This window comes from Delphinus delphis, chromosome 14 (genome assembly GCF_949987515.2).
Source record: "Delphinus delphis chromosome 14, mDelDel1.2, whole genome shotgun sequence".
Lineage (NCBI taxonomy): Eukaryota > Metazoa > Chordata > Mammalia > Artiodactyla > Delphinidae > Delphinus > Delphinus delphis.
In genome coordinates this window covers 68,196,319-68,312,241 of record NC_082696.1, presented here as the reverse complement: position 1 = coordinate 68,312,241, position 115,923 = coordinate 68,196,319, and the positions used below count along the sequence as shown (strand labels likewise).

The 115,923-nt window shown below is 37.9% G+C and overlaps 1 protein-coding gene across 2 annotated transcripts; it reads left to right on the top strand.

Moving 5' to 3' along the window:
* Window positions 1-25,317: 25,317 nt before the first annotated feature.
* On the top strand, window positions 25,318-112,934 carry ZNF292 (zinc finger protein 292). Of its 2 annotated transcripts, XM_060030252.1 has the most exons (8): window positions 25,318-25,491; window positions 69,726-69,880; window positions 70,075-70,153; window positions 72,436-72,571; window positions 87,459-87,661; window positions 94,101-94,237; window positions 96,492-96,633; window positions 103,576-112,934. In XM_060030252.1, the coding sequence occupies exons 1-8, from the start codon at window positions 25,324-25,326 to the stop codon at window positions 110,719-110,721; spliced, it is 8,166 nt and encodes a 2,721-aa protein (XP_059886235.1). In that variant the 5' UTR covers window positions 25,318-25,323; the 3' UTR covers window positions 110,722-112,934. The 2 variants fall into 2 exon arrangements, with proteins under 2 accessions (XP_059886235.1, XP_059886236.1); XM_060030253.1 differs by lacking the exons at window positions 25,318-25,491; window positions 69,726-69,880; window positions 70,075-70,153; window positions 72,436-72,571; window positions 87,459-87,661 and adding an exon at window positions 92,235-93,619.
* Window positions 112,935-115,923: the final 2,989 nt, after the last annotated feature.

Here is a 115,923-nt window from a genome sequence, read left to right as displayed (position 1 = left end):
TGGGGTGTTTCAGTCTTAGATGTATGGCGTAGTGGGGCAGCAGAAGTCATGGCAATTTTTTGCTCAACAACCTCATCCCTTCCAATTTTTACCTATTATCACAAAATGTATTGCCCTGAAGATAGATTCTTCTGAGAGCAAAAAAAAAAGGGAAACAAAGAGCCTCAGTAGGACAAAGTAGCCATCCTTTATTTCATTCAGTAACAAACTCCTGGCAAAGCTCCATGACTTATGTAAATACCTTGGCATTAGAATTAGGAAGGAAGAAGATAATTGGTGGGAGGCACACTAAGTCTTACGTTTGATTTGAAAATGAAACCATATTTCTTCTGATGGAAAGTAAGTGCGATTGGGCTCATTGGTTTGACAAAAGGGCTGGTTTGATCGACTTTTTTTTTTTTTTTTTTTTTCGGTACGCGGGCCTCTCACTGTTGTGGCCTCTCCCGTTGCGGAGCACAGGCTCCAGACGCGCAGGCTCAGCGGCCATGGCTCACGGGCCAGCCACTCCGCGGCATGTGGGATCTTCCCGGACCGGGGCACGAAGCCGTGTCTCCTGCATCGGCAGGCGGACTCTTAACCACTGCGCCACCAAGGAAGCCCTGATCGACTATTTTACATGTCAGATATTTTCCAGAGATTGAAAACTAAATGTAAATATCCAAGGATTAAGAAAAAAAATAAGTAAATCACATATAATAAGATAAAATATGTTTGCAAAACGGAATTGACATTAACAATTTTTCAACTTTCCAACCCTCTCTGGGTAAACTGATATGCTTCTAAGTAAACCGGTAAGAGTAACTAATTCTCATTTGATAACTCTGAGTGAAGCCCTATTGGGAGATTTGCAGATATAAGAGAATTCTAATGACTAAGTAACAAATACTTTGCAAGTTAGGAGATTTCTAATTCTGTGCTTTCAACAAAATTGAAGGAGCACCTAATCAAGCTGTCAGGTGCTGTATTTTTAGCACATAACTTGAAAGAAGGTTTTAAAAATTGAGTAATATTACCACAATAAAACTTCTTCCATTCCCGTTACTTACAGGAATAAAGATTTCTCAGAGCTTACATCATTAAATTTTTTTTTGAAAATTGAATAGGACTGATGTTGAAAACTCCATCTTCTTCTAATGATAAGTAATAGTTATCCATAGATGCACGTAAAATGTGATCAGTAAGAGTCGCCACATCACGGGACTGCCGTGAACAGTAAATAAACTAACACAAAAAGGACATAGACCATGTGTGGCAAAAAATCAACAGCAATACACATTAACTATTATTATTATCATTATCATTATTACCCCTGTACTTGGCATAGAAGTGACAATCATATGAATCACAGCTGTATCCACATGCACTTCCAAAATGTTTTATGTTAATAATTATTTATCAAATCATAATATATGTATGTTGTTTTGGTAAATTGGCCCTGAAAATAATTTTTGTGGCAGAGAAGTATGTTAGAATTATCTACTAAAGATTTTCAAACATTAAGATATATTACATTAGGATAAAAAGTATGTGGGGAAGTGCAAGAGAAATAAGTCTGAAAAGAAAAGGTAGCAATGTAAAACTCCTAAGTTAAAGAAGAATTTGTTTATGTATTTTTTAAATGGCATGATACATATGAAGGTGGTATAGTATTTGGATTCTATATGATACATTTTAAAGAGTGATGTAACCATTTTAATGTAAAATATCAAAGTTACCTGTGATCATTTTGTAACATATAGAAATATCAAAGCACTATGTCAGGTGCCTGGAACTAGCATAGCATTGTAGGTCAATTACACTTCAATTTTTTAACTAATAATAAATAAATGTATCAAACTTAGAATATGGAGGAATTTATACACTTTGCAACTACTTAAAATTACCACAAAATTTTTTTATAACCTAAAACAGAGACTGGGCACATCTATTATGAAAATATCGTGAAGACCACTGCCCTGGAGCTCTGTCTTTTGTTTCCACTTACTCTGTACCACCTGCTCACTCACTCTCATTGCTCAGTTAGCCTCTTTATCATCGACTTTATGTATCTGGAGAGAGAGAGAGGGAGAGAGAGAGACAGAATATGTATGTAAATAATTATTATATACAGAATATAATATGGGGCTTCCCTGGTGGTGCAGTGGTTAAGAATCCACCTGCCGGTGCAGAGGTCACAGGTTCAAGCCCTGGTCAGGGAGGATCCCACATGCCGCGGGGCAGCTAAGCCTGTGCACCACAACTACTGAGCCTGCGTGCCACAACTACTGAAGCCCATGCTCCTAGAGCCCGTGCTCCACAACAAGAGAAGTCACTGCAACGAGAAGCCTGTGCACCGCAACGAAGAGTAGCCCCCGCTCGCGGAAACTAGAGAAAGCCCACGTGTAGCAACGAAGACCCAGCACAGCCCAAAATAAATAAATAAATAAATTTATTTAAAAATATGTATATATATAATATGTATAGAGAGAATATATAATATGTATAATTATTACATTCTCTCTATATCTATCTGGCCCCTGGTGGAGTTTGGGAAAGTAACTCATAATCAAGTAATCAAGCACTTCAGTATTTCTCAGCAAAACATATATGTGTGTATATACATAGATAGACACAATTTTTCTAAAATTAAGACTTTAAAAAAATCTTTGAATTCTGAAACACATCAGTCCCCAAGGGATTGTGAACCTGAAGAGATATAAAAACATCTATCATACACAGTCTTCCTTTCACCATGCATTTGACCTATTAGGTAGCGACTGGGGTTGAAGCTGGGTCTTAGAAACATTTTAAATGAGTAATAATGGGCACCATACAACTAATTTCCATTTACCATTTCCTGTTTACTAGAAACTTCTTAAAATCTCCTTCACGGGCTTCCCTGGTGGCGCAGTGGCTGAGAGTCCGCCTGCCGATGCAGGGGACACGGGTTCGTGCCGCGGTCCGGGAAGATCCCACATGCCACGGAGCGGCTGGGTCCGTGAGCCGTGGCCACTGGGCCTGCGCGTCCGGAGCCTGTGCTCCGCAACGGAAGAGGCCACAGCAGTGAGAGGCCCACGTATTGAAAACACACACACACACACACACACACACACACACACACACACACACACACACAAATCTCCTTCACTTACAGTCTCAAGGAAATGCTGGTAAACTTGCTTGACTTTTCTGGAGATAATAATATAGATCCTAAAAGTTAGCCTTTTCATGTTTCTGCTTCTTTACGCAAATGTTAAAGCCTTTCTCCTTTTATTACCCAGGACTTTTACTTGTGCCCCCAGAATCCCACTAAAGGGAGTTTCTGATTCATTTGCCCCTTAGGGGCATCTCAGTGTCCTCTTTTCTAACAGATGTAACAGGTTTGTTCTAACATTTGCATGTTTTTTCACCTTTGTTTCTCTAGCTCAAAATTTCTAGAATTCTGTTTCTGTAATTTGCCATCAATACATTTGTCATTTTCCTCTTTTCTATTTCCAATTCTCTCCTTTCCTTAATTGCCCCCAAAATAATCATTCACCTATTTTGGAAATAAATTTTTCATGATTACCAAAATGCATGCAAAAATAAAATTAAGTATATTAGAATTTCATATAAAGGGAACTTGCACTTAGGGAAGGATTGCTGGCTTTACAAGTCTTTGAATATAATTTCTAGCCATTACTTTCATGCAGACAGCCCTGATTCTCTATATATGCACCACAGTCACAATAATTTATGGGATAATGTGACTTTTCCCAAAAGATGAGACTGATAATTCGTGTTCTCAGTCTGATCATCCTAAAGTTTCTCTATACCACACTTTTCAAGAATGTGGCCTTTGCTGTGGTAGATGGTTCAAATCATGACTCTCTACTTATTAAACTAGGCACACATCAAGTAAAAAATCTTAAGCTCTGTGTATGTGACAATAATTAGGGGTACATGATGATTTCTCCACAAGACTCGCAGAGAAAGTTTGTGATCTGTACGAATTGTAAAAGCATGGCCCTAACAGAGGAAGATGTGAGACCCCTAATCCCTGAGGTAACATTAAGGGCTTCTCTGTCATTTGTGAATAGTTCTGTTCTCTCAGCAATACTCTCTCAAGTAAATAACAGTTGGTGTCTCTTTGTCACTGGCATTTTATGACTAGCCCTGACATCATGACACATAAGAAGCAAGAAGCTATAGTTTATGTTCATCATAATGCATTCCTGCAGACTAAAAGTCAATAACCACTTGACATTCAGAAAACGTCCTCATGCTGGCAAGTCCAATGCTTCAGTCTGCTGGGGCTGCCATAACTAAATACCATAGACTGTGGGGCTTAAACAGAAGACATTTATTTTCTCAGCTCTGGAGGCCAGAAGTCCAAGATCAGGGTGCCATCATGGTTGGGTTCTGGTGAGGATTCTCTTCCTGGATTGCGCATTGCCACCTTCTTGCTATGTCTCCACATGGAGAGAAAGAGGGCAGGTTCTCGCATCTCTTCCTAAAAGCCACTAACCCCATCATGAGGGTCCCACCCTGATGACCTCATCTAAATCTAATTACCTCCCAAAGATCCTATCTCCAAATACCATGACAATGGAAGTTAGAGCTTAAACATATTTATTTCGGGGTTGGGGGGACATAATTCAGTCCATAGCAGCTTCATAATACCTTTTCCAAGCAAGCAATGAAATAGTTATGCAGAGGCTAGGTTCCATGGGAAAAGCCCCTGAAAGGAGTGATGTAGCAATAGAGGTACAGGTGCAAGGGCATTATCGTAAACTTTACACGTACATGCACACACCAACACCACACCCACACACAATTTCACAACATGACATCTGAAAAATTTCCCCAGACTGCAGTGCTTCGTTCTGAACATCAGCAGCAATGCACTCTCCTGTTTGTTTCTATTAGGGAAATTTACATTTCAGAATAATTTGGGGTGTTTTTTGACGATTGCACCTGAAGACTAGCCAGAGAAACGAAAGTAAGGAGCAGTCATTCTCCCCTGGCCCTTTTGCCTGCTGAAGGGAAGTCTCCTTGTATATCTATATCCACAACTGAACCTTCAGAAAGAGCACTTCTTTGCCCATTACGGGATTGAATCAGTTAAGGAAAAAAGGAGTTGTTGTCATTTATCATTAGTTCTTAATTCTTTTCAGTTTCTGCATGCATCCATTGCTGCAGTGATTGGATTTAGCCTAGAGGGGATTCCAGAAATAAAAGATTATCCTTTCGAATACCTGTTCCTTCCTTGCTTGGTTTTTGTGTTTGTTTTATTTTTACTAATAACCAATATGTCTCTGCCTTCCACCCAAGACCTACTTCCTCCATGAATCTTATTTCATTCCACTCTGAATTTTTCCTTTTTCTGGCTTTTAAAACTTGTATTATGGACTTCCCTGGTGGTGCAGTGGTTAAGAGTCCTGCCTGCCAGTGCAGGGGACACGGGTTCGAGCCCTGGTCCGGGAAGATCTCACACGCTGCAGAGCAACTAAGCCCGTGCGCCACAACTACTGACCCTGCATGCCACAACTACTGAAGCCTGGGCGCCTAGAGTCCGTGCTCTGGAACAAGAGACGCCACCGCAATGAGAAGCCCACACACCACAAGGAAGAGTAGCTCCCGCTCACCACAACTAGAGAAAGCCTGCGCGCAGCAACAAAGACCCAACGTGGCCAAAAATAAATAAATAAGTAAAATATTAAAAACAAACAACAAAACATGTATGACTGCACAACCACTTCCTCAATAGTTTTCTAAGGTGGTCACACATTAATATTCAATAAACATTTGTTTGATTCATTGATATTCTTTATAAATATTTCTAGTCTATTAATTAGATATCCGTTACACAGTTCTTAAAAAGAGAGAGTGAGAACAGGAGAGAGAGCAAGTTGTGTGCCACTGAGTTTCTTCCTGGAAGCCTCTTCATGGTTTATGCCACCCAAAGCATCTCATCTGGTCCACAGGGCCACCGGGCAGAAAGCAGGGCACCAGACATACCCACTCTTGGATGCCCCCATGGATCTGGATAGTCTATCAACATCATCATCATCAACATCATCATCATCGCACCCCAGACTTCTGTTTGGAGAGGTGAGGCCTCCTTTCAAGGGACAACTCACCAACATTTAACTCTTGTTTTCTTTCCAATGTACTCTTCCTCTCCCAGTGCAGGATGAAAAACAAATTTTTAAAAAACTTTTTGCTCTGTTGACGGAAAAAGATGCACAACCTAAAAGGTGAGAGTTATGTTTTATTTCGTGGACAAAACTGAGGACTTAAGCCTGGGACTCAGCATTTCAGATTACTCTGAGAGACTACTCCAACGAGGCAAGAGAGGGGGAGCCAGGATGTATAGGAGTTTTTGCAACAGAGACCAGGTAGTCGGAACATCAAATGATTACTGGGAATTAAGGAAAACCAGATTATCTCAAGTTAAGGAATTTAGTGCTTTTCTATGTACTAGAAGATGCAAGAGTCTGGGCTCACTGAAATCATTCCTTTGATATGCGAGCTATCTGGGGCCAGTATCCTGTGCTCTCTCATCCTGAGTGTCCTCAGGGTGTACCTTTGGGAGTGGCTGCATGGGCTGACTGCTAGTTGGGGAATGGGGGCACCCTGCCTCTATCCTGAGTTGCCTCAGGACTCACCATCCTGGTGGCTGTAATGTGATGGCTTGATGGCTGTGACATCCTTTGTTTACTGATACGGCACCAGTGTTTTTCATTCACAGCTCTCAGGTAGGAATGAAAGGAGGTCAGGGCAAAGTGGAACTCACTTATCAAGTATTTTTTCCAACCTTTCTGCCTTATACTTGGTGCTGGAGATTCAAACTTTAAAAGCAGGGAAACAAATGAACAAAACAAGAAGTTGCTGCTTTGGGAGTTTCCCGGTGGTCCAGTGGTTAGGACTCTGTGCTTTCACTGCCAAGGGCCCGGGGTTCAATCCCTGGTCTGGCAACTAAGATCCTGCAAGCTGTACGGCATGGCCAAAAAGAAAAGGAAGTGGCTGCCTTGGTTCTCTAGTTCCATTATCTTTGGGATGTCAGTGGCCTAACTTCCATCCCACTGCACTATTGGGGATGGGCTAGGGAAACAAAAGAAAACAGAGGGGACCACATCCATTACTATTTTGGAACATCTTTGGGGTTCAGATGATGGTAATTTGGTTCGCTATCCAAGGTAGTCTAATAATAATTGAAGGACTTATTAAAAGAATACATTTGAGAAACAGGATTTAGTAATAAATTTAAATAATTATTTTAAAATGGATCATAAATTTATGTTTGTCCTAGGTTCCTGCAGTTTTCTCCATTTCTTAGCTCAAGCCACAACTTACCCTATCAACAACTTTTTTTTTCTACAGAAATCCATTAACAATTTATATCTGTAAAGAGCAATTTTGATCATTTGACTGCTGTGAAAAGCAGTGGTTTGCTTTCAGCAAAGGTGACATTTTGCCCCTAATCAAGTAAGAGAAGAGCTGTGTGAGGAGCTGTTATCTTGGTGCTAAAAAAATGGAGACTGTGCATCCCTAACAAAGAATGTGTTTGCAAGCTCTTGATCCCAGGGGAGATTTAGAGGAGGAAGTTAATATTTTCTTGCTAAATTCGATATCACCATAATACTTTGAATTGATTGTAAATAGTGCAAGGGTTTGTATGAGTGAAAATTATCTATATACAAACAGCTGCAGGAAAGTAAATTTAGCTGCTGAAGATATATATGTTATAAAGCTTTTTATTAAGTGGTTAATATTACATTCTTCTCCCAATATTTTCCACATTCTTAGTACTACTACTCAACTATGTTACAAGAGGAATTTATTACATTCATTGTATTCCCATTAATCTTTTAAAAAATATTATATTGCTTTTCATTTTATTTCACTACTATTGTTTTTCCACTAAGCAATGATTTTTACCATGAGGCTGAAATCAATAGACATTTAACAAGTACTATACACAGGTTTATCATCAATCAAAAACCCCAAGGACCTAACACAGCACTTACTAAAATTGACCTTGAATTCATCCTTGCTATATTGTATTTTGTGAAACTTCTTTTAGAGGCTCTGGTTTATTGTACTGAGAAAATGATGTACTCCTCAATAATAATTGACAAAAGATTTAAGGAAATGTAATTCAGAAAAAAAAATCATTTACTGCACATAGCTGAAACATGAAAATTTGGAACCCTTTTCTTCCACACTCATTCTGCCTTGGTAATACAGTAGAGAAGGATATTTTGTGACTAATTTGGTTTTATGTAATTTTTACATAGCAAACCTTCACTCAAAAGGAGATTGAAGATAGAGTGTTTGCTTTCCAGGAAGGGAAAACCAAACTAATATATTTGAGGAAAAGCTGCAAAAAAACCCATGAAGTTGCCTTTGGTTATCTGATTATACCTACCTACCGCCAAGTCATGAAACTAAAACAAGTCAAAAACATAAGGATCAAGTTATTAAAATGATTGTAGCACTTTAGAATTAGAATATAGCACTAAATACTACTAGAAGGGAAAATATATAGTTAACATTAAGGAAAGTTGAAAATATGTGTACGGATGGACCTACAGATCAAAAGAATCTAGGTACTGCTAGATTCTTTTGATCTGTAGGTTGATTCAAAGTCAATTTTAGTAAGTGCTGTGTTAGGTCCTTGGGGTTTTTGATTGATGATAAACCTGTGTATAGTACTTGTTAAATGTCTATTGATTTCAGCCTCATGGTAAAAATCATTCCTTAGGTATAAAGATCCAGAGATGACAGAAATGAGCTGTCATGCCAGGACCTCAAACTTTTTGTACATCAGTTTCCTTGTATAATCCTCCGTCATCTGGTTACCTCTTCTTTTATTGTAGCCTATCACAGTCCAACCTGCAGTACTTCTTTGGGTTCTGGAACCCACCTGCGGGTTTCTGCCACCTGTCAGGAGGAATTTGATGGCTGAGTGTTTACCAAAGAATAATGCTCACTTATATTAACATGGCACAGCATCAACAGGGCTATAGGAGCACTCTCCCTCCACCTAGAGAAACCTGTAGCCATTATTTTTACATGTTGTCCTCACTAAATTGAAATCAGTATTGTTTGAAACGGCAATGCTGTATGTATATGCATGTATACGGTTGTAAAGGAAACTTCTTAGGGAATGTTTTGTTTTTTCTTTTTTTTATTATTAATTTTTATTGGAGTATAGTTGCTTTACAATGTTGTGTTAGTTTCTGCTGTACGGCAAAGTGAATCAGTTATATATATACATATATCCCCTCTTTCTTAGATTTCCTTCCCATTTAGGTCACCACAGAGCACTGAGTAGAGTTCCCTGTGCTCTACAGTAGGTTCTCATTAGTTATTTTATTCATAGTAGTGTATATACGTCAATCCCAATCTCCCAATTCATCCCACCCCTAACAGGGGAATGTTTTGATAGTTGAGAAAAGGAAAAGAAAGGAAAGGAATAAAGGAGTAAACATTTTGTAGAGAATAAAATTTAGCAATTAGAAATAAATTTCTGCAAGAAACTGGGGATATTGTAAGACTAACCATAAAATCTCTGGGCCCTTCTGTAGTCAATCTGTCCTCTGCATAAAAGCTCTCAGAGGGCTACCTCTCCCCTTTCTCCCGCCTTTTGGTTTATAAATTGGAGTCAGGGGTATTTTGTTGAAAAGGACCAGCAAACCAAAAGGGGAGGGCTTCCCTGGTGGTGCAGTGGTTAAGAATCTAACTGCCAATGCAGGGGACACAGGTTCAAACCCTGGTCCAGGAAGAACCCACGTGCAGCGGAGCAACTAAGCCCATGCGCCACAACTACTGAGCCTGCACTCCAGAGCCCGTGAGCCACAACTACTGAAGCCCGCGTACCTAGAGCCCGTGCTCACAACAAGAGAAGCCACCGCAGTGAGAAGCCCGCGCACCGCAATGAAGAGTAACCCTTGCTCGCTGCAACTAGAGAAAAGCCCGCGCACAGCAACGAAGACCCAACACAGCCAAAAATAAAAATAAATAAAATAAATTTAAAAAAACAAAAAGGGGATAAGGCCCATTTAAAATTTGCAGTTTATGAAAAGTCAGGGCCTCTGGTCAGGTCCAAGTCTTCTCAAGTTCTCTAAGGCTAATATTATTTTTGCAGAATATGATACTTGAGTATGTGATAATCTATAAAATATGAGAAGAAAAATGAGAGCAATAACCATCACTCCAAGCTTTAGTTAATATTCCTTTAGAACAGGGTGATTTTTCAGAGCCTTAAATGCTTATAACTGAAAATAGCTTTTATGAATAAGAACAAGGTAGACTCTGGCCAGATCAATACCTTGTTTTCAAGGGGCCAGGTTCTCATTCTATGTAACTATGGAAATCAGACTACACGGGAAGGCAATCTTCCCCAGAGAGAGATGGGGGGTACGGGTGAACCTTCTGATACTGCTAGTGAAATTAAAGTTCCAAATCCAGCTATGTTGATTGAATTCAACACACTCTAATGGGCATATGCCCCCTCTTAGTATGCTTTATTTTAGTAAAGGGGAGCAAAGCACAAATAACATGATTGAAAGGCTTACTCGGCTTCTGAGTATCATGCCACCGAACAAGCACGGAAACGCCCTCTGCATCAAGAATCTGGAGTCTATTTAATATAACGTCCTTTACATTAAATAGACCTCCCTCCAACTGCTAACACATTAGCAGTTGGCTTTGATACATTGTATCTAAGTCAAATTACTGTTAGTTTTTCTAGCATCTATCTTAAATATGTCTATTTTAAAATTTCAAGTTGTTGGTCCTAATTATACTAAAATTGATCAGTTTAAAAACTATTTTCCTTCCATGACATTAGCACTTGTGTTAGTTTCCTATGACTACGGTAATATATTATCAAAACTTAGTAGCTTAGAATAATACAAATTTGTTACCTTACAGTTCGGGAGGTCAGAAGTCCTAAAGGGTCTTACTGTGCTAAAATCAAGGTTTGGGCAGGGCTGCATTCCTTCTGGAGGCTCTAGGAGAGAATCCATCTTCTTGCCTTTTCCAGTTTCTAGAGGGCCCTGATTTCCTTGGCTGGTAGCTCCCTATCATCTGCAAAGCCAGCAATGGCTAATCAAGTCTTTCTTACATCGCATCAATCTTCATATTCATGTGTATCATTATTTTAGATTCCACATTCATGTGATATCATATGATATTTGTCTTTGTCTGACTTATGTCACTTAGTATGATAATCTCTAGGTCCATGTTGCTGTAATTTCTTTTTTATGGCTGAGTAATATTCAAATATATATATATATCACATCTTCTTTATCGATTCATCTGTCAATGGACATTTAGGTTGCTTTTATGTCTTGGCTATTATAGATAGTGCTGCTATGAACATTGGGGTGCGTGCATCTTTTCGAATTAGAGTTTTCATTGTATCTGGATTTATGCCCAGGAGTGGGATTGTAGGATCATACGATAAGTCTATTTTTAGTTTTTTAAGGAACCTCCATACTGTTCTCAGTAGTGGCTGTACCAATTTACATTCCCACCAACAGTGTAGGAGGGGTCCCTTTCATCCACACCCTCTCCAGCATCTATTATTTATTATTATCTTCAATATTTTGGAATAGTTTGAGAAGGATAGGTATAAGTTCTTTATATATTTGGTAGAATTCCTCAGTGAAGCCATCTACTCCTGGACTTTTGTTTGCAAGGACTTTTTAAAATCACAGATTCTATTTCATTTCTAGCAACTGGTCTGTTTCTTCTTTTTTTTTAATTGGAGTAGAGTTGATTGACAATGTTGTGTTAGTTTCAGATGTACAGCAAAGTGATTTAGTTATACATATAAATGTATTCATTCTTTTTCAAATTCTGTTACCAATATAGATTATCACAGAATATTGAGTAGAGTTCCCTGTGCTATACAGTAGGTCCTTGTTGGTTATCTATTTTATATATAGTAGTGTGTGTATGTTAATCCCAAGCTCCTAATTTATCCTTCCTCCCCATGCTACCCCTTTGGTAACCATAAGTTTGTTTTCTAAGTCTGTGAGTCTGTTTCTGTTTTGTAAATAAGTTCATTTGTATCATTTTTTAAAATTAGATTCCACATATGAGTGATATCATTGTCTGTTTCGTCTTGACTCAATCTTGGCAGGCTGTATGTTTGTAGAAATTTGTCTATTTCTTCTAGGTTGTCCAATTTATTGGCATGTAACTGTTCCTCTTATGATTTTTTGTATCTCTGTGGTATTGGTTTTTATTTCTCCTCTTTCATTCTTATTTTGTTTATTCAATTAAATCAGACACAGTTTTAAACAATTGTTAACTCTGTATAATATTAATATGAAATTCCATGAATATACTATGTTTGAAATTGTTTATTAATTTAGACGTTAAAAGATGCCCTTAAGGGGAAAACTTATTCTCTTACATCAATAAAGGAATATTAAGGGCTTCCCTGGTGGCGCAGTGGTTGAGAGTCCACCTGCCGATGCAGGTGACACGGGTTCGTGCCCCGGTCCGGAAGGATCCCACATGCCGCGGAGCGGCTGGGCCCGTGAGCCATGGCCGCTGAGCCTGCGCGTCCGGAGCCTGTGCTCCGCAACGGGAGAGGCCACAACAGTGAGAGGCCCGCGTACCGCAAAAAAAAAAAAAAAAAGGAATATTAAGACTGAGCTAATGTTTCCTTCTTATTTAATATTTCTGCTGATAGAATGGCTTTCTGGTATATTATTCCCCTTTTGTATTAGTGACAAATGATAAGTGGCTTGATTTCTAGTAATAGTTACATGTTTTATATGAAATATTCAGTGAACCAAGGAGGCAACTTCTTTTACCTTTCCCTCAAGATGCCAGGGTCTTGCTGTCATTTCCATTCCTCTAGGATTTCCTTCTTTGGTGCTCTGCCCTGTGTCAAGTGTAGAAAGTAACTGAACACTTACAAGCACTCAACTGTCTGCAGCTTTGGTGCATCATTTAGAAAGTAAGAATCATTTCTTAGTGAGTGCTGACTGGCACAACACAGCAGGGGAGTAAAGCTGAAAAGAGAAACCATGAGAAATTTACGTTTCTTTTTGCTTGCGTTTCCTGTCAAAGGAGTAAAAGCAGGACTTAAAAATGAATCAAATGTGCTTTAAATAAACTTTCAAGGTTGCAGTCAAAACATTATTTTTTAACTTCCAAATGATCAATATGTATCGTTCCTCACAGAATTATTAGAAACTACTCCGTACAGATTTATTTGAGGTTGTAGGGCTATAACTATGAAAACTAGTTTTATGACAAACAAGCTTGTGGAGTATTTTGTATTTTTCATATACTTGAACTATATATATAGGACGCAAAAGCCTACTTTAAAAGGGTAACCAATCACCATACTTTTCTGTAGAAGGTTTTTGCACTAAGAAGTTTCAGTTACTCCAAATACTTTCCCTTCAAAACACAGTAATAAAACTAAAGGCCCAGGAATTCCCTGGCAGTCCAGTCATTAAGACTCCATGCTTCCACTGCAGGGGGCACGGGTTCCATCCCTGGTCGGGGAACTAAGTTCCCTTGTTCTGTTAAAGATGACTGCAGTGTAATACATGTGCCTTGCAGTGTGTCGTGCAGGATGCCCAGAATATCTGCAGTGATGACCTTCATGAATTGCAGCCTAAGCTCTTCATTTCCACCTCTGATCTCATAAAGCCATTTTCCCCACAATTATTTTGGAAAATAACTTCCTTTGACACTTTTGTCACTGTTAAATTTCTACTTCGTGGGTGGGGGGTATATATTCTCAGATCCTTAAGACCTGAACTTGTGTCTTAATTGCTCTTGATATTGAGTGATAATTATTTTCTTTGTTTTGCCTCCAGTGACATAACGTGGTTCTGTTGTATTGGATCTTTGACCTCTTTAGAAATCCCTTCGGACGCTAAATATTTTTCTAAGTTTCTGCCATCAACCTTCTCATTATATCCTCTACTTTGGCAATCTCATCCATTTTCATGGCTTTACTTTTACGTTTTATATTTATGAACGTGACTCCCAAATCAATATCTCCAATCTGAACTTTTCCCTTCACACATCGACCTGCTTGACGGACAGCGTCACCTAGATGTTTTGCTGGTATCTCCATCCCAAAATGAATTCATCAAGGTCCCTTCCCACCCTTGCTCTCACCCAGGCTAAGCTTTGTCTTGTGTGTTTGTTTTGTTTTGTTTTTTCTGGCTGCGCTGTGCGGCACGTGGGATCTTAGTTCCCCGACCAGGGATGGAACCCATGCCCCACGAAGCGGAAGCACGGAGTCTTAACCACTGGACCACCAGGGAAGTCCCAGGCTAAGCTTTCTCTTACTTTCCTATTTCTGTTCAGGGCATTACTGCCCTTCCAAGTTTTAGGTTCCAAACCTTGAGTTCAGCTTTGACTTTCGGCTTCCCCTTTTCTTTACGTGCCATCAGCTGTTTAGACTGGCCAAAGAAATCTTTGTATAGCTTCTATCTTCCCAATGTTATCCCCCAGCAGCTCTCATAAATCTCTCCTAGAGAAAGGTTTCTTTTTTTTATTTTTTATTGGTTTTTTATAAATTTTTTATAAAATAATTATAATTATTTTATAATTGCTTTACCATGTTGTGTTAGTTTCTGCTGTACAATGAAGTGAATCAGCTATAGGTATACATATAACCCCTCTCTGTTGGACCTCCCTCCCCATCCCCTTCCCACCCATCTAGGTCATCACAGAGCACCGAGCTGAGCTCCCTATGGATTAAACACCTAAATGTAAGACCGAACACTATGAAACTCTTAGAGTAAAACATAGGAAAAACACTCTTTAACATAAATCACAGCAAGATCTTTTATGACCCACTTCCTAGAGTAATGAAAATAAAAACAAAAATAAGCAAAAGGGACCTAATTAAACTGAAAAGCTTTTGCACAGCAAAGGAAACCATAAACAAGATGAAAAGACAACCCTCAGAATGGGAGAAAATATTTGCAAACGAAGCAACGGACAAAGGCTCAATCTCCAAAATATACTAACAACTCATGCAGCTCAATAAAAACAAAACAAAACAATAAAAAAATGGGCGGAAGACCTAAATAGACATTTCACGAAAGAAAGTTTTCTTAATTAGCCTCTTTACCTTCTGCCTCTTCTTCTATTTTGTGCTAAGGATTTCCAGCTAGGGCTGCTCTTCTAAAGGACAACACTGACTTTAAGGCAACATAATCTAGAAGAGTTGAGCCCCCAAATCTGCAGTGAGCTAAGGGTGGAGGATTATTTAAGCCACTTTATCTTTCATTCCCTATTTCTTATCTGTATTGTGGATACTAATAATTTCTACAAACGATAATTGTTGCAATTGCATGAAAATATGCGCATAAAATATTTTCCCCTGGCACTTTATTAGCACTCAATAGATGGTAACAGTTATTATTACCATGTCACTTTGCTGCTCGAAATTGTCTATGGTGGGAATTCCCTGGCGGTCCAGTGGTTAGGACTCGTCGCTTTCACTGCCGGGGCCCGGGGTGGATCCCTGGTTGGGGAACTAAGATCCCTCAAGCCTCGCAGTGCAGCCAAAAAGAGAAAAAGTCAGTGGTGCCATAATGTCCACCAAACGGTGCAGCTCTCACCTACCTTTCCAGTGCTGGATCCCACTTACTGACCTTCACAAGCTCTTTTCAGTCATGCATGCTGAACTGTTCTCTACACATTTCATTTACCTAAGATGCTTCTTACTTTCTCGTTCGTCTTATAGCTATTTATTTAATTTCCCTGTGTGAGTCAACATTCTGTTAATTACAACTGACCTATACTCTTTTCACAGTAAAGTTAAGTAAAAAAGAGGGAAATTATTCACTCACACGTGTGGGCCAGGTGGAGACTGCAAGGCTGTCAGGTTTCATGGAAGCCACTCCCTGGGTCACAAGCATTTCGGGACCACATGGGCTCCACTTCTTTCTACACGTCAACTTTATTTCCTGCCCCAGCATTGGCTTTCTCTGCTTCTCCTTAAACCCTGCAGCAACACACTTCCCAGAGGTATGCCTTGTTATTTCCATCCATTTAGTTCCACACACAGATCAAATGACCCTGCATTCCAATTCCAAATTTCTGGGACAGTGTGCCAGGCAGTTCTCAGAGCAAGTCCATTCAGAGTAGGATGCTCCAAACATGGTTAAGATCAGAAAATAAGATCATTAGAGCATGAGTAGTGTCTTATCATCTTTATTTTTCTCATCGTTCTTGCAAATTGTGACTTGTATAGACCCCCTTCAGTAAATGTTTATAGAAAGATCTGAAATTTTCTATTGTGAGTTTGCTAAAAAGCAATATGGATATTGAGTGAAGTTAAATTTGTAATTTATTTAGTCTGCAGAGAATGATATAGACTTGATTGGAAGCTCCAAGACCTCACAACGCAATGGAAAATTTTGCCAAAAATTGAAGGACACAGGAAAAGAGGCTCAACATCACCAATTATTAGAGAAATGCAAATCAAAACCATAATGAGGTATCATCTCACACTTGTCAGAATGGCCATCATCAAAAAATCTACAAACAATAAGTGCTGGAGAGGGTGTGGAGAAAAGGGAACCGTCCTACACTGCTGGTGGAAATGTAAATTGGTGCAGCCACTATGGAAAACAATATGGAACTTCCTACAAAAAACTAAAAGTCGAACTACCGTATGATCCGACAATTCCACTCCTGCGTATACATCTGGAAAAAAACCGAAAACACTAATTTGAAAAGATACATGCACCTCTATGTTTATAGCAGCACTATTTACAATAGCCAAGACATGGAAGCAACCCAAATGCCCATCAATAGATGATTGGCTTAAGATGTGGTATACACACACACACACACACACACACACACACACACACAATGGAATGTTACTCAGCCATAAAAAAGAATGAAATATTTCCAGTTGCAGCAACATGGGTGGACCTAGAGAATATTATGTTTAGTGAAGTAAGTCAGACAGAGAAAGACAAATACTATACGATATCCCTTATATGTGGAATCTAAAAAATAATACAAATGAATGTATATACAAAACAGAAATAGATTCACAGACTTACAGTTACCAAAGTGTGTGTGTGGGGAAATTTAGGGGTACGGGATTAACAGATACAAACTACCATACATAAAACAGAGAAGCAACAAGGATTTATTGTATCACACAGGGAGGTATATCCAATATCTTGTAGTAACCTATAATGGAATATAATCTGCAAAAATACTGAATCACTATGCTGTATAACTGAAACTAACATAATATTGTCAATCAACTATACTTCAATTTAAAAGAGATCCTCAGTTTGTCCCAAAGTTTAAGAAATGCTCATCAAGGGCTTGCCTGATGGCGCAGTGGTTGAGAGTCCGACTGCCGATGCAGGGGACACGGGTTCGTGCCCCGGTCCGGGAAGATCCCACGTGCCGTGGAGCGGCTGGGCCCATGAGCCATGGCAGCTGAGCCTGTGCATCCGGAGCCTGTGCTCCACAACGGGAGAGGCCACAACAGTGAGAGGCCCAGGTACAGCAAAAAAAAAAAAAAAAGAAATGCTCATCAAAATGAGCTATTAATTTTAAATTATGAAATTGTTTTAAAAGCTTGACAAAACATAGTTCTACTAAGAATTCCTGGGAAACCGGTCCTTTTCTACACTGTTGATGGGACTATAAGCTGGTCCAACATTTTGGAAGGACAATTTAGCAACATCTGACTAAATTAAAATCACAAATTGCTTTGATTCAACAAATCTTCATTGGGGAATTTATCGCATACATACTTACTTGCTCAGATAATGAAATATATGCACAAGGAAGGCCACTGCAGCATTTTTATAGTTTAAAAGAAAAAAAGAAAAGAACCAACTTGTTCCTCCATGAAATAATTAATTAAATTACCTTCATTTATACCATGGAATATCATAGGGTCATTACAAAGAATGATGTTATAGAAAATTTGTAAATTAATTTTTAAGAGAAAAAAGTAAAGTGGGAGACTGTCCAGCTGAGTGGTATGAGTAGATTTGTTAAGAAAGCAGTGGTGATAAGCACATATTGCTTATATGTGCAGAAGAAATTTTTTTTTTTTTTTTGCCACCGTGGGGCTTGTGGGATCTTAGTTCCCCCACCAGGGATTGAACCTGGGACCTTGGCAGTGAGATCACAGAGTCCTAACCACTGGACCGCCAGGGAAAAGAAGAAAATTCTTAAGAATAAATAAACCATTGTTGAGTCAAGTAACAGGGTGGGACTTGACCCTGGAGGTTAGGAATGGAGGAAGATGTTTATTTTCTATTTTATGTCTTTCTTTGCTGTTTGAAAATTTTATGTAATTTTAAAATTAATGGCACCTAATTAGCAATTTTAGAAAGTCTCAGAACCATGGATATTTGGAATTTACAAATCAAATTTTACATTTTCTTTCTTCCCTGTCCACTTACCCTTATATGTATAAAAAAATACATGTCATTAAGACTTATAAATACAGGGAGAATTTTTTTTTTTTTTTTTGGCCGCTCGTCATGTTCCCTTACTAGGCATGTGGAATCTTAATCCCCTGACCAGGGATTGAACCCGTGTCCCCTGCATTGGGAGTGCAGAGTCTTAACCACTGGACCACCAGAGAAGTCCAATACAAACAAAACTTTGAGCTCTCTTCCCTTACCCCTTCACACCACTTCTGATAGAGCTGTTAAGAAGTAATATTCTTCTCCTCAACAAGTAGCCTTGCTAGGGAATGCATGAGGAACAGGTTGAAAAATGCACGTTTATTGAGAACACACCTCCCATGTGCTGCACATTGAACTAGGGGCTTAGGAGTCAAATGATTCACAAAACAAAGGCTTTGGATAACCGGATGATTAGAACAAATTATGAAGAGTTAGCTATAACTTTTTTTTTTTAAAGTGCTTTGTGCCCGTTGGTGGTGGGTGGAGCAAGAAGGAAGGTGTTTAGGCTTTTTCTTTCTTTCTTTTTTGCGGTACGCGGGCCTCTCACTGTTGGGGCCCCTCCCGTTGCGGAGCACAGGCTCCAGACGCGCAGGCTCAGCGGCCATGGCTCACGGGCCCAGCCACTCCGCGGCATGTGGGATCTTCCCGGACCGGGGCACGAACCCGTGTCCCCTGCATCGGCAGGCGGACTGTCAACCACTGCGCCACCAGGGAAACCCTCTTTCTTTCTTTTTTTACAAAATTGGTACAAGGGCCATGAGTCAGAGGGAAGGAAGGGAAGGCAGAAATTAGACAACTACAGGTCTAGAACAGTATGATCTGAAGGATCCCGAAGTGATGGTTAGAAAGCAGGTTTCTAGGGCCCAACTCCAGTCTACTTAATCAGACTTTCTAGAGGTGTGGCCTGAGAATCTGCCTTTAAGTCAAATTATTCAAGTGATCTTTATGCACACTAAAGTTTTAGAGGTTCTGCTGTAAGATAATTCAGATCCTGAAGGATAAGCCCTACCTGGACTGAGAGGTAATCTTCTTACATTTATTTTCTCCTTAGATTTCTAGGATGGTAGTAAGGTCCCATATTAAGCATGCACTAGATGTTAGTGGGTAAACTCGTGGTAAAGAAATTGAGAAAAGATTCAGTTATGTTAAGAAAACAATTGGACTGGAAATTTAGACTCTCTCGAGAAGACAATACAAAAATCAATATTGTGACAAAATGTAAGAGAAAAGACAAAATTAAATTAGATCTAAAGCACAGATTAAGTTTGTGGAAGAGAAAGCTAGAGCCTGTGTTTTTGCAGTTCATTTGATAGAGTGTAACAACTGAGCATCTATCTTGCCTTCTTTTGAGTCTACTTGCTATAACTTTTGATTATAGATAATTTTGTTGATAAAAAGTAGAGTCCCCAAAATATTTGAAAGGCAGTTGTAAATAAGTTCCTAAAGTTTAGAGAGCATCATTGCTCATCCTGTAGAGTCTAGGATATTTTAGATAATATGAGGATAAGTTTAAATCTATATCTATGACGGTCAAAAATAAACTGAATTGAATTTAGTTCAATGGGCACTTATTGACTACTTAATTTTACCTTGAAATGTGCCAAGGAATATTAGAGAAGTGAGCCTGGATATAAGACATAGTGTCTACCCTCAAAGGGCTTACAGGCTCATGAGCAAGGCTCATCTATAGACTAACTATAATAAAAGGCAAGATGAGGGATTTCGAATTAAAATGCAGTAGGGGGCGTGGGATGAATTGGGAGACTGGGATTGACATATATACACTACTATGTATAAAATAGATAACTAATGAGAACCTACTGTATAGCACAGGGAACTCTACTCAGTGACCTAAATGGGAAGGAAATCCAGAAAAGAGGGGATATATATATATGTTTGGCTGATTCACTTTGCTGTACAGCAGAAACTGACACAGCAGTGTAAAGCAACTATACTCCAATTAAAAAAATGGTATGACATTAAAAAAAATAAAATGCAGTAAGTAGTAGATCAAAGCTACAGGAGTTTTAAAGGGTGGTTATTTCTGCATGGGAAGGGGGGTGGTGGGCTAAGGGAAAGCAGAACAAATCAGTCAACTCTACTCTGGTGACAGATGTATCCAGACTTCACTCCACCAGGAAGACAAAGGAAGACTTCACAGAGGAGCCCTGATTAGAGAGGAAGTCAAGAGGGTGAGGATGTAGAGAGAGGAATAGTGAGCAAGTGAACATTTTTGTAAAGGTACGATAGAGGGTAAGCACTCGGTGGCACTGATCCTGGTCCAGTATATGAACAGAACACTAAACACTCAAATTGATGTTAATTGAATTATTATTACTGCCACTGTTGTTATATTGAAGAATACGTCTGTAAGAATCACAGAAATCAGCAAAACTCCTAAAAAGTTGATGTCCTAAAATGGGAAGAGAGACCTGTGCATTTCCAAGTTCATCACACTTTGACAGCCCTATTTTTTAAAATCCAGAGACCACAAAATTGATACTCTCTGATGGGTTTCCAATGAGGTAAATGAGATACAATGATGAAAACTTAGAAATATAAGAAAAAGGCACTTTTATATTGCCTTTCTAAAGGCAATTTCTATATTTCTTCTTGGGAGAGATGCTGTGAATCAACTCAGGGGTTCTCTACAGAGATAACGTATGCCACATTTATGCTTCCAAGATTTATTTTGCTTTATTTCGCGGTTAATTTACGTTTGAATAATTGAGGCTCTCTTAAAAGCATTTTCCTTAGGATGGTATTACTCTTTCTCATTTGCACCTGGCTTTTCCTCATGGAAAGAAAAAAAAATCCGAATAGGCAATACAAATATCTCTCCTCATTTAACTACCTATGTATATTTAAATATACATGCTATCTTCTTTCTGGGAAGAACGCAAGGACTAGAATTAACCGTTTTAAATGCGGGCCCAGCGTTTCCGGTGCCTTTGGAATCATTTCAATATGTGGCACAGCACCTGCCTCGTGTTTTCAACTTTGATTGGACTCCATTCGCTGCTCCTCTCATGAAAAATGTTTTCCTCGGGAAAGTGTGGTGTGTTTTTAACCGATTCCAATAGACCTTCAACCCGTGCTCTCTCTTTGTGTCTGCGGACACAGAAGTGGTTCCCAGACTCCGGGGGGACTTTCTGCTGGACCGATCCCCAGACAGACTCCGGCCCTCACCTCTGAGACCCAGCAGGCGGCCTGTCTGGGGCCTCGCGGCCCAGCCCCTCGGATGAGAGCAGGTAGAACCCGCCCGAGACCCAGCAGCCGTGCCCGCGTCGCGGCCTCCGCAGCACAGACTCTAGCATCCCCGCCCTTTCGGTTTCCGGACCCCGGAGCCCCGCCGCGCCCTGGAGAGGCTCCAGCATCCCTCGGCCTGGAGGCCCCGGGCGCCCGCGGCTACCGAACCACGAGCCACAGCCGCCCTGCGGTCTCGATCCACAGCACCGGGTGGAAGAGCCGCGCCGGCAGATGCCGGGGCTGGGGCTGCTGAGCGCCGGCCCCTGGACGAAGAGCGCGAGCAACCGCGCAGCTGCCAAGCGATCGAGCGCCGTGCCGCGCCAGGGGAGTCCCGTCCCGCCTCGGCCGAGTGGGGACCCGAGGACACGGTTAGCCGAGCAGATCGGAGGCGGCCTCAGCCCGGCTCCAGCCCTGCGCACCTTCCCGGTGGCCGGGGCCCCGGGAGACAGCCGGGGAAGGGAGAAACGGCGGCGGGAGGGCGGGGCGCTCTCCGCCCCCTGAGGCCAGCGCTCTCTCCCAGCGTGCTGGGGTTGCTCGGCGCCCCGGTCGGAAGGACGTGCCCAGCCTTAGCCCTGAGCCGTCCGCCGCGCCCGCCGCATCCCTGGCGCGGCCCTCTGGCTCTGTTAGCAGGCACAACCCAGCGCCCTTCCTGCCACCAGGCCGTGCTATTTCAAGAATTTTAGGGGGAAAAAAAAAAGTGCACTAGCGAGTTGGGGGCCGGGGCAGCCCGGGAAACTCGTGAAGCAGGCAGGCAGGCGCGGCCTGGATGCAGCGACCTCTGTCTCCTAAGGGTCTCCCCGGCTTTATTGATCGCAGGGGTGGGGTGGGGGGCTTTTTCTGTCTCCCAGATTTACTCTGAAATCGAGTCTCTTGGGACTGAAGGTCCATATAATTGTATCACGTCCATAGCAGTCGCGCTGTGTCCAAAATGGGCAAGGGCACTCGCGGCGCAGACACTGAGGTCCCCAGAGACGCCAAGTCTCTTGGCCCCGGGGCTTATGCTTGTTTTCTCCATGGAACGGGCCTCCGAATTCCCCCAGGAACGTCTCAGTAAGTAGGGGTGTGTGTGCGCGTGTGTGCAATGATTCCCGTGAACTGACAGTGTTATTACAAGAACAAATGGACGTAAGTACAATACGTCATATGTACTTGTTGATACACTTTTTTAATGGATAAGAATGAAATTTATGAGGTCTCGAAGACAAGGTCGACTTGTCAAGGGAAAGTATTTCCAGCCCTCATTTAATTAAAAAAACCTGCACTTCTGTAGAGATTCGATGGACATTCCAGCTAGCTCCTTAGACGATTTTGGTGATCAGAATTGAATCTGCATGCATTCTCATAATAGAACACTTGTCGTACGAACTGCCATTGCAGGTCACTCTTCCTCAAAACTGTAAGCTTCCTCAAGGCAGGGATAGTTTTCATTCACCTTTGATTTTCCCCATATCAAGCAGTGCCTGCGCATAAGTACTCAATAAATGGTCATTAATTACACCACTCACCCCTAGTCCTTACACTTTCTGTAGATTCTAATACGGAGGAATGCAGGAAGGGGAAGGTGGGGGGAAAGATACCAAATAAAAGTGAAGGACTTAGTCTTCCAAGCTGAGGGACATTTGCAAGTCAGTGATAATGCTCAGAATCAATTTGCTAATCAAATCTTTTTGGTTTTAGGGCTATCATGGGCAGGAAGTTGAAATGACCTACATCCTTGGGCTTTTTGTTTTTAATCAATAAGTGGATACATTTCTCTTTGGATATATTTTCCTTTCTTCTTTTTTTTTCTTTCTATCTATAGATTAGGTGTGGTGTAAACCATAATGCTTGAAGTGAAAATGTGCCTTGCTAGCCTTTGATGCCTTAGATGTCCTTGAATTTACTGGTATATGTGGCTAATCTCATATTTCTCATTTTTTATATTTTAACGGTTATCCTAAGATAACATACATTGGAGAAATCTTGTTTGGACATCTAAAATACTTCACTTGGGAGAGTGAGCTGCAAATATTAAAATCCATTAGCTGCCTTAATTGTTGCTTTTTAAGCTCTCAGTGATACTTTTACATCTTTGTTCCTTAGCCCTTGAGTGTACTCCCCAGCCTCTTCCATTTGTAACTATTTGAAGAACCTGTATTGTTAATATGTAATATCAGCACACATATGCTGTACTATTATTTTAGCTGATAATGGCTTTTATCAGGGGTTCATTTGTGCCCACTCATCTTATATAATGGCACTTAAACATCACCATCACTTATGCATTACAAACATTCATTCTGGACAACATACTGTCTAGAACATTTTCTATTAATACTAGAAATCTCCAGATGCCTCATCACTATCATTCTTTCTGAATTTCTGTAGACAAGTTGTAAGAAAGATTAGCCTTTTGTCTAACTTTCGACTACTAACAAAATATTTGTTTTATTCTGAACTTTAGGCGTAAGCACTTGAATTTTTGTACTACTTCTACTGTTCTGTTCAAGTGCCAAGTGTTCATTCTTTCCAGGTTGTAAATAAAATATGGTTCAGAATGCCATCTCTATTTGCAGCACCAGGAAAAAATGCTGTTGAATCTGTAGTAACTCTCGATAACCTTGTTCTTTTATTTTAGCGACTTCCCCTCCGTTGTGATTTTTAATGGAGTGCTTATTGCTGTCTTTTTTTTTTTTCTTGACCTACTTTCTTTTCAAGAGCTTCCATATAGAGCGTGTTTTATGTGGCGGTGATTTCTGTAGTGTGCAGGAGAGTCTTAAATCGCGGCGGAACAGATTAGTTGGCTATCACTTATTCCAGAAATGTTTTCGTGGTTTAAAAATCACCTGGTTCCAACGTCCACAATTTCACAGTCTGAAATCTTTTAAGCTATGCTTTTCATGAGTTTGCTCCGTTCTCCAGACTGAGGATTGGACCTCATTCTGCTCTGACCCAATTGTTATTTTTCTTTGTTGCCTCAACCCCCTAGAGATTGTGTTTCCAAGGGAGAGGCGTTCTTGGGATTGACGAGGAGGGGAGTGGGACGAGATCTGGTACCTCAGGCACCAGATCCCTCCTCCCTCTCCTGGTGAGAAGTCGGAGACAATTTTGACAGTTCATAGTCCCGCTTTGGCTCTCACGCTCTTGGTCCATGGGTGGGTTTTACCTGCTTCCACTTCCCCTGCCTCTGGCCTGCCTTCGGGCCAATCGCAAATGCAGCCCTTGCCCCAGCCCACCCAGAGCTCTCCCTCACCCGTCCTCTTGGGGAACTGGGGCATATGTCCGTAGAAGGCTTCGGAGACTGGGGAAAGCCACGCCGGGATCCGGACGGTCGAGAAGAGAGCCCCTCCCCAGGCTTTTCCCCGCGTCGCGGCCCTCACGTGACCGAGAACAGGCCTCCACCGGCCCGCCCATTTCGTCCGCTGCTGCCCACTTCCCGCTGGGGGTAAGTAAACCGCGGTTTTCCGTACCGCCCAACCCCGCCCTCCTCCTTTCCCCTTCCCTTCACCTCCCTCGGGTTCCCTCGCGCCACTCTCCCCGCCCCCCATCCTCCCCACCGGGCCCTTTGTACGTGCTCGGCGGCGTGCGAGCGCGCCCGGCACGTGACCCCGCCGAACGTGGCATTGTGTTATCACGTGACCCAGGTGCGTACGCGACGGAGCGGGGTGTGAAGATGGCGGACGAAGAGGCCGAGCAGGAGAGGTTGAGTCGCGGCGGAGGCGGCTGCGCCGCGGAGCTGCAGCGCCTGGGTGAGCGGCTCCAGGAGCTGGAGCGACAGCTGCGGGAGAGCCGGGTGCCGGCCGTGGAGGCGGCCACGGAGTACTGTCAGCAGCTGTGCCAGGTGAGGGCGCCTGGGGTCCCCTCCCCCTTTCCCCCTGCTAGAGGGGGAAGAGGGCGAGCGAGCGCTTGGCGGCCGTGCGGTGGTCCTCGCTGCCTTGGCACCGTCTGCGCCGCCGCCCGGGCGGGAGCGGGGGAGTACGAGGAAGGCGCCTTTGTGTGGCTGCCGTTGTGGCGGTTGTTGTCGGCGGCTCCCGGCTGGGGGAAGGGAGTTGTGGTCAGGGCGGAAAATCCCCCCTCCCCTTCCCTTCCCCGAACTCGGGACTGCGCGGTCCCCGCGGCCGAGAGATGCAGACTGCGAGGACTGGAGCCCTCTCCGCCGTAGGAGAGGGTAAGGGGGGAATGGAGGCCAGGTCCCCTTCCTCCTTCTCTTATTGTGCACTGGGGATTACCGCGCCCCCCCGCCTCTGCGCCCCCGCGTCCCACTCCAACGGGCCTCCGCCCCCACTGGTTTGATTCCTTTGCCTCCTTTTGCTTTCATCCGTCCCGCCCCCGGCCCCGTTCTCGCTGTCTCCGGGCCTTTGTTGTTCGAGTTTCGCCTTAGGACTGAAGGGGCCTTTGTTGATGTTCCGAGGAGCAGTCCCCGCCGACCCCTTCTAGCTGGGCGAGACGTTCGGGAGTAGGCGGCGCGGAGGTTGTCCCTTCCTGCCTTTACTTGTTAGGAGCACCGCTTCCATGGTGAAGGTTGCTCTCCTCGGTGGAAAGAAGCTGTCCCTGTATGTGTATCCTAGGGTCGGATGTCGCTGTGCAGCGGCTTTTCCAGAGTCCGCTTCTCTTTTGCCTTCACCCTTGGAGGAGTGTAGTTTCCTCTCTGCCCTTCCTCTGCCGTCTCCCCACCCCCCTATTACTTGGAGCCTTCCCTGTTTGGCCTCCCGGTGGAACGGAGAAGACTGAGGTTCATGTGGACCCGTGCTCAGGTCAGTTTCAGGCCTTTCCTTCCTTTTCTTGCACAAGGACACTGCTTTCCAGTAACTGCGTTCTAACCAGGATTTGGAATGTTAATAGCACTGTTTGCTTGATAGAAATCGGGGAGTTTGTGTCTACATTTGGACTTGATTACCTACCCTCCAGTTACGTTTGAAATTTCAAGGTGCTACTGCTGGCTGTGGTCAAGATTTTGGTTAGATTATCTTCTTGAGGAAGAAAAAGAATTTATACGGGTCACATTTAGAGTTAGCTTGTGAACATGTCATTATACAGAAGTTGTTTCGTTAAGATACTGAACTTAAGGTCGAACAATGGTGGACCGTTTTAGCATGTCAGAGTAGATCACGTTTTCAGTTTTGGCCTCCAAGTTCTGAAATCTTTCTTGATAAGATCAGGGGTACTTGATCCCATACCCAGAAATTCTCCATCGTTCTATGCACCTTATTGTCGCAAATTATTTGATGGCGGTTATCTTAAAAAGCAAAACAACAAAAAAACTTTGTGAGATTGCATGGTGACTTGTCTGGGAATAAATGCAATGTGAAAGCCACCCACTTAAGGTAATATAGGTCTGGTGAATACCTATGGCATAATAAGAGATTCTGTCATTCCTTTGAATCCTAGTTTTAAAGAATTGTTGAAATTTACTAATTTCACTATCCTGACCGTAAACGCTCATTCTTAATTGGTCTTTCAGATTTAAAAATTTATCTTAGATTAAAAGAAAAACTTTAATAAGATGCCCATGAAAGGAACTCTTTCATTTGTAAGTAAAGTTAGCTTTTCAGTCAGTGAAAAGTATTAAAGTCTAGCTTTGCTGAAAGACATTTTTCAGGTAACAGTTTCCATTGATGGATTTAAGGCTTATTGCTGTAAATAGTCTTGACCAGCAATATGTATAATCAGGATTAATAATTCTGGGAAAGTGGAATCTCATACAAGTTGGACTTAATTTGGAGTGTGTGCAACATCAGATATTTGTCACTTTAAAATTATTTTTAATGTATGAAACAGGATTCCTTTTTGTCAGCATGAAGGTAATTTCCTGTATTAGTTTTAAGTGATTAGTCTTACAACATGTAAATTGCTTTTATTGACCAGTGCTACATGAAATAGTAATAAAACAAATGCTGGGTTTGTGGATTTCAAAAATGACATATTGCATGCACTAAAATCCCGCAATAATGTAAATGCATTTAAAAGTGATCTCTATTATTCGAATAGTAGAGTGTATCTGATGTTTAAAATCCCCTGTGGAACATTTTATATATATATAATTTATATATATATGATAAGTTTCCAATTTGGTCTTGCCAGATGGAAGGTAACTTGAAACAGTTGTTTCTTTAAAATTGTATCATAGCCATTATTATTAACATTTTGCTATGGGTTGAACAGAGCCGAGCAGTGGTTAACAATTACAGAATTTATTGGAGCAGTTTAAGAACAGTGCTAGAAATACTAGGAGCTCGAAATTATATCTACGTTTCTAACCTGGAGATTATCATTTAACTTTTTCTATCTAAGGTTTTCCTGTAAAACTGGGATATTCACATGCTTCAAGAAGGCAAAGATGAATAATATTTGTCAGAGTTAGTGAGCTTCAGAGTTAATATTCTGCAAGTGTTGATGCTTAGTGCTTTTAAATGTGAATTAGTTTATATTCTGAATTTTTACCTCAACAAAAGGTGAGTTTCTGGAGAATGTAGTGAAACCTACAGAAATTAAGTTGCTTACTCTTTCTAGTTTATAGATTTTTCTTTCTTTTTGAATGAAGTGTAGGATAGTAACAGATTTCTTGAGTTCTGAGAAGTAAAATAGAAATGAAAAACATTTAAGTTTTTCTTATTGTTAACTGTATTGTTTTGCTGTTTATATTAGGTTGCTTCCTGGAAGCATGTCCCACTTTTATATGAACGTTTGCTTAAAGCTTAAGAGTAGGAGGAAGGGAAGGTGGTAGAGGATGGGCATATGGGAGTATTTGTCAGAAAATTTTAGATTTCCTTATATCTTTACAAGCTAGCTGTAATCTGGATAATGTTTAATTTTCCTAAAAGCAACTTAGAATTAGAATATAGGATAACCAGAAATAATTTATTGCATTTATTTGTTTCAGTATCATTATATAAAAACAGATTGTAGTTGGAACTTATGGGACTGTTCCATTGTATTAGACTAGGCCAGGATTCACTCACTCATTCAGCATTGTTATTGAATACCTACACCGAGGGCCAGGCAACCATGAGCATGGTTCCTGGCTTCAAGGATCTTACAGTGTCTGGAGGAAGGTAGACAAGTAATTGTAGTAAACTGTGATTTATATCTTTCATATGGAAGGTTATTTATTTGGGAGTTTGAACAGAAGCATTCCAATAGGAGAATTGTTCTAAAAGGATTTTAAAATGATTCATTTAAAAAGTTAAGCCATCGTAATAGTTGAAGAATGATTTGTTGGAGCATGGTGTTTGTTGACAGCATTACATACTGGACTGGATGACTCGTTGATTAATACATGAGTTGTGACTGTTTATGGTTGTTTACCTTCTGGTGACAATTATTTTAAAAGGTAGAATTGCAGTTGTGGAAATATGGTTTTGTATCATACACACACGCACGCTTCTTACCTTTGTTCATACCTTAATTCATATAAGCAGCTTCTCAACTGGGCATGGTACTGTTTCCCACTACATTTCTCTCTTAAGGACATTTAGAAACACGTGGGGTCAGTTGTTCGGTTACTGCAGTGACTGGGGATGTGATAACTGGCATTTAGTGCCCATGGGCCATGGATATTACATTTTCTGAAGTGACCAGGACAGTCCCACTCCATTAAAATTTATCCCTCTGCCTAAATACCCACAAGTGCCCTTTTGAGAAACAGTGACCAGAAAGAAGAATATATTAAGATTTTTTTTGTCCTTATGCTTTTTCATGTTAATATAGTTATATTAAGAAATGCAGTTAATCTGGAGCAGATCCAGGTCAGTGCTTTTCAACCATATATAAATGCACACACTGAGCTTCAGTGCACATTGAACTTGAAAATTTCTACTTTCTTAGCAGAAATTATGAGCAATTACTTAAACAATTACTAAAACAATTCACTTTTACTAGGTTAAGGAGGGTAGCAAAGTCAGCATACTTAGTTATCCTGATTAAAGCAGAGATTTGACCTTTTGATAAAATTGAAATTATGTGCTTTTAAGAAAGCATTTAATGCAAGGACTAGGTTTAAATGTTAGGGAATATAAGATACAGGAGACTGTAGTAGGATATAAACTAATAAGATTTAAATATCACTTCAAGACAACTGAAGACATGTCAAAAGGCTGTGTATCATTAACATATTTGCTTTATTTTTTATTCCCCTTTTTTAAATTGAAAATGTACATTAAAATGGTTTTTAAAAATTCAAAGACGAAGAAAGGGCATACACTGAAAACTTGCTCTCCTTCCCACCCTAGGCCTCCAGTCACCTTCCACAAAGACAGTCCCCTAATAGTATTTTATGTGTCTTCCCATAAATGCTGTTTACTCTTTTTTTTTTTCCGGCACGCGGGCCTCTCGCTGTTGTGGCCTCTCCCGTTGCGGTGCACAGGCTTCGGACGCGCAGGCTCAGCGGCCATGGCTCACGGGCCCAGCCGCTCCGCGGCATGTGGGATCTTCCCGGACCGGGGCACGAACCTGCGTCCCCTACATCGGCAGGCGGACTCTCAACCACTGCGCCACCAGGGAAGCCCTACTCTCTTTTTTTTTTTAATTAAAAAATCAGGACATACTGTATACTGCATCTTTTTTTTTTTTTTTGGTACGCGGGCCTCTCACTGTTGTGGCCTCTCCCGTTGCGGAGCACAGGCTTCGGACGCGCAGGCTCAGCAGCCATGGTTCACGGCCCAGCCGCTCGGCGGCACGTGGGATCTTCCCGGACCGGGGCACGAACCCGTGTCCCCTGCATTGGCAGGCCGACTCTCAACCACTGCACCACCAGGGAAGCCCTATACTGCATCTTTTTCTTCACCAAAAAAAGGTATCTTTGAGATCATTCTGTAGCTGCCCACGTAAATCTATGGCTTTCTGTTTTAAACTGTGTAATTCGAGTCTGCAACTGTGTCTAATTAATCAGTTAATTGTTGGTGGTTATTTGGAAGAGTAAGTTAATTTTGTGTGTAGTAATTTCAGTAGAGTTCAGAATAGGTAGTAAGCACATCAGGCTGGGTTATCAGACAGAAGGCTTTACTAAAAAGGTAGGATTTGACATAGACCTTAATGCCTTTATTAACTGTGTTTAGTGCCTTGTTGGTATAAGAAACAAATGAAATTAAAACTGTTGAGAACTACTGTTTAAATTGTGCAGTTACAGTATATCTTTGTATATATTTCTTTCATCTATTTGATACAAGTTGATTCTTTTGTTTGTCTGCATGTTTTGCTTAGCTTTAATGATAGAGGCAAAAATTTTGAAAATACTTAAATATTTTCCTTGAGAAACTCGACTTTCTTTTGATTATTAGAGACTATCTTAAGTTAATTTGTAGGTCACTTCAAATCAGAAGATAAGATAGCTTGCTTGTTAATTAGTGATAATTACTTTAGGTATTGAGGGAGTAATAAGTCATTTAAACTTTAAAAGTTTAGGTAATGCTCAGGGGAAATAATTTGTTAAGTGTTCATAATTAGTATGATTGCATGCTGGAGATATTAAATTCTGCTTTCCAGAATATACTTATACCAGTTTTAGCAAAGGAAAACTTTACCAATTTTTCTTGCCTCCTTCTTAACATTCTTGATCCTAAATTAAAATGGGGGAAGGGAAGAGGTATTTTGCAATTGCCATTCATGATATTTTATATGACTAATCTCCAAAACCAAGGATTTTTGAAAATGTATGGTCTTAACTGTATGAAACTGCTGCTGTACTTATTTTCCTGGAGATTCTGTCAAAGTTGAGAAATTACCTTATTTTTCCCAACTCGCACACGTAAATTCAGTTCATAAAATCATTCAATGTGTGAGTAGCCTTGCTTATAAAATGGAAAGTTTACTTTTTATTAATGTGTTTGTCAGATACGCTGTGTAACTTTTAGCTATTTATTGTTTTCCAGGAGAGCCTCTTGATTGTTTCTCTTATCATTTAGAGTTGCACAGTGCACCTCATAGGAAAAAATGTTACCTTTTCCCACCTTACATATATTTAGCCAAGAAGATTTGTTAAAGTTCAATCAGTTACATCTTAATTTATTTTAAACATATTGAAATTCCTCTTATATGGGAGCACTAAGGGAGCTGTGGAGAATTATGGCGTGGATAGAGCTTACAAAATCTGGTACATATATTAATAGTTAAGCAAGTAATACTATTAGATAGTAAAGTATCTAGTGATTAATACAATAAGTAGAGTGTGAATTAAGAAAACTAGAGCATTTTAAAATTACTTACACTAGCTAAAAATTGAAAGGAAAGGAAAGGAAAACACTATTTACATTGGGTCTTGAATGTGGATAACTAAAGTGGGAAGGATGGGAATAAACCTCAGAGAACTGGAACAACTTTTCAAACTGGCATCTTGGAGAAAAATGTCATGGGTTGGGATGAAAAATAGGATAGAAAAGGTAGATTAGAACCAGACTTAGGGTTTAAGATCCAAACCAAGGAATTTTAACTGATCCTGTAAGCGTAGATAATATATGGTTACATTTCTTAAAGACTTACCCTTCCAAGGTTGAGGCATTGAAATTTTAAAAAGTTCAGAATGTTAGAGCCTTTGGTTTTTCTTGAAGTATCCTGTGTCAGTTACTGCCATGTAACAAACTACTCAAAAACACAGTGGCTTTAAAAGAACAGCCGTTTTTATTACTGTTCTCAAGTCTATGGGTCTTTTGGGTCATTCTGCAGTCAGCTGGTAGGTTGTCTGGGGCTGAATGATCCCAGATGGTCTCACTCATATGTCTTGTGGTTGATGGGTTGGTTGAGGGGCCCCAGTTAAGTTGGCTCATCTCTGCTCCACTCTTACCCTCTAGTAACGTAGCCTGAATTTCTTTACTTTGCAGCAGGAAAGCCAGTTCTGTAGCACAACTGCTTTTCAAGCCTCTGCTTGTGTCATGTTCGCCATTGCCCCATTGCGTCAACTAGTAGTCATACCCAGCCTCTTCGTGGGTACAGGGAGATGTGACGCTTCAGGGAGCAATTTTATAACAGTCTATGACATATCCCACTTCTGTTTATTCTCCACTGCAATTCCGGGCACTTTTTTGGGTGAGATTTTAATTTTTTGTTTCTATAGCCCCACCTCTGCTTTCTTTCTTGTCATACATATTCTGTCATCAAAGCACATCCAATTACTCCTTTTCTCCTTGATTGGCAAAAGGCATTTCTATTCCTGCTTTCTAATTTAAATTTCCAAATAGAAGAAGGGCATCCCACTCCATCACTGTAACTTTGGAAAGTTTGTGGAACAACTTCTTATTTGCCGTGGTTCTTTACCTTAATATTAAACCTGGTCTGTATGTGGTGTTTTGTGTTGTCTCTACCTTGTACAGTTTAGTAATAACATCCTAGTTCTTGTCCTAATATTTGAACTTCTTTTTCCTTTTAACTGATGAACTTGCTTTTAACCTTCCATTCAGTTTGTGAAATTCCCCCAACATCCTGCTTTTATCCTTCTACCTCAGTGGCAGTCCAGTACTCATGACAGTGTTTCTCAAATTTGTGTTTGCAGAAACCCAAGAGAGTCTGTAGATTTTAGAGTTACTCAGCTCAGAGTAAGATGTAACTTTTTTTTTACGTTGCCACTTAGTTGTCCACTGAAACAAAATTATCACAAAAAAATACTTATCTTTACTGTGTGTGATGCATTCTATTTTCATTTACTATTATTGTTTTTAAAAGCTGCTCTTGATTTTATGATCCATTCATACGTCATAACCAAGAAATTGGAAAACCCTGCTTATAGGAAGTCGATGGGCTCAATTCAGTAATAAGCACCACATAGGTACTCCTAAGTTGTAAGGTGGCCTTCTAGTCTAGTTGATTCACAAAATTCATAGTTTTATTTATGAGGAGCATCAAAATTAAAATACAATTTTAAATTTAAATGACTGCTAAAAACCCAGCATATGTCCATGGAATCAATTTGAGAAATACTGGTACATAGGATCAAATCCAAATTTAAGCTTGAGCCCAGTGGTCTCCGTGCTCTATTGTTTACTTTTTTTTTATATTTTCACTGTTCAGCAGGAACTTTCTGCTCCATCTAAATTGTTCATTCCTCATTTTACTGCCTTTGTGACTTTGTTCAGAGGAGCAATGTTATGCAGTGAAAAGTCAAATGGCTTTGGGTTCAAATAGGAGGTCCCCAACTATCAAGGCAAGATTTTTGCTCATGCTTTGTTTGGGGTGAGGGTGAACCTTGGAGTTAGAGTGTAGACCAAACAGATTGAAGAGGAAGAGAATTAGTGTTCAAAACAGGCACTGTTACGCTTTACTAACAATGAATTGTTTAATCTGAAGACTTGTGAGATCATCGGATTAAAAAGCGTTTAGTCTGTTTTAATGTCTGTTTACCCAAATTGCCTCTTAGGGCCTCATCATTGCTATATAATACTTGTTCAGTATGACATTGATTTATCAGAAAATGTTCAGTTTTATTAGGCATTTGTTTAGGAAGACTGAGATATATGGTTAAATGGCTAAAATGAAGCAGTTCTTTAAAAAATGAATTTCAAATATATGGATAATATATTCGTGTGGAACATTTGGCATCCTTATTGATGCCTGACGTATAGGCAATGTTATGTTTTAAGTTTATCACTCCTAGATACAGATTTTACACTTAGAAAGAGGTAATCTAAATTCAGAAGTAGTAAGTAATTGACTTGATCCCCATCCCGGTCATTTTTTTTGTTTGTTTTTTTGGATTGAACCTCCCCCGCCCCACTCCCCTGCAGTGAAAGCACCAGGGAATTCCCTGCATGAAGGTGTTTTCTAGGAAGGGTTTCTGAGTGCTTGTCATAACTATTGCTCCTTAGTAATTCAGAATGAACTCTAGTATGTAAAACTGAATACGTTGGCAAGAACGAGTCAGACCTAGTATATTTAATATTGTGACCTATTTAGTGTTTCTGAAAAGGCAATCTGATGTTGCAAATGCTGCCTAAAGAGAAATTATTTTTAACACCAGAAGACCTTTGAGGATTTACGTATCTTGAATGAAAACATTTGTGGTGTTTGGTGCCCCTCCTCACCGAATTATCTTTTATAAATCTTGTTTTACTTGATGAAGAAAACCTACCCTCCAGATTCTTTCATATATACTTTGCTTGACAGCTCATTAGATACTGTAGATTAAAAGTGTTGGAATTCTAAGGACACCAATTTTAATTTTCATGAAATTGTTTATTGTGACCTTTGGCATGCTACTTAAGACTTTTCTGGGGTTTTTTTTGTTTGTTTGTTTTTTATCCTTGACATGGAGATGCTACAGACTTTTGCTGGTTGCTGGTATAAGAATGGATCAAAGGCATGATTATTTAAAACGATTGTTGTCGTATAAAGTAACATTTTCATTTACATTTAGAGACTACTTTGGAAACACCTTTGATGTTTTATACATGATAGTGACCTAGAATAATGTTATTACATTAATAATTCTATAATTTTGAAGTCATCTATTATTGTCATTTTGAAAATAGCATTAGATTACTGATTAACCACCTTGTTTAAAGCCTACATTTTAGAGAAGGCAGGATTAGATTTTATAATAATTTATGAAAGGTCTTTTTGTCATGGGGGGCATGCAGATTACTCAATGTGTGTGAATGTGCCAGGAGAAGATTATTGGCTTTGCAATTAAAATCTTTCCTTTGTCCAAAATTTTAAACCTGGGATTTGAGAGGCTGGGATGAGAAAAGCTAGTATTTACCTAGTAACTAAAAGTATAGATTTTGAACTATGATTAGAATTCTAGCTCCCTTACTTCTGTGGGATTTCAGGCTTGGTTTTGTGCTCATCTCTATCTAGACTGGAGGTAAGAATAATATCTGCCTTAAAGCTGGTGTGATTAAGATATAATGTTTGTTGAGCACTTTGCATATTATGATGCTGGAAGCACACAGCAAATGTTAGCTATTAATACATTTACAAGGACTAGGTCTGAAACTGTCTCTCATAAACGAATATTAATCTTAGTAAAATACTCTTTAGTTTATCAAACTTAAAAAAAAATGAGGGGAACTCCCTTTTCCTTCCCCCCCCAAGTCTTACCTGAAATCTTATGTATAAAACAGAAAAGTTACTGCTGCAGAACAGTTTGACAAGTACAGTACTAATCCAGAAAATAACAATGCTATTGCCAGGGGTTGTAAAGGGAGTTCAAGCAGAGTTCTCTTCTGCTGTTATTTTCTTCTCAAATGGTTCTTTTTTCTTATTTTCCCTCATTCTACTGCTTTTCTGCACTCTCCCAAAATATAATGAATGTTCTTGTCTTAGAGGCATAATAAAGCCATCACTGAAGACTTTAATATATTTTATCTTTAAAGACTTTTAATTGTGCTGCTTATTTTTGTTTTACATACCAAGGCACACTAAATAAACTCATTTTTTGATACCTAAGATTTAAAATAAATTTGCTTCTCTGGAAGCGTGACACTGATGTGAATGTCTAAATAGAGAAACTGTACCTTATCAGAGAAACAATAAATATTAAATAATAGTGAAACTTATGCATGAAACAGCCCCACAGATATACTTAGTGCTTACGTTTAATTCGACCATCTTATATATTCCCTCAAATCTTCATCTCATGTTTTCTCTAGATCTTTTATTTTCTTCCTTGGGTTTCCAAAGAAGTGGCTGTTTCCTGGCAAGTGGATCTTTTCGTCTGTGCACCTTCTCAAAGAACCTTTCCACTTTCCTGTTTCTTCACATTTTTCTTTCCATCGCTTCTGTCCTTTAGCCTACAGAGATGGGTGTGTGTGTCTTTCTCATCTTTTTGCTATGTTGATCGTGTCTTCAGATTTCTCTCTTTTCTCTGACCCCTTCTCTCCACATATGAGATGTCTCCTATCCTAAAAATGTCTTTCTCTAACTCTTGTTTTCTAGTCTTTCTTGCCAGACGTCTTTGGAAAAGTACTCTGTACGTTGCCTTCATTTCTTACCTTCTGTTGCAGTTTGGATTCTACCCCTCACCACACTGGTGAAGACACTCTTTTGAAGGTCACTGCTTGGCATATTTATAATACTTTATTAAATTTAGACCCAAGTAGCAATCCAGCAGCTCAGACTATTTCATATACCTGCATATTGTGTTTAATAAAATTTAATTGTTAGCATTTTAAAAATCATAAGCTTTCATGTTGAAATGAGAGTGTTTGGCTTTTCCTGGAAAATCAGAAGATCGGGCAGTATTGGACTCATGCGTGGCTACAGGCTGAAGTGGCTGCCTGCTCAGCCTTTGTTGGCATTTAAAAGTGTTTGTGACCCCATCTTAAGTTCATCTCCCTTCAGTTTATTTACACTGCTCTCCTGATTCTCCTACCTTTGTGACTGTTCCTTAGTCGTCTTCACTGACTCTTCCTTTCACCGCTGGAAATGCATGGTAATTATTAGCTAGTATTAATATATTTAGACGGAGTAGATACAACATTTCTGAATTTTTTTGTGGCATTTCCTCAGTGTTCTTTTCTTCCTTTCACTCTTCATTAATGACCCTCAACCATTTTCCCCATCTCATCAACATATCTGAGACAGGACTCTAATCAGAAGGTGGCTCCTGAGCCCTGGTTGACAGTCGTGCTTCACATACTAATCTTCAGCAGGCATCCACTCTGACAGCATCTCCTGTCACTCACTCTGGATAGGATTTCCAGGGGTCCATTCTCTTGGACCTTGCCACTCTTCTTAGCTCTTGACTCCTGCTTCCAGCCACCTGTGGAACTCTTCCTCGTGAGGTTCAGTAGGTACTTCTAATTAAACAAGACTGAAATTGAACTCATCTACTCTCCTCCCCACTCCCCACTCCCCATCAAAAAGAAAGCCTGTTGGTATTGGTGACATTCCTCCCTTCCCCCTCAAACTTAGGTTTTGAAATCTTGAGTCATTTTTAGCGCCGCCTTTCACCTCCACAGCCCAGTCACTGAGTTCTGTCAATTTTATTCATGCACTGTTTCCTGTATCCTTCTCTGGTTAGATCTGATATGCTATTAGTGGCTACTTAGTTTCTTGCAACAAAAAATTCAACAAACATCTTTTTCATGAAGGTACTTTTCTGTTCTCCATTCTCTCCACTAATCTATCTTCTACATTGTCGCTAAGATTATGTTATCTTTTTAAAGCATGGATATCATATTTTTAAAGACTTTTAGAAGGTAGCACAATGTGGAAGAGCTCAGACACCATGAGTTGAAATCCCAGCTCTACCATTTACTGACTATGGGCTCAGTTTCTTAACCTATTAGATGAGGATCGTAGTATTGTGAGGTAAATGAGGCATCAGCACAGCACCCCCCACATTAGTAAGCACTGCATAAAATGCTATTCCATGAAAAATAAAATTCAAGCTCACTAGCCTTACATTCAGGGACTTTCATGACATGACACCTAGCATGCCAGCCTGGCTGATTGGCAGCCATATCTCTTCATTTCTTTTTTATATAGAGCCTTAGGGGTTTGTAGTCTGTTCTTATACTACAGTTTTCATAACTTCCCTCACCTCTGTGCTTTGGCTCCAGCTTTCCCCTTTAGGATTTCCTTCTTTTATCAACCCCATTTCTCCATATTTATTTCCTTCAATCTGTGATGAGATTATGAGGTATTATTATCTTTTTCATGAGGCTTTCCTATACTCCTAAATGGATTTAATGGCATATTCCCCATCCTTCTTATTGAACTGTATTTTTTCTGGCTTTTATCATAGTTTTTCTATATTAAGATTGTCTCCTCGCCCTCTCCCCAAATTGGAGCTTCTTAAAAGCAGGGGCCATGGCTTAATAAGTGATTAAATCTGTTAAATGGTTGTCTCCTCTTTTTTTGCTTGAATAGGCTGGTTTTAAATGTGGGGTGAATTTTGTGCTCATAAGAGGCCATTACTTCCTGTAATTAGGTTTCTTCTGACCACAGTTGTTTCATCTCAATTCTGACATTGGGTTTCTGTGTTCAAGGCAAGGATTCAGTTGGATCAAATATGTATAGTTTTTATAAAGCAAACATGAATGAATGATAAGTAGTAGCTCTCTTAATAGCTTGCGTTCATTAAATGCTGATTGTGTGCCAGGAACTGTTAAGTGTAAGTGTGTGTGTTTGAGAGGGAGAGAGAGATTGAGAGAGATGAACTCATTGTAATCCTCAACAACCCTCTGAAGTAGGTGGTTACTCTCCTTATGTATGAGAGACTGCTGAGGCATGGAGAAGTAAAGTAGCTAGCCCAAGTCAATTAACTCAGACTTAATTTTTAAAAAACAAACAAAAGCAAAACCCAAACTAAGTAAAACTTTTTTTTTTCTTTTTGGGAGGAATATGTAAGTGTTAATTGTTGAAATTTGTTTTAGGGCACAAAGATAATTTACAATAGTAAAATTTAATCATTTGAAACTAAACCTCAGGAAAGCAGAGCAATGAATATAAGCAGTTATTGTAGTGGAGTTTGAGTAATAGTTTTATTTAATAATGTGTTAAGTAAAGTTATTTGTTTAGTAGTAGTGGGAATCTTATTAGTTTTGAATTTCTTTGAGTAATGTATAGGTCTTTTAAGGGTAATCAATACATATTTATAAATTACAATGAGGGCAACTTGTTGAAGAAATCTGTTACTAATCTCCAAATATAACTAAGATCAATTCTTTATTTCATTGGATTAAGGAAAAAACTGCATTTGTGTTGTGTTTGGCCTTTTTTTTTTTTTTTTTGCGGTACGTGGCCTCTCAGTGTTGTGGCCTCTCCCGTTGCGGAGCACACGCTCCGGACGCGCAGGCTCACCGGCCATGGCTCACAGGCCCAGCCGCTCCGCGGCATATGGGATCTTCCCGGACCGGGGCACGAACCCGTGTCCTCTGCATCGGCAGGCGGACTCTCAACCACTGCGCCACCAGGGAAGCCCATGTTTGGTCTTTTTATATGGTGCAAAGAGGTGCCTAAAATCCATGGGGAAAAGTAGGTCATCAGCGGTCTTTAAGCTGCTTTTAATTGGGTATCCTACCCGTAAACATTTGAATAGGAACCCTTAGTATGGGAATGTCTCATAAATTTCACACCCGTGTGCACGCGCGTATTATTTCAGCTTATATAGTTATTTGAGTCTGTTTGTTAAATTATAAAGTTTGTTTTAGATAGATTTCATAGGAACAGTTTTTTCCCCCCTCCGTACCGCATTTTATACTCTGTTTGGAAACCTCTGGTTTATAGTGCTGTGAGTAGCTGAAGTTTCTGAGATATGTTATTAAGTGAGTGCTGATTTATTTTCCCCATTTTCATAGTGTACTGGAGAAATGACAGCAGTGACCCAATCAGAATTTTTTTCATATTGTCTTTTAGGCAAATTTAATGTAATGTGTATTTCCAGTTTATTGTTTCTGTCATGCTTTACCCTTTATGAACGTCCCTGAGTATTGAGTGTGCCTGTTACCAGATTCTCTCTTAGCTCTGAATCAACTCTGTTACTTGCTCTGTGGTATTGGAGCTTGGCCCTTTAAGCATTTCTCTGTTGATCGATGTTAAGCTGCGTCAGTAGAGGATGCTGAAGGGCCATTACACAAAGAAGGGGCTTCTGTTTGTGTTTCTTGCTGCTGCTGCATGACTGCTAGTGACACAGATAGGAGGACATTCAGTGGTCCTCTGCCCCAGATGAGTGCCCCGAGTGGACAGGTTCTTCGTGAGCTCACAGCCCCAGCCCCGACTTTGTGACTTGCCTCACCACAGTTCTCCTGCCACGGACATTGCACACCCCGGCCACCAGCACCCCACTTTCCCTGCGCGGCTGCTTGAGCTGTACAAGGTTGTTTCCGTGGCCCTCCCCACGCAGGTACTGCTTGCAAGCAGGTCCTCAGCTCTCTTTGCAGACTCACCTACCGGCCACTTAGGCACAGGCAACCTAACCTGGCAAACTTCTTTGCGATTCCAGTAGGCTGTAACCGTACCTTCTCCAACAAGGTTCAAACCCTAGCTTTGGGGAAGAGCCCTCCTTCAGGTTTGTTTTTTTCCTTCTGGTACTCTCTCAGTTCTTGGGGATTCTTTAGAGCAGCGGTCCCCAACCTTTTTGGCACCAGGGACCGGTTTCGTGGAGAGAGTTTTTCCACGGATGGGGGTGGGGAGGGGTGATTCAAGCACATTACATTTATTGTGCACTTTATTTCTGTTATTATTACATTGTAGTATATAATGAAATAGTTATACAACTCACCATAATGCAGAATCAGTGGGAGCCCTGAGCTTGTTTTCACCTGCCACTCACTGGTAGGGTTTTGACATGAGTCTGCAAGCAGTTGATTTATTATGGTCTCTGTGCAGTCAAACCTCTCTGCTAATGATGATCTATATTTGCAGCCGCTCCCCAGCGCTAGCATCACCGCCTCAGCTCCACCGCAGGTCATCAGGCACTAGATTCTCATAAGGAGTACGCAACCTAGATCCCTCACATGTGCAGTTCACAGTAGGGTCCGAGCTCCTATGAGAATCTAAAGCTGCCACTGACCTGACAGGAGGTGGAGCTCAGGCGTTTATGCGAGCGATGGGGAGCAGCTGTGAATACAGGTGGAGCTTCATTCGCCCGCCTGCCGCTCCCCTCCTGCTGTGTGGCCGGTACTGGTCTGTGGCCTGGAGGTTGGTGATCCCTGCTTTAGAGCACTGTTTACTTGTTTATATGTGTTACTCCTCTGTTAAAATTAATAATTCTTTATGTGAAACTTTCCCTGTTCAAATTACTGTGTGGTTCCCAGGTTTTTGGTTTGACCCTATCTGATGCAGTGGGCTAAAATGAGATAAAGTGCATACTGAGCGTAAAAACTGTATGTAGATTAATACCAGTACTTTCTGCCTTATACACATTGCCTGTTTGGTTCATCTGCTTGCTAGTCCATGGAAACTAGCTTTGGTATTTAAAAAAATACCATGGTTGTAAATTCAGGTTTTCATTCTAGTGGGATTATAATTATGTTGTAGTGGTCCTTAAAAGTCACTGGTCACAAAAATTGTTGAGGTAAGGGAATGGAGTCATTGTGTTTCATAGTTAAATATCTCTCATACTTTAAAGAGTCAGGAAACGTCAAGTGATAACTTTTCAATCCTATTAAGTTATTGGCATATTTATTGCTCAAAAAATTTCCACCTGGTCTTTTTTTTTTTGGTAAATTAGCAAATGGCAGGCATGAGTTATCTTTTAAAAAAAAAATTCCCCAAGTAGGAGTTTGGGTTAAAAGAAAAACACACCCACACTCCCAGAGGACTGGAGCTGTTGAGGCAAGGAGACAAAGAAGTGCTGTTTTGACTAATTTCTTCGCTGTGCTCACTTGTTAAATGGTTTATTTGTAGACATCTGAATTTGATTCTGTTTAATATTTTCATATTTGAATTTTCTTGTGGATATTTAAAATCAGTAGCTTTGCTGATTTTAAGATTCCTCTCATGTCTTTAATAACATTTACCACATGTCTGCAGCTATTGCTGTACAGTTGACTAAAGTGTTCTATTAATACTACATTCATTCCCAGGAAGTTTTCTCAATTTTCCAGTTACTGGATTTCTGACTTCCACTTTGGTTTTTGTGAACCCTAGTTCTAGCTTTTTCTTTGAAGCAGTGATATATACTTAAAATGGATGATGATAATGTTTCCAGAAGTTGAAGGAGAAAAGAATAGAAGTAAATTAATGATCAGATTATTGATTCTATAGGAAATAATTTTGCTATATCCAGTAACGTTTACACTGGTATGGAAGTAATGAATCTGCATAGTGTATTAAATAAATTACATTATTTTTTAAAAGTTAATGAAACAGTAGAACACCAGAATCCTATTTGAGGGGTTTCTTACCTCCTGGTCCTACTGCTTTAACTTCACTATTTGTGACAGCTTTGGGTAGAGATATTATTGAAGATAAAACTGATGGCCCTGACTCTGTAGATGATGATTTTCCCAGTGGAGCATTTATCCAGTTAGTATTTTAAATAAAATTTTAAAAGCAAATTATATTTCCTGTAGAGGAGCCGATTTTTTAAAAAACCCTAGCTTATAATTACTATGTATACAGTGAGTGCTTTTGAAAAGAAAAAAATGTGCTTTTTAATAAAGTTACAAATAGGAGTTTTTTCCCCCTGCAGTGGAAAGAATGGTACATTATTTAAGTCTTTGACGTGACATTCAGTAAAGGTGTGATGTACTAGAGAAAGATTATAATTACAAAGAGGTGAGTCTCCTCATCTTAAAGGAAAATAGAATTCTTTGCAACAGTAAAAATAATAGGAAAATAATTTATAATATGTATTACTATCAAGTACATTTTTGTTTCTTGCTGGTTGGCTCCTGAAAGAAAATATAACATGAAATTGAAATATGTAGTATATGTTGTATCTTACTAAATGAAATTCAAGTATATTGTATATATTGTAACTTACTAACAAGTTACTTTTTTTAAAAGCTCCCTTCAGGTGACACAGTATGGCAATTTAATTAACACAGTAATCGTTTTAATTTTGTTGGTGTACCCTTGGTATTCTTTTAGAACTTTAAGCATACTTTTCTGTGTTGTTAGTGGACGTAAATTCCCAGCTAATCACAACAGTCTTTTTATTAGCAGAGTATGCTTTAGTGTTTGTATTCTAGGAACAGGCTGCCATGGAGGAAAGAAGGGTTTCCTACTATTTTTCTGAGTAGTAGGCAAGCTTGCTGTCCGATTTAGAAATAATAGTTGTGAGCAGTTTTTTTTTTTTTTTGGCGGGGGAGGAGGGCTCCTTAACACTTCATTTTCATTCCTTCTCCCTTCCCTGCCCTCTTTCCCAAGTAACCACTGTTCTCATATTTCTGTGAGCCCCACTTTGCATCCTCACTCAAACCCCCTATTTCATCAGTGTGGGAAAATGCAACTACCTGTTAAGGAACATCTAGACTAATATGTGGGTATATCTTAAGTAGATAAGGTTTTGAGCAGATAAATAAAAATGGGGAAATACGGGTAATTTGGGGAAGGATAATTTGGAAAAGAAGGGTCTTCAAAGAGACAGACGACACTGTTGCTGTTATCTGAGTTCAGTGTTTGTTTTTTTTAAGAGTTGTTTCTGTACTCCTGAACTCATAGTTTCTCTGAAAATTTGAACTCAAAAAATTTTTTCCTAACTACTTTTACAGTACAACAAGGGTTCATGGGGTAGATGAATAGGGTAAGATGGGAGCCTTTGGTATGTATAGTTTTGTAAATTCAGGATTCCAGTTGTGTCATCATCACTCTGATCTTTTCCAGTTATTATGTGAGCAAATAAATTACTTTTTTTCCCCTAATCCTAATACAAATAATAGTCCAAATTTTAAGGGAAAAATTAACTACAAAAATGTAGTAAGTTGTCAGTCCTCTGACTTACATACATAAAATATACAGATAATTATGGGTCCAGATAAATCATGATAAATACCAGTGAAATTTAAAGAAAAAATCATTTTGTCCAATAACTCTCTTGACTACATCTCTGGATTCCGAGGCGTGGACACTTAGTACTGGAAAATATACATGTCCATAGCCAGGTCTTCAGCTGAAGGGCTGTTGGATGAACCTATTTTGTGGACAAATGTTTGATATTTACTGATGACCTAATGTAGTTTAGTGCTCCTGCGTTAAAAACTGCTTTCACTACTTAACTGTTTGTCTGTGCTAGCAGTGACAACACTAGATGCCTATAAACCCCAGGAATGTCAAATAAATGGAGCACTTGGGTAGGGAAGGAGCAGTGAAGAACCAGAGAGCTCCTCCCTGATTTCCCAGTTGCTACCTTCCTGCTTTTCACTGCTACGTGGGATTCTTGACCCAGTATTACTAGATCTTCTGAGTCTTCCAAGAAGAACTAGAAATCCAGATTTTTATGTGCATTGTCCCAATTTTGAAATATTGGCATCTAATTCAAAATGTCTGGTGGGGGGAGGTGGGGAAACCCGAAAAACACTGTGTGAGCCAAGCAAAACATGTCCAGGGAATTTAAATTTATTCCTGGATATTTTGAGCGGTCTATAGTTTGCCAGAAACAGTACATGGAAAAACTCCTCCCCCAGAGTGAGATTTGGTTATGATTCCATCACTGTCCATGTGTTTTCCTTCTTCATTTGCATCTCTGGAAATTGTAGTCTCCTGAATGCATCTGGAAAGAGGTATGTACAGATGGCTAATATGGTAAGAGGGGGGAAACAACTCAGGTTACTTTCGCACCTTCTTTAGAATAGAGAGCTCTCCGAGGTGAAGATTCCTATTGGCAGATACCTAAGAAATCTCTTACCATCCTCCTGGTCTTGTATTTCTGCTATAGGGCTCTATGCATTGTTTAATTGATCCTGAGGCCGGACAGATTTTTAACCAGTATTCTAAGTTTCCAGAACCGTTTAAACATTGTATATATCCAAGGGTGGTTATATATCAATGTATCAGTGGAAAGACAGAGGAGAACAAATCAGATAATATTAGCTTGCAACCATGTTTATTTGAAACTTGGGTGATTAAAGAGTTAAAAATATAATTATGTTAAACTAGGTTTTAGAATGTCAGTATTCTTGCTTAATTTTTTGCATTATCTAAGAAAAATTCTAAAGTTTAGATTAATACATGGCCAACTGTATTATCTTTTGTTTATTTTAGAAAGTTTAGTTCACTTGTTAAAAATAGCCAAATATCAAGCTTGAAAATGAACATATTAATGAAAAATTTTAACAAATAAAAATGTTTTTTAGAACAAATTTCTTATTAGAATAGTTTTAGATTTACAGAAACATTGTGAAGACAGTACAGTGAATTCCCATATACCCCAGGGCCAGTTTCCCACATTAGTCACATCTTGCATTCGTGTGTTACATTTGTCGCAGTTAATGAACCTTTATTGATATAGTATCATTAAAGTCCATACTGTATTCATATTTTCTCAGTTTTTTTTTTGTTTTTTTTTTTTTGCGGTACGCGGGCCTCTCACTGTTGTGGCCTCTCCCGTTGCGGAGCACAGGCTCCGGACGCGCAGGCTCAGTGGCCATGGCTCACGGGCCCAGCCGCTCCGCGGCATGTGGGATCTTCCCGGACCGGGGCACGAACTTGTGTCCCCTGCATCGGCAGGCGGACTCTCAGCCACTGCGCCACCAAGGGAACCCTCTCAGTTTTTTATCGTAGTGTTTTTCCTGTTCCAGAATCCTATCCAGAATACACATTACACTTAGTTGTCATATCTGCTTAGTCTCCTTTGTGCTGTAATGATTTCTCCGACTTTTCTTGTTTTTGGTGACCTTAAGTTTTGAGTACTGGTCAGGTATTGTGAAAATGCCTCAACTGGAATTTGTCTAATGATTTTTTTCTTGATTAGACTGGGGTTAAGGTTTTTTGGCAGGAAGACCTCACAGGTGAAGTGCCGTTGTCATCACAGTCATATTAAGGGTACCTGTTAACAATATAACCTAACACTTGATGTTGACCTTGATCACCTGGCTCAGTAGTAGTGTTTGTAGGTTTCTCCACTGTAAAGGTACTCTTTGTTCACCCTTTCCATTATGTACTCTTTGGAAGGAAGTCACTACACTTAAGAGGTGGGAAGTTATGCTCTATCTCCTTGAGCGTGGTGTCTAGATAAATTATTCATGATTCTTTTACATGGGAAGTTTGTCTCTCTTCCCACATTTATTTATTTATTCATTTATTTACATCAGTATGGACTCATGGATATTTGTTTTATACTTTGTGTTATAATTTAACACTATTGTATTTTGTTGCTCAAATTGTTCTTGTTTTGGCTGTTGGGAGCTCTTTCAGTTGACGGGTTCCTTTGGATTACTGCCCCCCCCATTTCTGTGTGTGTGTGTGTGTGTGTGTGTGTGTGTGTGAGTGTGTGTGTGTTAGCACAGTACGTCTATCTAGAAGAAAAATTTTTAAATAGAGGTTAAGTTTCTTTTTAAATTTATTTGTTTTTGGCTGTGTTGGGTCTTTGTTGCTGCGTGCAGGCCCTCTCTAGTTGCGGCGAGCGGGGGCCACTTCCCGCTGCGGTGCGTGGGCTTCTCACCGTGGTGGCCTCTCCTGTTGCTGGGCACGCAGGCCCAGCAGCTGTGGCTCGTGGGCTCCAGAGCGCAGCCTCAGCAGCTGTGGCACACAGGCTTTGTTGCTCCACAGCATGTGGGACCCTCCTGGACCAGGGCTCAAACCCGTGTCCCCTGCATTGGCAGGCGGACCCTCAACCACTGCGCCACCAGGGAAGCCCGAGGTTAAGTTTTATATACAGATAATCTTTCCATTTTTACTCTCTTGCTAACCCTAAAACTCCATAACTAACAAAATTCCACTATTATGGTTATGCCCTACTCTCAGCATTCTTTTTTCAGGTACTTTCAGAGGCATTGGTGAACATTATCTTGGAAGTAAAATAAACATTGTCAAGATAAAAGATCCTAGAAGATTTTAAAGTTCTTGAAGCAGTGAAAAATGCCTGTGCTTGCTATAGGAAAATTTACCAGAAAATGGAGGTCTCTTAGGCCAGTGGATATATATTTTTAAGAAGACTGCGGAAAAATTCCTTCAAAGGAATATTTAAATAGCCAGTAAACATCTTTGAAACATGTTTATTTTATTTTTGATCAACTTTAGTATTTTTTGATGATATAAAACTCACTTCTAGAAATTGGATTCTAATATATAATCTCTCTGTAGAGTCTGATTTACTAGGAGCCAGTGAAGTCATTGTTTGGGGTGGGGTCACTGGTGTTAATTATCCATAGAAATGTAATCGTCCTTGGCATACCCTGAAAGTCAGTTCTAACACAGTTTTCTATGTAGTAGAAACATTCTTTAAGTCAGATAGATAAAAACACTTCTATGTGATTAGTTTTTTTAACTCCCCAGTACATAGTATTAATAGTCTCTTTCCATTTTTTAACTACTTTCTTTTTTAAGTTATAAAAATGGCATTCTTTTTATTTAAAAATACAAGCAATACAAAGGTGTCATCCTCCCTATCCTGTTCTACTCTTCACTCCAGAGGTGTAACTAGTTACAAAAATTGAGTATCTTTCTAGACATTTTCCTGTGCATTCAAATAAATGTAATTCATTTATATGTTCAAGTTTAAATAGCAGAATCACGTAATACGTATTGTTCTGTGCTGTACATTTTTTTCACCTGATAATATATCCTGATCATCATTCAATGTCAGTAAATTCAAAACTACTTCATTCTTTTTATTTTTTTATTAACAAAATTTTTTTTTCATTTTATTTATTTGTTTATTTTTGCCTGTGTTGGGTCTTCATTGCTGCGTGCAGGCTTTCTTTAGTTGCGGCGAGCGGGGGCTACTCTTTGTTGTGGTGCGCGGGCTTCTCATTGCAGTAGCTTCTCTTGTTGCGGAGCACAGGTTCTAGGCGTGCAGGCTTCAGTAGGTGTGACACTTGGGCTCGGTATTTGTGGCTCGCCGGCTCTAGAGCGCAGGCTCAGTAGTTGTGGCGCATGGGCTTTTTTGCTCCGTGGCATGTGGGATCTTCCTGGACCAGGGCTCGAACCCATGTCCCCTGCATTGGCAGGCAGATTCTTAACCACTGTGCCACCAGGGAAGCCCGACTTAATTCTTTTTAAATAAAACATTTTATAGTGTGCACATACCGCAATTTATTAAACAATCTTCTGCTAGTGACATTTGGGTTGTTTCCAATATTTTGGATTACAGAAAGTGTCAGAAAACCCTTGTATCAATGTCTTTGTATGTGTGCGGCAGCATTTGGTTAGGATTGTTTTGTGGAACCAGAATCTTTAGTTTAGTGGTATACCCATGTAAAATGTTTGTATTGCCAAATTGACCTCCAAAAGACAGTACTAAACATTCTACAACACTGGTTGTTTTTAAGGTTTTGGAATTTCTGCCATCTTGCAGAGTGAATTAGCGGCTCCTTGCTGCTTTTGATCTTATATTCCTGACAGCTGGGGAGGTTTGAAAGTTTCTTTTTCATAGACTATGCTTTGCCATGGAAAAGGCTTTCAGAAGATTTTGTTTTCCATCTCTGATTCTGGGTTAGTTTGTATTTTAGAAGTATTTTTTAAACCTTTATATCAGGTACCTCTGAATTGTAGCTAATATTTTCTGGGAAAAGTAATATGATTTTGAGCCATTAATGTTTTAAGCAATGTTTAATATATATTCATCAGTATTTTCTTTTTCATTAGTTTCAAATTGATTCTGTGAATTTGATGGGTTAAATCAGAGGAAACTCGGACAGGTAGAGATCTGTGTCTTAAATGACACTAATTTGCTTAAAATTTAAATTCTAAAATAAGTCACTATTACATAGTACACATTAACTGTGTGCTTCATGTTCAGTCATTTAAAAAACATTAAAACAAGAACTAATTTGTAGTTGGGAAATGGATGTTGCTTAATATAGGTTATTATAAGGTATAAAATACTTGAATGTATTAGGAGGGCTTGGGAAAGTTATTAATCCTCTGTGAATTCCATAGTCCTTATGTGAAACCATTGAAGCCAGATGTGATTCAGAATTCAGAATTTTATGGCTTTCTGAAAAGCTGTATGGTGCATGTACTGTATTTTACACAATACCTTCAGAGGGGCTTTGGGTCGCATCCCATAAACACATAGCAAGATACATGAGTATTCTCTCTAAGTGGAGTAAAAGCTATGAAGTATTTCATTCCTTTTTATTATTTTTATTGGATTATATTCAATCATATGGATATAATACATTTTATTTATCCATCCACTCCATTTAATGGACATTGGGCTTGTTGCCAGTTAGTGTTGCTATGAACATTCATATACATTTCTTTTTGTCAACATGTTTATATTTGTCGGGGTGCTTTGCTAATAGAATTGGATAGTGAATTTATGTTTAACTTTATGAAACTGTCAGATTATTTTTCCAAAGTGACTGTATGTACCATTTTACATTCTGTATGTACCATTTTGCATTCTTCCCAGCAATGCCTGAGGGTTCTAGTTTCCCTGTATTCTCACCAAACTTGGTATTGTCTGTCTTTTTAATTACAGCCATTCTAGTGGATGTATAGTGGTATCTTGTGGTTTAATTTGCATTTCCCTAATGACTAATGATATTGAGCATCTTTTCATGTGCTTTTTAAGCCATTTGTTATCTTCGGTGAACTGTCCATATAAAACTTTAGTCCATTTTTGGGAGAAGGTCGTTACTTGTGTTTTTATTATAGAGTTGTAATAGTTTTTTATGTATTCCGGATACAAGTCCTGTATCAGATATATTATTTCCAAACATTTTCTCCTAGCCTAAGCCTTGTCTTTTCATTTTCTTTTTTCTTTCTTTGTTTCTTTTTTTTTAAACGAATGCTTAGTTTTTTCCACATCTGTTGAGGAGAATTGATAAATAAAATTATATATATTTCAGGTGTGCCAGATGATGATTTTATATACATATACATTATGAAAAGACAACAATCAAGTTAATTTAACATATCCATCACTTCACATATTTACCGTGTGTGTGTGTGTGTATGTGTGTGTGTGAGAGAGTACGTGTATTGAGAACACTTAGGATTTACTTCCTTAGCAAATTAGAAATATATAATACAGTATTAATTGTAGTCACCATACTGTACATTAGATCCCTAGAACCTATTTATCTTATAACTGAATGTTTGTACACTTCGGCCAACAGTTCTCTTTCCCCCACCCTCCAGTCCCTGGCAACCACCATTCTACTCTCTGCTTCTATGATTTTGACTTTTTGTACATACAAGTGAGATCATACAGTGTCTTTTTCTGTCTGGCTTATTTCATTTAGCATAATGTCCTCCAGGTTCATCCAAGTTGCAGCAAATAACAGGATTTTTTTCTTTGTTACGGCTGAATAATATTCTGTTGTGTATATACACAACATTTTTATTATCCATTCATTTGTTAATAGTCAATTAGGCTGTTTCGATATTTTGGCTGTTGTGAAAAATGCTGCATGAACATGGGAGTCCAGATATCTTTTCAAGATACTGATTTCATTTCCTTTTGGTATATGTCCAAGAAGTAGAGTTGCTGAATCATACATTACATTTTTAATTTTTTGAGGATCCTCCATACTGTTTTCTGTAATGGCTGTACACTTTACACTCCTAACAGTGCACAAAGGTTCCCTTTTCTCCCCACCCTCACCAACACTTATTTGGTCTCTTTGATAATAGCTATCCTAAGAGGTCTGAGGTGATACATTGTTATGGTTTTGATTTGTATTTCCCTGATGATCAGTGATGGTGAGCACCTTTTCATGTACCTGTTGGCCATTTGTATGTTGTCTTTGGAAATATATCTATCCAGGTTCTTCGCCCATTTAAAAAAATTTTTTTCCCATAAACTTGTTTTATGTTCCTTATATATTTCAGATATTAACCCCTTATTAGATAGATGGTGTGCAAGTGTGTTCTCCCATTTTATAGGCTGCCTTTTAATTTTGTTAATTATTTCCTTTGCTGTATAGAAGCTTTTCAGGTTGATGTAGTCCTCCTTGTCTATTTTTACTTTTCTTGTCTGTGCTTTTGGTATTATAGCCAAAAAATCATTGCCAAGACCAGTGTCAAGGAGGTTTTTTCCTCTTTTTCCTATGTTTTCGTCTAGGAGATTTACAGTTTCAAGTCTTCTTACATTTAAGTCTTCAATCTGTTTTGAGTTAATGTTTATGTGTGGTTTAAGATAGGAGTTTAGTTTCATTCTTTTGTGTGTGGATATTCAGTTTTCCCAACACCATTTACTGAAGAGACCATCTTTCCCCATTGTGTGTTCTTGGCACCCTTGTTAGAGATTAGTTGACTATGTACGCATGGATTCATTTCTGGGTTCTCTGTTCTGTTAGTCTATATGTCGGTTTTTATGCTAGTACTATACTGTTTTGATTACTGTAGCTTTGTAATATAGTTTGAAATCAGGAATCCAGCTTTGTTTTTTCTCAAGATTACTTTGGCTACTGGGCTCTTTTGTGGTTTTGTACAAATTTTTGTTTTAATTTCTGTGAAAAATGTCATTGGAATTTTGATAGGTATTGCATTGAATCTGTAGATCGCTTTGGTAGTTACGGACATTTTAACAATAATAATTTTTCTGATCCATGAACATGAAACATCTTTCCATTTGTGATTTCTGCAGTTTCTTTCAATATTATAGTTTTCCGTGTACAGTTCTCCACATCCTTGGTTAAATTTACTCCAGTGATTTTTGTTTGTTTGTTTGTTTTTACGGGTTTTGAAGCTTTTCTTAAAAGCTGGAACTGTTTCCTTAATTCCTGTTACAGCTTGTTCTCTTATAGACACATAGTTTGTTCTCTCATAGTTTCTAAATTTCTCTTACAGTTCTCTTATAGTTTGTTGTTATTGTATAAAAATGCAACTGATTTTCCTATGTTGATTTTGTATCTTGCAACTTTACTGGATTTGTATTTTTTCATTTTCTAAGTGAAGTCTTATGAAGTGCAAAAGTTTTAAATTTTGACGAAGTCCAATTTCTTTTTATAGATCATACTTGTAGTGTTGTATCTAAGAACTCTTTCCCTAACCCAGGGTCACTAAGATTTCTTCCTATGTTTTTTTTCTAGAAGTTTTATAGGTTTAGCACTTTATTTAAATATGGTCCATTTTGAGTTAATTTTTGCATGTGAAGTAAGGTAAATGTCTTATTTCATTTTTATGCATGTGGATATCCAGTTGTCCCAATACCATTTGTTATGTTGAGAATGGATCACATCCCCTTATAGTTCAGCATGTATTAACATTTTTCTTAGGAAAAGAAGTAATTTTTTTTTCATTTGCTTTTAATCACAGTTTTTGTGGATCAGTGGATATAATATAAGTGACCAAGGAAAAACTAGTTTCTGTTGAATTTTATTAGCATCCAAGATAGTTGTAAATTCTAGAACCAAAGGGAATTAATCACCTTTTAAGCTGGACTTCCTGCTGTCATATTTCACATTCTAAAGTAGGTGTATTTGTTCGTTTGAGCTGCTATAACGTAAATAACATAAACGGGATGGTTTATAAACAACAGAAATTCATTTCTCACAGTTCTGGAGGTTGGCAAGTCCAGGATCAAGGCACTAGCAGAATCTCGTCTGTTGAGAGCCCACTTTCTGGTTCATAGACAGCACCTTTTCACCATGTCTCACATGATAGAAGAGGCAAGGGAGCTTTCTTGGACCTCTTCTGTAAGGGCACTAATTCCATTTATGAGGATTCTGCCCTCACGACCTAATCACTTCTCAAAGGCTCCACCTTCTAATACCATCACCTCGGGGTTATTATTTCAACATATGAATTTTGAGGGGCACATACATATTTAGTCCATATCAGTAGGAATATCATATATGTGGCAGTTGGCCCATGATAGAGAGACAGACCAAGTAGACTGTGGTACCCTTTTCTGCTGAACCCTAGCAGGTTGAGATTGAGACTCATGCTGTTATTATTTCTGGGATTTTGACTGTGCTTCTTTGAGTATGATTATGTATATATACTGTGCTTGTGGGTCCCTGGAGATATTAAGGTTACGGTCTTTGTGGAGGTTTTCCTCTCTAGGATTTTGGACCTCCCATGTGATATTCAGCTGTATGTTGGAATAAAATTATCACTCTAGACTTGAACCATGTGTTTACCTTCACTATGACTGCTTCACTCTTGGAGTCACAATATAAAGGTACAGGTCAACCAGACACATGCTGTCATGGTTCTTGGAGTATACGTACAAAGTTAGAAATACTGTGGAGACTAAACTGAAGTCAAAATTGTCATTTTTAGGGTGTCCTGTATGCAGAAACAGTTACATAGTGTTATGAGAATTAGTTCAATGGATGGGATCTAAAAACACTTCCTCTCTAGGTTACAGTGTACTAGACATTGTTACTTTTTATCTCTATTACATCAGGTTTCTTAGGAATACCTGTGGGCATTGTGAACAGGTTAGTGTCAAACATGTTCATATTAGTCCAAGATTGAGACCCTCTACACAAGCAGTCCCCAACCTTTTTGGCACCAGGGACTGGTTTCGTGGAAGACAGTTTTTCCATGGATGGGGGGGTGAGGGGGGGCAGTGGGGGGACGGTGGTTGGGTGGTGGTTCAGGCGGTAATGCGAGCAATGGGGAGCGGCAGATGAACCTTTGCTTGCTCGCCTGCCGCTCACCTCCTGCTCTGTGGTCCAGTTCCTAACAGACCACAGACTGGTACCAGGGGTACCTGGGGGTTGGGGACCCCTGCTCTACACTAAGGAACTCATTTGGTTGCTTTTGTAAAACTTGTTTATAGGAAAGGATATATTATAAGAACTAGAGGAATTAATGGGCCACACCACGTCAAGGTAGGGAATAGGAAATGTTGGGCTCATGATGTTCATGCCACCAAAATGCTGCAAAGAAAGTAGGCCTTGGATTCTGAGAAATTCTGGAGAATTACAGCATCCATATTGGAGATTATTTAGGATTTTAAGCTGTCAGAAGCTCAGTTTCTGAATGATTACTTCACATCCTAGAATGAAGGTATGGGAGTGTGAATTATGTCAAATTCATAATTGATTTTCTTTGAAAATGTTAAAGTGCCACTGAAATAACTACAACAGTGGGCCATTTGCCAAGGACAATAGACTAAGGTATGGGGAAACAAAGTATCTGGAATAATGTGGAAGTAAGATTATGAAATAATATTGGATTTCATCACAAGTGAGAGAGACTCATTGAATTCTTACTGTTCAGGAGAAAGATGATACAAAAGCAGCAGCCCCAGAAGAAAGTACAGTAAGGGACAAGCTCAAACCTGAGATGCTGAGTCAGGCTTCTGACTAGCTTGGTAGTTGGGAATAACCTCCTTCACCAATTCTAGTCCGAGGAAACTTTTATTATGGACATGTTAATATGTATTCCTGGGAATATGGGTTGCAAATACTTCTTCCCAGTTTGTAGCTTTTCGTTTGGTTTTAATGTGGGGTTTTGGTGAACCAAATATTAAGTTCTAATGTAGCTTTGGTTGTCAGTGTCTTCCTTTATGGTTGTGTGTTTTGTCTTGTTTAAGAAATCCTTCATTGTCCCTTGAAATATTCTCAAGATCTTGAGATCTTCTCCTCTTGTGTTCTTAAAGGTTTCAAGTATTGCTTTTCACATTTAGATATTTAGGTATTTAATCCATATGGAATGTAATTTTGTTGTATGCTGGGAATAGCTGTAGTTTTTTTCTCTTGAAGAACTGGTTGTTTAAGCATTATTTATGAAATGGTCTGTACTTTTCTCACTAATTACTAACGGCACATCTGTTATATACCCAAGTTCCCATATATACTTAGCTTTGTTTTAAAGCTCTCTCTAATTCTTTTCTGTCATCTATGCCTGTACCAATATCATGCTCTTTTAATTTCCATCTCTTTAAGTCTTGCTATCTGATTAGGGCAGGTACTCCCACCTGGCTCTTTCAAAATTGGTTTGGCTTTTTGCGTGAATTTTAGAGTCAGCTTGTCAGGTTATATGAAAAATCCTTATGGGGAATTTCTTTGGCATTGCTTTGACTTTATATATCAAATTTGGGTCATATTGCCATTTAAAAAATTTGTCTTCTAACATCCATGAATGCAGTACCTCCATTTATACAGGCCTTCTTTTATGTCTTTAAAAAAAATCTTCTTTTCTGAAGATTTTATATATATTTCGTTAGATTTATTCTTAGGTACCTCATGGGTTTAGTTATTGTGAGTGGTATCTTTTTAACAGTTATATTTTCTGCTTGCTTGTGAATAGAATTGATTTATATCCTGATTATATCCTGCAACTAATTTGAATTCTCTTGGACTTACGTATGCATTTTCTGCAGTAATGACGTTTTTATTTTTCCTTTGCAGCCTTTATTGTGTTCATTTCTTTTTCTCATTGTGCTGATTAGGCCTACAGTGTTGAGTAGAAGCAGTGATAGCAGACATTTTTGTTTTGTTTCTGACTTTAAAGGGAAATGCTTTTAACTTTTCACCATTAAGTATGAGGTTTGCCGTGGGTTTTACTGAATACATTTCGTCAAGTTAAGGAGCTTTCCTTCTATTCATTGTTGCAAAAAGGTTTTTTTTTTTTCCTCTTTACGTTGAATGGGTTTATATTTTGATCGTGTCCTTTTTTTGGTAATTATTAAGGTAATCATACAGCTTCCCCTTTAAATCTATTACTATGATAAATTAGTTTAAAATTAGAGACATCTGTTTACTATCTTCATATTGCCAAGATAAATCCTTCTGGGTCCGAAATACATTTAAAAAAATACATTGCAGCCCTTCCTCTTCCCTTCCTGAATAATTGAGTCCTTGATTCCTTATGTAGAGGGGACAAAGTAGGTGTCTGTGGTGGGAGCAGGGGTGTTGCATAGGCCCAGAGTGAGTGTCGAAGCCCAGGTTGGATGAGTAGCAGCTCTGTGGTGCAGGAGTCAGAGCCCAGTTAGGGTGAGGAGGGCTCTGTAGGGAGTTGGCAGGGGTGGCTGCATGTGGGGATTTAGAGCCCAAGTGAGATGAGTAGGTTGTCCATGGGGTGGGGGAGGGGAGAGCAGCCTGGTGTGGGGCTTCAGAAGGGGGGCATTTCCACAGAGGGGCAGCCTGGCAGAGGATGTCAGCGCCGAAGCAGAGGGAGAAGGGGGAACTACCTGGAGAGACAGCCGGTTCCGGCATGCTGGGCCCAAGCGGAGTGAGGAGGGCAGGCCCTAACTTAATCAAGTGATCAAAATGAACATCATCCATAATGGTACAAATTGAAATCATGTACTGCTTGATAGCATACAGTGAGCAGAAATCATCATTGCTTCTGCCAAAATGCATAACATGGATATAATTATGAGAAAACACCAAACCCAAATTGAGGGTTATGCTACAAAATAACTGGCCTGTAATCTTTGGTAGTGTAAGGGTCCTAAATGAGTCTTTAAAGTTTCGCTTAGGACTTAGAGACTGAAGGGACATCACAACTAAATGCAAGGCATGGTTCTGAACTGTATCCTTTTCTGTGAAACACATCATTGGGATAATTGGCACACTTGAGTGGTGTCTGAGGATTAAATGGTAGTAGCGTATGTACCAGTAGCTTTTTCTTTTTTTTTTTTTTGCGGTACGTGGGCCTCTCACTGTTGTGGCCTCTCCCGTTGCAGAGCACAGGCTCCGGATGCGCAGGCTCAGTGGCCATGGCTCACAGGCCCAGCCGCTCCGCGGCATGTGGGATCTTCTGGACCGGGGCACGAACCCGTGTCCCCTGCATCGGCAGGCGGACTCTCAACCACTGCGCCACCAGGGAAGCCCAGTAGTTTTTTCTTGATTCTCGTGGTCATACTCTCTGACCACGCAGGAGGTCCTTGTTTGTAGGAAATACACATTAAAATATTTGAAGGCAGTAGAGCACCAGGTTGGCAACTAACTCCCAAATGGTTCAGGAAAAAATTTTCTCTATACTGTATTTCCAACTTTCTGTAACTTTGTGATTGTTTCAAAATATTTTTTTAAATTTTTTAAAGTTTATTGCAGGATTTGGTTTGGTAATACTGGGGATTTTAAAATCTGTTTATTAAGTGAGATTGGCCTGTGATTTTTCCTGTCTCGTATCACATTTACCCAGTTTTTAAGTTTATAATAGCCTCAAACAATAAATTGGGGGAACTTTCCCTCCCTCCCTTTTTCTCTTCCTTTCTTCCAAAAGTTTCTATAATAGTCTGTTTCCTAAAAGATCGTTTGCTGGATTTTCCTGCAGAAAACCAACTAGATTCTTTTTTTTTTTTTAATTGGATTCAGTTTCTTTAGTGGGTAAAGGACTTTTTCTGTTCTTGAGATAGTTTTAATAACTTCTACCCATTTCATTCAGATTTTTAAGCTGTTTCATTAAAAAACAAGTAAATAGTTAAAAAAAGATTTTAAAGCTATTTCAAATAAGGAATAAGGTTATTCAGTGTATATCTTAAGATTTTTAAAAAATATATATTGCTTCTGTAGTTTTGGTCCGTTTCTCATTCCTAATTCTATTTATTTGTGCCTTCTCTTTTTTTTTTTTGATTATTTTTGCCAAAGGTTGTTTTTTTTTTTTTAAGTCCTTCAAATGACCAGTGTTTGGTTTTGTTGATCCTCTCTGTTGTATCTTCATTTTCTATTTCATATATAAATATATCTGCTCTTGTTTTTACTACTTTAAAATTTTTAAACTTTGAATTTATTCTCTTTGTCTAACTTAAGTTAGCTACTTAACTCAGCTGTTTTCACAAAATTGTGTGTAACAACCGCAAAACCCTAGTGACATCTAATAGTAAGTATGTATTGCTCATTCATCTGAAGTCAGGGCATGGTTGGCTAGGCAATCTGCTGGTCTTGGTTGGAGTCATACAGGTTTAAGGTTGGCTGGATGTTGCCTGGTATAGGGTGGCCTCAACTAGAGCAACAGGGGTGGCATCTTCTCATCTTCCTGGGAACAGCAGGCTAATCTGGACATATCTTCTCCTTTTGATGGTAGAAGCATATGAAGGAGCAAGATTCTTAAACTTATAGATGACCTACCATCACTTCTGACACGTTCTTTTGGTCAAAACAAGTCACATGGGGTAGGAAAATATTCTCTACCACTATGAGAAGTATTCCAAAGTCATGTGAAAAACGGCGTGGATACAAGGAGGAGTGAGGAATTCAGTCTACCACACTTGCCATCCCCAATATTTTGCTCTTCCAAACTTTTTATTATAGAAAAAGTACAAGAATAGTACACTGAATACTCATATACCTTTTACAAGATTCACCGGTGTTAACATTTTGCTATATTTGCTTTGTCTCATGCTTTAATTCTCTTTTTCTCCCTGAATCCTTTAGAGCTAGGCATCATGACATTGCGTAAGTCCAAAAATTGGACTTGTATTTATCTCTTAAGTCCAAAACTACAGTCATCACACAGGAAATTTTAACATTGACACAATAATATTATCTAATTACAATATATGTTCAGATTTCTCTGTTTGTCCCAGTAATATTCTCTATGACTTTTTCATTTTGTCTTTTTCTAATGCAGCCAGTTTTGCTTTATCACAGCATAAGTATCCCTAGCAAAAAACCTTGCTATGCAAGATTGCACAACAAAAATCACAAGGCTTATGGGGAAAATGGGGTTAGAGGCACAACGCTCGAAAACTTCATCAGTGTCACTCACAGAACCTTATAAAATCTGTAGTACAATTTTATACCCCTTTAGTGGTTAAGACGTACATAACTTAAAATAAATGTGGTGCTTTACCTTGGAAAAGACCTGTACTTTGTTTGTAGGAGTGGGTGTCAGAAGGGATGCAGTTTGTGAGTTATTGTGAGGTGGTGGAAGGAGAGTTCTCTGAAATTGGACAGAAAGTTGTAAAACCATGTGTGGATGGGTGTGGCTCATCACACGCCTGGTGAACTGATGAAGGTGATACATGTTTTTGAGGTGTTTGCATTTTGTGTTTTCCTGCAAGCTTGGTTCAGCTGGGTATAGTTTTCTGCTTTCACCTAATGTTTCTCACCAGAAAAATCACACATAGGCAAATGGGAAATTAATGTTTTGCTCATACTGTGTTGCAACATATTTGCATGTTTTTTTAAAGCTATAGCGTAACTTACAGTATAAACATTTGCATCTATAAATTTCCCTCTTAAGCTTGTTCTAGCTGCATCCTACAAATTTTGATGTGCTTTTACTATAGTTCAAGTCTAAGTATTCTCCGATTTCTATTATGATTTCTTCCACCCGTGATTTAGAAATAGACTTAAGGGGGGAGAGGGTTAGATTGGGAGTTTGGGATTGACATGTACACACTATTGTATGTATGTATATTTATTTATTTATTTACTTTTGGCTGCATTGGGTCTTTGTTGCTGCATGCATGCTTTCTCTAGTTGCAGCAAGTGGGGACTACTCTTCGTTTTGGTGCGTGGGCTTGTCATTGCGGTGGCTTGTCTTTGTTGCGGAGCACGGGTTCTAGGCACACGGGCTTCAGTAGTTGTGGCACGCGGGCTCAGTAGTTGTGGCGCACGGGCTTAGTTGCTCCGCGGCATGTGGGATCTTCCTGGACCAGGGATCAAACCCGTGTCCCCTGTGTTGGCAGGTGGATTCTTAACCACTGTGCCACCAGGGAAGTCCCACACTACTATATTTAAAATAGACAACCAACAAGGACCTACTGTATGCACAGGGAACTCTGCTCAATATTCTGTAATAACCTAAATGGGAAAAGAATTTGAAAAAGAATAGGTGCATGTATATGTATAACTGAATCACTTTGCTGTACACCTGAAACTAACACATTGTTAATCAACTATATTCCAATATAAAATAAAAAATTTTTTAAAAGACGCTTAAAAATTTTCAAATTTGTACTTTCCTTTGTAAGGGTATTTTGTTAATAATTTCTGACTTCATTGCATCATGTTCAAAGAATGTGAAATGTATGCTATTAATTCTTTGTTATTTTTTGTGACTATGTGACCTAGTTTTTGTAAATGTTTTGTGTTTTTAAAGAATGTGCATTCTCTAATTGTTGAGGGCAGGTTAATGTACTTAAATTATTTTATTTCCTTAGCTGAATATTCTATGTATATGTCACTAATTCAATCCAAACTCTCCCTCAGTTGTATAAATCTCCTCTAAACTTATTCAGGCACATTAGGTAGTCTTGTCAATTTCATCTTGAATAAATTTGTCCTAGAGCCATCTGATATGCTGTAGTTATTTTTCAGGCCCATTGCACAGCTGTCTTCTTGGGATCTTTCTTCATTTCCTGTCTCTTGTGTTAGATTCCCTTTTTCCTAGATATCATTTTCACTCCTTCCCTGGTTTATTCCCTCATTTTGGTGAAATTCCCTCTTCAGTAGCATCCTGAAAAAATATGCCTAGAAGTTGAAATTTTTGAGAATTTGCATGTCTGAAAATGACTTTTCTATCTTAATACTTATGATAATTGGATGGAAATAATCACCCCTCAGTTTTTAATGCAGTGCTTCATTTTCCTTTGGCTCCAATGTTGGTGTTGAGAAGTCTGCTCCCTGGTCCCCCCCCGCAAGCTTGTTTTGGTCTTCTCTTTGTTCTTGAGCTCTGAAATTTTATGAAATAGTACCTTGGTATAGGTCTAGTTTGAGTAATTGAGTTGGGCATTTAGTGGGTCTTTCAATTCTAAAATTCGTGTCCTTAGATTCTAGGAAATTAACTTGAATTAGTTCTTTGATTTGTTCCCCTCCATTTCTCTAACTTCCTGGAATTCCTCTTGTTGATTATGAGACCTCTAGCGCTATTCTCCAAAGTTTCTTATCTTTTCTTTCCTTCCCTTTTACTCTACTTTCTGGGGAAATTTCCTCAGTTTATCTTCCAGCTCTTTAATTGAGGTTTTTATTTCTGCTATTACATTTTTAATTTGAATTGTTTTAAAATAAATATTCCTTTATGATATGGTGTTTCTATTCATAGGTCTAATAGACTCTCTCACACACACACACACACCCCCTAGAATATTTTTTTAAAATTTTTTTAACATCTTTATTGGGGTATAATTGCTTTACAATGGTGTGTTAGTTTCTGCTTTATAACAAAGTGAATCAGTTATACATATACATATGTTCCCATATCTCTTCCCTCTTGCGTCCCCCTCCCTCCCACCCTCCCTATCCCACCCCTCCAGGCGGTCACAAAGCACGGAGCTGATCTCCCTGTGCTATGCGGCTGCTTCCCACTAGCTATCTACCTTATGTTTGGTAGTGTATGTATGTCCATGCCTCTCTCGCTTTGTCACAGCTCACCCTTCCCCCTCCCCATATCCTCAAGTCCGTTCTCCAGTAGGTCTGTGTCTTTATTCCTGTCTTACCCCTAGGTTCTTCATGACATTTTTTTCCCTTAAATTCCATATATATGTGTTAGCATATGGTATTTGTCTTTCTCTTTCTGACTTACTTCACTCTGTATGACAGACTCTAGGTCTATCCACCTCATTACAAATAGCTCAATTTCGTTTCTTTTTATGGCTGAGTAATATTCCGTTGTATATATGTGCCACATCTTCTTTATCCATTCATCTGATGATGGGCATTTAGGTTGTTTCCATCTCCGGGCTATTGTAAATAAAGCTGCAATGAACATTTTGGTACATGACTCTTTTTGAATTGTGGTTTTCTCAGGGTATATGCCCAGTAGTGGGATTGCTGGGTCGTATGGTAGTTCTGTTTGTAGTTTTTTAAGGAACCTCCATACTGTTCTCCATAGTGGCTGTACCACTTCATATTCCCACCAACAGTGCAGGAGTGTTCCCTTTTCTCCACACCCTCTCCAGCATTTATTGTTTCTAGATTTTTTGATGATGGCCATTCTGACTGCACACACTAGAATATTAATGATAGTTTCTTGGAATTTTGTCTTCTCCTTGTATAGTCTCTGCTTGCTCCAAGTTTCTTTTCTTTTTTTTTTAACTAATTTGTTTCAACCTCCTGCGTGGTCCTTGGCTGTCCATATTTAAAGGTTTACCACTGAAAAATGGATTGAGAGCTCCAGGCCCATGAGTGGGATTTGTTGTGGTTTTCACTGTAGGGGGACCTAGCTGTTTCCTTTTCATGGGGGAAGGCCTGGTGTCAGAATCTTTGGGTCTTTTCTCTTGAATTTCCTGAGAAGGACTCAGCTAAGGAGGTTCTGGCAATTTTGGAGGGAAAAGGACATGAGAAGGGAGCTGTCTCTATAGTCAGTATGTAAAGCTGACTTAATGCTCCCCTTATCTCTGTGCAGACACCTTTTTTTCTATACTTCTCTCCAGAATAAACTGCTGGGGATAGAGAGGAGTAGTGCCTAGCTTTGGTCACCTAGCTGTGGAGAGGGATGCAGAAATCAGAGAGGCCAACTGCTTAAATAGACTTTCAGCCAATCCTCTCATTCTCAGTCTCACCTTTGCCCCCATTTCCAGAGGCACCTGGTGCTCCCAGTTCTTGAGCCCTTCCATGATTCTTCAGAATTAGGTCTTTACCTAAAGACTACTTTGGAGTTATTTTTCATAGAGTGCCCATCTTCCGTATGCTTTCCAGTGTTTAAAATTTTGTTTCTCTTTCCTCTGTTCCTATTTTCTTAGTCCTTGTGGGTTTATGCCCGTTTTAAAAAAAATAATTACTGTTGGTTTAGTGAGGTTTGGAGAGAACAAGGTGCGAAATGTATGTGTCCAATCCACCATTTTCACGCAAAACCTTAAAATAAATTTTAGTAACTTTGAAATTATAAGAGTATCACTCACCAAAGGCTCAGTGGGTACATAAAAGTCAAAACTCTGTTATTTGCCTTCTTTCATTCCTGTACAGTGGAGTTTTTCTGGAGGTTACATGATCTGTGATATTGCAGCAGATTAAATGCAGGGATATGACAATCCTGCTCTTTTGTATTAAGCCAAACATTGAAGAGATTTGAAAAATGTAAGAAATGCCACTCTTCTCACTAATTTTTTTGAAAACAATTTTTTTCATTAAAAATACCCTATTTATAGTAACGTGATGGGTTTGTTGTTATTTTAAATCCATTTATAAGTATATAATTAAATATCTCAGTTTTCATTTCTAATTCTCACATGGTGAAAATCAGTAGTTATAATCCCCATAAACAAATGCTTTGGGATTCTCAGTAATTTTTAAGAAAGGGTCATGAGATCAAAACTTCTGAGAACTTCCACTCTGGAGAATCATAGCTATAAATTGGAATTGGACCATGAGTGTAAGAGTATAAACATATCCAACACTCCATTCTTACCTTTATGTAGGACAATAATGTAATTTAATCCTCTTGCTTATTAAATTTAACACCCCTGTGGTTTTATTCCCCTTTTATTCTTCTTTCGTTTTTCTCTCCTAATAATCCTTAGAGGAACTAAAGGAAGCTTCTGGAAGTTAATCTATACTGTCTTCCTCCCTAGAGTATATATGTCCTAGTCTCTGCTGATGTAGATAATGAGAAATCAACTTAACAGCCAGAATATTAAATGTGCATTTTTGTTCCCAAGGGGGTGAAAATTGGTTCTTAAGGAGCAAAAAGAATCTTAGATATTACAATAGCTTGTGACCCATAAACAGACAGTACATCTGTGGTATTAAAATTTCATTGCGGTTGGGGGACAGTTAGGGAAAAAAGTCAGAAGTTTCCTTAGGAGCGGATGAAAATGAAAAAGAGGTTGAGAAACACTGTTTTAGAGATCCTGCTGGAATATGATCCTTTAACCTTTCTTTTGCTTGTATTTCTTTCTCTGATCCTAATACACGCTATAGGAAAGGTGGTGACGACAAATAACTTGCAGGAAGACAATAGGTCCCTTAAAGAGGGAGGCAGCTGGGTAAGGCTTCCAGCAAGCAGAGAGCCCATGCCTCAGCTCCTGCCAGTTATTTCAGTGCCGGAATATGGACCCAAGGTTTCCAAATGAAAAAAAAAAAAAAAGTCATCCAAGTTCTATGTAAACTTATGATTTTTAAGTGTTAGAAACTAATTAAAATAATTTTTAAACAATATGCCCACCAATCAAAACCTCTCTGAGCCCCACTAGTGTAGTCTCTTCTGTTGTGATGGAATGTGTCTCCCAAATAGGACTGCTTTACTGCATTCTGAACTCAGAGCTGTTTTGCTCCTGCTTGAGTAACTTCAGTGATGGAGACCAACCTGTTCATTTTTTTTTTTTTTTTTTTTTTTTTTTTTTGCTGTACGTGGGCCTCTTACTGTTGTGGCCTCTCCCGTTGCAGAGAACAGGCTCCGGACGCGCAGGCTCAGCGGCCATGGCTCACGGGCCTAGCCACTCCGCGGCACGTGGGATCTTCCCAGACCGGGGCACGAACCCGTGTCCCCTGCATCGGCAGGTGGACTCTCAACCACTGCGCCACCAGGGAAGCCCAACCTGTTCAATTTTTGGTTAACTGTAATTGTTTGATCGTCAGTCTCATAGGAAGCAGAAATTTATCTCCTTAAAACTTTAACTTAGTGGTGCTGGTTTGTCCTGTGAGAGCACATAGAGTAAGACTAACTCTTGTTTTATGTGACAAGTCTTCAGATTTGTTAATTTGGCTGTGAATCAAAGTTTTATTTCTCTAGAAATGTAGAGCATAGTATTTAAGAACTCAGGCTCTGAAGTCAGACTGTTAAGGTTTGAATCTCCTCTATGCTTCTAGTTCTGTGCTCTTGGGGCTTATTTGTTTCTTTAACTATTTTATGCCTTTGTCCATTTTAATATAAGCATATTACTGTAATTTATCTAATTGCTAATAGGTATTGTAAAGCTTGCAGAACAGTGCCTAGCATATAGTAAATATTCAGTAAATGTTATTTATTGCCCAGATTAAGCATCCCGTCCTTAGTTCCATTAATCATTCTTTATAGAACACAGTTTTAACTTCTCTTACTATACTTAGTTTACAGTTTACTCATTAATGGAAGCAATCTGGTGCCTCGTAGGAAGACTTACAGATTTCTTTTCCTATCTCTTATCCTCTATACCCCTCGCATATCCCTCTCCAAACCAGATCACAACTTTAATTTTTGTTCATTTGTGTATGTGTATTTAAATATAAAAACACCACGTACACATGTGGACTTGCTCATTCTTGATCACATGTGGGAGTAAAAACCATTGGAGAGGCAACCAAAGTGTGAGGCTTAGGCCCCTCCCCCACCTTCCTAATAGAACCCTGATTTTATTCACACATTTTCCTTCTTCAGCATGGCTTTGTGCTTCGGAGAAACCTTGGAGAGTGGGCAACCATGGAGTTCCTTTATGGCTGTGTGATTTTTGACGTAGGTGTCTGATGAAATTCTGGCTGTTGGGACCTGAGGAAAAATTTACTGATAGAAATTGGGTTTATGGTTTCTGGGAAGGGTTTCTTTGTTGCTTGAAAAGATGCACATTAAGTGGTGGTCTCATCTTTTCTTCTGGTTATTGCTGAGACCTAGGGACTGGGTGGGGCGCCACCTGAGGACGGCAGAGTGAAAGCAGAGGTGGTCCTTGAAGACGTTGTTGAGCCGCTAAACTAACCAATCCCAGAACTTGCTCTTCCTCTTAATCTCTTATTATGTGGGAAACCTTTATTATTGTTTCTGCTGCTTTGAGTTGGATTTTCTTACTTTCAGCTGAAATAAGCTTAACCAATAAAGAGGTCAAGTTATTTAATTCTACTATGGCTGGCAAACTAGATAAATAGTACATAACCTCATAGAGTTATGAGGAATAATTGAAGTAATAAAGTAATCTACAGATTTATAGTTGTGACATAACCACAAACAGTTTGTAGTGGACAGAATGTTTCACAGAGAGTGAGGAGGCTACCTGGCTTTGCTGATTGCCAATTCAGTTAATATTCGAATTGCAGGTCACTGGACTTCGTAAAACAGAATTAAGTGATCTTGAAGGTCTGTTCTGATTCTGTGTAAAAAATATGAGTCTGATTGTTCTGGAATTCCTGCCTGAAAGCCTTTGTATAGATTAAGGTAGTAGATATAAATAAGTAACTTTTTTAGTTGAAGAAAGCATAATTTATGAACTAGTCATGTTGGGAATGCTTCCAGTTTCACAATGGTTCTACTAATCTTAGTGTTTTGAGAAACAAGGGAAGCTCTACTATCAGTACACTTACTGGTTATGAATATCAACTCATACCTTTATGAAAATAGATATTTAACCCAACTTTTAAACTTATTCTCCTATATGTAATCAGTATGAGCATGCCATTAGTTTTCTTTTTCCTACCATCTCTTATTAAATCTGCTGTGATCCTTTTCCTCTACCCTTTCCCTAGTTACATTATTCCCAGACTGTTAAAAAGCCACCTAAAAGGTCTGCTTTTCACCAGAATCTGCTTTCTCTTCCTCTTTCCCCATCTATAAAATGAGGTGAAAGTATATCATTTTTAAGGTGCTTTATGGTTCTCACATTCTGTGACTTGTCAATTATTTTTCTCATCAATTCAGATTCTGTTATACCCAAAAGAACTCATCTTTGATTATAATTACAGGTAAGTTTAAAAACTTTTTCGGACTCCCCTGGTGGCGCAGTGGTTAAGAATCCGCCTGCCAATGCAGGGGATACGGGTTCGAGCCCTGGTCCAGGAAGACCCCACATGCCGCGGAGCAACTAAGCCCGTGCACCACAACTACTGAGCCTGTACTCTAGAGCTCGTGAGCCACAACTACTGAGCCCTCGCACCACAACTACTGAAGCCTGCATGCCTAGAGCCCATGCTCCACAAGAAGAGAAGCCACCGCAATGAGAAGCCCACACACCACAACGAAGAGTAGCCCCTGCTCACCATAACTAGAGAAAGCCTGTGTGCAGCAACGAAGACCCAACGCAGCCAAAATTAAATAAATAAATAAATTTAGTAGAAAAAACAAAAGAACTTTTTCACCTGAGGATAGTAGAACTCAAGTATATAAAGGAAAGAAGTAATGTATAAGTATCCTTTGCAGAGCTAGACATATGAAGAAATGTAGAGCTTGGGTAAAATGTAGATATATGTACATACATGTAGATATATGTGATTTTTTTTTCTAGGGTTTTTCTTGGGGGTGTTGGGAGACAAGAAAGGAAGAAGCTTATAATTTCAAAGCTTTTTGGAAATCAGTACAGTATATTTTCTTTTTCAGGAAAAATTAAAACTATTATGGGAAATTGATTCATTACTGCAAGAGGACTAATAGGGGAAACCTAAGCTTTCAATTGAACCCATGTGAGATTGGGTACATTGGCCAGGCATGAAATTCCCCAGATGCCTAAACTTCTTTTTCCAGAAAAAGGAAAATAATATTTAATGACTTTATGTAGAAAGACAGGTGCTAGCTAAAGTAAGAATTGTATGCATAGTTGGTGTTAATTCCAAAAACCTTGACGATGTGAGTGAGGTCATCCTCCATCATATCACCAGTTTTATTCCTAGAAGTAGAGGGATCATCACAAAACAATTCCAGAATGTAGACTTTTCCCTTCAGTTGGTAGGTTTTGTTTCGATTTTTCTAAGTCCTGTTGAGAGAGATTTGCACTGCTGACACCAAACACATGGTGTTTTTTCCAATACCTCTTCTCAAGCTCTCCAACACCAAATAGGTGTCCCACAGTTCAGTTAGCTCAGACTCCACAGGTTAAAGGGCTCAGTCCCGCAAGACTGCCCTTACTTCAGATGCCAGTTGCGAGTACTGGGCCTTCAAGTAACCTGCACTTCTGTCCAACTTGGAGAGAGTCAGGGTTTATGAATAATATGACTACTCAGAAAGTAAGTGGTTATTATGTTGCTCTTTAATTTACCAGATTACCTTTTCTATCCTTCTTTTCTTCCGTATTCTCTTTGATCACTTACTACTTCTAGTAGTTAGAGGGTTGTAGAGAGGAGAAGGTATTAAGTGTTTTCTTTTGAGTGTCTGATAGTAGAATATAATTCCTTCCTTCCTCCCTTCCTCCCTTCCTACTTTCCTACCTGCACATTTGTAGAAAGCTGCTTCTGTATGCCAGAGGATACAAGCAAGGCCTTATGGAGTTTTCCTTCAAGATACCTCTTTTCTACGAAATAACACCTGAATTTGCCACATGTTGATGAGTCTTAAACCTTGAAGAGTGAGAAAGACTAATTGTGGCAGTCTTCTATATTCTAAAAACATTTAATTAAAGTTCTACTTCATTTAGCATAATAGTAGAACCTTTTAGATAGTTTTCAGTAACTCACAATGTTAGTAGTTGTAGAACGCATAGGTGTCTGTTTACTGTTGCCAGTTTCTTCCATCTCTTCATTCTGTAGGATAAACAGCATTTTGTTTTTCTGATGAAGAGTTTTTTATTGTAAAACACAAGCACTTGGGCTTCCCTGGTGATGCAGTGGTTGAGAGTCTGCCTGCCGATGCAGGGGATACGGGTTTATGCCCTGGTCCGGGAAGGTCCCACATGCTGCCGAGCGGCTGGGCCCGTGAGCCAGCACGTCCGGAGCCTGTGCTCCGCAACGGGAGAGGCCACAACAGTGAGAGGCCTGCATACCGCAAAAAAAAACAAGCACTTTAGGGGCTTCACTGCCCTGGTGGTGCAGTGGTTAAGAATCCGCCTGCCAGTGCAGGGAACACAGGTTCCAGGCCTGGTCTGGGAAGATCCCACGTGTCGCGGGGCAGCTACGCCCATGCGCCACAACTACTGAGCCTGCACTCTAGAGCCCGCGAACCGCAACTACTGAGCCCGCGAGCCAAAACTACTGAAGCCTGCACGCCACAGCTACTGAAGCCCGCACACATAGAACCTGTGCTCGGCAACAAGAGAAGCCACCACAGTGGGAAGCCCGCACACAGCAACAAAGAGTAGCCCCTGCTCGCCGCAACTAGAGAAGGTCCGCATGCAGCAACGAAGACCCAACGCAGCCAAAAATGAAAATAAATAAAATAAAAAACCCCCAAAAAACCAAGCACTTTATTACAAAAATAATCATTCTTTCTCTGTAATGATTATTACAAAAATAAAAACCCTCAAAAAAACCAAGCACTTTATTACAAAAATAATCAATCATTCTTTGTAATGATTATTACAAAAATCATTCTTATAATCATTCTTTAATATCTTTAATAGTGATTTTATGTGTGTTGAACATCTTTAGATATTTTTAGTGATAACTCATCATAAAAACCAGTAATATACTATATACTATTTTTTATTAACTGAAAACATTTTATGTCTTTTCTGACCATATGTGGTTAATTTATTTGTTAGGTGTTGAATTTTATGTTCCTTGTATGAAAAATAGAACACATAAATATTTGAAATTCTTCACTGCATGCCTGGCCAAGTATTACTTGCCCAGGTGTCTTCTTTTTAAAATAACTTTTAAATCTTAGAAATTTGTGGGTGAAAGGGTGGATTTTGACTTGGAAAGAGAGGAGATAATGCTTTCACTATTTAAAACCAAACTTCATGAAAAGATGCTATTGTTGGATGAATTAACACTAATCTTGTCTCCTACAAAGAGCTGCTGGAAATAAGATTACAGCTTTATTACTTTCAATATTTTAATCAGTGTAAACTGCTTTTTGTTTTTATAAATAAAAGTTATTTCTCAAAATTTCTTAGGAAAGAAAAACAGTTGATTCATCAATATGTATTTTTATTTACGTTGAATACTTTTTATTATCCCTTCCAAACAGACACTCCTTGAATATGCAGAGAAATGGAAAACTTCAGAAGATCCTTTACCTTTATTGGAGGTATACACAGTGGCTATCCAAAGTTATGTTAAAGCCCGACCTTATCTTACCTCTGAATGTGAAAATGTAGCATTGGTTCTGGAACGCTTGGCATTGTGAGTAGACCTTTGAGTAAATAAAAAATTAGATTTAGCTTTTTTGTTTTTAACTCTGTATCTCAAATCTTATGATAGTTTAATTTTAAATAGATTAGTTATGGACAGTCTACTGATGATATTAGAATTATTCATCTTATTTTACTTCGAATTTTAGTAATTATTTGTATCCTTACCAACTTTTTGTTTTTTAGAAGCTGTGTTGACCTTTTACTGTGTCTGCCTGTTGAGTTATCTGATAAACAGTGGGAACAATTTCAGACACTGGTGCAGGTGAGAATATTTACCTACTAGATTTAATATAGGTATATTTTATGGCAATTTTCTTTATTCTTAATAAATTACTTGGTTAAACTTTAAATGATTTAAGTAATGACAAACATTAATTGCTGTTCTTATTAACATTAATGTCTTGCATATAGTCAGTGTTCATTAGATGTTTGCTAAATGAATATATACATTTCAGTAGATTGGTTGAATATTGCACTGTTCTTTAAGATCAGATAATTAGAACTTTGCCAGAGCAGTAAGGGAACACAAAAGAAAATGCCCTCATTTGTATTTAGAAACAGTTTAACTAATTGTTGAAAATTGCAATATGCTTTATAAGAATTTAACATATCTCATTTAATCCTTAAGAAAACTTTGTGGGGGTAGGTATATTTTTCCCATTTTAAAGGTGAGGAAACTGAGGCTCAACTCTAAAATATTTATCTGCCCAAACTTGTATAGCTAATATCAGAGTAGTTATTTGAACCAAGATTCTTTACTCCGTAGTCCATACTTTTTCTCCTATATCTGAAAATACATGCTTATCTCTGTTACTTAGGGCTGTTATTCTACTTATAAAAGTACTACATAGTTTAGCACTTAGTTGTTTTGCAGTATTTCAAGAATGTTAAATTTTGCTAAGCACTAGATTGTGCTGGATATTTTATAGCTTCAAGTAAAGTTTGATTAATTGGTTAGTTAAGAAGAATGTTCCTGCCAACTAGTCTCAAAAAGTTTAGTTGTCTCTCTCTTCCTGTAGCCAGAGTTCTTAAAATATCTTTTGGCCTTATGTTTTTCCATAGAAGAGATATTAAAAGAGGATTAGTCTCAAATTTTAGAAGCATGTGAAATAAACTATAGTTAGAGACATCAACTTTCCTATTTTAATATTAAATATTAAAATTACATCAAGTGCAAAATTCTTGAAGATAGGATTCATACCTTTATTCCAAAGGATTCAACATAGAGTTTTACACATAGTAGGTAGATACTTAATAACTGTTGAAAGTGTCTTGTCGTGTTTGTCACATTACAGCTAACTTTTTGATCATGCAATTTGTACTTCAGCATATCAGTAACTTTTGTCTCAGGGTTTTTTTCCCAGCAAGTGGTTATTTTTAGGTAAATGATTATCTCAGAACTTTTTTTGATTGTTTGGCACTCAGATACACTCTACCACAGAATTAATTATATAAATAGTTTATATACAAATATAATACTGAATTCCTCATATTAATTTTGTTTGTCAACATAAGGTAAGCCTTTTCAACTTCCTTTTTTGAAACAATAGCGCTACTTGATACTTTTTCTTATGGTTTAATGAGGAGGAAATAACTCTTTAAATCCCAGTATGGAGCTCTCAGCAGTTGCTCAAAGAAAATTTCTTAAAGCACTTGAACTTGTTCAGTGAGATTTTTATGGTTTTGAGGAATAAACTTTTTATACAAACACAGCGTGCAGCTTTAAGAGTTTCCATGACACTTTGCTTTCATTTCAGAGCTTCCTTGGGCTTATTTTATACCTGCTTAACAGCATTTGTTTTATTTTGCCTGTGTTTTAACTGTTTTTAAGCATCTCTTTACTCCACTAGAGGATAATACGCCCCATAAACGCAGGGACTAGTTGCTCTCTTCCTTGGTACTTTGCCCATAGAAATTCTCAATAAACATTTTCTGAATTGAGTTAAAACTATTGGTCTTTTGTGACCTGAAGAATATGCTAATTGCATGAACACTTGTAAACAACAAGTAAGCAAGGTTCAGTGTCAGCTTTAATAGGATATTGTAAGGCTATGTCATGAATAAATGAAAAATCATACATTTAGTTGTTTTCTTTTCATAAGTCCCTTTTATTGAAATATGTGTATACAAGTTGTGACTTAGACCTTGATGCAGATTTGTCATTTATTAATGATAGAAGTTTTTTTGGAAATTTTTTTACTAACACAGAGGATATAAAACGTGTAAGGTCTTTCATGCTGTGGATACTCTAATAGCTTCCTTGAGAAATAACTTTGCTCTCGGTTTAGATTTTGGGGAAAAAATAATATGAACTTATTTCTAGAAATACATTTTATTTATTTAAAATTTATAATTAATATAATTCTTGTCCTTGAGATTCATCTTTAAAAATCAGAAGTAAAGGATTCAGCACTTTGTAATGTGACATGAAAATTTTAAGATAAAAGTCTTATTTTTCAAAAGTTTAGTATTATATTTAAAGCCTGATAAGCTTGCTTTTGAAAATCTGTTGTAATTCTTTGGATGTTTATTTAATATTTATAGGTAGCTCATGAAAAGCTGATGGAGAATGGCAGCTGTGAATTGCATTTTTTAGCTACTCTAGCTCAAGAGACTGGGGTGTGGAAAAACCCGGTACTGTGCACTATTCTTTCCCAGGAACCATTGGATAAGGATAAAGGTAAATTTTCTAGAGAGCAGAGAGAAAAAAAAGAATCATTAGACTAGAAATAAGTACTTAAAATTGTTTTGATATAATTCATCTCAAGATATTCCAAGAAGGACCATTTAATTAAATTTTATATGAGGTGCTTGAGGCCCTTCACCTTTTTTTAATTGGGGGAAGATGTGTTTATAGGATTATATAATCTTAGAGTAACAGTTTTTTTCTCAACATTATTTGATCAGAGGAATTCCCTCTGTAACATCCTGACAGGTGGCAATCTAGCTTATATTTGATAACTAACTTATTTGACAGATGGAGAAGCAGAAACAGGGTAGTGAAATGATTTTCCTCAGAATAAGAAATTAATGCGGGAACTCTCAAATCTTCTGTCTCTGAGATTAGTACTCTTTCTCAAACAGCTTTTTTTCTCAGACTTACTTTATCCTGCTTTGTTATTATTGTATGAGCTTAGGCAACAAAGATCCCAGTCAAACTCAAACTGGCAGGTAGCCTATCAGAATTAGATGGCTAAATCACTAATATGTATAACACTTAATGTTCAGAATTCAAAAATTGTATGTGCTACGAAGAAGAGCACAATTATTGTCATTGGTACTTTTCTTGAGATTATTTAGGAAAGTGCCCAGATTCTACCCCAAGTTTTCCCAAGATATTTAACTAGAGAAGTAAATAAGCTTCTTCCATTGTTTATTGATGTTTTCTTATTAACTGATGGCAAACTCTAGGTATTTTGCTATGTGATAGCAATTTCTGAAGGCTCTGAGAAAGGAGTTCATTATTTGTTAACTCTTCTGGTACTTAGATATTTACCAAAAGGCTTCTCAGCTAATCTGGAAACTTCTCTTCAAGCTGGTTGTTCCTACCTGACTCCCCTCTTAACATTTCTCCCCATTTCTGGATAGTTTTAGCAGTGTTATCTGTTTCTTAGTTTTCACCAAAAGTTTATTTTTATTACCTCCCTTCCTTTGTGTATATCCACAGATTAGCTACATTGTTCTCAGACCCTCATTATTTAAAATAGGAAGAACAACAACAACATTTAAAAGTTGAGAATCTTGGAGTTGTTTTGCCTTTGTCATATTAGTTTTTTATTCGCAATATATTACCACCACCATGTTTTTATTCCTGTAACCAAATTATACTTTTTAGTCTTCTCAGCTTTGGAAATATTGGACATATGATATATTAATAATAATATCAGATTACATTGTATAGTTCCTTACAGTTTGAAATGTGCTTTTATGTGCCTGCTTTCATTTAGCCTTCACAATGATCCTGGGGAAAAAGTGGGATCTTTATTGTCCTTATTTTACAGGTGAGAAAATGGAGGCTCAGAAAGATTAGTTCTTTTCTACATCACATTGTCAGTGATGTGAGGCAGAGCCAGGAATTGAAGTGAGGTCCCCAGCTTCTCTCCTTTTTATATTATGCCATGTTGCACCCAGCCTAATAAAATAAAATTGCACCTAGCTTAAATAATTAAATCCTTTTTTCTGTTGTTGGTTTCTGAAGACTGTCTTTGCCAAACTCACACATTATGCTAACGCAGGAAAATGGAACCTTTACCTTAGCAGAGATTTAAAATTTACCTTAAAAGAATATGTGCTCAGTTTCCTTATTTGTTTAAATGTGCCTAACATTGTTTCTGTTAACAAATGTCTTTGCCTATCTCTGTGCTGCTTTATTCCATGGTCTTCACATGGCATAGCTACTGGAATAATTTGGACTGTGCAGGCAAAAGGAGTTTCTACAATAACAGATGGATTGTAGGTAGCCAGATTTCATTACAACTCGTGAAGCAACCAGAGAGATGTTACATGACTGAGAGACTCTGCAGCCGTAATCTTTACTTGGTTCTCCATTATTTAGAATACTTCTTTGGTGGGAGTTATTCTGTGGGTAATCACATAGACTAGAAGTGTATGTTTATTTCCTCCTTTGAAAAACTTGAAGGAATTAACATTTTACACATACATACTAATTTATTTATATTTTCAAATTGGATGCTTCTACAGCATGTGGAACTTTTAGCTTTTTATATGATATATCCAGCCCCTTGGTTTAACCTACACTAGCCTATAGCAAGTTTGATGAGAAGAGCTAGAGCTCAGACAGTAATCAGAACACCATAATAAGCTGTGCTCGTTAGTTTGTTTATAGCAAAGCCTTTGAAGGTTTGATGTACTATTTGAACAGTAGATGATCTACTTAATCTTGTTTTAAATAATTAATTTTTATTGACTAATTTTAGAACTACTAAAGCCCAGATAAACCAAGAAATGCTCTTTGATTTAGGGACTGAGGGTGTGTGGGACTAAATTAAAAATGCTGGTTTCACCTTAAGGTTTTAGTATCCTAGATTAAGATAACTCTAATAACTAAATCAGCATAATTCAAGTAGATGTCCATTGAATATCACAGGATCTTTAGGCTTACATACTACTTTTGCTTTTCTTTAGTTATCATCTCAGAATTGGAAAGGCACTGAATGCCCATTTATTTTTTACCCAATTTTAACTCCCTTCTAAAACATCACTGATAAATAAATGGGCCTTTGCTTGAAGACTTCTAGAGAATGGTAACTGTGTAATTCAGTCCATTCATAGCCTGCTATTAGATAATCTTCATTGTGTAAATTGTGAAAAACTACATTCTTAGAGTTGCCATCCTTTGGATCTAGTGCTACCCCTAAAGCCATACCTAACAAAGTACAAATCCCTCTTTCGTGCCATAGCAATTGAGATGCTTAAGGATCGTCATCATGTCCACACTTAGTCTTCTTTTATTCTAAAGACTAAAAGCCGTCCTGGTGTGGCATTATTTTAAATCTACAGTCATGATTCCTGACCTTTTAGTGCATTTTGTTTGTTGTTCTTATTCATGTGTAATTCTCAAAACTTATGTGTACCCCAAATGCTATCTGGCAGGCTCTGAAGTCATTGGTACTCTCATCCCCTTCATCTTAGTGTTACTTAAGATGACATTACCTTTTTGGGTGGCCTTACTCTCACAACTCAGCGAGGTTACTAAAATCACAAAAATTAAGAAAAAAGAAAACTACTCTTAAATTATTTACATTTTTATATGTTGTGTTTTGGCACATAAAGTAGTCTTTTTTTTTCTTTTTAATTTCACTGTGTTAGATCCATTCTGCCTCTGCAACTTGTCAGTATCATTTAAAATCTTGATTTTGTTAATTCAAGATTTTTGTCCTTCCCTGTTTAAGCAGATCTTATTAGGATACACTCTGTTGGCATCCACGTTCTTTTTTTTTTTTTTTAATTTATTTATTTTTATTTTTGGCTGCGTTGTCTCTTCGTTGCGGTGCACGGGCTTCTCGTTGCAGTGGCTTCTCTCATTGTGGAGCTCGGGCTTCAGTAGTTGTGGCACGTGGGCTCTAGAGTGCAGGCTCAGTAGTTGTGATTCACGGGCTTAGTTGCTCCATGGCATGTGGGATCTTCCTGGGCCAGGGCTCAAACCTGTGTCCCCTGCATTGGTGGGTGGATTCTTAACAACTGTGCCACCAGGGAAGCCCGGCATCCAGGTTCTCGATAATAACCATTAAAAAGGTCATATCCAAAAACCTACCCTATGGGATACTTATAGAAATCTTCTTGCTTGCCCTTCAGTCTTTTAGCCAATGCCGTTTGATTATGGTTGTTTCATCAAATTCACCTATTTCCTTATGTCTGGTCCATGGCTCTCCTTTTTGTCTATCAGGATTTGATGAAAGACCACAAGAGGTACTTGGCTAGAGTTGTATTAAGTAAGATTGTTTAATATTGAGGTTAGTCTGATCTAATTAATTTTTAAATGAACTTTTTATTTCAGAATAGTTTTAGATTTACAGAAAAATTGTGAAGAGTTTCCAAATAATCCACAACCATTTTTCCCAACTGTTAATATCTTACATTAGCATGATACATTTGTTACAATTAATAAATCAATATCGATACTTTGTTACTGAGTAAAGTCCATACCTTATTCACATTTCCTTAGTTTTTACCTAATGTCCTTCTGTTCCAGGATCCCACCCAAGATACCATATTACATTTAGTTGTCATATCTCCTTAGGCCCCTCTTGGCTGTGACAGTTTTTCAGACTTCCCTTGTTTTTGATGACCTTAGCAGTTTTGAGGAGTACTGGTCAGGTATTTTGTATCCCCTCAGTTTGGATTTGTCCGATGTTGCTCTCATGATTAGACCTGGGCTTATGGGTCTGGGGGAGAAAGATCACAGAGGTACAGTGCCATTGTCATCACATCATACCAAAGGTACATATAATCAATATGATTTCTCACTGTTGGTGTTAACCTTGGTCACCTGGCTGAGGCAGTGTGTTTGTCAGGTTTCTCCACTGTGGAATTACTTTTTCCCCCCCCTTTCCATGCTGTACTCTTGGAAAAGAAGTTACCTTGTACAGCCCACACTTAAGAGGTGGAGAGTTAAGCTCCACCTCCTCGAGGAGGCAGTATCTACACAGATTATTTGGAGTTCTCCACAGGAGATTTGTCTTTTCTTCCTTATCTATCTGTTTAGTCAATATGGACTCATGAATTTTTTTTTATACTTTGGTGATAATCCAGTACTACTTTATTTTGTTGCTCAAATAGTTCAGCTTTGGCTCCCAAGAACTCTTTGAGTTAACTTCTGTGTCCCTTTGACATACCCCATCATTGTGAGTTATGTTTTTTATTTGAATACTTCCTTGTTTTCTGGCACTACAAGATGCTCCAGGCTTATTGTGCATATTTCCTGCCCTAATCCTAGAATCAGCTATTTCTCCAAGGAACCCTAGTTCCCTTTATTGGAGAATAGTATTGATATTAGAAACGAAGACCTGGTAATTGGGTCTGCTCATTGCTACTGAGGTGTCATTGCCTCTAGGACCTCTCAACAGACAAAGTAAGAAAATATATGTAAGTATAACTAATCTGTGTATGTACACATATCTATAAATGTTTCTGTATGTAACCAGCTGTATCTATATTAAACTAAATGTGAGAGTTTATACTGGTGTCTCCAACTCTAATCTATATCACATGGATTATTCTAGCCTTCTCGCTTACCTGTAATCTCTCAGTTCAATAGAATGTCATATAATTGGAATCATACAGTATGTAGCCTTTTCAGAATTACTTCTCTTACCATTGGCCGGCCATCCATATACTTAATCAATTCTAGTATACATGTATAGTGGTTTCAGAATTGATAACCTCTACCCCTGTGGGTACAGTTCCTCTTTCGATTCTTGCTGACTCCACTCATCCAAAGTTAGGTGAGCACCCCATTTTCCCACCTCTTTCAGTGAAGTTCTTTCATTACATTTGTAAGACAGATTCTTTTGCCATATTCTATGTTCTATCCTGGACTTCCCAACCGTCTAGATATTTTTTTTAATTTGCATACCTTGAGTCCTTCTTCATGCTGTAAAGTTCTGTGGGTTTTGACCAATGCATAGTATCATGTATTCACCATTACAGTATCATACAGAATAGTTTCACTGCCCTAAAAAAAATTAACTGTGCTTCACTGATTCAACCCTCTCCAGAACACCTGACAACTACTGATCCACTTACTATCTCTATAGTATTGCCTTTTCGAGATTGTCGTATAATTATAGACTTTTCAGTCTAGCTTCTTTCACTTAGCAGTATACATGTAACATTCATCTATGTCTTTGTGTGGCTTAATAGGTCATTCCTTTTTATTGCTGAATAGTATTCCATTGTGTGAATGTACTGTAGTTTGTTTATCCATTCACCTATTGAAGGACATCTTGTTTGCTGCCAGTTTGGGGCATTTATGAATAAAACTGCTATAAACATTGGCATGCAAGTTCTTGTGTGAACATAAATTTTCATATCAGTTGGGTAAATACCTAGGAGTAAGATTGCTAGGTCATATGGTAAGACTATGTTTTGCTTTGTAAGAAACTTCCAAACTGTACTATTCTGCATGTTGCTCTACATTCTCACTGGCAATTGGTGTTGTCTATTTTGGGAATTTTAGCCATTTTAAATGGGTGTGTAGTGATATCCCATTGTTGTTTTAATTTGTGTTTCTGTACTGACAAGTGATACTGCACATCTTTTCACATGAATATTTGCCATCTATATATCTTCTTGGGAGAGGCATCCATTTATATCTTCTGCCTACTTTTTAATTGTGTTGTATTTTCTTTTTAATTTTTATTGGAGTATAGTTGATTTACAATGTTGTGTTAGTTTCTGCTGTACAGCAAAGTGAATCAGTTATACATATACATATATCCACTCTTTTTTAGATTCTTTTCCCATATAGGTCATTACAGAGTATTGAATACAGTTCCCTGTGCTATACAGTAGGTTCTTATTAGTTATCTATTTTATATATAGTAGTGTGTACATGTCAATCCCAATCTCCCAATTTATCCCTGCTCTCCCTTTCCCCCTTGGTAACCATAAGTTTGTTTTCTACATCTGTCACTCTGTTTCTGTTTTGTAAATAGGTTCATTTATACCATTTTTTTAGATTCCACATGTAAGTGTATCCATTCGATATTTGTCTTTCTCTGACTTACTTCACTCAGTATGATAATCTCTAGGTCCATCCATTGTTTTCTTTTTGTTGAGTCACAGTTCTTTGTTATATTTTGATACAAGTCCTTTAGCAGGTAGTTGTTTTGCAGATATAGTCGGTTTACTCTGTGTCTTGTCCTTTTTCTTTACAGTGCCTTTCAGAGAGCAGAAGTTTTAAATTTTAATGAAGTCCAACTTATCATTTTTTTCTTTCATGGATTGTGCTTTTGGTGTTTTATCTAAAAATAATTACCAAACCCAAGGTCATATAGATTTTTCTCCTGTTTTCTCCTAGAAGTTTTATAGTTTTGCATTTTATATTTGGGTCTGTGATACATTTTGAATTAACTTTTATAAAAGTGTAACCTAATTTATGTTTGATGAATCTGTCTTTGCTTGTAACAATCATGCTTTTTTTCCTGACCACTCACAAGCCATGTTTTTTTTTTTTTTTTTTTTTTTTGTGGTACGCGGGCCTCTCACTGTTGTGGCCTCTCCCGTTGCGGAGCACAGGCTCCGGACGTGCAGGCTCAGCGGCCATGGCTCACGGGCCCAGCCGCTCTGCGGCATGTGGGATCTTCCTGGACCGCGGCATGAACCCGTGTCCCCTGCATCGGCAGGCAGACTCTCAACCACTGTGCCACCAGGGAGGCCCACAAGCCATGTTTTTAATATATTAATTTTGAGACTCTTAGGAATATATCTATTCCTCTAGTCTACAGTTTGCAAAATGTACCTTAAGCCCCATTTTGAAAATTACATCTTCCCATCTATTTCCATTTTCTCCATTGTTTGTTCTACCTTTTCAATTTAAAGCTTATTATCAGAAGCACCATAAGAATAAAGGAATCCTCTTTTTCTTCGTCATCATAAATAATACATAATCAAACCCAAGGAGCAGGTCCTTCTGAAGAAGTTACCCATCTCCACCACTTTGATTACATTCAGCTTTTTTGGTGAGCTAGGGGTCATCTTGAGTTTTAGCTTTAATAACAGTCCTTGGTCCTGAGCCTGCTGCTTTTCCTTCTTTTGTATATGTCATTATTGTAAAATCTAAACTCTGAAAGAGCTCCCTATTAACAGTCACACTGAATTCCTTCAGCCCTTTCCCTTCCACTTCTATTTTGGAATAATTTGCAATGGCATAAATTGTATTTTTATTAGCTTGCCTGTTCTTTCTTGAATCCTAAACCCTATGGTTCTCTCTCTTTTTTTTGAACCCCTTGGTTTTCAAAGGAAATTTCTAAAGCTTCAGCTTTTCCACAGTACTTATAAATCCTCCAGAGCTTTGTGAGAAAATAAGTCTTTTTTTCAGTAATAAACTTTGCCTTTTAAAATGAGCAGGGAAAAAGTGCTGCTAGGTTTACCCGATATTAACATATGTAAAATGTAATTATATTTTAAAGGGAGAGGAGATGGGAGGAGAGAACAAATGGTAACTAATAATTTCCAGGTAAATAGTGTGAGGCCAGATCTGATTACATGCAGCTGAATTTGTTTTCTAATAGTAAATCTCCAGTTCTTTTGCTCATTGATACTTTTCCTATATTTTTCATGTGTGTGTTTATATCTTTACCTGTCTATGTAGAGAATACCAAAAGGGGTGATTCTGAGACCTAGACTTATATCTGTTGACGGTTTTTTTGTGTGTGTTAGGACATTTCTTATAGAAAGTCACTAAAAAGAACACCTTATAGACTATATACATTTAGTACTCTTAGAAATACAGTTTTCTTAACTTGTTTCTATTTGGTTGTCTTTTTTGGGTTTTTTTTGCTTTGTCTCTCCCTTTTGCTCTTAACTGACCTTGTTATAAAAAATAGATCAGTGGAGCATTTTAGATTTTATTTTTAAAAATCACTGCTAAATTAGATTGCCTTGTGTTTAGGTTTTACTTGTGTATAACCCTTAGATCATTGAGGATCAGTGACTCTGGATAGAATTAAGCTGATAAAACTTAACTGCAGTAAAATTGTGAAAGTGTTCAATCTCCCATTTCAGGCTGATGCTTTAGTTTGCATTTTGTTAACCTTAATAATATTCTACTATTACATAATGAGATATAATATGGTGACCACCAAGATTTTATTTTTACTAAAAATGATTTTAAAACATACACTCATTGGCTTTTCTAAACATCCTAGAAAAATTCATTATTTCTGTTGTGATGAATATATTTCATAATGATGTTACGTGGATAAAGTTGTCAGAATTTAATTAACTATAATAGTAATAATTAAATCTTATTTCACACAAATTTTAGGGTTACGTATTTACTAGGTTCATCTATATCATGGAACATTTTTTTAATATTTAAAAATTCTGATTTATATCAGTCATGTCAAAGAATCAGTTATGATCATAACTTAATGACTTAATGACAAAGCAAGCAACATGATTTAAGAAATTCTGAAATCTTCAAGTGAAAATTTTGTTTATTGTATATGTAGCTTGTTCTTCCAGGAAAAGGTGAGAGGTCAGGTGAAGATTAAGACTATCCCTAACTGGTAATTTGAACACTGAAATATAGTTACCTTAGAGCAGTGGTTCTTAATCCTGGCAGTGCTTAAATCGCCTGGAGAGTTTTTTAGACATACCAGTGCTGGAGGCCTACCACAGACCAATTAAATTAGAGTCTCTGGGTTTGAGCCCCAGGCATTAGTACTTTTTAGAAGTCAAGATAATTGTACAGCCAGGGTTAAGAATCACTGATGTAGAGCTTAAAGTGTTAAGTTTTTATTAAATTTCTGAATTTGGATTTTTTTGTCTAACAATGCTGAATTGATTTTTAATGCATTTTTTTCTTGTGGGAAAAAAACAACATAAAATGTACCATTTAATCATTTCGAAGTGTACAGTTCAGTAGTGTTAAGTATGTTCATAATGTTTTGAAACAGATTTCCAAAACTTTTTCATCTTGCAAAATTAAGCCCTGTTTTAAACAACAACTCCCCCCTTTCCCCATCCTTCACTTCCAGCCCCTGGTTAATCAACATTCTACTTTTTGTTTCTGTGACTTTGACTACTTTAGATACGTCATATAAGTGGAATCATACTGTATTTACCTTTTTATGAGTGGCTTATTTCACTTAGCATAATGTCCTCGAGATTCAACTGTGTTGTAGCATGTGTCAGGATTTCCTTCTTTTTTAAAGGTGAATAATACTGCATCATATGTATATACCACATTTGTTTATCCATTTATCTATTGATGGACATTGGATTGCTTCTGCCTCTTGGCCCTTGTGAGTAGTGCTGCTATGAACATGGGAGTGCAGATATCTCTCTGAGACCCTCCTTTCAGTTCTTTTGTGTACATAACCATAAGTGGGATAGCTGGACCACATGGTAGTTCTATTTCTAATTTTCTGAGGAACTTATAGACCGTTTCCCTTAGAGGTTGCATCATTTTATAGTCCTGTCAATAGTGCACAAAGGTTCTAATTCCTCCACATCCTCACCAACACTTATTTTCTGTTGTTTTGTTTTGTTTTGTTTTTGATAATAGACATTCTTTTGGCTGTGAAGTGATACCTCATTGTAGCTTTGGTTTGTATTTCTCTGGTGATTAGTGACGTTGAGCATTTTTTCATATGCTTGTTGGCCATTTGTATATCATCTTCAGAGAAATGTCTGTTCAGATCCTTTGCCCATTTTCAATTGGATTATTTGGTTTTTGTTGTTGAGTTGTAGGAGTTCTTTATATATTCTGGACATTAACCCCTTATCAGATATGATTTGCATATATTTTCTCCCATTCTGTAGATTGCCTTTTCACTCTGTTGCTTCTGTCCTTTGATATGTAAAAGTTAACTTTGATGTAGTCTCATTTGTTTTTGTTGTTGTTGTTGTTTATACCTTCTTATCACATCCAATAAGTCATTGTCAAATCCAGTATCTTGATGCTTTTCCCTATTGTTTTCTTCTAGGAATTTTATAGTTTTGGGTCTTACATTTAGGTCTTTAATTCATTTCAGGTTTTTTTTGTTTTTTAATTTTATTACTTTTTTGGCCACACCTTGTGGCATGTGGGATCTTAGTTCCCCAACCAGGGATCGAACTTGCACCCCCTGCAGTGGAAGCATGGAGTCTTAACCACTGGACCACCAGGGAAGGCCAGGTTTGTTTTTTTATATGGTGTAAGATAAGGGTCCAGCTTCATTCTCCTGCATGTGGATATCCAGTTTTCCCAACACCATTTGTTGAAAAGACTATCATTTTCCTATTGAGTGGTCTTGGCAACTCGTTGAAGATTATTTGACCATATGGTGAGGGTTTATTTCTGAGTTTTTTCTATTCTGTTGCATCACCTACATGCCTATCTATGTGCCAGTTTTGATTAGCTTTGTAGTATATTTGAAGTGAGGAAGTGTGAGACCTCCAACTTTGTTCTTTTTCAAAATTGTTTTGGCTGTTTGGGGTCCCTTAAGATTCCATATGAATTTTAGGATAACTTTTTCTATCTCTACAAAATAGCCATTGCAGTTTTGTTGGGATTACACAGAATCTGTAGATTGCTTTGGGTAGTTGGACATCTTAACAGTATTACGTCTTCCAGTCCATGAATATGGGGATCTTTCCATTTACTTGTGTCTTCTTTAATTTCTTTCAGCAATGTTTTGTAGGTTTTAGTGTACGAGTCTTTCACTCTCTTGGTTAGGTGTATTCCTAAGTACTTTATTCTTTTTGTTGCTATTATAAAGGGAATTGTTTTCTGAATTTCCTTTTCAGATTGTTCATTGTTAGTGAATAGAAATGCAACTTATTTTTGTGTTTTGATTTTTATATCCTACAACTTTGCTAAATTCGTTTATTAGTTCTAATAGTTTTTTGGTTTCTGGGTAGAATCTTTAGGGTTTTCTACCTATAAGATTTTGCCATCTGCAATCAGATGATTTTATTTCTTCCTTTCCAGTTTGGATGCCTTTTATTTCTTGCCTAATCGATCTTGCTGAATAAATTTTAAGAGAAAATATAAATTGTAATTTTAAAAAGGAATAGATGATGCAGATTCATGTAGGCCATGATGGTAATTTTGGAATTTACCCTTTGAAGTCAAAGGGACACCACTTGGGGGTTTTAACTAGAAGACAGTCCAGCGTGTGCTTTAGGAAAAAGAAAAGGCGCCCTGCGTCCTAGTGGAGATGTGATGGAAAGAGTAAGAGTGGCTGCAGAAGACTAGTAGAGTGCAACAAAGTGGTCTGATAGATAAATGATTTGGGCTGGGAGGTGGGGGTGAGTAAGTGGTTGGCGTAGGGATTGAGAAAAATGAATAGAATTGAGTACTTAGGAGTTAGAAGTGACAGGATTATATGGTGGATTGTAGGTTAGGATGAGGAGGAGGCAGAAGAGAAGAACTTTAATGCCAACTCTTAGTTCTGGGCTGAGGTACCACATACTGTGGTGTAGAGATGTTTGTATGCAGAGTTTGAGATGCTTGTGAAACAGCTGCCCAGAGATACTGCAAGGGGAATTGTGAGCAAATCTAAGTGTGGAGATATACACCCAGTAAACAGGTTGACTCCACTTTGTGGGGGAATCCAGGACCTAGTCCTAAGTTTTGGTGCATGGTACATGATCAGTTAATATTTGAGTAAAGATTTATCGCAAATATTCAACTTATATATTGTAATATATTTAAAATTATCTTCCATGTTTTTCTTTTTCACTATTATGTAAGTAGCATTTTATGGGAAGAAGGCCATTATTACTTTTTTAATTGAACTGGCTGAATATCATTCATTTACATTGCCATTTTATGTCATCCAGCTCTCAATAGGCTTGAATGTAGTAAACCTGCATTTTTCCCCAAGTACATAAATACAGACAAAATAGATAAAAAGGCTACACAAGTAAAATTCAAGGTATTTTTTCATTTTCTGGGATGGGGATGGGTAAAGCAGGGTAGGGAGTGAAATTTGATGTGACTAGGTAGTCAAGGATAAAGATAACAAAACTTTTTTCATAAGTCTGGTAGTCTTTGATGTGCTGTTATAACTCTGTAAGGAAAACATGTCCTGGAGTAGAGAGAAATAGAGAAAGATACAGAGGAATTGGGACAAGGAAAGCGTAAAAGAAAAATGGAGAAAAGTGAGGGGAGTGAGTTTCCCTCCCCTGAGGGGGAAGTTCTGAATTGAGTATTGTTGAATGTAATCTAATTTTGATCTGTTTGAAACATGAGCTTCAGGATACATTATTATTTTCCTTTAAAAGCTAATGCTACTTCACAGCTCTTTACTGCTATGTAGTGCTGTTCTGATAACTAGTAGACACACTAGTTAAATAAGAATTTTTATTTTTTTCTCATCACACCACTGTGTTAAGGTGGAAGTTGCAAGACCCCATTATTCTGGTCCTGGTTCTGTCATTAACTGGCTTTATGACCCTAGAAAGTCACTTGCCTTCTGTGAGCCTCAGTTTACTCATCTGCCAAATGATGGAGCTGGACAAAATGATCTATAAAGTTCCTTCTGCTCTAATATTCTGTATTTCTTTGAAATCAATTTTGCCCTAAGTGTGGCAAAGGTTTCCCATTGTTTAAAAACACACACACACACACAAGTATGTTTTGGAATGTATAATAATAGCATATATTCTGCTATACTTGTTAGTACAGAAATTATTTTGTGTAATTGTCGTTCTAACTATACATGCTGCTCTTTGAGATTTTAGGGACTATTTGAAATTCCTTCTATTAAGATTGTCATTAGTGTTGTTAAAAAACTTGCCACCTTTAAATAATGTCTTTGCCATGATCTTCAGAGTTTGTTGATTATGAATTTTTGTGGGAGTATTTGAAATAATTCCCAGACTTTTTATTGCTAGTTTCCTGGAAACTCAAGCTGTATTTTAAAGTCTGTGACTTATAGCTGGAATAACTTTATTTTAACTCTCTTTCCTTAAATTTGTCGTTGAAAATCTTTACAGATTTTACTTTGGCCATTGAACTAAACTGTGAAAAGATATTTGCCATATAACTGTCTTAACCAGGATCGTGTCATATTAAAAAAAGAAAAGTAATGCCCTGTATATGTCAGACATATCATCAGAGGCACCAGAGGGTTATGCAGATAGTGTTATTTATCTGTGTTCAGTCTTTATACTTTTTGGTTTAGTTTAATATGTAAAGAATAGAGAGTAGCAGATACAAAGGTCTAGACTTCAAGAAAAGGATGAAATTTGTGATCCTATGTTAAATTGCTTACATGCTCATGGTTTTAATACTGAGGAGCCATAATCATACTGTTTTATAGAAGAGTATTTTCATAGTGGAGTACAGTTAGATCTAAAAAAATAAAGGTACTAGAGGGTAGGAAAGGATATTTAAAGAAGAGAAAAACATCTCTTATTTTCCATCTTCTAACCCAAAACTTACTCACTAGACATGTCTTCCAGTCTGTTCACAAGTGAGAAATTGTGTATTTTATAGTGTTTATAGAGCATTTAAAATTTTATTACTGAAAGCCTTCCAAAGGTTTCCAGCTAGCCATCACCAACTAAATTTTTAAACACGATTTTCATCCTGGTAAAGAAAACTTAGGGAAAAGTTTAAATTTGCATTTGTTAAAATTTAAAATCTCCTTCACCAAAAAAAAAAAAAAAGTTAAATTTTTATTTGTAGTTGATCAAACAAGCACTAGGAAATTTAAGATTTCAACAGAACAGAAATTTATTATGCATTAGTGGGTCTTAAGCAAGTGTTGAGGTTTGTTGATTGGTATTTTAAAAACCCACAGAACTTTCAGCAGACTACCCCCACCCCCTTATTTATTTTTCCATAGATATTTAAATTTGTTCTACGACACTCATTAAGGCAAGGTAGACTTCACCTTTGTAAAATGAAAAATACATTAACAGTATTGAACACAATATTAGCTGAATTTCATCTTCTTGAATATCCAAACATCCTTTTGTGGTTTCCCATGTAAGTGTGTAATGTCCTAACTGCAAATTTCTAGAAATGCTAACGCCTGGTATTCAAGAATAAAGGCTGTGGGGAAAAGAATTTAGTATTATTTTAAAAACAATGAGTTTCAGAATTCAATGTAAAATTATTTTTATAATCAGGAATTTAACTCACCTCATTGTAAATGGTACTTTCAGGGGCAGAAATATTTAATGCAGCTCTAAAAAGTTAGCAGCATAACTCCTTCTGCTTATAAGGTCGAGTATTTTGTGATAGCCTGAGAGTAATAGGAAACTGCAACAACAACAAAAAAGAGTTCGTTTCCGTGCTTTAAAAAAATATTCCTTGTAAGTATTTGTATTGCAAATGAACTATTACCAAATGTTAATAATCTATTATGTCTTGTTTTTTAAAGTGAATGAATTTTTAGCTTTTGAGGGTCCCATCTTGTTGGATATGAGAATTAAACATCTAATCAAAACAGATCAGTTAAGTCAAGCAACTGCTCTAGCAAAGCTGTGTTCTGACCATCCAGAGATTGGTACAAAAGGTAGTTTTAAGCAAACTTACCTTGTCTGTCTTTGTACATCATCACCAAATGAAAAGTTAATCGAAGAGGTGAGTATGTTTTCTTTTGTTAGTAATTATTTTTTAAAGTGAAGAAAATAGTTTTTAATTAGATTAGAATGTCTTTGACTTCCATTTCTCTTAGTGAAGAGCCATTGTTGTCAGTCTTAGATCTGGGGTGTGCTCTTAGATAGTGATTCTAAGCAGCTTTCAGAGTTATACGTAAACATTTCACCTGGCTTCTATTTTAAATAATTTGGCTCTTTTAACTGCTTTGGCTAAATTATGGGAAAGATGGCGGTAGCTTAATTTAGTTAGGATGTTTGTATTAGTTAGTGTTTGGGCCTTAATTTCAGTTTTACCTGACTTCAAGATACTTGCAGATTTTTTTCTAACTGGCTAATTTAAGTAACTTAAAAAATTTATATGACTTCCTGCTAGGAATACTTTCTCTCTCTCTCTTTCTCTCTTTCTCCCTATATATCTTCCTCTCTTTATCTGTCTATATATGTAAATATTTTATTTGCATATTTAATGTAAAACTTTTTCTTTGTAAGACAGGTGATTCTGTTTTGTTTTTTTTTACTTCTAGTTGGCATAAAGCATAGTATTCATGTATTTGTGTATTTTATACTACAGAATTCAAAAAGTAGAATCATGATCCAAATGGGAATTTTGCAATTGGAGGACTCATAATTCCAAAATGAAGTTGGAGACAGGGTAGGAGAATTGAAAGTTGATCAAAAAGCAGGGAATATGTATATAAAGAGTATAGATAAAACTATAATACATTGGACAGTGTTGTGTGAACATTTAATGTATATGTGTCTTATATCTCTAATATACATATCTTTCGACTCCAGAGTGATAGAGAATGGAGAACAAAGGGATTGTGGGACAGATTTTAGGATATACAAAGAGAGAAGCTGAGATAAACAACAGAGAAGACAGTTAACAGAGCATGCATGATCCCCTGAGTAGTCAGAGAGAGATTGTAATCAGAGTCCAGAAGAAGGATAACCTCGGACAGAAAGCTAAATGCCCACATGAGGTTAGAGGCTGTAATTATAATGGTGATTGACTTTTCTTGAGAATAGAAAATAAAGAGGAAGATGATAGCCTTGGACTGAGATTAGAAATAAGCCTGTTGTGTATGTTGAGGATAATGAGGATACTGGGAGAGTGATGCCAGGTAATTTCTAGGCCGGGTGGAGTAGAGCCAAGGGCTCTAGCTTAGTTAGGGGAGATATCATTAGTTTAGACCTTAGCTGTTATTTTCTTCAATAATTTCTCTTTTGTCTCAGGTAATGGCTTTTTAATCGCTGTATAACAGGAGCTAAATAGAAGATAGAAAATTTCTTATTAGTTCAGGATAACTTTGTAGACAAGTTCATTGGCAGCTGTATCAAGTTTCTTGGGATAACAGCCTTTGAAATGTGTGTAACATTGTTTTTTAGTCTTTAAATAAATTAGTTATTGTGATGCTGCATTTTAGATATTTTTCAGCTCCACTAAAGTTTTCATTATCAGTTCAGTCCCAGCCCTTAAGTCAATCTGTCCATCCGTCCATCCTTCCTTCGGCAAATTTTATTAAGTAAGAGATGTGTGCTGTCTAAACACTGAGGGAATTTAAAAGTAAGGCATAGGTCCTACCCTAAAGAAGCATAACTTCTAGTAGGAATCTATCTAAAGACAGGGTGGTTAGGTTAACTTTGAAAGTCCTGTTTGAAGTTGAAGACTATGAATTTGTAATCTCCAGGAAAAATCTCTATTTCTAGCTGTCTTGAATAATCAAAAAATCTTGCAATACTGAACTTAAATTCCCTTTTGGTCTAATTATCCAGAATTAAGTACCAGCAGCCCAGCCTACTCTGGGAGAGCCTCAGAAAAATTCTCTCTGAAGACCCTGGGTATCTCTGATGTCATATGAAATTATTTTTTCCTTCTCTTGTTAAGCAGGTGGAATTAAGATATTTCATGTTCTTTAAGCAGAGTTCGCTCAAGTCTCTTTCCCACCCCAGGAATAAAACTAGATCACATAGTGTAGAACGGGATGGGATATGTGTAAGTCTACACATTCCTTGTTAAAAATCCCTTTTTGCTTAGAGATTGTTTGATTACTCTTTTATGTTTCTATTACAAACATATAGAAACTGGTTCTTCATTGTTCCAAGTGGAGTAAGTTATTATTTCTGCCCCAAGGAAAGGTAATCACTTTGGAACAATTGCCCAGACATTGCCCCCTTCAGAAGAGGTATGCTACATGACCCGCTTCAAACATTCACTTTACCTGTCTGGTTCTTGTAAACATTTGAGGTCTTTACCCATTCCTTAGAGTAGGCAGGAATAGATATTGGAAAGAGTCAGCCATGGTCTGATCTATAGTCCTTTTGAGGAAATCCTTGTCCAAGTGAGCCAGTAGACAAGGGATTGACTATTTCTTAGGACGCTTTCAGTGTGATAGAGGTAGCAGAGGAATGGGACTGAGATGAATGTTTATCTGGCTTCTCTAGAAGGGATTTTGGCCTGAATTCTTGGTGTAGGTGTAAAAATGAAGTTAGCGTTGTTTATTTTATATCCAGTATTTATTGGTTTTGTCGTCAAAATAAACATAGTGTTAAAAATAAAATCTATCTTGTGTCTCTCTAACCATTATTTCCACATTTAATACTCCTCTGACTAATCATTAAGTGTGAAATTTGATATTTCTGATACTTTTACATACACACACACACACACACTTTAAACATACTTAAACATACCCTGGCTGCTGGTCACTTTTCCTCCTCTTAGTTTGGACATCTTTGCATATCATTGCTTTTTTTTTTTTTTTTTTTTGCGGTACGCGGGCTTCTCACTGTTGTGGCATCTCTCGTTGCGGAGCACAGGCTCCAGATGCGCAGACTCAGCGGCCATGGCTCACAGGCCCAGCCGCTCCGCGGCATGTGGGATCCTCCCGGACCGGGGCACAAACCCGTTTTCCCCTGCATCAGCAGGTGGACTCTCAACCACTGTGCCACCAGGGAAACCCCTCCATATTATTTCTTACAGATCAACCTCATTCTTTCTCATGGCTGCATAATTCCATAGTATAGATTTATAATATCTTAGCCAAACTAGGGGACATTTAAATTGTTGCCTTGTCCATACATCCTTTCATTCTTCTTGGGGGTATACTGGTAGGGTAAATTTCTGTAAGTGGAATTGCTGGATCAAAGAACCTACACATCTTAAATTAATAAATAGGGCCATACTACCATCCAAAAAAAGATTATGCCAGTGTATACTCCCATAAACAATATATGAAGTTTTTTTCTTTCCTAACACTATAGATTATTCGTCTTTTAAATCTAGCCTAAGATTTTTTTTTTTTTTGCCGTACGCGGGCCTCTCACTGTTGTGGCCTCTCCCGTTGCACAGCACAGGCTCCGGACACACAGGCTCAGCGGCCATGGCTCACGGGCCCAGCCGCTCCGCGGCATGTGCAATCTTCCCAGACCGGGGCACGAACCCGTGTCCCCTGCATCGGCAGGCAGACTCTCAACCACGGCGCCACCAGAGAAGCCCCTAACCTAAGATTTTGCTACCCTGAGAGTATAAAACAAAAACAAACAGTAGCTAATTATTTTAATGTGACGGGTTTACCATTTAAGTCCCTTTCTAGATGGAAAGCAATTTCATTTTGATAAGCAAAAGACTATTCCTAAAATATGTTAAAGCTAATACATTTTAAAAGTATACTTGGTAAATGTATGTAAAATATTGATGAAGTGTTGTATATTTTTTGAATATCTTATAGAAAGAGCCATATTAAAACATGGAAGTCACTCACATTTTTGAAATGATTTTTATGCTTTACAAAGGGATTTAGCATAGTATATCTTTAACAAACAGACCATTTTAATTGGCTTTAAAATTTTTATTCATATTTCTAAATTTTCTGGTATTAGATTTTTACTCATTTTTCAGAGCAATACAAAACAGCTATCTGTAATGTATAAATAGTTCTTATATTGGTAATCCTTACTTTATGCTGCCTTGGATTATAAAAAATAATTCTTGCTCATTGATGGCTAAATTTGACCTGTATTTCACTTGCACAATTTTAATTAAGCCATTTATTAGTTTAGGTTTCATTTTCTCTTTAGTGTCCTATTTTTTTCAAGTGGGCCACCTAGTGGCAAATTGGGAATGAAGGCTATCAAATAGCACATAGTAAAATTGTTTCCTTAGTACACCTATAAAAAGTGAGGTTTTCTGTATTATTGAATATAGCAGATGTTTCAGTTGGTATGTTGTATATATGTGGATAAATTTATAGAGGCTACCTTACATAGATACAAATATATATAAATATATATATATATTTATTATTATTATTATTTTTTTGCGTTATGCGGGCCTCTCACTGTTGTGGCCTCTCCCGTTGCGGAGCACAGGCTCCGGACGCGCAGGCTCAGCGGCCATGGCTCACGGGACCAGCCGCTCCGCAGCATGTGGGATCCTCCCGTACTGGGGCACGAACCTGTGTCCCCTGCATCGGCAGGCGGACTCTCAACCACTGCGCCACCAGAGAAGCCCTATATTTTTAATTATTAAGTATAAGCTAATGTAGGTAATATCATTGGGAAAATAAATTTCTTTCCTTATATATAATGTACACATTTTGCATTATATGAAAATTCAATAAGAATGGCTTAGGTTTTAGAAGAACAACAAAAAAATATTTGATTCAAAATAAATCAGACTTTCAAGATGTAAGACTTTTGTTAAACCTGAACATGTAGAATCAATATTTGGTAAGAAAGACCCTCAGTATGCTTGTGCATGTAGAATTCTAGAAAGAGCACAGACTTTGAAGCGAGACCTGGGTTGAAATCTTGACTCTGCTAATTAAGCAGGTAACTTTGAGCAAGTAACTTAACCTCTCTGAGCCTTATCTCTATAAAGAAATAGTATTTACCAGGCAAGCTATCATGTTGATTAACAATGCTATTTCTGAAGAAGCTGGCACAAATAAATGAATAATAATAATAGCTGCTGTTTACTGTGTTTATTGACATCTTATGTATAAAATGTTAATGATACCTACCTAGTAGAAAAGTTATGATTAAATAATAACATACATATATAAAATGTCTAACAATGCATTTAACTTATTGTAGATATTTGAAAATATTAATTATATAAATATATATTGTTCAGCACTTTTTGTGTTTGTTTACATAGGGTCACTTAGAGATAAAGATTTGTAAGAAAGAGGCAGACAGAGGAGTAGTGGAAAGAGTACTGTGCCAGGGAGTTCCAGGACTTAGGTTTCAGTCATAACTCTGACATTAACTTCATACTTCCTTTAAGAAATCATTGTTGTTAAACACATAGACTTGGAGTTGGGTCTTTTCTTATCTTAGTGTTTTGTAGCTCAGTGTAATGTATAAAATGGAACCTCTGAATCTATCCCCATGCAATCGTTATCCTCATTACCAAAGATCAACCTCAAGATTACCCTCATTCCCATTCAGACGCTTGTTTAATCCTAAACATGTTACATTTTACACATACACACACATACTTTTCCCGTACTCAAAAAGTAATGAGACATAGAAGGTCAACAGGGAGGTGTATAGTTACCTCTGTGGTACAGGGGTGCTAGTGGTCTGTATTAATCTTCAATTATTTTTGCCATTTGTCAGTTGTACCATGTTGGAATTAATCTTTCTAATTCTGTGGAACACCAGTGATTTGTGACTGTATGCTGTTTGTCAAATCCTTATCTTACAGCAAATACTTGTAGAGATCATAGGTAAATTCTGTTTTATGTAGTAAATCATTGTAATGAGGTTATAAATTTTAATTTTTAAAAAATAAGCATTAGATGTAAGTGCATAATTAAATGAAGCAAGTTGCCTTCATCTAGGTTATACTTATGCATGCATGACTGTTGACAAGCTTTGAGATGGAATGAATTTATGTGAAAAGAAAAATAATGGAGATTTATAGAAAACTGAGGTGAGCTTCATTTAAAAGTGGTATAGCTACATAAAATGTTTCATACTATACTTGTTTCCCTCCAATAAATAGACACTTTGTTTTTCTAGTCTATATCCAGTAGACATTTCTGTCTTTTTGCTGATTCTAATGCTTTTTAAATTACTGGATAAAGGGGAAGAAATACAAGTAGCAGCTTTTCTTTTTCAGTATTATAGACCTGATTTAATGGGTAGAGGTTGCTTATAATTAGCATTAGTTATTTACATGTAAATGAATGCTTATAAAGGTCTTGAAAATCATTGGTTCTCTGACTTGAAGAAAGATTATTTCTTTAAACAGCAGGCTAGTCATGACAAACTGTGAATTGATAGTGTATGAGTTAATGAGGTTTTACTGATGAAAATGATCTGTAAATATCTAATAAAAATTATAAAGTGTATTACTGTATATTCTAACATAAAACCATTTTATGGCATATTTCTATATCCTTTCCCTGTAGATTTCAGAAGTTGATTGCAAAGATGCCCTAGAAATGATCTGTAACTTAGAATCTGAGGGTGATGAAAAAAATGCTCTTGTCTTATGTACTGCATTTTTATCACGTCAGCTTCAACAAGGAGATATGTACTGTGCTTGGTGAGTTGATTTTATTTTGAAAGGAGAAGTTTGTTCAATAAGATTACAGGATAGGTTGTGCAGATAGCTTAAGAACATATTTTTTAAAATCTTTTTAGTGTTACAAAGACAAAAAGCTTATTTTCAGATATTACATGCTGTGCAAACTGATTATCAAGTAGTTCATATTATAACTTTAAAAACTTTATGTTAAGGACCACACAACTCCTTAGTATACCAGCAATGATCAATTATGATTAATTTTTAAATGTTGGAAGATGAAAGAAGGGCTTATGTCTAATGCCACAATAAAAATTTTTTCAGATATGTAATCAACCTCTGATTTAATGTGTATATTTTTGCTCTGCATATTGCAGACTTTTTTACTACATAACTAGCTGCTAGTCATTTATGTATAGAAATATAGTTCATTTCTGTGAGGTATCATTCTACTTCACTAACTTCATGGTACATTTCCTAGTGGGCAAACCTGTTATATATAATCCTTTGGGAGGATACAGCTAACAGAGATGATGACTTCAGTTAACTCAAAAAACTTAAGATCAACTGTCTTAAGTTAGTGTTAGCTAAAACTGACAATTTATCTGGTCAGTCGACAGCATTATTAGTCTTCAGTGTTGTGTTGGTATTGTGGAAAAACAAAAGAAAATTTAGTTTACAACGTTCTGATATTTAAGGATATTTACCAAGTGACACACGTCATATAAGTGAATATAGAACAGGCAAGCTAAATAAATGGTTGTATAATCAAAAAGACTAAAGTTTATAATTGTAAAGGTTTTCTGAACAGTTGAGCTCAGTTATGAAGGAAAAATTGTATATGCAATACAGAGAAGATTGATATAAAAGGCCGGTAGAAGGATTCTGAAGGGAGAATAAATAACATGTATTTATTGAGGACAAGTAGGTTTTCTATATAACAAATATTAATGATGACTAAGAAATTAATGTGTTATATTGGTTTACAAAAGGCATCAAAGTCTGGGTTTTATATGAAAAGCAAAAGCAGTCTATTAAAAGCCCTTAGTAGAAGGGGGCAAAATAGAAGTTTATGTTCAAGAAACACTGTTTAAGACTAACAGTTGAGAATGGATTGGAGCCTGAACAATGAGGGCGAGTTGGGGGTAGGAAGTGGCCATACAGGGAATTGAGCTGAGATAGGAAAATCAACTAGAAAGCCAGTAAATAGTCCAGCTGGGAAGTTACGAAGTTTTCCTGTGGATGTGGGGTGGGGTGAGAGAAATGTTGAAGATAACAGTCTTGAGGATAGTAAAAAGCAGAGGCTGATAGATAGGGTCAATGATAATGATGCATTAAATTAGAAGAAGGGTGAACTGGAAAGAATGTTAATCATCTTTTTCATATATTGAGTTTCAGGTTTCAAAAGAGATCAAAGTGGGGAGGTCTTATAAAGAACTAGAAAGGTGGAAGTGGTCAAGACTGGAGAGAGATTTTTGAAGTCCTCAATATGAAGGTTAAAATCCAGTAAATGAGCAAGTTATTCAGGTGGATGGTGAAAAGGGCACAGTTGCTAGGAGTGGAATCTGAGGAACTAATAGGAAAGGCCTGTATGGAAGAGAATACTTGAGAGGGGAAGTTGAAGCCAGGAAGAAGATTTTTGTGGAAGTTAACTATGGAGGACAGAAGAGAAATAGGACAATAGGTAAAAGGGAGGAAAATTCATCAGTTCAGTAGGATTACTTTCTAAGAAAATACAGTGTAATTGCATTTGAAATAAATTTCAAAGTTTATTTTTCAAAGTTTCTTTTATTTTTTCACTGCTGTGGCACAGATTAGTTATTTTCTTCTGGGTTCTGTGTCATCCTTGATTCTTAACATTATCTAATAATTTAAATTTAAGTTAGAAGATAAAAATTAAATGCTTTTTAAAAATCATTATGCCATTGAAGCTTTTTATATATACACACACATTTTGCACTTTCTTATTACTTTAAAGTTCAGATGTGGCCCAAAGTTACCATTTGTATAACTTGTTTAAATGTCAGATGCTTTCCTAGTAAAAGGTAGTGAGTGCTTCTCTGAGATTCAGAAATCTTAATCAGTAAAATAAGTCATATCTTGATTTTTATTTAATAAGTCTTTAGAAATTGAGGTTTTTTTCTTTTAAACCTCATTCCACATATAGAATTGGAATCTGTAACCAGTTTTAATTTCACATGTAATTACGAGCCTGACATGTTCATGATTTTACGTGATAGCTCCAGCTTACTTTTTTACTTTTTTTTTTTTTAAGGGAACTCACTCTCTTTTGGAGTAAATTACAGCAAAGAGTAGAACCATCTATACAAGTGTACCTAGAAAGATGTCGTCAACTTTCTTTGTTAACCAAGACGGTATATCACATTTTCTTCCTGATTAAAGTTATTAATTCAGAGGTAAGAACGATCAAGGTATCTTATCTTAATTTCAAATATATAAATTACCTTTAATAAAAGACTTTATTATTTTGGCACCTCTTCCAGTGATTTTTGTTTATTTCATTTAGTGCTTTGAACATTGATTTTCTTATTAGTCCTTGATGATACTTGATACAGAGAAACTTAAAAATGCAAATGAGAGCCAGGGGCTTGCTCTTAGCCTGGAGAAAAGCAATATATATAATACTTGCATTTTATCATTCCACAATTTTTACTGCTAGGTGTTATACTATTTTGATAATTGGCTCTATAGAAATTTAGAAAGTGTAAAGAGAAATATAGAGATAGCTTCCTTTGCTAGCAGTCTGGCAGATTACGGTATCTAAAAATCCTTCTTCTACAAAAGACCCAAAAATACTTGATAAAATAAAACAAACATTGTTCTTAATGTATAGCAGCTGAGATTGCAAGAATATTGGGGAAATCCCTAGGCTCAAAAAGAAGAGAAACCTAAAAACTGGAGTAGAAATTTGAGCTGATGCTAGGGTTCTCCTACCCTGGTGAGGATTGGGGTATGTTACTAAGGGGTTTGAGTTTTTATATCCACACAGGGATAAGACAAGAGATGGGATCTTGGGCCCTTTCAAGTTGGGGATTTAGAACTGAATTCTGTGCTCCCCTCCTTCCCTCCACCAACTTTTGAAATACTATGATTTCATTGAAAAGTGGACTAGAAAAATATTATACTGTGTAACACAGGTGATGATAGGGAACCATGTGCATGTCCGACTGGACTGTGGGTCAGAGGACGGAAATGTTTTCCCTAATAAATTGTAACCATAGGTCTGCCCTCACACGATTTGGGGTCCACATTTACCCTGTCGTATAACCAGGAATCCCCACACCAGGTGAGTGTCAGGGAGGAAGACCTTTTCCTCTCCCTTTTCTTCTTAGTTATGTTGGCTGATCTAAGAATTAAACTGACAGAGGACAGATTAACAAGAGAAGATCAGGCAAAAGTTTAATAACATGTATACATGGGAGAGACCCAGGAAAACTGAGTAACTTGTCAAAATGGCCGAAACTCTCACCTTAAATACCATCTTCAGCTAAAGACAAGAGGATGTTGGGTGTAGTGGTTTAGGGCTTCAGAGGGGAGGAAGGCAATTCACGTGAAGATGGAAAAGCAGTGTTTGGTAAACCAATGGTGTGCCGGGCCATGCAGAGACTATCAGACATGGTGGACTCTGATCTCCAGGCCCTGCAGAGTTTCTCCCCACCACCCCTAGCCCATATTCTTTGCAGAGATCTCTGGTGACAGCTCTATTCCAGAACAGGCCCTCTGTCTAAATTCTTTTAGGCAGTAACAAGTAGGGGTGGCGGGTAACAGGAAGAACTTCCTTAGTCTTCTGTTTCTTAAAAGTAATCAGCCTAACATAATCCTCAGGTCAAAGAGACACATTTGGTGGTGACAGATTTTGCTCCCTTACATAAGTAGTATTTAAGAAGGTAAGGATGGAGTCCTGGGCTGGTAATGCCTGGGATCCCTGGCAGAAGCAAATGAAGAACTGCTTTGGAGGGACATACCTTCAGTACAGGATTCTTAGATAAAACCCTTCTTAAGATGGGTTCACCATCAAGATTTACAAAACAGAGAACAGTCTGCCATGAGGGAATTTTAGAAGAGAGAACTAACAATAGCGTTAAACATACAAGGATAAAAACGATAAATTACATATATTTAAAGACATAAATAAGTTAACCATCAAGCTCTATTAAACATATGAAACAGTCTGACATGAATGAATTTCAGTAGACAGAATGATAGAATTATTTGCCTAATACTTTAAATAATACAGTTATCAGATAAATTATAAAATACATATATTTAAAGATATAAAATAAGGGATTGAAGTATGAGAGGTCCTATAAAAATGACCAAGCAGATTTTAAAAAGAGTCAAAAGAACTTTTAGAAATACAAAAACATAGTCGTAGAAATGAAAACACTTAATAGTTGGATTAAACAGTAGATTAGACACAATTCAAAAGGGAAGTGATGAGCAGAGATTGCGTGTTTCCATTTATCTATTAGCAAAAATCAGAATCCAACTTTTACAAAATTAATTTTTCTTATAGTAACCCTTGTAAGATGCACTTGGTTTCCCCTTTAAATGTACACGGAAGTCACTTTCCAAAGTTGCTAGCACTGCATGGAATGGTATGCCAGACAGGTCTTAGGAATCCTTGAAAACCGGGATGTAATATGATAAGAAGTATTTTTAATTAATGTATAATTTTGTTTTTGAAAGTAGAAACCAAAAGACATTCTTATTCTTTTTAAAAAATATCTTTTAAGATCTATAGCTGGTCAGTAAATCTTATATGTATCTTTGCTATTCTTCTCCTGAAATAATTTCTCTTCATTTTCAGGAGTAAAGAACAGGACTGAGTCCTTCTGCTTTCCAGTTTTTATCAACCTTAACTCATCCTACTTTTTCATTTTACATGTCGTAGCGCTGCAGTTAAAAAATAAACTTAACAATAAGTTTCTATGTAATTTTAAAATATAGGTTGTGCCACTACTTTATATCTAACTTAAAGAGCAGCATGGCAAAGTAGATGGAACTTGAAACTAGAAGCCAGACAAACTGGGTATAAATCTTGACTTGTTGACCACCTGGTAACCTTAATCACTTTGGATTTCATTTCTTAATCCGTGGAATTGAGGAGGTTAGGTAACAGGGACTCTCCTCCCTCAACCTTACATCCTGCTCACAAGGACACCTTGTTGGAGAGGGAGGAAAAATCTTGGACAAGAGCTACACTGTCCATTATGGTAGCCATCAGACACTTATGGCTAGTTAATCTAAGTAAAATATAAAATTCCGTTTTTCAGTTACAGTAGCCACATTGTAGGTGCTCAGTAGCTCCATGTGACTAGTGGCTACCATACTGAACAGCACAGGTGAAGAACATGTCCATCACTGCAGACAGTTCTGTTGAGTAGTGCTTTTCTAGAGAGACTTTGGGCTCAGAAGTAAAGCACATAAAAAAGCACTTAAAGTGTGAATAGCTTGGGAAAGTTGTCCAGGGGAGCAGGATAATGTGCAGTGTGGTAATTGCTCTGCCCCAAAATCTTGTTTCCCATTGCATAAAATGTCTCCCTTTGTTTTTATTTTCTGAAATCTGACCAAACAGAGGTTTTATCTTAAAAGTAGAATCATAGATGATTATTGTTTTAGGACTATGAAAGAGACCTTAAAGTTATGTTGTAGTGACTGCGTTCTAGTGTAACTCCTCATTTTTTTACATGATGAAATTTAGCCTCAAGGTTGATGATTTGGGTTAACTGGTGCCCCCCCTTTTCTCCCCAAAACTCCAGGAGTTGTTGAAAATTATTGCCCAGCTGCTCACATATTACCTAAAATAATTGTTTCCTTCTTAAACTCTATTTGAGATTTGCAAAGGAAATGGAGCAGATAGCTTGGTTCATCATTTTATTTATGCTTTTTCCTAGACCCCTGAAGTCCGAGTGTTGAAAACTATAGCCCTGCCCTTAAGGATCTCATATCTGTTGATGGAGACACACTAACAGTTGCAGTGTAATATGGGTCTTTCAAATATAGAGGGATATCAAGACTCCTGAGAGGGAGAGCACATTGCTGAGCATAGTGCCTGGTGTAAAGTAGGTGCTGATTGAATAAAAGAAGAGGGCCCTCTAACCCACTGGTCTGTTTAGACTCTCAGATAGTGATGGCCAAACAAAGCTGGAGAGGGAGAGTGTTCCTAGTAACAGAAAAAGAATGAAAGGTAGTGTAAAGAAAATACTGTTTTCTCCTCTATTCACTACTCACTGAATACTTCCTGATGACCAAGTGTGTGGAGATTTTTTCCATACCAGGTAATCCTCTGATTCTCCAGACCCCAGCTGGGTGTCGTACAATTTAACTCAATTCTGACACTGTTCACCTAGAGATAGCATAGAATCCGTAGGTTAAGGGCTCAGTCTTATAAGACTGCCCTCCTCCCCCAACATCGGCTACCAGTCTTGAATCCAGGGTGTCACCTGTGCTTCTGACCAACTGGCTATAAATCAGAGGTTTCCACAACTTTCTGGTCAGATTTCATTAATTTACTAGAGTGGCTCACAAGAACTCAGGAAGACAGTTTACCAGCTAGATTACTGGTGTATTTTGAAAGGATTCAACTCAGGAAAAGCCAGATGGTAGAGATGTACAGGGCAAGGTATGGGGGAGAGAGTGAGCTACTCTCCCCCACCTCTACTTGTTCACAAACCCAGAAGCTCCCTGAACCGAGTTCTTTTTTGTTTGTTTGTTTTTGTTTTGTTGTTTTGTTTTTCGCGGTACGCGGGCCTGTCACTGTTGTGGCCTTTCCCGTTGCGGAGCACAGGCTCCAGACGCGCAGGCTCAGCAGCCATGGCTCACGGGCCCAGCTGCTCCGCGGCATGTGGGATCTTCCCGGACCGGGGCACGAACCCGCATCCCCTGCATCGGCAGGCGGACTCTCAACCACTGCGCCACCAGGGTAGCCCCTGCACCGACTTCTTTATGGGCTTTTATGGAGGCTTCTTTGGCCATTGGTAATAGATTCAGCCTCCATCCTCTCTCTCCTCCTTGGAGGGGAGGGGGACTGAAAGTTTCAACCCTCTGATCACAGGTTGGTTCCCCTGACAACCCCCAGCCTGTGGTTATCTAGGGGCTTTCAGAAATCATCTCATTAATAAACTCCAGTGTGATTGAAAAGGCCTTATTATAAATAACCAAAAAACACTCATTTCACCTATTTCAAAAGCTGGGAACAAAAGATGCCCCAATAGCTGTTATTACTTAGGAAATTACAAAGGTTTTAGGAGCCATGTAGGAACTGGGGGGGGGGGGGGGAGACCAAAATATATATTTCTTAGCAGTATATTACAATATCACAAGTTGTATCAAGACATGAGAGAATGGCGTAGTTGGGGAACTACAGTTCACATTGCCTGGAGTGTAGGCTGTTTGGATAGGGAAAAGATAAAACATGAGGCTAGACCAGATGAGGCATAGGTCAGACTGTGAGGGTCCTTTTGTATTCATTCCATGCTAAGAAGTTTATATTTAATTCTGAAAGACATGGGTAATAACCATTTAAGAATTTTAAAGCAGGGTAAGCCATGATGCTGTGGGTGGATAGGGAAGGGCTGAATGGGATGTTCATGGGGAAGGAATATCAGCATGTAAGCCTTGGGTAGCTTTGGGTCAAGGATACTGGGCAGCCAGAGGAAAGGAATAGAAAAGGGAGACACCAAAGATAAAACCTTGCATTTTTCAGAAGATTGCCTGCTGTGTGCCAGTGCTAGAGAGGGGGATGAGTCTCTATTCCTTCTCTGAATGGATTTCACTTAGGTTTCTGCTCCTGTGACTCATAAATTCAAGCTGGTGCTATCAGTACTTTTATTAACTGATATTATTAAGTAGGTTTTTATGGGCTAATTACTTGTTTAATCACATTGTACTTATGGGAAATTGTGTATTCAAACTCAACTCTTAAAAAAAACAGTTGTTACATAACCAGTTTATGATCTGAATATTACCTATAAACTTAATTTTCAAACAGACACACACAAAGATGAAAACTCAGAAGAATAAAAATTTTGACATAGTTTGTTTTGTTAGCCTTGTTTCTTAAGGTTTCAAATGTATTTATAACATTAAGATGGCCAGTTAGCATCTCAGCCTCTTTCACTCACTTTCCTTTTGGCCCACAAATCTAAGCTTCTGTTTTAGTAAAATATTTTATTTCCTTCTTAACCTGTAAAAATACAGATCCTCTCAGCTTTCTTGGACCTTTTTTGACTTTCTTGCCCTTTGATCTTACGTCACACATATTTCATTCCCATGAATGTGACCACATCTTGTGACTGGCTTATTTTTCATATATTTGTTCTCTTTTAGCCTTGTAAAACCCATTTTTATCTCTTCATTACATGTATCTTTCACATGAGTCTTACCTTTATTACTGCTATATTATAATAATAGTTCAAGATGCTAATTCAAAAGGAAAAAAGTTTATTGTGTCTCCTGCTACTCCTAATTCTTAAGATGGTCCAGGAACTTCCCTGGTGGTCCAGTGGTTAAGACTTCGCCTTCCAATGCAGGGGGTGTGGGTTCGATCCCTGGTCAGGGAGCTAAGATCCCACATGCCTCACAGCCAAAAAACCAAAACACAAAACAGAAGAAATATTGTAACAAATTCAATAAAGACTTTAAAAATGGTCCACATCAAAAATAATCTTAAAAAAAAAAAAAAGATGGTCCAGCCATGAGGTAGCTGATTTGGCATTCAAATTTATGATAGAACTAGAATTCCCAATATTAAGGAACAGATAACTTTATTCTCTTAAATGTGAAAATCTCCTTTCATTACTAACGAGTTAGGAATTATGGGGACATTCTCAGTTTTGTAATTGGACTAAGGGTTTTGTTTCAGAAGGATTGTAAATATAAGCTTAGGAAATGAAATTTGTGATAAATTTAATGACATTTATTGATCACTTAATGTGTGCCAGACATAATACTAAACTATACCAACTACTTTAGATACACAATATCTATTAATGCTCACAGCAGTTTCATGAAGTTTGTGTTGTTTTCATCTCTCTTTTATATTGTGATATGAAAGGTCAGAGAAGTTAAATAATGTCCAAGTTTGCCTAGCCGTTAGATGATTTTATACTCATGTCTTAGCTCCCAACGTTTATGCTTTTTCTGCTATTCTCTACAGCTCATTACACACATAGACACACACACACACACAGCTACAATGCTTTGGAAGGGGGTATCTGCATATATTGGCTATTGCAAAATTTGAGAAAAGCAAACATCAGTTTTAAAATTACTAAATTCACAAATCTGTTGATGAGTGTAAATTAAGATAACATTTCTTACTTGCTTTTTCACAGACTGAAGGGGCTGGACTTGCCACTTGTATAGAACTATGTGTAAAAGCTCTTCGCCTGGAATCTACAGAAAATACTGAAGTGAAAATATCTATTTGCAAGACCATTTCATGCTTGTTGCCTGATGATCTGGAAGTTAAACGTGCTTGTCAACTGAGTGAATTTCTTATTGAGCCTACGGTAGATGCATATTATGCTGTGGAAATGTTGTATAACCAACCAGACCAGAAATACGATGAAGAGAATCTTCCAATACCAAATTCTCTACGCTGTGAGCTCTTACTTGTATTGAAAACTCAGTGGCCCTTTGATCCAGAATTCTGGGATTGGAAAACCTTAAAACGACAATGTCTTGCATTAATGGGAGAAGAAGCATCCATTGTGTCTTCAATAGATGAACTAAATGACAGTGAGGTTTATGAGAAAGTAGCAGACTATCAGGAAGAGAGTAAAGAAACTTCCATGAATGGTGGAATTGGTGCTAATTCTGGCCTTCTTAGAGACATTTGTGATGAAAAGCAGAAAAAGAGAGAGATAAAACAATTAAGAGAGAGGGGATTTATATCTGCTAGGTTCAGGAACTGGCAAGCCTACATGCAGTATTGTGTGCTATGTGACAAAGAATTCCTTGGTCATCGAATAGTACGACATGCTCAAAAACATTACAAAGATGGGATTTACAGTTGCCCCATATGTGCAAAGAACTTTAATTCTAAAGAAACTTTTGTCCCTCATGTCACATTGCATGTTAAACAATCTAGTAAAGAGAGACTAGCAGCTATGAAACCATTAAGGAGGTTGGGAAGGCCTCCTAAGATCACAACTACCAACGAGAATCAGAAGACTAATGCTGTGGCCAAGCAGGAACAGCGGCCTATCAAGAAGAATAGTCTCTACTCAACAGACTTCATAGTGTTTAATGATAATGATGGTTCAGATGATGAAACTGATGACAAAGACAAATCTTATGAGCCAGAGGTGATCCCAGTCCAGAAACCAGTACCTGTTAATGAATTCAATTGCCCTGTAACTTTTTGTAAAAAGGGCTTTAAGTACTTTAAAAATTTAATTGCTCATGTAAAGGGACATAAGGATAATGAAGATGCCAAGCGCTTTCTTGAAATGCAAAGCAAAAAAGTTATTTGCCAGTACTGTAGACGGCATTTTGTAAGTGTTACTCATCTCAATGATCACTTACAAATGCACTGTGGCAGTAAACCATATATCTGTATACAAATGAAATGTAAGGCCGGTTTTAATAGTTACGCAGAGCTCTTAACCCACCGAAAGGAACATCAAGTCTTTAGAGCAAAGTGCATGTTTCCTAAATGTGGCAGAATTTTTTCAGAAGCTTATTTACTATATGATCATGAAGCACAACATTATAATACCTATACTTGTAAGTTCACAGGTTGTGGTAAAGTTTATCGTTCTCAGAGTGAACTAGAAAAGCATCTGGATGATCACAGTACTCCTGAAAAAGTGCTGCCTCCTGAAGACCAACTTAATTCTTCTGGAGATTCTGTTCAGCCTTCCAGAGTGAATCAGAACGCAGAAGGGAACACTAAGAAAGAAGGATCTGTGCTTCCTTCAGAAAATAACATGGAAAACACCTTCCCAGCAGATAGAAGTGGTGCTTGGGATAAAAGCAAGGCAGAATCACCTGTGACCAAACAAGACCAGATTTCTGCTTCAGAGCTCAAGCAAGCTGATGGACCATTGCCAAATGGTTTGGAAAACCCTGCCCCTGTTCCTCTGCTTCAGGCCAGTGAGGTAGCTGTGTCCATTAAGGTATCCCTCAATCAGGGGATCGAGGATAACTTTGGAAAGCAAGAAAACTCAGCTGTGCAAGGCACTGGTGAATCACTGGTCACAAACTTACATACACCAGTTGAAGATCCTTGTAATGATTTGTGTCATACAGGTTTCCAAGAGAGAAAAGAACAGGCTTGTTTTAATGAAGCCCAGATTACTCAGAATTCTTTAGTAGATTCGGAAGCCCTCAAAATAGATGACCTTACTCCACAAAACTTAGAAAGACAAGTGAACAACCTGATGACCTTTTCTGTGCAAAATCAGGCAGGATTTCAAAACAATTTACCAACTGCCAAGTTTGAATGTGGAGGTAATGTTAAAACATCGTCCAATCTTTATAATTTACCTCTGAAGACATTAGAAAGTATCACATTTGTTCCACCACAGCCCAACCTCAGTAATTCTTTAGGAACTCCATCAGTGCCTCCAAAAGCACCAGTTCAGAAATTCAGTTGCCAGGTTGAGGGATGTACTCGAACCTATAACTCTTCACAGAGTATTGGGAAACACATGAAGACAGCACACCCCGACCAGTATGCAGCATTCAAAATGCAACGCAAAAGCAAAAGGGGTCAGAAAGCTAACAACTTAAATACACCAAATAATGGAAAGTTTGTTTATTTTTTGCCATCACAGGTGAGCAGCTCTAATAATGCATTTTTTACACCACAGACCAAAGCCAATGGGAATCCTACTTGTTCTAATCAGTTGCAGCATGTCTCACCTTCCATTTTCCCAGCTCATTTAGCAAATGTGTCAGCTCCACTCTTGCCCTCAGTGGAAAGTGTCATAAATCCAAATATACCTTCTCAGGATAAAAATGAACAAGGTGGTGGTATGTTATGTTCCCAAATGGAAAATTTATCTAGTACTACCTTGCCAGCACAAATGGAAGATCTAACCAAAACAGTTCTGCCTTTGAATATCGACAGTGGCTCAGATCCTTTCCTTCCGTTACCTGCAGAAAGTAGTTCAATGTCTCTCTTCCCTTCACCAGCAGATAGTGGGACTAATTCTGTTTTTTCCCAGCTGGAAAATAATACAAATCATTTTTCCTCACAGATCGAAGGGAACACTAATTCCTCTTTTCTAAAGGGAGGTAATGGTGAGAATGCAATTTTTCCTTCACAAGTCAATGTTGGAAATGACTTCAGTGGCACCAGTGCCCAACAGTCTGCACTGGAAAAAGTGAAAAAAGACCGTGGGCAGGGCCCAAATGGGAAGGAAAGAAAACCCAAGCACAACAAAAGGGCTAAGTGGCCGGCAATTATCAGAGACGGGAAATTTATCTGCAGCAGGTGTTACAGGGCTTTCACTAACCCCAGATCTCTGGGTGGACACTTGTCTAAGCGATCTTACTGTAAACCACTGGATGGGGCAGAAATTGCTCAAGAACTTCTGCAGAGTAACGGGCAGCCTTCTCTTCTTGCCAGTATGATTCTCTCCACAAATGCAGTAAACTCGCAGCAGCCGCAGCAGCCTACCTTCAGTCCAGGAGCATGTTTTAAAGATCCATCATTCCTGCAACTTCTTGCTGCTGAAAATCGCTCCTCAGCATTTTTACCAAATACATTTCCTCGGAGTGGTGTGACTAACTTTAATACAAGTGTTAGTCAAGAGGGAAGCGAAATTATTAAACAGGCTTTGGAAACTGCCGGCATTCCCAGTACATTTGAGGGTGCCGATGTGCTCTCTCATGTTCCCCCAGGTTGTGTCTCAGACCCAGCACCAGTAAATGCAACAGTGATGCCAAATCCACCTGTGCCACCCCTGCTGCAGACTGTATGCCATGCAAACCCCCTGCTGACAGACCAGACTAGGACACCAAACTCCAAAACTTCCTCCATTGAGGAATGCAACAGTTTGCCTGTTTTTCCAGCAAATGACTTACTACTGAAGACTGTTGAAAATGGTCTGTGCTCTAGTTCATTCCCTAATTCTAGTGGGCCATCACAAAATTTTATCAGTAACAGTTCACGAGTTTCCGTTATAAGTGGTCCTCAGAACACAAGGTCTAGTCATTTAAATAAAAAGGGAAACAGTGCTTCTAAGAGAAGAAAGAAAGTTGCTCCTCCACTAATTGCCCCTAATGCTCCCCAAAACTTGGTAACAAGTGACCTAACGGCAATGGGACTTATAGCAAAGAGGATTGAGATACCAACTACTAACCTTCATTCAACTGTAATTCCTAATTGTGAACCTCAGGGTTTGGTGGAAAATCTAACACAGAAATTAAATAATGTTGACAATCAGTTGTTTATAACTGATGTGAAAGAAAACTTTAAAACCAGTCTTGAGTCCCATACAGTGTTAGCTCCCTTAACATTAAAAACTGAAAATGGTGATTCCCAAATGATGGCTTTGAATTCATGCACACCTTCAATAAATTCTGATTTGCAGATTTCTGAAGACAATGTTATACAAAACTTTGAAAAGACTCTTGAAATTATTAAAAGTGCTATGAATTCTCAAATACTTGAGGTAAAAAGTGGATCTCAGGGTATTGGTGAAACATCGCAGAATGCTCAAATAAATTATAACATTCAGCTTCCTTCAGTAAACACTGTACAAAATAACAAATTATCCGATTCTTCTCAGTTTTCTTCCTTCATAGGTGTCATGCCGACAAAAAGTAACATTCCTCAGCCTGAAATATTACATAAGGAGGATCAAGTACAGGAGATTTTAGAAGGCTTACAGAAATTAAAATTAGAAAACGACCTGTCCTCTCCAGCACCCCAGTGTGTACTGATAAATACGTCAGTGACACTGACTCCCACTCCTGTTAAACCAATTCCAAATGTCACACTTGTTCAGCCAGTTTCTGAAATGATAAGCAACATTCAGTTTAATGACAGAGTTAATAAACCCTTTGTGTGTCAAAACCAAGGCTGTAATTACAGTGCTATGACAAAAGATGCACTGTTTAAGCACTATGGTAAAATTCATCAGTACACTCCGGAGATGATTCTTGAAATTAAGAAGAATCAGTTGAAATTTGCTCCATTTAAATGTGTAGTACCTACATGTACAAAGACATTTACGAGAAATTCGAATCTCCGGGCACACTGTCAGTTGGTACATCATTTTACAACAGAAGAAATGGTAAAGTTAAAAATAAAAAGGCCTTATGGAAGAAAATCTCAGAGTGAAAATTCGTCAGCCCCACGAATTACACAAGTAAAAAGACAGCTAGCTATGACAGAGGAAAATAAAAGGGAATTCCAGCCTGCTTTAGAATTGGGTACAATGAAGGAAAATACCCTCAGTAATATAGCAGTGATCCCAGAAAAACAACTTCTAGAAAAAAAAAGTCCTGATAAAACAGAAAGTTCTTCACAAGTGATGACCGTTACTTCAGAACAATGTAATACAAATTCTCTCACAAATGTACAAACCAAAGGACGGAAAGTTAGGAGACATAAAAAAGAAAAGGAGGAGAGAAAACGCAAGAAGCCAGTTTCTCAATCTCTTGAGTTTCCCACAAGATACAGTCCCTACAGACCTTATCGATGTGTTCATCAGGGTTGCTTTGCTGCCTTTACAATACAGCAAAACTTAATTCTGCATTACCAGGCTGTACACAAATCAGATCTACCTGCATTTTCTGCAGAGGTTGAAGAGGAAAGCGAAGCTGGTAAAGACAGTGAAGAAATTGAAACTAAACAGACTGTGAAAGAATTTCGATGTCAGGTGAGTGACTGCTCTCGAATTTTCCAAGCAATTACTGGCCTAATACAACACTACATGAAACTTCACGAGATGTCTCCTGAGGAAATTGAAAGTATGACTGCTTCGGTGGATGTTGGGAAATTTCCATGTGATCAGTCAGAGTGTAAATCTTCATTTACCACATATTTGAACTATGTTGTTCATCTTGAGGCAGATCATGGAATTGGGGCAAGGGGAAGTAAAACTGAGGAAGATGGCATATACAAGTGTGACTGTGAAGGCTGTGACCGAATATATGCGACCCGGTCCAATCTCCTCCGACACATTTTTAATAAGCATAATGACAAACATAAAGCTCATCTGATTCGGCCAAGAAGATTAACACCTGGTCAGGAAAACATATCAAGCAAGGCAAACCAAGATAAGACAAAGTCTAAACACCGGGGGACAAAATACAGATCTGGAAGGGAAGGAACCAAAATGCCTAAGACCAAACGAAAGAAAAAAAATAATTTGGAAAACAAGACTGCAAAGATTGTGCAGATTGAAGAAAATAAGCCTTATTCTCTGAAACGTGGGAAGCATGTATATTCTATAAAGGCTAGAAATGATGCCTTATCTGAGTGTACGAGCAGATTTGTCACCCAGTATCCATGTATGATAAAGGGGTGTACGTCAGTCGTTACAAGTGAAAGCAATATAATTAGACACTATAAATGCCATAAATTATCTAAGGCATTTACATCACAACACCGCAATCTCCTCATTGTCTTCAAACGGTGTTGCAACTCACAATTAAAGGAAACTTCTGAGCAAGAAGTTGAAAAGAGTGATGTGAAAGATTCTGACACGGGTATATCAGAGAGCAGTGATAACTCAAGAACAACTGTAGTTCCACAGAAGGAAGTTGAAAAAAATGAAAAAGATGAAGTGGATGAGCTAACAGAATTATTTATTACCAAATTAATAAATGAAGACAACACAAGTGTGGAGACCCAAGCTCAGACCTCTTCAAATGTTAGTAAAGACTTTCAGGAAGATAACCCCTGCCAGTCAGAAAAACAAAAAGCAAGTAATTTGAAGAGAGTTAATAAAGAAAAAAATGTCTCCCAAAATAAAAAGAGGAAAGTTGAAAAAGCCGAACCAGCACCGGCAGTTGAGTTCAGTAGTATGCACAAGGAAGAAGAAACCGCTGTTGCAATACAAACCACTGAGGAGCATCCTGCCTCTTTTGACTGGAGCTCATTTAAACCAATGGGATTCGAAGTATCATTTCTGAAGTTTCTTGAGGAGTCTGCAGTGAAGCAGAAGAAAAATACTGACAAAGACCATCCAAATAGTGGGAATAAAAAAGGATCCCATTCAAATGCAAGAAAAAATGTTGACAAGACTGCTGTGACTAGTGGAAATCATATATGTTCTTGTAAAGAAAGTGAAACCTTTGTACAGTTTGCCAATCCATCACAGCTTCAGTGCAGTGATAATGTAAAAATTGTTTTAGACAAGACTCTTAAAAATTGCACTGAGCTTGTCTTAAAGCAACTTCAGGAAATGAAACCTACCGTCAGTCTGAAAAAACTTGAAGTGCATTCAAATGATCCAGATGTGTCTGTTATGAAAGAAATCAGTATGGGCAAAGCCACGGGGAGAGGGCAGAACTGATAACTCATGTGCTATTAATACATTATTTACAGTTTTATTTTAAATAGGAAGCCATCAAGCATGCTAGAATTGTGTAACCTTTTTCTTTTTCTTTTGTTGTTGCTGACATGAATTAACCTGGCCAAAAGAGAAAAAAAAGAAAAGGAAAAAAAATGAACATGACATTTGTCATGTAAAACTTTTTTTTATCCCTATGGGACTTGAGTAACAGAATCAATATTTCAGTTACTGTAAATAGTCGAGCTAAACCTCAAATTTCTATCAGCCAGTTGCCCTTTCCATGAACTAAACTGAATTATCTGTGTGATTGATATGTTTCACCGGGTCACTGCTCATGTGTAACAGTACTCTGTAGATACCTTTTTTGTATATATTTATTATTGTAAATCATTTGCTGCCACCAGCAGTGTGTAAGTCTAAACTATTAAATGACACATTTATATTTGGAATTTTAATTTTTAACTAAGTGATCAAGTTTTTAAAACTGTTCTTTTATTGTTTTAAATTAAGAATTTTTTTAACTAAAACTAGAAACTCTGCCATAGTTCATTGATTTTTACATAAAACATTTATTTACAAGACTATCTCAAAAAATTACTTTTCACAAAGTAGGCACGTTATATCAACACCTTGCTCTGCTTTGTAAATTTACCCTCCAGGATTTTTTGGGTGGTACTCATGTGAAATTAAAGCAGATTCTTTAGCAATTTCCTATAGCTGCAGTTTTCTTTTCAGTGCTTCTAATTGGATATAGTTACTATGATTCCATGAAATATAATGGAAATGTGAATAAAGAATTTACTACATCAAAGATTTTAAACATTTGGTATTTAAAAAAAAAATCCTTTGTGAATGTGATAGAAACTAGTAGTGTGGAGCAGTGTAAATATTTGAGGTGGTGATTTGTGAAGTAGCCCAGTATTGCCTTAAATAAAATCACATTTCATTTCTTGTTTTATACATGTGATCTTATAAAGGTTTTGGGGTTTTATTTGTTCGTTTTTTTTCCCCCATTTTCTGAGATTTATAGATTGGTGTATAGCTTTAAACTGTATAAACTTTTGTGGAAAGATTTTTTTAAACATTTTTATAAATCTAAAAATTGGTATCATCAAAGTGAGCCCATCTTGTGTTTATAAAATGCAAGAGTCCTTAAACATTTATAATTACATAGATGAAACACTTTCTATAAGGAAGTTGGATGTTTTGATTTTACTGTTTATAGATGTTAGATTGTACAGATTTGTCTGTATTTTCCCACCATATCTAATGATACTTTTTTCATTAGGTTGGTCTTCCAGAGCAGTATTAGTTGTTACAATTGATTATTTTGGTTATTCAGTATATAGTTAGCTCTTATAGATTAGCTTTATTCACCATATTTATACTGTGGATTTACGGCCAGAGATAGAGGTTATTTCAGGAGAGTTTATTACCTTCCTTTGAATTCCAATTAAAATCAGTACTGGAAACAAAAGAAAACATCCTTTCAAATTTACTTTTGTTTCTGTTTGCCATAAATAGTAGCATTGATTTTTGACTTTGTTATAAACCAGTTGCGTTCACAATATTATTAGCCTGAGATATTGATGATATTGTGATATGAAATTGTGTATATTCCCTGTGCAACATCAGACTTGCAGGAAAAATGAAGCACTTAACATTAACTGAAATTGCTGGTACTCTGAATAAATAAGCATGGTCAAGGAGTGAATTATTTTCTTTTGGAAAATATTTTTTTAAGTTTTATTATTAAAGTATTATAGTTTTATTTTTAGGGCCGAATGGGTTATATTGAATAGTTGGTTTCACCTCCTTAAGGTTTATTACCAATATGCATAAAACTTGACGTATTAAAATCCCTATCCTTTGGTAAGCCCACTGTTATTTATTAAAATAAAAGTTGTTCTTATGGGTGATTAATACATGTTTTTTTCTAAATTAATAATAACTTTGAGTCATTTTAATATTAAATTTTTGTTAACAACTGAATGTTTCCGTACAGTTTTCTTAGAAGTTGACCTAGATCTTAAAAGGTAGGCATTTGGCAAACTGCCCTGTATAGTACAGCAGTAAGTAGGTTTATTTCTGATGAATGTAGTGATGAGCCTGTTAAGGGAAAATGCCAGTGTACTGGGGCTTTTCTTTTGCTCATTAGCTTAAGAAAATTAACCACTAGAACTTCTGTAATTGTTCTCCTACATGTTGGGGGTGGGGTGGGGCGGGCAGTTTGCCAACATTGAGTTAATTTTTTTTATATTCCAGGTACTGTATGCTAAAAGTAATTATGGAATAGTGGGCTTTTTAGCATGGAACAGAAGAATCAAATTATGGTATAAAATAATGAATTTATAGAACAACAGCATGTTGGTAAAATTTGATACAGAATGTAATGCCTAAGTATTAAAAAAGTATCAAAAAGTATATATTTTTCATGGTATAATTTTCCTCAATCTCTTGTCTTTGAGATATTTTCTTCCTACAGTGTAAAGTTGCTTAAGTTTTCATTTGAAAAATGGATTTTTTTCCCTCTTCTAAATTCAGAGAATTTGAATCTTACAGATCAGAACATGTTATTCAGAATACATCATTAAGTGAAATGTAACAGTTTGAGAAATTTTCAGCAATGTTAAATTCAGCATAATTAATTATTTTAAATGGCTGGACAGAGTTTTACAAAGGCAAATTTTGATCATCAGGTAAGCAAACAGTTGCTATAGTTATTAAGATAAAAGTACATGAAAGCTAGAGACATCGAGAGAATGCTCTGTTTTTCAGGGAAAAAGAGGTAGGTGGTTATGAGTGTTTCTAGAAAGATGGGTCTTGAAAGATCAGTGAGTGGTCGGCGGCTGCTCAGAGGGGAAAGGGGAATTCTAGGCAGGAGATAAGAAGCGGCATAGTGCGTTTGCAGTATTGCAGGTGGTCTGTGTGGAAAGATAGGGGGTTGGAGAAGCTGAAGCTGAGGAGGCTGATGGGCCAGGTCGTGAAGGTTCTTGTTTGCCACATTTAGTCTTTATCGTGTTTTGTTTTTCAAGTGGTTACTGAATGCATTTCAGTTGAACCGTTTGATCAGGTACCGATTTTAGAAAGATAATTGGCACTGTATAGAGGATAGGTTGGATAAGTTGGAGGTTAAGAGCAGGGAGACTTGAAGTAGTCCGTGAAAAAATTGATGGGCGCCAGAAAAAAGAATGTTACTGGAGTTGAGAAAGAGAGTAATGAATGTGAGAGGTGTCAAGAAGTGGAGCAGTAAGGCAGCCTTTTTCAAAATGTTTAGTGTAGTGTGCTAGCAGTGGGTGGGAAGGTGATGGCAGTGATGAAAGCCGTTTTCTAAACTGCGTGCTGTAGCTCCCCTTAACGAATCCAGTGTACATCAGCATATTGAAGACTGAGAGGTTCTGCTATACAGAAAAGATGTTAACTGTTAAAGTGGGAATTTTTCAGACTTAAATGACCATGAACATTAAAAAAAATTTTTTTAATGTTAATATTTAGGTATATCCCACTAAGTTAGTGATTTAAGGAACATGTTTTGGGAAACAGCCATCTAAGATGTCATTCATTCAGCCAGGGCTCGTAATCAGCAGGTGTGCACCAGTGCACCTGTACCAGCTGTTTACACGTGGTGATTATTCTGATTGGTCAGTTTATCCATTCCAATTGGATTGATTCCCCTGCTGTATTGGTTGTTAATGTTTCATCACCCTACATCCAAATAACATTTATTGAACATTAAGTACACTTTGATTAAAATCCAGTCTCTTTACTCAAAGTCCCTGCCAACCTCTCCAGACATTCTTATGCTACTTCCCTTTTCCAGATGCTTCCATCTCCTGGAGCACATACTAAGCTTCCCCCAAACCACCACCACTTCAAGGGCTTTACACATATTTACTCCTGTGTCTGGAATGCTTATTCCTCTATTTGTATAGTAAAGCTTAAATGTCACCTCATCAGAGAGCCACCCGGATCACTCTGTAATGAAGTGTCACATGTTCATTCTCCATACCAGTGTTTTTAATTTTTATATTTGTCACTTACTATCTATGCCGCCCAACACTACCACTCAGTGAACAAAATTTGTTTTATTTCCTGATGAACTTGCTCATTAGAGGTGCCTCTCATTTCAGTGATCGCTCCATAAATGGGGGCCCTACGCTTTGACATAATCGAAACCTGTATCACTTCCAAATATGGAATTCAGATTCCCTTTCTCCAACCACAATCTTTCTCCAGCTCATCTGCTCGAGATACCTCCATTAAAAAGTATTTCTACCTCATCACGAATAACAGTTAATGCTACCACTTGCTCACTATTCATCAGTTCACTCCCTGCCCTCAACTTGTCTGGCTTAGAGACTAGATCCCACTTTGCAAATATCCTCAGACCATACCCCTGCACCTCCCTTTATGTCGTGATCTGGAAAAATCGCAGTTTTCTGTCTACTCTTGAGCAGTTGAATAGGAGAAAATTGTTACAACAGGCAGGTTTATAATCTCAAAACTTAAATAGGCTCAAAACTGGCATTTTTTCTGCAGTTTTATTGTAACAATTTGTTTCCACAAGCTTAAATGATTTATGTACTTTTTTTTTCTTTTTTCTGCTGAGAAAATACAAAAATTTGACAGAAACTTTCTCAAATTTCATCACTAAGTTTACAAACCCATCTATATCTGCACTCTCTTCTACTTGTCAAAAGCCCTCCTCACCTTCTCAGAAACCTTGAATTAACTACTCTTGTTTCATCAATCTTTCTTTTCCTAGATCCTTTCCAACAGCTCATATTAGTCCCTAATAGCTACTGTTCTTGAAAGAAAAGGGGGAGAGTGGTCATTTGATCCCATCCAACTATAACCCCTTTTATTTAGTTCCCATCGTAACTAATCTGAGTTGCCTCCATTTTTCATTTACTACCACTTTGTGTGTCCCTACAACTTTGCTGAAAGTGCTTTCATCAGGATCACCAGTCTCTTCCATGCTGTCATACCTGTAGGTTCTTTTTCTGCCCTCATTTACTGCCTCAGGAGCATTCAGTAGGGTTGAGGACTTCCCCTTTGAAGTATTCTCCCTTGGTTTTCTTGGCATCTTCTCTTGGCTTTCTCCTTATCCTTACAGCAGCGGTTTCTGGCTGCTCCATCACTGACTCCAATCCTAGTTCCTCTTCCAGGACCTGGACCTTTGGCTCCTTGTGTGACTCTACA

Bases quoted from the DNA above. Each gene is read 5' to 3' on its own strand.
- ZNF292 (XM_060030252.1), top strand. From the start codon at position 25,324: ATGGCGGACGAAGAGGCCGAGCAGGAGAGGTTGAGTCGCGGCGGAGGC. The intron at 69,881-70,074 runs GTGAGTAGACCT...TTTGTTTTTTAG, and splicing joins GTTCTGGAACGCTTGGCATT to AAGCTGTGTTGACCTTTTAC. The intron at 96,634-103,575 runs GTAAGAACGATC...GCTTTTTCACAG, and splicing joins TTAAAGTTATTAATTCAGAG to ACTGAAGGGGCTGGACTTGC.